General features: G+C 48.1%; 2 protein-coding genes and 2 long non-coding RNA genes across 5 annotated transcripts in view; 3 read left to right on the top strand and 1 right to left on the bottom strand.

Annotated features, from left to right (window-relative positions):
- The first annotated feature begins 748 nt into the window (after window positions 1–748).
- On the top strand, window positions 749–78,986 carry LOC116942285 (calcineurin-binding protein cabin-1-like). 2 transcript variants are annotated; one of them, XM_032953992.2, is made up of 38 exons: window positions 749–878; window positions 1,266–1,355; window positions 15,237–15,350; window positions 15,876–16,016; window positions 16,849–17,029; window positions 18,175–18,304; window positions 19,543–19,695; window positions 21,840–22,710; window positions 23,803–23,998; window positions 26,990–27,158; window positions 27,756–27,889; window positions 30,535–30,752; window positions 36,479–36,569; window positions 43,014–43,180; window positions 44,268–44,465; window positions 45,889–46,146; window positions 51,070–51,300; window positions 52,216–52,390; window positions 53,691–53,845; window positions 54,891–55,058; window positions 56,047–56,256; window positions 56,708–56,853; window positions 59,269–59,524; window positions 61,384–61,560; window positions 62,528–62,617; window positions 62,755–62,918; window positions 63,861–64,114; window positions 65,230–65,603; window positions 66,823–67,152; window positions 67,349–67,462; window positions 68,625–68,788; window positions 69,320–69,419; window positions 71,010–71,128; window positions 71,863–72,007; window positions 73,299–73,376; window positions 73,955–74,132; window positions 74,505–75,301; window positions 77,884–78,986. In XM_032953992.2, exons 1-38 carry the CDS (start codon window positions 876–878, stop codon window positions 78,106–78,108), a joined length of 7,764 nt encoding a protein of 2,587 aa, XP_032809883.2. In that variant the 5' UTR covers window positions 749–875; the 3' UTR covers window positions 78,109–78,986. The 2 variants fall into 2 exon arrangements, with proteins under 2 accessions (XP_032809883.2, XP_075923241.1); XM_076067126.1 differs by having other exon boundaries at window positions 63,861–63,964.
- Window positions 78,987–92,436: 13,450 nt separating this feature from the next.
- The window catches only part of LOC116942283 (integrin alpha-6-like), a 72,072-nt gene continuing 20,329 nt past the window's right edge, over window positions 92,437–144,179 (bottom strand). The window contains exons 2-25 of the mRNA XM_032953989.2: window positions 137,769–137,896; window positions 135,292–135,371; window positions 133,572–133,833; window positions 132,057–132,194; window positions 128,654–128,864; window positions 125,809–126,062; window positions 124,531–124,619; window positions 124,214–124,347; window positions 122,477–122,569; window positions 121,998–122,059; window positions 120,797–120,981; window positions 120,075–120,218; window positions 118,659–118,771; window positions 116,426–116,588; window positions 115,372–115,455; window positions 114,568–114,647; window positions 112,269–112,346; window positions 111,822–111,924; window positions 110,353–110,544; window positions 108,459–108,563; window positions 97,531–97,659; window positions 96,865–96,972; window positions 94,144–94,269; window positions 92,437–93,222 (exon numbers count right to left, since the gene is read on the bottom strand). Coding sequence (XP_032809880.2) covers window positions 93,109–93,222; window positions 94,144–94,269; window positions 96,865–96,972; window positions 97,531–97,659; window positions 108,459–108,563; window positions 110,353–110,544; window positions 111,822–111,924; window positions 112,269–112,346; window positions 114,568–114,647; window positions 115,372–115,455; window positions 116,426–116,588; window positions 118,659–118,771; window positions 120,075–120,218; window positions 120,797–120,981; window positions 121,998–122,059; window positions 122,477–122,569; window positions 124,214–124,347; window positions 124,531–124,619; window positions 125,809–126,062; window positions 128,654–128,864; window positions 132,057–132,194; window positions 133,572–133,833; window positions 135,292–135,371; window positions 137,769–137,896 — 3,175 coding nt within the window. The 3' untranslated portion in view covers window positions 92,437–93,108. The remainder of the gene's footprint in view (window positions 93,223–94,143; window positions 94,270–96,864; window positions 96,973–97,530; window positions 97,660–108,458; window positions 108,564–110,352; window positions 110,545–111,821; window positions 111,925–112,268; window positions 112,347–114,567; window positions 114,648–115,371; window positions 115,456–116,425; window positions 116,589–118,658; window positions 118,772–120,074; window positions 120,219–120,796; window positions 120,982–121,997; window positions 122,060–122,476; window positions 122,570–124,213; window positions 124,348–124,530; window positions 124,620–125,808; window positions 126,063–128,653; window positions 128,865–132,056; window positions 132,195–133,571; window positions 133,834–135,291; window positions 135,372–137,768; window positions 137,897–144,179) is intronic.
- On the top strand, window positions 103,216–115,376 carry LOC142924592 (uncharacterized). The gene is made up of 5 exons (XR_012941707.1): window positions 103,216–103,308; window positions 109,196–109,327; window positions 110,359–110,448; window positions 111,843–111,951; window positions 115,056–115,376. It is a non-coding gene; the product is annotated as an uncharacterized LOC142924592 (long non-coding RNA).
- On the top strand, window positions 122,538–128,217 carry LOC142924593 (uncharacterized). Its single transcript, XR_012941708.1, has 2 exons — window positions 122,538–122,627; window positions 127,687–128,217. It is a non-coding gene; the product is annotated as an uncharacterized LOC142924593 (long non-coding RNA).

Here is a 144,179-nt window from a genome sequence, read left to right on the forward strand (position 1 = left end):
GCATGCAGTGGCATCCCCCGATGCCACTATATCACTCCGCCCCCTCGTAGCACTCAGCCGTCCCGGCTGACCACTCCCCCAGCTGACTCGTAATGGCAATGACAACGTGTGCCTCAACAGCGAACAGGACTATAACAAAACATCCCCAGCAATAAATACCCCAGCCCACCTGTACAAATGAACACTATATACAATTATACATGTCAATAAAATGGGTAGGCGAGCAAAACAAGTGCGCGAAACACACGACCCCGCACACCACCCACCAATGACACCAACCTCGTGTACCATCTCTCGACGACAAAGTAAAGGACAAAAACGGCCTGATGAGGGCTTGAGGCGCGACGGGTGGACGAACCAGCACTGGCGGCCACAGCGAATCGGCGAATAACCGTGGACGCATGAGGGGCCATACGGTATGCTGCCAACACGCCCGGAAGTACCAGGCCAGCTGAGAGTGGCGCCCTCGCGGTGGCGCCCTCGCGGCACCGAAAGACTCCGCTCCGAGTAGTGGAGACTCCGAACGCGGCCTCCTTTCACGCCATTGGAGCGCGCCGAGGTGGAGATTCAGAACGCGGCCCCCGGCCTACCCCGCCCACGCGCCGCCTCGACTCAACCCCACGCTGCGGTCTCACGCAACGGGGGCCTCGGGGGGGACAGCGAGGGGGTCTCGGGGGGGACAGCGAGGGGGTCTCGGGGGGACAGCGAGGGGGTCTCGTGGGGACAGCGAGGGGGTCTCGGGGGGACAGCGAGTGGGTCTCGGGGGGACAGCGAGGGGGTCCCGTTGTGATAGGGGATACCAGGGAGTCTCGGGGTGAGAGGTCGCGGCGAGAAGACGCCGGTGGAAGGATACGCGGGCGAGTTCATCCCTCGACATGGTGAGACACGGGGACACACGGGGATAGTCTGAGACACGGGGGGACAGTGAGAGACACGGGGACAGTGAGAGACAATGGGGAGACACGGGGACAGTGAGAGACAGTGGGGAGACACGGGGACAGTGAGAGACACGGGGACAGTGAGAGACAATGGGGAGACACGGGGACAGTGAGAGACACGGGGACAATGACAGACAATGGGGAGACACGGGGACAGTGAGAGACACGGGGACAGTGAGAGGCAATGAGGAGACACGGGGACAGTGAGAGACACGGGGACAGTGAGAGACACGGGGACAGTGAGAGACAATGGGAAGACACGGGGACAGTGAGAGACACGGGGACAGTGAGAGACAACGGGGAGACCCTCGCCGCCTGTGCCCCCAGATTCGCATCGCAGCGCTGAACGAGGCGGCCGCGCCGAGCGGGGAGCGCGGGGCCTTCGAGGGCGCCAATTCGAGGACCAAGGAGGCGCAGGTGACCCCAGCACACACACACACACCATGTAGCACACACACACACACACACCATGTAGCACACACACACCATGCAGCACACACACACACACACCATGTAGCACACACACACCATGTAGCACACACACACCATGTAGCACACACACACACACCATGCAGCACACACACACACCATGTAGCACACACACACACCATGTAGCACACACACACCATGTAGCACACACACACCATGTAGCACACACACACACCATGTAGCACACACACACACACCATGCAGCACACACACCATGTAGCACACACACACCATGTAGCACACACACCATGTAGCACACACACACCATGTAGCACACACACACACCATGTAGCACTCACACACCATATAGCACACACACACACACCATGTAGCACACACACACACACCATGCAGCACACACACACACACACCATGTAGCACACACACACCATGTAGCACACACACCATGTAGCACACACACACACCATGTAGCACACACACACACACACCATGCAGCACACACACACACACACCATGTAGCACACACACACACCATGTAGCACACACACCATGCAGCACACACACACCATGCAGCACACACACACCATGTAGCACACACACACACACCATGTAGCACACACACACACCATGTAGCACACACACACACACCATGTAGCACACACACACACCATGCAGCACACACACACACCATGCAGCACACACACACACACACCATGCAGCACACACACACACCATGCAGCACACACACACACACCATGCAGCACACACACCATGCAGCACACACACACACACCATGCAGCACACACACACACACACACCATGCAGCACACACACACCATGCAGCACACACACACCATGCAGCACACACACACACACACCATGCAGCACACACACACACCATGCAGCACACACACACACCATGCAGCACACACACACACCATGTAGCACACACACCATGCAGCACACACACACACACCATGCAGCACACACACACACACCATGCAGCACACACACACACACCATGTAGCACACACACACACACCATGTAGCACACACACCATGCAGCAGACACACCATGTAGCACACACACACACACCATGCAGCACACACACACACACCATGCAGCACACACACACACACCATGCAGCACACACACACACCATGCAGCACACACACACCATGTAGCACACACACACCATGTAGCACACACACACACACCATGTAGCACACACACACACCATGTAGCACACACACACACACCATGTAGCACACACACACCATGTAGCACACACACACACCATGTAGCACACACACCATGCAGCACACACACACCATGTAGCACACACACACACCATGTAGCACACACACACACCATGTAGCACACACACACACACCATGCAGCACACACACACACACCATGCAGCACACACACACACCATGCAGCACACACACACACACCATGCAGCACACACACCATGCAGCACACACACACACACCATGCAGCACACACACACCATGCAGCACACACACACACACACCATGCAGCACACACACACACACCATGCAGCACACACACACACCATGCAGCACACACACACCATGCAGCACACACACACACCATGCAGCACACACACACACCATGCAGCACACACACACACACACACCATGTAGCACACACACCATGCAGCACACACACACACACACCATGCAGCACACACACACACACCATGCAGCACACACACCATGTAGCACACACACACACACCATGCAGCACACACACACACACCATGCAGCACACACACACACACCATGCAGCACACACACACCATGCAGCACACACACACCATGTAGCACACACACACCATGTAGCACACACACATACACACGCCATGCAGCACACACAAACACACCATGCAGCACACACACACACCATGTAGCACACACACACCATGCAGCACACACACACACCATGCAGCACACACACACACCATGCAGCACACACACACACCATGTAGCACACACACACCATGTAGCACACACACACACACGCCATGCAGCACACACACACCATGCAGCACACACACACACCATGCAGCACACACACACCATGCAGCACACACACACACACACACCATGCAGCACACACACACACACCATGCAGCACACACACACCATGCAGCACACACACACCATGCAGCACACACACACACACCATGCAGCACACACACACACCATGCAGCACACACACACACCATGCATCACACACACCATGCAGCACACACACACACCATGTAGCACACACACACACACCATGCATCACACACACCATGCAGCACACACACACCATGTAGCACACACACACACCATGTAGCACACACACACACACCATGCAGCACACACACACACACCATGCAGCACACACACACACACCATGCAGCACACACACACCATGCAGCACACACACACACACCATGCAGCACACAACAACAACCGCCATTCGCCACTAAGTGGCGGTGACGTCACCACGACGCTTGTGCCAGGCTATGTGCACCCTGAGGCCACGTGAAGTGTCGAACGCCCGCTGCCAGGAGGTCACGGGGCAGACCCAGGTGCCACGGGTCGACTGACTTGAGATGACTGGCTGATGCACCAACTGTGCCCCCTACTGTGGCAACCTGCTGTGCTTTAGCCACCCGGCGCTGCGCTCGTTGTTGTGAGCGTCGCTCCTCCGCCCTCCGTTGTTGTTGGAGGGCGACTGCCTCCAACTGCCCAGTAGCGTCCTTCACGAGTCTCCTCCACAGAGGTCGATCTTGACACCGCTGGTACCAGTCATCGGCAAGTCCACTCAGCTCCACGTCCTCCTGTACCACGTCACTCCATCTCTTCTCTAGCCCGTGCCGCGCCCACTTAGCCCCCTCAATCCGGCCGAACAAAAGCTGTTTCGGCATGCGGTGGCTGGGCATGCGGGCTACATGACCCAGCCATCGCAGCCTTCCCCGCCGGAGGAGCTCACCGATTGGACCCTGCCCAGATCTTTCAAGGATTTGTGAGCTCCTCACACAATCCAGTCTGGTTAACCCAGGATGGATCGTAGGCAGGCCAGCCTAAATGTTTCTAACCGGCGAAGATGTTCCATTAGGGGGGTATAGCTCAGTGGTAGAGCATTTGACTGCAGCGCACACACACACCATGCAGCACACACACACCATCCAGCACACAAGCACCATGCAGCACACACACACACCATCCAGCACACAAGCACCATGCAGCACACACACACCATGAAGCACACACAGCACAGACACATAGCACACACACAGCATACGAACCATGCAGCACACACACCATGCAGCACACACACCATGCAGCACACACACACCATGCAGCACACACACACACCATGCAGCACACACACACACCATGCAGCACACACACACACACCATGCAGCACACACACACACCATGCAGCACACACACACACCATGCAGCACACACACACACACCATGTAGCACACACACACCATGCAGCACACACACACACACCATGCAGCACACACACACACACCATGCAGCACACACACACCATGTAGCACACACACACACACACCATGTAGCACACACACCATGCAGCACACACACCATGTAGCACACACACACACACCATGCAGCACACACACACACACCATGCAGCACACACACACACACCATGCAGCACACACACACCATGCAGCACACACACACCATGTAGCACACACACACCATGTAGCACACACACATACACACGCCATGCAGCACACACACCATGCAGCACACACACACACCATGTAGCACACACACACCATGCAGCACACACACACACACCATGCAGCACACACACACACCATGCAGCACACACACACACACACACCATGTAGCACACACACACCATGTAGCACACACACACACACGCCATGCAGCACACACACACCATGCAGCACACACACACACCATGCAGCACACACACACCATGCAGCACACACACACACACCATGCAGCACACACACACACACCATGCAGCACACACACACCATGCAGCACACACACACCATGCAGCACACACACACACCATGCATCACACACACCATGCAGCACACACACACACACCATGTAGCACACACACACACACCATGCATCACACACACCATGCAGCACACACACACCATGTAGCACACACACACCATGTAGCACACACACACCATGCAGCACACACACACACACACCATGCAGCACACACACACACCATGCAGCACACACACACCATGCAGCACACACACACACACCGTGCAGCACACAACAACAACCGCCATTTGCCACTAAGTGGCGGTGACGTCACCACGACGCTTGTGCCAGGCTATGTGCACCCTGAGGCCACGTGAAGTGTCGAACGCCCGCTGCCAGGAGGTCACGGGGCAGACCCAGGTGCCACGGGTCGACTGACTTGAGATGACTGGCTGATGCACCAACTGTGCCCCCTACTGTGGCAACCTGCTGTGCTTTAGCCACCCGGCGCTCCGCTCGTTGTTGTGAGTGTCGCTCCTCCGCCCTCCGTTGTTGTTGGAGGGCGACTGCCTCCAACTGCCCAGTAGCGTCCTTAACGAGCCTCCTCCACAGAGGTCGATCTTGACACCGCTGGTACCAGTCATCGGCAAGTCCACTCAGCTCCACGTCCTCCTGTACCACGTCACTCCATCTCTTCTCTAGCCCGTGCCGCGCCCACTTAGCCCCCTCAATCCGGCCGAACAAAAGCTGTTTCGGCATGCGGTGGCTGGGCATGCGGGCTACATGACCCAGCCATCGCAGCCTTCCCCGCCGGAGGAGCTCACCGATTGGACCCTGCCCAGATCTTTCAAGGATTTGTGAGCTCCTCACACAATCCAGTCTGGTTAACCCAGGATGGATCGTAGGCAGGCCAGCCTAAATGTTTCTAACCAGCGAAGATGTTCCATTAGGGGGGTATAGCTCAGTGGTAGAGCATTTGACTGCAGCGCACACACACCATGCAGCACACACACACCATCCAGCACACACACACCATCCAGCACACAAGCACCATGCAGCACACACACACACCATCCAGCACACAAGCACCATGCAGCACACACACACCATGAAGCACACACAGCACAGACACATAGCACACACACAGCATACGAACCATGCAGCACACACACCATGCAGCACACACACCATGCAGCACACACAGCATACAGACCATATAGCGCACACACAGCACACATACACCATGCAGCACACACAGCACACATACACAGCATACAAACCATACAGCACACACAGCATACTAACAATGCAGCACACACAGCATACTAACCATATTGCACTCACCATACAGCACACGCCATACAGCATGCACCACTCTGCACACAAAACAGCATACACACACTACAGCTCACACAGAACACACATGCTACACACACAACATACACACTACACACCCTATACACAGCACTTAGAGCATACACAATACCCGCAGCATATATGCTACAGAGCATACACACAGCATGCATCATACACAGCATGCATCATACACAGCATACACACAGCACATACACTACACACAGCACATATTAGACACAGCATACACCATACACACAACATACACTTAGCGCATATGTAGTGCAGTCCAACCACGCGGAGACGAGGAATTCTATAAGGGCTGGCAACCGTTTATTAAGACATGCTCTCACACTGCATCCTACACTCTCACCAGTGTAGGTGCACTCTATTCTCCGTCCTTCACTTGAACCTGGGATAACTATATACGTCGGGACTACTTCGACTACCCCTAGGCTCCCTCGGGGATACTATATACGTTGGGATCTCTTTGGCTACCCCTAGGCTCTCTCACCCGCCTGCCCGGGGCGGGGGATCAGCCAACACCGCCCCGCGACGAGGAGAGAGACCTCTTCCAGCCGATCCTTACCCTGGCTCCCCACGACGACCACGTGTCCCTCACGTGGTCTCCTTTAAAAGATATTTGTGGCCCCTTTGCGAAACTGGAAACGGCCCCAGGATATCAAATGCCACCAGTTCCTTGACACGTGATACCATGATAGATTGCAGTGGGGGTCGATTGTGCCGGGCCGGCTGCTTACGGCGGGCACAGTCATGACAACCCTTGACGAGAAGTGCCACGTCCTCCTCTATACCCGGCCAGTAATAATTATGTTTAATTGTTAGCAACATCTTTCGAGCTCCCAGGTGTATCACCTTTTCATGAATTTCATGGGCAAGCTTCCCTCGGAGGACCATAGGCACCACCACACAATACCTTAACAATTCAACATCCCATCGCATGAGGAGGCCATCATGAAGAGCTATGGCCGGGGACCTCGCTGGTGTGGCCATGTGATCGATTGGTGTGACGTGGTGTCGCAATCCCAATAACGAGGCATCCTCCATCTGAAACTGGGACCGTAATCCCCAGGTAACAGCCCACTATCAGATGGAGCCGCCGCGGCAGTTGCTAGGCCTCGGGCAAGGTAAGTTAATTTACCCTTTTTACCGGGTAAAAGGGTAAAGGGTAAAGGTGTTGACCATGCCAAGGGGTAAGGCAAAGGCTAGGGTAAAGGTAGCATGGAAGAATTACCCGGTAGGGTAAAGGTAGCGCAAATTATTACCCGGTAAATGCCCTGTTTACTGCTCGCTAAAAGCTCTGTGGCGCAGTCCGTGGCCTCCATTTAAAATTGGAATCATTGATGTCAGACCAGTTGGAGACGGACCACGTTCTTGAGGTAGAGGATAAGGTCAAGGATGCCAGCAACGGCATTTTCGGGGTCGCTGCGAACAGCAATCGAAAGAGGCAGCGGCATGCGTTCCCGTGGGAGCACACGCACGATTGGATGCAGGGTGATCCCCATGTGCAGCAAGGAAAGCGGCAGTGTGTACACTGCCGCAAGTGGTTTTCCTCACATCGGGGTGGAAAGCCCACCTCAAGAAGCACAAAATGCTTACCCCAGGCAGCGAGGTCGGGACGTTGGCGTCGGGGTGGAAACCTTTTTCATGTGTTTTATCCCTGTAATCGGGTAATTTGTATGGGGTAAGGGTAAAAAGTAGGGTAAATGTAGGCTTGTTGCTTTTTAACTTTTACCTTTTACCTGACCTTGCTAAAGGGTAAAAGGTAAGGGTAGAGGGATTGTATTGTGGTAAGGTAAAAGGTAGGGTAAAGGGAGTCTCGTTGTTTTTACCTCACCTTGCCGCGGTCTAACAGTTGCCACCAATTGAGGCGTTCCCACAACCGCAGGCCTACAGCGACTGGCGCCCTCTGTACAGGCACACCTGGTGCCTGGCGGAAGGCACGACAAGGCATTTGCGTTACCATATCGTGCCCCTTTCTTGTAGATGACCTCGTAGGAATACTCCTGCAGTACCTCGAGCCATGGGACAACTTACCGGAAGGCTGGTCAATACACAGGGAGTATTGCAGGGCGGCATGGTCCACGACTACCATAAGCCACAACCTTTTCGGTGCCATGCGACCGTAGTCGTTGCAAGTGCTCCTCGAATGTGCGGCCAACAATGATGTCATCAAGGTATATGAGACACGAATCCCACTGGAGGCCTGCCAAGACCAACTCCATAAGGTGCTGAAAGGTGGCTGGAGCCGAATGGAGACCCATCGGAAGGCAATTAAATTGAAACAAACCGTAGGGTGTGCGGAAAACGGTTTTAGGTTTCTAATCGTCATCTAACGGCAATTGCCAGAACCCGGATAACAAGTCCAGAGTGGAAAAAAAACCCGCACCCGAAAGAGCATCCAGCGAATCGTCCATGTGGGGCAGGGGTTAGGCATCTGCCACGGAGATTTTGTCGAGTTTATGGAAATCGACACAGAATCGGAAACTTCTATCCCGTTTTTTAACCAAGACAATGGGAGCCCATCACGGACTATTGGAATGAGAGATGATGTCCGCCGCAAGCATTCCGTCAACGGCTATGCGGACGTGATCCTTCTCCTTAGGGCTCAACATACGAGAGTTTAGACGAATAGGAGGCGAACTTCCCATATCTTTGTGGTGATGCAGTAGGGAAGTACGGCCTATGTCGAATTTACCACAACTAAAAACATCGGCGAATTGGTTCAAAAGTGCCCAAAGGCGATCCCTTTCATTCGGGGACAAGTCCGGGTTTTCCGTAAATAGCTTCTTGGTCTATCTTTGCTATTGATGCCCCCACGGTCTGGAATGCTATTGCCAATAAACTTCAACTTAAATCACATTCTATGAGATCTTCACTCAAAACTGCTCTAGAGGAGTTGTACACCCCTAGCTGCCACTGCTATTCGGTGGCCTAAAATATGGCTTTAGATCAGGGGTGTCCAAAGTTTTTTTAGTGAGGGCCAAATACAGAAAAATAAACAAAAGGCCGGGCCACACACTAGAGGTGACATTGACACATGAATACTGTGTGTATTTCTAACTCACCTATAATGTGAAGAACATTGCACTCAGTGGGAGCAGTGATGCTGTCCTTTGGATTGAAGGATGGCTGACATGTCAGGAGAAAGTTTGGTGGTTGAGACACGAAGGACTTCACAGAGATGGCTATCAGTCATTCTGGTTCTCAGTCTGCTTTTGTTCTGATTTAAGAGAAAATGTTTGTTCACATATGTATGTTGAGCCGAACAGGCTCATCATTATTTTTGCGTGGCGTCTCATCAGAGGAAACTTGGCATTATCCAAACTCTGATAGAAGTCAGGGAGGGAGAGAAGCTAATGTTGACTCTTCAGAGAATCATCACATTGCATTTCAATCAGTTCTAACTGCAGACTCTCTTCCACTTCTTCTGCATCCACCAGGAAGGGGGTCGAGAACAGCTTATTTGTTTTAAAATGACGGAAAAATCTTGGAAACGCTGGTTGAATTCTGTCACGAGAGATACAATCACAGACATATTTCTCCTTTTTAGCAGAAAGGTCGGCCTTTGGAAAAGCAGACTTGATTTCAGACAGCGCAGGGAAGTGTGCAGCATTAAAGCTTCGTAGTTGTGTCTCAAACAGGCGGAGCTTTACACAGAAGGCTTTCATGTGCGCATACAGGTGTGGCACCAGCTGTTCTTTGCCTTGTAGGTTCTTGTTCAGTGTATTCAGATGAGTAAGATCAACTAAAAATGCCAGGTCTGCCAGCCACAGAGGGTCACTCAGTTCATGAAGAGGTTGGCCCTTCTCTTTCAAAAACTGGTCGATTTCTGATCTCAGCGAATAAAACCGCTGCAGCACAGAGCCACGGCTGAGCCAGCGCACATCAGAGTGGTGGAGTACATACCCGTATTCAGCATCCACATCAGATAGGAAAGCTTGAAATTCTGTGGTACAGTTCTCTAGCTCGAATTATGTTGACAGTTTTTACAAGTGTTCATCACATCGCCCAGCTGGACAGTCTTGGCACAGTGCTTCTTGGTGGATTATACAGTGCATCCTAACAGCCTCACCTCCGCTCTATTTTACCTTGGCGCACACCATCGATGCCATTCCTTTGCGCTCGCCCATCATGGCCGCAGCTCCATCCGTTGTTACTCCACAGAGCTTGTCCCATTTAAGCCCCATCTTTTCAACTGCCTCTGACACAGCTTCAAAAATATCTCTACCCGTCGTTGTGCCTTTTAGGCTCATCATATCAAGCAGTTCCTCCGTACAGCAAAAATTATCATCTACTCCCCGCAAAAAAATTAACAGCTGCGCGGAGTCTGTGGCATCTGTGCTGTCGTCGCATGCTATCGAGTAAAAATCAAAAGCACAAGCTTTGTCTCTCAGCTGAAGTTTCAAGTTAGCTGACAAGTCCTCGATTCTCCGCACCACTGTATTTCTGGATAAGCTCACGCTGTTGAAATCCTGCACTTTTTCCGGGCACATTATTTCTGTGACTTTGATGAGGCACTGCTTTATGAAATAACCGTCTGAGAACGGTTTGCCGTGCTGGGCAATAAGTTTAGTGACTTCATAGCTTGTTGTTGTGGCGTTTTCCTGTATTTTGTTAGCACGAAAAAAATTGTTGTTGAGCTTGCAGGCTAGCCACCATTTGCTTGACTTTGTGTTCATTCGGCACCGGTGTATGATGTGTAGCTCTGATGCTTGGTCTCATAGTGCCGACGGACATTATACTCTTTCATCACAGCAACATCTTCATTGCAAATTCCCACCGTGTTTGAAATCTTCTACACTCACTTGCTATTTTGCGTTTCTTCGGTGCTGCCATTTCTGGTGACTCGCGGTAAAAGTTTTTCTTTGCTTAATTTTGTTTAGTGGAGAAGCACGGTTTTCCGTGGCTGGCTCCATCTAGTGTTGAAACTGAGAAGTGCAACAGAGTTGAGCTCAAGCTTCTTGTGCGGGCCATATTCAATTATATTTTCAGAATTTGCTGCGGGCCAATAAAAAGTGGACCGCGGGCCGCAGTTGGCCCGCGGGCCGTAGTTTGGACACCCCTGCTCTAGATTTTGGTGTTTTAATTTATTTATGTAGTTTATTGTTAAAAATTCGGTCACAGTCCCTATGATCACTGTTACATTGCATTTATGGCTTTTATTTTGGTGATTTCGAAAACGTTTTTTTTGGCCATGTTTTTGTTTATTGTAGTACGGAGTTAGACTGATGGCCTTAATCTTAGTTGTCTTGTGGTTGTTGTTGTTATTTGACTTGCATCCCACTGGGATTTTTGCACACAGCGTTGGTGTACGGTGCTATTTCAGGAATATTTTGATTGTTTTTTTCCTGGATTTTCTGTTTGCACAGTCACATAATCACTTGAAGATGTTTTCTTGTTCATGTTTTTTGTTTGTTGAGGTTGCATCCGATTCAAGAGCCGAATGGCTCACAGGGCTATACCAAATAAATGAACTATGAAACTATGAAACTAACTATAACTATGGTCCATGCTACGTCTGACTCATCACCTTCAACGATGCTACCGACGAGTCCCGTAGCGGTTTCAGTGTTCCCCGCCGAATAAGCAGGGGTCGCATGTGCCAGAACGGTGCCCACGAAAATAACGGCGTGCGCCGAGCCCGCGTTCAGAACCTGCAGGAAGGGTTCCTGGTTCGCCGCCACAAACGTCAGGGCCACCCACCAACGAAGGGCTTCGCGCCAAAGAATTAGAGGGGGTCAAAAGGACTCCCGCCTCAGGGACCGTCAATTTCAGGTGCTTCCGCAATCTCACGGGCACGAGCATTTGGGCGCCTGGCGGAATCCTCACCGAATCTTTAACTAGAGCCTGAATTCTGGCGGCCATCGGAGCCAATCGTATGGGGGAGTTCAAAAAATGTAATCGACGCCCCGACGGCATCTTTATACACCCCTGATCAATCAAGATCTTTATGGGCATCCTACCCAAGAAGTCAGTACCAAAGAGACATGGTACGGCCAACATCTTAGAAACCAAGACCGGACCCACCAATGAAATGTCCCCAATCCTCACAGAGGCACACATCTGTCCTATAATGCCCAGGCTACCGCCATTGGCGGCCACGCAAGCACCATGAACCGGGTCCAATGGACAGGATGGAGTGGGCAAAAGGCCGAAAATGTACTCGGATATTATGGTGGCTGACGCCACCTCAACATCCTGAATATATTCATTCACCACGGACGACCCGGCTGCAGCCGCCACAACGCGGTGTGCGAGTGCGTCCCATTGCCTGACGCCTTTCGGCCATCCGACTGCTGATTGCGCGCGCTGTTCAAGGAACGTGCAACGGGGCGGGGACGACGACTCGATTCGGCGGGCAGTAACCACTAGATGGGTGAGGTACGGGGAGCGACCGAGCGTATGATGCTCCACAACTCGCTTGGGGCCCCACGGAAGAGGAGGACGTGGAGGCAGAAGATTAGTCCCGGCGGAGGCTTCGACGTTGTTTCGACAGCCCCTGGCAATGTGGCCCAGCTGGCCACACCTGAAGCAGGCAGGGGGTGGCGACCGACCCGAAGGGGGGACCTTTGCACGCCATCGCTCCCCCAGCCAACATCCCCTGACACCTCCCCCCCCGCTGGTCACGGTCGAAGGAGGCGCACGCCTGGGCTCCGTCTTGCGGCGTGATGGGGTCTGGCTCCGTCTTCTCCCCCGCGCATGCCGCCACCGCAAGCCACTGGCGCAGGCCGAGATGGGCCTGAATGCCCTGGGCTACTCTCAAAGACGACAGGTCGGCTTCCTCCGCAATGGATAAAATGACGTCCAGCTCCCGCGCCAGTGAAAGGAGCAGATCCAGCGCCAGCGAGTCGAGCGCCGCCATGTCCATATTCGGATACTCTGCTTGCCGGAGCGCCAGCAGCGCGCTGCGGAAGGCAAGAGGCATCTCGGCCTTCCCCCGCCTCCGCAGCAGAAATCTTCGACGCGCATTAGACGGCGGGTCAAAAATGGCAGCCATCTGCGCGCACGCCTGCGGGAGTGTCGCCCGATTCGCGACCGGCCAAGGAGTCATAGTCCAAGGCCGTCGGCAGGGAATGTAGCATCTCGTTGCTCTACCACCTGACCAATACGTACGGCACTTTGAAGTGACGCTGAAAAGCCGTCCAATCACCACCCGACGCAACAAATGGGCGAATTGGAGGCAGGTAGAGATATTAAAAAAAAAATAGCGCTAGAATCCGGTGGTCGGTAGTGGGTGTGCGGCCGGAACAATCTCACCCGATACCTGCGTCACAGGCGAAGACAATAGCGCCCGGTTGCTGCTTCGCAGCGGAAGACAAAATGGCGCCCGATACCTGCGTCGCCGGTGAAGACAAAATGGCGCCAAACTTCTGCGTCACGGCTGAAGAAGAATTGTCAGGAACCGGTAGCTCCAACACCACATCGCTCCCCACGACGGCCACGTGTCCCTCACGTGGTCCCCCTTAAAAACCCTGTGGGTAACTCCTCCCCCTTAGCTCGGCCCCGCCCACTTTCTGGAAAGTGCTTTCCGAACGTCCCCCCACCTGGCCCATGACGTTACGTCATCCTTGGCCTCGCATAGCTCTCCATCCACTCGGCCTTCCTTACGCTCATCCCTCATTGACTGCTCACAGTACTCTACACATTTCATTTCATTTTTCATTTCACACATACACTACACACAGCGCATACATTATACTCTATACAGCCCAAACAGAATATATGTTTAACACGTAGGCTTTCGCGACCAATATCCTCAATAATTGAGGTTTTTTGGGTTAGATCGTGTAAATATATAAATAAGTTGTAGATGTTGTGGCTTGGCTCTCCAACACAACGGTGTGCTGTACAGCGACGAATTGACATGTTCTGTTTACGTGACAACCCTTACTAGTTGGCTGTGTCGGGTAGTGGTGGGTTTTAACGACAAATTTATATTTTTACGTGATATAACCCAAAAAAACCTATATTATGCACAGCATCTGTTTGTATATTGAATTGATTTTGCACCGTATATAGCCACCGTGCTTGGTGGAGGTGCGGGGGAAGGACAAAAACACACTAACGCAGCATATGCACACAGCACATACAACATACAGCACATACACTATACACAGCATACCCACTCCATATACAGACTAAATACAACACACAATGTATACACCACATCCACACAGCCTACACACTGCACACAGCATACATACTACAGGTGTGTGCCTTGACGGATTAAGACGTTGCACTCACAATTGACTTATTCCACCATGAGTGAGTGGCTGAGTATGTGAATGAATGAATGGGGGAGTGAATGAGTGTGTTATTGTGACCTGCAGTGTGATGCTTGAACACAGCATGGATGAGACGGAACAGTGAGTCTGGAATAGACCGAGGTTGTGTGTGTGTGCGCACACGTCACCTGAGTGTTCCTCTTTGCAGGAGGCAGAAGCGTTTGCAGTTTACAACAAAGCTCTGGAACTTCAGAAGCACGACCGAGTCGCGGAAGCCACGGAAGTTTATCACAAGCTCCTCCGTACCCCTCTGCTGAAAGAGGTAACGCGGGGCGGCTGCCGCGCAAGGGGAGTTGAGGTGAGGGTGGAGCGAGTGGCTCGCCATCGTAAAGGTTGCGAGTTTCAACTCCTGGTTGGGGAGGTGTGCCTTGGCCCATCATGCGGACTTTCCACCACTGGCTCAGCAGGTCTGTAAACAGGAGATGGGCACCAATGCCTCAATGCTCACTTGAGCTGGAAAAATCGCTTTGGTGTTTTAAAGTGTCAGAGCACCGGGCCGGCACTGCCGAGAATCCTGGGTATGAATTCTTGGTTTGGACTCGGAGAGTCAAGGTTGGTCCATGGTCCATGGCTTGCCTCTGTAAATGTTGGTCCGAAAGGCGCCATCGGCTGACGGACTAAGAAGCTACGATATTTTATTTTGCCTAACGAGACACTCCCCCCCCATGTCTATTGATGTTCTCATCTACATCCATAGTAGCACACGGTGAGTATTATACAACCTCGGGAGAATGTGGAACGGTGTGCCTGTGGTGAACTGCTCGTTGTTATTCGCTGTTTTGTGCAGGCAGTTCCCAACGACGATGAGCAGCAGGAAGGGGTGCTCAAAGGCACCGGGTTCATGCTCAAGTATTCTGCATACAAGAACCTGGCGAGCCTCTCGGCCCAGTCGGGGAACCTGCAGACCGCTCTGGATTACTACCTGGAGGTGCGACTCCTGCACAACGCACAGTACACGCCCACGAAGACCGTTTGCGATACCTGTGCCCTCGCACACACCAGCGTTGGATACTCTCGCATTATTTTTCGCCGAAGATGGAACTTGATTGCGAAAAGCAAACTTCCAATGTGCGAGGAGGAAAGTGTTGAATCCATGTGTAGTAGCCACGATGGCTCGTAGATCAGAAACATGGACGCTGACAGAGCATGGAACAAAAGCTCAAAAATGTACAAGAAGCACGGACAGATGCATGCAGGGGATTACAATGAGAGACAGAAAGAGGAGTGCGTGGATTAGAGAACACACAGGTTTAATGCATTGTTTTGACTGTTAAGAAGCGTTAGAGGGCTTGGGTAGAACACGTCCCTATAAGGGGCGATGAGCTGTGTGTGTGTGAATAAATGGTTAGTGCGCTGCGTTATTAACGCGGCGACCCATATTAGATTCCTGCTCACGACCAATAGCATTGGCAAATATTTAAATCGGTCCTCAAATGATGACCCGGTGCAGTGCATAAACATCGCCACTTGGGAGACAAAGGCAGCCGAGTATGGTGCTGGCCAGCCACCCCATTGTGTGCTGTGCCGGCTTTAATAGGTGCTCCCTAACAGCACTTGCCCCAATAGTCTGTTAAGGCTATGAGGGGGATTTTTGTTTTTGAATTATTACTGAGTGGCGGTGAGAGGGAAAGCATCCAGGTAAGACATCCACCACACAAATGAAGAAATTTAGTCAGCTGTTGTGCTGAGTTCAGCCTGTGCTGTCGCCGTGTTCAGGCCGCTTTGTTGCTGTGTTCACTCCGTGCTGTCACCTTGTTCAGGCCGTGCTACTAGACGCCTCGGACGTGACGCTGTGGTTCAGGATGGGCAGTGTGGCGGTGCGGCTGCTGCGGATGCCGTTGGCACGGCACGCCTTCGAGGAGGGCCTGCGCTGCAGCCCCATGCACTGGCCCTGCCTCGACCGCCTCATCACCGTGCTGTATGCACTCGGGGACTACGGCTGTGGGTGGCCGCAACGAACAAGCGCGCACCGTACCATCACCACCACTCACTGCACCAGAACGCACACTGCACCAGCACGCGCACCACACCAGTACCCCCACTCACCGCACCAGAACCGCCGCTGACTGCGCTAGCACCGCCACTCACTGTGCCAGAATGTACACTGCACTAGCGCGTGCACCACACCAACACGCGCGTACCAGCACTCATTGCTTCAGAACGCACATTGCACCAGCACATGCACCGCACTCGCACCGCCACTCACTGCGCTAGAATGTAAACTGCACCAGCACTCGTACCGCACCAGCACTCATTGCACCAACATGCACACTGCACCAGAACCCACCGCACCAACTCTCACCGCACCAGCACTCACCACTCCAGTACGCGGACTACACGCAAACCTCACAGCCTCCCGCATATGCGGTGCTGGAAGCGTAATGGCAGATTCCACTCACAGAAACATTCCGTTTCAGTAGCAAATTCTGCTTCGACGTTTCACTCATTACAACCCACGATATTCCTAGACTGCACCGAATACATTTTTCACAATAGTGCCGCATATGCGGTGCTGGAAGCGTAATGGCAGATTCCACTCACAGAAACATTCCGTTTCAGTAGCAAATTCTGCTTCGACGTTTCACTCATTACCACCCACGATATTCCTAGACTGCACCGAATACATTTTTCACAATAGTGCCAATAACGCAGGAGTGATTGGTGTATAAGAGGCTATACTCTGCTGATGAGACCTGATAAGTAGAAACAGCGCCGAGGGTTCGGTTGCTTAAAGAAATCATGCTGCAAAATCATTGGTTCAGAAGGCCTTTGGCTGATGGTCTACAGCAGCGATGGGCAACCTGAGGCCTGCTGGCTGCATGCGTCCCGTGGAGCCCCTCGTGGTGGCCTGGCCTCTGTGTCTGTAGGGTGATGCGTTGGGTCATGGTTAGTGCGAAAGCACGATGTCAAGCTTATGGCCCACCGAGGTGTAGGGGACCGCTCTCGTTGCCCACGGACTTGTCTGGGTTGTCCCTCACCTCCAATTAGCACGGTTGGCAATGTACGATGCGATAGAAGTCCAACGTACATACATCACTAGACTACAGTGTCATATTTGTATTTTTCATTTTGTAACACACATTCAGGTTGCCTCTACTACATCTACCAAGCGCTACAGAAGGATCCCGGCTATGGCAAGGGGCTTGTGCTGATGGCAAAGATCTTCCAAGAGCAGCCAAGCCTCAAATATGACTCCTTCTCTATGTTCTCCAAGTGGTAATGCACCCTGCTGTGTGTGCTCCCACTCACACACCTGCATGTGTGTGTATATACACAGGTGTGTGTATATACATTCACAAGTGTGTGTATGTATATACACCACGGTTTAGCAGTGCCGTAACGAGCGAGTACCAGGATCCAAGTCGTGTGCTGGTGAACCACGCTGTGCGCTCACGGTCGCTCGGTCCCCTCTTCTTCCCCTACCGCTCTATCGCGGCTCTTGGCAGCTGAGGCTCAGTTCCGCCTCTTGAGCCGAGTGTCCGTGCCTCGGACCTCATTTCAAGAGGGGACATTTATCGTCCCTCCTTGTTCCTCGAACTGCACACAGCTGGGCTTCGGAACGCGCTTACGATAATAATTTTAGGACATTTCGTATTTGCGTCATTCTTCTTGTGCGAGGCTATCGCGAAGGAAGGCGCAGCTGGGTTTCACGGAAGCAGTCTGCAGTGGTTTCACAGTAGAGGGTGGTGTTGCTACGTGTAATCCCAATTAACCGGTGGTGACAAGTTGAGTTTCGAATTTATACTTGTGTCACCAGGCGAGAACTCAAGAGGCCAGGCTGCCAGTAGTAGGGCGCTGTGTTTGCTTTCTGTGATCCCAATTGAGTAATTTGCAGTCGATTCGAACTTGGCAAATGTGGACCCTGACGAAACACATTTGCCAACTCTTTTTCCAATGATGTCGCAGGGTCTTTAACGTCCGCCATGAAGCGGACTGCACGTATTTATACAGTTTGTACACCTGCAAAAACCTGGACAGCCCGCTGGATTCGAACCGCAAATCTGAGCAACGAGCAGTGAATGCCCTACCGCCGAGCCGTGTGAACCGCCCCGCGGCGTACAGCGCGACTCGGCTCAACATGCTCATTGCTGGCTCCCACCTCTCTGCTTTGCCACCACTGCCTGCTTTACAACAATGCCTTGCGTGAGGCCTACGAAGTTAGTCCAGGAGAGGTCCGTTTGTTCTTAGAGATCAGGAAACACGGGTCGATGAGACATGGAATTAATCGTAGTCGCTGCTAGACAGCCCGAGTTGGTGTGGTTTGATGTGGGTGGATGTGTGATTATCTGTACCGTATGATAATTATCTGTACCATGTGATTGTTGGCGCTGTCTATGTGCGCCGTGTGATCACGTATTTTTTTTTTTAATCGTGTGAGCTATGTGTGATAATGCCTGTGCTATGTGCTTGTCATTGCGTGCGCTGTGTGATGGTCTGCGTTTGTGCGTGTGTAGTGACCCCCGTATACACTCGGCGCGAGTGAGCGAGGAGGAGGCCAAGGCGTTTGTTGACGAGGCATTGGAACTGAGGGAGAAGCGCCGCACCTTGTGGGAGCCTCAGGAGGCCGAGGAGGAGCCCACCCTGGCGTACCCGCTGCGTGAATTCACGTGCGTCACAAAGATCCCTCGTATAGACTTTAACAGACTTATGGGGCAAGTGCTGTTAGCGGGCACCTATGATGGCCGGAAGGGGACACGAGGTGGTGGGTGGCCAGCACCTCACCCGGCCGCTTTTGTCTCCCTAGTGGCGATGTTTACACACTGCATGAGGTATTCATTTTAGGCTGAGTCGACCTATGGGAGGCTCACGACCAGTTCAGATAATCGTGTTGGCCGTGACTGAAATCGAACTCAGGTCGCTGGTTTGTAGTGCAGCACGCTAATCACTGCTACCGCTCCCCACAACAACAACAACTGTCATTCACCACTAAGTGGCGGTGACGTCACCACGGCGCTTGTGCCAGGCCATGTGCACCTTGAGGCCACGTGAAGTGCGAACGCCCGCCGGCAGGAGGTCACGGGGCAGACCCAGGTGCCACGGGTCGACTGACTGAGATGACCAAGATGGCTGGCTGATGCACCACCTGTGCCCTCTACTGTGCCAACTTGCTGTGCTTTAGCCACCCGGCGCTCCGCTCGTTGTTGTGAGCGTTGCTCCTCCACCCTAAGTTGTTGTTGGAGGGCGACTGCCTCCAACTGCCCAGTGGCGTCCTTCACGAGCCTCCTCCACAGAGGCCGATCTTGACACCGCTGGTACCAGTCATCGGCAAGTCCACTCAGCTCCACGTCCTCCTGTACCACATCACTCCATCTTCTCTAGCCCGTGCCACGCCCGTTTAGCCCCCTCGATCCAGGCCGAACAAAAGCTGTTTAGGCATGCGGTGGCTGGGCATGCGGGCTAAATGACCCAGCCAACGAAGCCTTGCCTGCCAGAGGAGCTGACCGATGGTACTTTGTCCAGATCTTTCAAGGATTTGTGAGCTCCTTACACAATCCAGCCTGGTTAAACCCAGGATGGATCGTAGGCAAGCCAGCCTAAATGTTTCTAACCGGCGAAGATGCTCGATTAGGGGGTCCACGTTTCGCAAATTTGTGAAACCGCTCCCCACACACGTACACACACGTACAAGGACAAAGATCCCCCGTATAGCCTTAACGGGCCAAGTGCTGTTAGCAAGCACCTATAAAGGCCGGCACGGCACACGAGGGGGTGGGTTGCCAACACCATGCCCGGCCGCCTTTGTGTCCCTAGTAGCGATTTTTATGCATAGTACCAGGTACTCATTTGAGGCTGAGTCGACCTAGGGGAGGCCCAGGACCGGTTAAGATCATCGTGTTGGCCGTGAGTGGGAATTGTACTCAGGTCGCCAGGTTCGTAGTGCAGCGTGCTAACCGCTACACTACCACTGCCCACACACGTACACACACACACAACAACGTCGTAAGGCAACGTCGTAACGCATCGCCGCACAGTCTACATTCACTCTCAGAAAGAGAGCGAATGATTCAGAGGCGCAGGCAACTACAGACGAGCGGTAAGGCAAACAAAACCGGCACCCTGCAATGGGATGTTTGGCCCCATGAGTGAGTGTCTATACACGTGGGGGAAAATCGGAGTGCTCAGAGGAAACTCACACATGTAAGGTGGTATACCGATGGAAATAAACCCACTTACAATACTGCCATACCCGGCTATCAGAGACAGGGTCCCCCCACCACTCCACCATGGCTATGGCTGCGACTGGTTGATGTGCCGAGGGGTGTCCTGCCAGTGGTTACTTCTTCAGACGTAAAACATCGTTTCTTCATAACTGCTTTTTGTGTTTAGTTTGTCCTCCCACACCTATTAACATACTATACATACAACTGAGGAGTGGTGTGTGTAATCCCAATTGAGTAAATTGCAGTTGATTCAAAGTTGGTAAATGTGGACCATGACGAAGAAACACAATGGCCTCCTCTTTTTAAATGGTCTTGCGTGGTCTTTACCATCTGCCATGAAGTGGAAAGCACTTATTTGTACGGTTCGTACACTCGCAGTAATAACCAGGGCGGTCTGCAGGATTCGACCCGCAAACCCGTGCAACGAACAGTGAATGTCCTCCAGCCTCAAATTTTAGTGTACAATGTTTTGATGCCCCCTTGAGCGCCTGTCCTGCTGCTCCACGCTTAGTTGAAGAGCGGCGACATTAGTGAGCGGTCTTATCGAGCGGTGCGTAAAGTTGACACGAGTGGCCCCATGTTTCCTGCAGCTGGAAGAGTCTGGGCGTTTGCCTCCTGGAGACGTTCAAGGACTTCACGGTACAGGAGCTGCCGTGTCCCAGCCTGGGCCTCCACGTCGACCTCTCGGCCTATGTCAGCAAGGAGTTGCTCGCGACAGCACCCAAGGGAACATCCTCCTCCATCTCCACTTCCTCTGCCACTACCGCGCCCTCCTCCCCCGCTACCGTTTCTCCCGATGCTCCTCTCGCCGGGGTCGTCCAGGCCACGCCTGCTCCCACATCTCAGGACTCCGGCGCAGCGAGCCAGGCCCAGGGTTCGCACCGGGCCGAGTCCCCGGCGGCGGCGGTTGTGGGGGCAGCAGTCGCGGCATTGGTGGCGCCGCCCCTTGGGCACCCATCTAGCGACTCTGAGCTTGTCCTGGACGCAGTTGTGGCCGAGTGGGGCCTGGCATGGACCACGGGGCCCACGGGAACCACGGAAACAATGGGGGTCACGGGGCCCGCTGGAGCCACGTGGACTGCGGGGCTCACAGAGACCACGGTACCCATGGGGTCCGTGGGGTCTATGGGACCCACGGAGTCCACTGGGCCCACAGGGATCACGGGGCCCGTGGGATCCATGGGAACGACCAGGTCCGCTGAGCTCATGGAGACCGCCGGGCCGACAGGAACCACGGAACCCATGGGGTCCACTGGGGTCACAGGGACTGCGGGGCCCACGGGACCCGCTGGGCTCATAGGGACCATGGGCGCCATGGGACCCACGGGATCCGCAGGGCCTACGGAGCCCACGGGACCCACGGAACGTGTGGTTCCCACGAGATTGAGTTCGGCGGGCGACGACAACGACGTGGGCAGCAGCGACGTATCGTCCACGGAGGCCGTCGCCGCCGCGCCACAGGTAGGAGCCGCGCCGGCCCCGCCGCACAAACTCGGCGCACGCCGCTCTTACGGGCACTCACGGGGGGGTGGGGAGGGGGCGTCTCCGGGAGCGAGGTGCGCACCACCCTCGTCACGTGATCGTGACGGCCACCTCGTACCGCGTCTTGGCCACGCGAGTCCACCTTGTGAGGGATCGTCGAATGTGGGCAGCTGTGGGCTGCGCAGTACGGTGAGTGAGGTGCACAACCGATCCTGTGCGTGTAGACTGTGGTGGACTGACTGTGGGACATGCGTTAATTTGGAGGCATAGCTGTGAGTATCGTAGCATTTGCATGTTGGGATATTTGGCCAATTGGGCAGAAGATAGCTGGCACACTTTGCCCTGTGCTCTATTAAACTATACAACCAAACAATATGTTTTATTTTACCAGGTAAGGCCTACTCAGCTACATAGCTCTTTTTCAGAAGCGACCTGGCCACAAACGATAGCTCAACGAAGTGGCTTATTTGGAAATTTCTATCAGCAAAATACTGTAAACACATGTCGATTCTAAATGTGGAGGGAAAAACCGGAGGACCCGGAGAAAAATCCACGCGACCACGGGGAGAGAGAGATGCACACTCCATGTGATCCTTATGGCGGTACCCCGGGTTACCAAATAATACAAAATGAACGAGGCAATTAAATATTTTATTTCTGGGACACTTTTTTCCAGGGGTGTACCTAACTCCGCGACTGGGGTACTAATGAATCTGAAATCGGTGCTACTCTGCGATGTTGAAACGCAGCGAGGACGATTGCGCCGAAACCCTGAACGCTCGTACGCACCACAGTGGTGCATCGTGAGTACAGCTCGTCGAGATGAGTCGATTGCCGCACCACCAACCATCAACAGACTAAAAATTACTGCATCACGGACACTGCGTGAGCCGGGGTACTATGCTACCCTGGGGTACCGCCTTAAGGTTCATATATACAAGCGTCAGGGTTGGGCTCGAACCCTCAACCTCCTAGTGTACCGAGAAACCGAGATAATGATGGTGGCAGCTGCCTCGGGCGATTCTGACGTGGGAACCGCGGCGACTCCACTCCTGTGCCGTGCGCCCGCAGATTTTCTCTTCGGCCTCCCAGCCGCGCCCCCACCACGGCGCCACGTCACCCAGCCAGGGCATCGCTGCCGTGCCGGCCGGGGGGCACACGTACGCCATCACGGCTCACGCGCGCTCCGCTCACCTCGCCGCCGCTGCCGCTGCCACCGCCGCCGCGCACTCCAGCAGCGGCACCTCAATGCAGCCGTCCTTCAAAGGTGCGCACCGGCAGCGCGTGCGGCACTCCACGGGAACGCCGTTAGCGTGGCTCCACGAGAGCACGTTCACCGTGGTGATGTGTCTATGGAAAGGCAATGACATCCAGACCAGGCAGAAGCAACTTGAAAGTGGTAATTCTCACCTACTTTAGAAGGAACGAGCGTGAAATAATGTAATGTTTGCTCAGAAATTTGTATGGTCGTGTTCAGCGGGCTATGGCTGCATTCTCAATACCCTCATCTCCCTACTGCTGTGTGTATGTTGAACTTCTTTTGCACCATACGTAGCCAACTGCGCTAATCGGAGGTGTGAAAGGGGGTCGGTGTTTCTCTTAGTATTCATCACCGAGCTCGTGTATGGCTGATTTATATCTACCGCTACACAACGTTGTGAGAAAAATCTGAGTGTTGGGGTGGGAGTTGGCCAAGTTCACATGGAATGACCCACCAGCCACGGTGAGGTCAAAAGGCCATGCGCTGCCTCGCCTCCTCTCCCAATGACACATGGGCCACTCACTTCCATCTGGAAACATTATGTATCCATAATTGAGGTTTTTTTGGGTTAGATCGCACAAATATAACTGATTTGGAGCTTTCGTGGCTGCAGGAATTACTCTTTGGTTCTTTCGGTAAAGTAACGTAGAAAGAAAATAATAATTAAATAATACCATACGACGTTTCGATTGCAACACAAGCAATCATCATCAGGTACATATGAAAGAGAAAACAAACCTAGTAAATCATATTCTTAGCTCTTTCGGTAAAGTCACATTGAAGGGAAACAATAAAATAATAAGATACATATAAAACAATAAAAATTCAGGTCTTAATTGATTGTTCACGCTTATGGTGGCTTTCAGACAGCATACATTAATTTTTCGTCTCCCCCCTCCTCTTTTCAGAACATAGATGGACTAGTCCTTCTAAATAAACTGCCAAATCGCTGCGTGTGGCGCTGACTTTTTTAAATAAATAAATACACTGTTTGAAAATAAATAAATTAATGCGAACCGACACTTTCAAATGTTTCTTGCCGTTGCTTTTCACACCTGATGACGACCGTTTGTGTTATGGTCGAAACGTCGTGAGAATTTTTATTGTTTTATATATATTTTATTATTTTATTGTTTCCCTTCAACGTGACTTTACCGAAAGAGCTAAGAATATGAATTACTGCAGTCACGAAAGCTTTAAATCAAAACCTAGTAAACTTAGAAATATAATGCAATACAACACAGAGAGTCGGCTAACATAACAGTCAACACCCTACCTGGTTGATTACGTTCTTCCAAAGATTGCTAAATTTGAGAGAGAGACAAAACACAGACACCGAGACACATAGACAGACACATAAGCAGAGAGAGCTAACACAGAGACACACAGATAGAGACACACACAAAGGCACACAGAGAAACAACGCCTCTGTGTCGAGGCCGTAAATAGAGAGAGAGGGGGGCAGAGAGGGGGGGGTGGGTAGAGAAATTAGCATGTCACGAAGAGATTTGAACTTTCGTGACTGCAGGAAATAATAGAGTAACAACACGAGGTCACAAAGAGAGAGAGAAAACACAGCAGGCGTCGCGGTCGGAATCGAATCCACACATAGCCTGGTTCATTACGTTCTTCCAAAGATTGCTAAATTAGAAGTTAAGTGTGAAATTTGAGAGAGAGACAAGACACAGACACGGAGACACAAGGACCGACACACAAGCAGAGAGAGACAACACAGAGACACACAGAGAGAGAGAAATCAAACTGCAGGAAATATTAGAGAGACAACAAAGTCCCATCGGTGAGCTCCTCCGGCAGGCAAGGCTGCGTTGGCTGGGTCATGTAGTCCGCATGCCAAGCCACCGCATGCCGAAACAGCTTTTGTTCGGCCTGGATCGAGGGGGCTAAACGGGCATGGCATGGGCTAGAAAAGAGATGGAGTAATGTGGTACAGGAGGATGTGGAGCTGAGTGGACTTGCCGATGACTGGTACCAGTGGTGTCAAGATCGGCCTCTGTGGAGGAGGCTCGTGAAGGACGCTACTGGGCAGTTGGAGGCAGTCGCCCTCCAACAACAACGGAGGGCGGCGGAGCGACGCTCAGAACAACGAGCGGAGCGCCGGGTGGCTAAAGCACAGCAAGTTAGCACAGTAGGGGGCACAGGTGGTGCATCAGCCAGTCATCTCAGTCAGTCGACCCGTGGCACCTGGGTCTGCCCCGTGACCTCCTGCCAGCGGGTGTTCGATACTTCACGTGGCCTCAAAGTGCACATGGCCTGGCACAAGTGTCGTGGTGACGTTACCGCCACTTAGTGGCGAATGGCGGTTGTTGTTGTTGTGGGGAGAAGCTGCGATGGGGCTGGTAGTGAGTGGCCCACATGTCTGTGTGTAGGTGCGAGTGAGGAGGAGGTGCAGTGGGGCTGGTAGTGAGTTGCCCACATGTCTGTGTGTAGGTGCGAGTGAGGAGGAGGTGCGATGGGGCTGGTAGTGAGTGGTTTATGTATCTGTGTGTTGGTGCGAGTGAGGAGGAGGTGCGGTGGGGCTGGTCGTGAGTGGTCTATGTATCTGTGTGTAGGTGCGAGTGGGGAGGAGGTGCGGTGGGGCTGGTAGTGAGTGGCCCACGTGTCTGCGTGTAGGTGCGAGTGGGGAGGAGGTGCAGTGGGGCTGGTAGTGAGTGGCCCACGTGTCTGTGTGTAGGTGCGAGTGAGGAGGAGGTGCGGTGGGGCTGGTCGTGAGTGGTCTATGTATCTGTGTGTAGGTGCGAGTGGGGAGGACGTGCGGTGGGGCTGGTAGTGAGTGGCCCACGTGTCTGCGTGTAGGTGCGAGTGGGGAGGAGGTGCAGTGGGGCTGGTCGTGAGTGGTCTATGTATCTGTGTGTAGGTGCGAGTGAGGAGGAGGTGCGGTGGGGCTGGTCGTGAGTGGTCTATGTATCTGTATGTAGGTGCGAGTGGGGAGGAGATGCAGTGGGGCTGGTAGTGAGTGGCCCACGTGTCTGCGTGTAGGTGCGAGTGGGGAGGCGGTACGGCGAGGAAACAAGCGCCGGCGTCTGCCCAATGACGACCTCGGCGGAGAGACGGCCAAGCGGCGCTCAGCGCGTGTTCGGAACACGCGCGGCAAGAAGGAAGAGAAGATCGACTTCCACGAGCTGCTCTCCAAGTTCCTGCCATCCCGGTGCGCATGCACGCACACCTGTCTGTGTGTGCGTCGTGGCGATTACGTGAACTGGTCCTTGGCCTCGCCTGGTGCGGGGTATAAACATGTGCACTGGGGAGACAAAGGCGACTTGACGTGGTGCTGGCCACTGACCCCCCTCGTGTGCCGTGCTGGCCTTAATAGGTGCTTGCTAACAGCATTTGCCCCAATATTCTGTTAAGGCTATACGGGGGATCTTTGTCTTTCTGTGCACATGGTAGTCTATATTTTACAGTAAGTCCTCGCTCAATGCGTGGTGTTCACAAAATGCGTTTCACTATAATGTGGTTCTTTCATTAGAACCGTTATAACACACACCACGCACACCGTTATAACGCGGTTTCTGAGTGGTCGATGACGAACTAATTTCTTGAGCTCTTTCATGAGGGTCCCGCCAAATTTTCGCTTTTGGGGGCGATGTTGCTGCTGTGTCCAATCCCAATTGAGTCATTTGCAGGGAATTTTTTGCATTGGAATGTTTGGCCAATACCCTTTACATTGTGCGTGTGTTTGGTGTTTACGCTACTATGTACCCTTGCGTGCATGTGTGTGTGTGCGTGTGCGTGCTTACACCAGGCTCAAGCAGGGCGAAGAGCCCAGCGATATTCACGGATCATCTCCCTTTCCCCTGGATCCAGCAGCTGAGCCCAAGTCACACTGGGCCGCTCATGAAAATAACAAAGCGGAAGACGTTTCCTTTATAGAGAACGGTACGGTGAAGGCGCATCACTACCGCGGCCAGGCCTGCTTCTGGCTGAAGCAGTGGCCCATGAGAATAGTACCACTGTGCTAGCAGCGCCGAGATCCTGGGTTTAAACCAGTTTCCGCTGCCTGTGGTGAAACTGGATTCTCGGTGTAGCGAGTCGGTGGCCTCATCACCAATCTTGTGGTGTGGATCAGGATAAATATTCGATTTCACACTGACATCCAGTACACGTGATGGTGCATCCCAAGCTGGTCGCTGCTTACATCCAGTCCTGGTGAAGCGAGACCGCATTCGGACATAGTACACAATACGTTTAGAATGAAATTGTAGAACATTTCAAACAGATTGTGTCTTAGCTTGTAACCTAACTCCTATAGCGCAGCTGCAATCGTTTTTGGAGAAACATTTTTTTTTTAAACGGCATTGCTCCTTGCTGTCCGTCTGGAATGCTCTTCGATATCAGGAAGCTACTGGAGCTATGTATTTTAAAATCTAACTTAAAAACTGATTCCTTTAGAACTGATTTTTGTGTTTAGTTTTGTTGTTCTTCCCCCGCACCTCCAATTAGCACAGTTGGCTACGTACGGTGCAAAAGAAGTTCAAAATACATACACACATAGGTGTCAGTGTCATCATCAGCACAAATCCGACCCCAATTCCTTGGATCGTTTCCTGCTGCCTTCCAGTATTTGAGCCGAGCGTGACTCGATACGTGGGTACTGGGTTGGCTGTAGCGACGCCAGCGGTGCACCAGAGGGCACGGCCGCCCCGCGCACGGAGTGCAGTCTGCAGAAGCGTTTGTGCAGCTCGGTGAGAAGGTGTGGAGCTGTGTGGTTTACAAGCGGCCAGGGGCTTTCACGAATAGAGCACTGGCAAGCGGGGTTCAATAGCCCTAATCGTTGAGCTTAATCTCTCATTCTGCGGTATTGTGGAGCACGATGGGTAATGAGATAAATAAATAGACCTCCATCCCTCTCTACGCTTTTTGGATTTCCAGACTAATGTTGTGCAGTAGCATTTGTGAAGGAGCTAACTGGAAGTGGCTACAGGAGGTGTGGTGTCGCGAGTTTACGCTGCAACAAAATGGTCAAGTTAAAAATGCAAAGCGAGACGTGTGCTGTGTTACTGTACAGTGGCCACTGTTACCAGACCTATTCAAGTTTAAAATTTACTTTAACCAGGTGAAAGGTCAAGAGACGAGGATACAGTCTCATTGTGACCTGGGTCGTTAAAATCGCAAAATGAAAACTAACGATAAAGCACGGCAACTCCGCAAACAGAAATGGGAGCAAAAACAACCGCATCTCATGAGAAAAAAAATCGCAAACACGGCAAGAGCACAAATCAGTGCCAAATAATAAACTCCCTGCAGCACACGTCCGTGCTGGTTGCGAGGCGCCGCCGTGGTGAGATGTTTACTACCTCGGCTGATATACAGAAGTTGTGGGTTCGTTTCCGACCCCGACGCCTGCTGTATTTTTGGAGTTTACATGCCTCTCTTCCCGTGGTTAAGTGGATTTATCGCAGGGTGCTCCGATTTTTTTCCTCCAGATTTAGAAACATGCATTTAGAGTATTTGGCTGCTATACATTTCCACGTGATAAGTCACTTCGTTGCGCTATTATTTGTGACTCGGTCGCTTCTGAAAAAGACCTATGTAGCTCAGTGGGGCTTACCTGGTCAAATAAAAATAGTTTTGGTGCATGGAAGGGGAAGCTTACCTGCCAAGAATGAAGCAGAAAGGAGACCGCTTACCACAGGAAGGGTGAAGATGTCGAGGTGCATAGCAAAACTGAGAGGAATATAGCGCAGGAGACATGAAGTCGTCAGTGGGAGGTAGAGGGCGGCGTCGAGGCAAGGATGAGAGGAACCGGACCGAGGAGGTCTTGTCCACGTTGAGAGACGGAGCGACGAGTACGTTGAGAAGACAAGTGTAGACAATTTAAACGCAAACGAGACCCGAGCAGAGATGGTTGACAGCACGTAGGAGAGGGGAGTGAATGCAACAGTTCACGATGGAAAGAGGGGACAAGGCAGAGATCCCAAGCTCCTGGGATGAATGCCAGGGAGACCCCATCAGGTTTCCCCCATATTTCAGTTGTTGCTCAACCAATGCAGGGGTTCTCCAACAGTACTCGGGGTGACAGACAGGGAGCCCATAGATCACAGCTGTAAATGTTGTCTCTCTTTCCATGCGGCGTGGCATCGCTTTCAAGGAGCCATCATAGCTGTTGGTGTTCTCGATGTGCTCTTTGTCGCATTATAACGACTACGCTTGTTGAACCAAGAAATCCTTCACTGAGCCTCAAGACTCTTTCAGGAGGGTCCTGCCAGATGTTGCTGCTGCTCTGTGTCATCCCAGTTGAGTAATTTGCAGGTAATTTTTCAGCATTGGGATGTTTGGCCAGTTCCAGCTACATTAAACATTTTTTTAGCTCAGGGAGGAAACCGGAGAACCAGGAGGAGACCAATCCAGAACAGGGAGAGAGAGCGAGACCATACAAACACCACACAAAAGACGGCTGAGTCAGGAATGAAACCTGGGCGCATCTTTCTGCGAGCCATGAGTGTCACCTCTTCACAATGACCACTCTGAGGCCTTGGTGCCGTTTAAATGTTCAATGTCGGTGATGCCTGTTTTTTTTTCAGAACGAGTTGAAGTCCTGGAATTCCTGCGGAGCAACCAGAAGAACGGGGGCCTCCTGGACCTGATGGTGCGCTACCTGAAGGCCGTGTGCACGCGCGCACTCTGCAAGTGGCCCCTAGGGCTGCCCGAGATCGTGCTGGAGATCTACTACGCATGGCGGCCGCAAGTCTGCGCCCTGCCCAACGTCCTCTTCCGCAACTGCTCTGACGAACACATCAAGGTACGTGCCGCCGCTACAGCGGCCACCAGATTCGGACTCCCGGGCCACGGCTTGCGTCGTTGGCAAGCGATGTTTCTGTCGGTCCTGAGGCGCGTCTCCCCGTCGCCAGTTCAGCGCTCACCGAAATGGCGGCGCCGCCGCCGCGTTCACATTCCCAGCCTTACGTTCGCATCCCGCGATTCCTGCGCACCCCGGGGTGCTAGTGGGAATCTCGAAAACCGTGAGTTCCACATTTAAATATTCTGTTTAGTCAAAAACTACAGTATTCGCTTCTGAGCTGAAGCTGCATGCGTGTGACGCGAGAGCAAACCACGGTTCAAATTGGACTGCATGGTGAGCAGCTAGACTGAGTGGTGACCGGCTAGACTAAGCGGTTACCGGCTCGACTGAGCGGTGACCGGCTAGACTGAGCGCTAGCCCTTTGAAATGACCTACGGCAACTCTTGTTATTTGCTCACCTTGTACGCTAATCACACACCCTGATGGTGATACCCATAAAATCAAACTGGTCTAGGAACCAGTGATGCACTGCTGAGAAATATGTGCCTGTTGTGAAATTATACCTTTGGGCGGAGGAGGGTTCTGCTTAACTCTAAACTCACAATAAAATAACCCAGATTTTATTTCTTTTGATGATTTGTGTGGAGTGGTCTTGACTTAAAGCTTTCTACGTGACTTTACCGAAAGACCCAAGAATATGTGTGGAGAGGGTTTAACAAATACTGATGGAAAACTTTGGTTAAGTAGGCCGATCGGCCGATGTAACCCAATTAAGATTTAATATTTTGGTGATAAAAACCAAGCCCCGTGTTCTGACTCCTCATTACAATCTTACCAGATAGCGCATGATGCTGTTGTCCAGCCTTACGCTACTTGGAGAAGGTGAGTTAACTGGAATATCGAGGTCTACCTTTCCTCGCCGTGACAGAAGTGCAACGCACATCGATGTTTATTTAATTCGTCACGTATTGTCCAACTTTACCGAAGTAGCATGCTTACTATGATGCCGTGCAGCAGTGCACCTCGAACTGCCCGCCCGTACCATGCACAACTCGAAGGGAATGAAGGTAGAGAATAGTAACCGTGTACCCAAAGCGGCACGGCCATGCTGTGCTTTGACGTCCTGCAGCGATTCCAGCTGCGAGCCCTAGCTGCCAGCGCTCGCAGACTGCAGGCTGCCAGCACCAGCACCGCCACCAACATTACCCCCACCACTGCCAACATCACCACCATCACCGCCGCCACCACCACTGTCGCCACCACCATTAGCGCCACCACTACCAATGCTGCCACCACCCCGACAACTGCCACCACCACCGCTAAGACGACTACCACTACTACCACCACCACCACTACCACCACTGTCACAACATATGTGAAAGCCAATCACTCGCCAGGGGATCCTGTTGCACCGCATTGGCCCTCAGCCCAATTAATTCTGCGGTTTTTGTTTCAATTGTTGTGGGATTGCACTCCGAGGCCTTTGGCGGCTGTTGCTCAATTGTGGGTTACAAGCTACTGAGCACATAACTGAGCCCCGCAGGAGACAGCCACCCACCATGTTCAACTGGCTGTGTGTGTCTGATAAGTGGGCATGAGGGTTGCTGGATGTCCAGCGATAACATGTTTCACACAACACAAAATAACGTGCAGCAAGCACTCGGCCTTTGTGCATTATGAAAAGAATATTGGCAGTACCTCAAGAAGAGCATTGTGGCCTATACATTACGCGTGCTACACTCTGCTGTTGGAGCCACGATGGAGAGATGTTAACTACCTTGCCTGGTATACAGGAGGTCTTGGGTTCAATAACGACCCTGACGCCTGTATAATTCGAGTTTCCATGTCCCCCCCGTGGTCGTGTGGATTGTTTGCAGAGTGCTCCAGTTTTTCCCTCCACGTTTAGAAACGTGCGTTTAGAGTATTTGGCTGCTATAAATTTTCACGTGATAAACTACTTCGTCGAGCTATAATTTGTGGCCAGGTCGCTTCTGAAAAAGAGCTACAGTGAGGGAAAAAAGTATTTGACCCCCTGCTGATTTTGTACGTTTGCCCACTGACAAAGAAATGATCAGTTTATAATTTAATGGTAGGTTTATTTGAACAGTGGGAGCCAGAATAACAACAAAAAAATCCAGAAAAACGCATGTCAAAAACGTTATAAATTGATTTGCATTTTAATGAGGGAAATAAGTATTTGACCCCCTCTCAATCGGAAAGATTTCTGGCTCCCAGGTGTCTTTTATACAGGTAACGAGCTGAGATTAGGAGCACACTCTTAAAGGGAGTGCTCCTAATCTCAGCTTGTTACCTGTATAAAAGACACCTGTCCACAGAAGCAATCAATCAATCAGATTCCAAACTCTCCACCATGGCCAAGACCAAAGAGCTCTCCAAGGTAGTCAGGGACAAGATTGTAGACCTACACAAGGCTGGAATGGGCTACAAGACCATTGCCAAGCAGCTTGGTGAGAAGGTGACAACAGTTGGTGCGATTATTCGCAAATGGAAGAAACACAAAAGAACTGTCAATCTCCCTCGGCCTGGGGCTCCATGCAAGATCTCACCTCGTGGAGTTGCAATGATCATGAGAACGGTGAGGAATCAGCCCAGAACTACACGGGAGGATCTTGTCAATGATCTCAAGGCAGCTGGGACCATAGTCACCAAGAAAACAATTGGTAACACACTACGCCGTGAAGAACTGAAATCATGCTGCGCCCGCAAGGTCCCCCTGCTCAAGAAAGCACATATACATGCCCGTCTGAAGTTTGCCAATGAACATCTGAATGATTCAGAGGACAACTGGGTGAAAGTGTTGTGGTCAGATGAGGCCAAAATGGAGCTCTTTGGCATCAACTCAACTCGCCGTGTTTGGAGGAGGAGGAATGGTGCCTATGACCCCAAGAACACCATCCCCACCGTCAAACATGGAGGTGGAAACATTATGCTTTGGGGGTGTTTTTCTGTTAAGGGGACAGGACAACTTCGCCGCATCAATGTGACGATGGACGGGGCCATGTACCGTCAAATCTTTGGGTGGGAACCTCCTTCCCTCAGCCAGGGCATTGAAAATGGGTCGTGGATGGGTATTCCAGCATGACAATGACCCAAAACACATGGCCAAGGCAACAAAGGAGTGGCTCAAGAAGAAGCACATTCATGTCCTGGAGTGGCCTAGCCAGTCTCCAGACCTTAATCCCATAGAAAATCTGTGGAGGGAGCTGAAGGTTCGAGTTGCCAAACGTCAGCCTCGAAACCTTAATGACTTGGAGAAGATCTGCAAAGAGGAGTGGGACAAAATCCCTCCTGAGATGTGTGCAAACCTGGTGGCCAACTACAAGAAACGTCTGACCTCTGTGGTTGCCAACAAGGGTTTTGCCACCAAGTACTAAGTGATGTTTTGCAGAGAGGTCAAATACTTATTTCCCTCATTAAAATGCAAATCAATTTATAACGTTTTTGACATGCGTTTTTCTGGATTTTGTTGTTATTCTGTCTCTCACTGTTCAAATAAACCTACCATTAAAATTATAGACTGATTATTTCTTTGTCAGTGGGCAAACGTACAAAATCAGCAGGGGATCAAATACGTTTTCCCTCACTGTACGTAGCTGAGTAGGCCTTACCTGGTAAAATAAAAAATAGAACATTTACCACATCTTCGTGACAGAGTAAACTAATGTTCCGCATGTACAGTATAAGATGTGACTTTAATGACGCATAATCATTTGGGAGGCAGGTTGGAGGTGCAGTGGTAACACTTGCACCTTGCGGCAAGAAGGGCCTGAGTTCCATATCTGACCGTGTGCAGTTTGAATGTCCTCCTGTTCTGCATTGTTTTCCTCGGGGTTCTCCGGTGTTTTCCAATAGCACAAAAAATCCCCCACAGTGTAACTCATATTGGCCAAACATCCCAATGCTGAACACTTTCCTGCAAATTACTCAATTGGGACTGCACACGGCGGCAACATCTGCCCTGACTGTGAAAAAAACGTAGTGGGAGCCTCCTAAACAAGAGTCTTGAGACTTGGTGAGGCTTTCCTGTGTGTACAAATGTGGTGGTAGTCATAGTCGTAGTAATCACAAGATGAATGCAGTCGGAGGGCCAGCGTGTTTGTCTGCCTGTGTCCACACGTTGCATTAGGTTTTGCACACCCGTGCTCTTCGCTGGCACCACTTGGCTCCGTTTCCCCGCGAGCGAGGGAGTGGCGGTACCGCAGTTTACGCAGCCCCCCGTTCCCCGCCACATTATTTACGCGTCTGGATTTCCAGACGCGGGCGACGGGAGATTGGTAACGACGGCGTATTTTATTTGGCAGGGACACCGCACAGGTTATCTAATCACAGAACGAGACGTTGGGGCGTTGTTGGCCATACTGATGCTCCACCGTTTAGGCTGTGATGAGACTGAGTATTGTGATGGACAGAAGGCTCTACAACTCGGTGCACAATCAACACATATTAACAATAACAGGAGCAAGCTTAAATTGAATTGCTGTGGAGTCTGATAATGTATAAAAATATTAACAAAAAGAAGAGGTGAAGGATGGAATATTGCTTTTATCGGAATAGGTTTTACCCTTTTAACTGGCACAAAAACTGACACCTTTATTCAAGGCATCATGTTTGCAATAACCACAACACAGGCAGTCAAAATGCAAACAAAAAAGTCAACTCTGATAATAATATGCACTGTCCTTGAATTTGATTGGTCCACACCCGAGGCAGCTTTTCTTAGAGCCTAGTCTCCATTGGTGTTGGACCAGAAGACGCCAAAAGGCGTACAACTCAAAAACAGCGCACTATCAGAGTATTGAGGGCTCGGGGTGAGCATTTACATTATGAGACCTCATTTTCCAGTAACAAGATATAGGAATAGGTTTTACCCTTTTAACTGGCACAAAAACTGACACCTTTATTCAAGGCATCATGTTTGCAATAACCACAACACATGATGCCTTGAATAAAGGTGTCTGTTTTTGTGCCAGTTAAAAGGGTGAAACCTATTCCTATATCTTGTTACTGGCAAAGGAGGTCTCATAATTGCTTTTATCGTTTGCAAAAATGCACGTGACATTTTCTGTGAGCTGATGACAGTGTTTGCAACGTGTGCCGACTCTGGCAGGACTGAATATACAACTTTAATGACCATGTAATGGAGACATTTGGGCAGCTGTGCTCAGCACGTGCTGCCCATGTTCAGTTGAATATGAAAAATCCCAAAGGTTTGTGTGAAATTTTGGATGTCCCGAAAAAGTTTTTGCAGTTTTGGGTTGATCGGAGAGAACGACGCTACATGAAAGAGCGTCACTTAGAGAGACGCCACTTCCGAGCTGTTGCTGCCAAAAGTGGCATCGCATGGTATTGGGTGACATGACTTTGGTTAGAACGACGAGATGTTCATTATTAGATAACGTACATGTCGTTGTGGCCCTGCTGATGTGCAGTGAGAGCGATGCTGGGTGTTGTGGTGGTCGTGGCCCTGCTGATGATTTGTCGTGAGAGCGATGCTCAATGTTATGACGGTGGTGGCCCTCATAATGTGTATTGAGAGCAATGCTTAATATGTTGTGGTAGTAGTGGTGGTCCTACCGATGATGTGCTGCAAGAGTGATGCTGGGTGATGTGGTGGTGGCCCCGCTGATGATGTGGAGTGAGATCAATGCTCATTGTAGTGGTGGTAGCCCTGCTCATGATGTGCATGCGACCTGTGCCATCCCCAGGAGGTGATGACATGTTGCCTCGTGTGTCACGAACTGCAGCTGGACCAGTGGCTTGTGACGTGCCAGGCCCAGGCCACAGCTGGCACAGCAGGTGAGCTCATGGCCAGAGGCTGATATCGACACTGATTTTCAAGGTTGGGCCATTCAGAGACTTTAAGCTATTTAACAGGCCCTATATTAATTTAAACACATTTAATGAATATTGTCTGGTAAATACAGCCTGTTCTCTTATAAGGCGGTAGTAGTTGCGTTCCTGATGAACACTGCGTGATGTAAAAATTGCGTTATAATAAATAAAAAAGTTATATATGTTTGCCACAATAGAGGGTTTTTGGGTTAGATCGCATAAATATAAACGTGTCGTTAAAACCGGCACCACCCGACACAGCCAATTATTAAGGTTTGTCATGTAAACAGAGCTTGCCAATCGTTACTAGTACATCACACCGGTGTGTCGGAGAGTAAACCCACAACATTTACAATCAGAGTACGATGTTTTGCCAGTAATTACAACCAGCATCATCAGGCGACAACCAGAATTGTAGAGAAATCCTCCTGTTTCATTCTTAAATAGAGGTATAGATGTGATGACGTCACTTGTGAGCCAATCAGGTGCAAAGGCCGGGGGGTGGGGGGGGGGTTAATGAATGCATATAAATTACAGTGGGTAACGACACATTTATGTTTACGCGATCTAACCCAAAAAGCTCTTACGGATAATATTGTTCGCGAAAGCCGACGTGTTGTATTGTGTTTTTTATTTATTTACAAAACAATTCTGCAAATTGTTTTTGCAACGGACGTGCGTGTGGTGCACCACAGCCCTTCGTGCTTCTGGTGCGGGCAGCAGGGTTGCCACCTCTCTCCCCCTGTTTCACACGGGTTTTCTCAGTGTTCTCTGGTTTTTCTCCCATAGCCAAAAAAAACACACCTTATTTACAGAATGTGTGTATGTATGTTGAACTTCTTTCACACCGTATTTGGATGTGCAGGGGAAGGACAACAAACTATACACAAATGCAGTTCGAAAGAAATTAGTTTTCAATCTCCAATTAGAAGCAGGCGTCATGCACACAATAGGTAAGGGAACGCAGCACAGTCGGCTTGGCGGTGTCACAGACTTGAGAGATATAATTACTCATAATGCAAATCATAATCTAACAACCCCTTGGAGTTCCGTAGATAAAAGAGAAGAATATTAGATCGCCTGACTTGCTTTTAATAGGATGCATGAACGAGAGTAGTGGTTCTTAACCCGGGGTGCACGCGCCCCCTGGGGTGCAAGATGCCCTTTCTTGGAGTGTGAGACATGGCCAAAGATAAATCATTGAAACACACATTAAGCACGGGCACAGAAGTACAACTGCTTTGTTTCATCAAACCTATGTATTTATTAACATAATTGTGTTTATGATTGAGAACCAAAGGGGTGCAAGGCTGCAGTAAAGGTTAAGAACCGATGGGACTGTAGGGCGTGTAACACTGAACGTGCATGTGTGTGTCCTGTGGGGAGTGGTAGTGTAGCGGTTAGCGTGCTGCGCTTCGAACCCAGCAACACGAGTTTGATTCCCACTTCCGGCCAACACCAGTGACGATTATCTGAACTAATCCTGGGCATCCCCTAGGTTGACTCAGCCTCAAATGAGAACCTGGTGCCATGTGTAAATATTACGTCTAGGGAGACAAAGGCGGCTGGGCGTGGTGCTGGCCACCTACCCTCTTGTGTTCTATGCCAGCCTTCATAGATGTTCGCTAACAACTTTCCCCAACAGCCTGTTAAGGCTATATGGGGGATCTTTGTCTATGTTATATAAGACTGATTGTGTGTGTGCGTTTATGAGACTGTTCATGTGTAATTTGTATTGTTGTATCACACTCTGTGTGTACTTATATAACACTGAACATGCGTGTGTAATACATCGGTCTAGGACTGAATGTGTTTGTGTATAAACATGTCTCACACTGTGCAGCCTTTTTTGATTCTTGTAATTTTTCCATTTACCCAGAACGGACTCAGGCGTCTCAATTATATTCTATCAATCAATTCCTTGAATCACATTGAAGCAAGCCATTCCACTGCCATCAAAAATGAAGGCACGAAGCACCCGTGTCTCGAAGCACCTGCGTCTCGAAGCACCCGTGTCTCGAAGCACCCGTGTCTTTAAGCACCCGTGTCTTTAAGCACCCGTGTCTCGAAGGAGCCGTGTCTCGAAGCACCCGTGTCTTTAAGCACCCGTGTCTTTAAGCACCCGTGTCTTTAAGCACCCGTGTCTCGAAGCACCCGTGTCTCGAAGCACCCATGTCTCGAAGCATCCGTGTCTTTTAGCACCCGTGTCTTTAAGCACCCGTGTCTCGAAGGAGCCGTGTCTCGAAGCACCCATGTCTCGAAGGAGCCGTGTCTCGAAGCACCCGTGTCTCGAAGCACCCGTGTCTTGAAGCACCCGTGTCTTTAAGCACCCGTGTCTCGAAGCACCCGTGTCTCGAAGGAGCCGTGTCTCGAAGCACCCGTGTCTTTTAGCACCCGTGTCTCGAAGCACCCGTGTCTCGAAGCACCCGTGTCTCGAAGCACCCGTGTCTTTAAGCACCCGTGGCTCGAAGCACCCATGTCTCGAAGCACCTGTGTACCCATTCCTTCAAAATCAGAATCTTTATTCAGACGGTAGGAGGAATCTGATGAGCTTTGAAGCTCTTTTTTTCACAGATGTCCAGTATGGGCGGGTCAGCGAGTTACAACAGCAAACGATACAAAAAAATACGATAGGAGTGCAAAATAGAGAAAAAGGTAAGCAAGTCACTGAATATAAATAAATGAAAATGATATAAAGTTATATAGTTCCCGATTTATCAAGCTTGGACAAGGTAGCAAAAACGACAACAAAACAGTCCCAGACCACACCAGGATAACACCGCGAAGCAGTTGTTGCTCAATTGAATGGCACATTAACATTCCTTCCGTGAGACCTTCCTCCTCCACTTATCTCTCATGTTGGCCCATGTGGAAACTTGTTTTTGGAGAAGAGATGTGCTCTCCTGCGACATCAAGCTTTCTGGCTGCACCTTTTTCCATGTTTTGGTGGCTTTACAGCTTCTAGTGCCGTTTATTACGTAATATTATACTGAGGATACATCATTATGTAAAGCAATATTGTGGAATTCCTGAAGGGAAAATCGGTATACATTTGCCACAGTAATTTCACAGTTGCGCATGATAGCAATGTGGATCAGGAGCTCGATGCCAATGTTGAGGTCTGCTGCTCGCCACGATGTACATGTGTATGTTGAACTTCTTTCGCACCCTACGTAGCTAACCGTGCTAATTGGAGGTGCGTGGGAGGACAACAAACTAAACACAAAGCGCCCACGATAAGAGGGCTTGAGGAGAGAGAAAGAGTTCGTGTAGTTTTGCTGTTCATTGAAGGAGCTCACACCACAGTGGTTTACTGTACAGTCCATAGTTTGCGTTGCATGGCCACAATCGCACTGCTGTGGTTTGTGTCTTTAACGTGCGCATCGGCTTTGCCTAGCTGATGGTATCAGTTGTTTTTTAAGGTGACGTGAAAAACACATAAAGTGGGGGGGCCCACCGCAAAAAAGTGGTCACCGTCTTCCACCCGTTGTCTTGACTTTACCACTTAGAAATGTCGAGACGGGCAGCCAGCCCGGTGTGCCGGTACACACTTGTGTTCCCCGATAGGCTTGGGCGACATCGTGAGTTCTGCCGTAGGTCTGTGCGGCTGAATCCTCTCTGATAGCGGCGCATACGAAGTTGCCCAAGAAGGATTTGTGTGAACCTGCCTTCCTCTGGGCTAAACCTCCTCGTCTTTATCCCCCTCCCCCACTCATCTCCTTTCATGCACGAGTAGTTTAAGCCTGCCGGGGTTGGCTGTGTATGGATTTACCATAATCGTGAATATTAATGTGTATTTAATTCCAAAGTGGTTTTTTTCTGTCCATATGCCAACATTAAAATCAGGTGACAAGCATTAATTGATTTGTAGGATGTCAGAGTTCTGATAATATGAACAGCAATGGTTTAATTTTCTCATGGATTTAATTATTTATTTCTCTCTTGAGCTAATGAAATACGAGTTGTGTTTATTATGCATGTGGGAGGAAACCGGAGCACCCGGAGACAACCTACGCGCACAAGGGGGCAACACTCTGTCCCCTCGCAGATGAAAACAGATGGACATTACAGTGAGGGAAAAAGTATTTGATCCCCTGCTGATTTTGTACGTTTGCCCACTGACCAAGAAATGATCAGTCTATAATTTTAATGGTAGGTTTATTTGAACAGTGAGAGCCAGAATAACAACAAAAAAATCCAGAAAAACGCATGTCAAAAACGTTATAAATTGATTTGCATTTTAATGAGGGAAATAAGTATTTGACCCCCTCTCAATCAGAACGATGTCTGGCTCCCAAGTGTCTTTTATACAGGTAACGAGCTGAGATTAGGAGCACACTCTTAAAGGGAGTGCTCCTAATCTCAGCTTGTTACCTGTATAAAAGACACCTGTCCACAAAAGCAATCAATCAATCAGATTCCAAACTCTCCACCATGGCCAAGACCAAAGAGCTCTCCAAGGATGTCAGGGACAAGATTGTAGACCTACACAAGGCTGGAATGGACTACAAGACCATTGCCAAGCAGCTTGGTGAGAAGGTGACAACAGTTGGTGCGATTATTCGCAAGTCGAAGAAACACAAAGGATCTTGTCAATGATCTCAAGGCAGCTGAGACCATAGTCACCAAGAAAACAATTGGTAACACACTACACCGAGAAGGACTGCAGTGGCCCACAAGGTCCCCCTGCTCAAGAAAGCACATATACATGCCCGTCTGAAGTTTGCCAATGAACATCTGAATGATTCAGAGGACAACTGGGTGAAAGTGTTGTGGTCAGATGAGACCAAAATGGAGCTCTTTGGCATCAACTCAACTCGCCGTGTTTGGAGGTAGAGGAATGCTGCCTATGACCCCAAGAACACCATACCAACCGTCAAACATGGAGGTGGAAATATTATGCTTTGGGGGTGTTTTTCTGCTAAGGGGACAGGACAACTTCACCACATTAAAGGGACGATGGACGGGGCCATGTACCGTCAAATCTTGGGTGAGAACCTCCTTCCCTCAGCCAGGGCATGGAAAATGGGTCGTGGATGGGTATTCCAGCATGAAAATGACCCAAAACACACGGCCAAGGCAACAAAGGAGTGGCTCAAGAAGAAGCTCATTAATTTCCTGGAGTGGCCTAGCCAGTCCCCAGACCTTAATCCCATAGATAATCTGTGGAGGGAGCTGAAGGTTCGAGTTGCCAAACGTCAGCCTCCAAACCTTAATGACTTGGAGAAGATCTGCAAAGAGGAGTGGGACAAAATCCCTCCTGAGATGTGTGCAAACCTAGTAGCCAACTACAAAGAAAGGTCTGACCTCTGTGATTGCCAACAAGGGTTTTGCCACCAAGTACTAAGTCATGTTTTGCAGAGGGGTCAAATACTTATTTCCCTCATTAAAATGCAAATAAATTTATAACGTTTTTGACATGCGTTTTTCTGGATTTTGTTGTTATTCTGTCTCAGGATCACAGGCGAGCGCCACCACCGCCTTGCCCCGGGTTTGCGCAGGAAGAACTCGTTCACCCGGCCGTGTCTTTTTAACAAGAGTGAACGCCATACCGGCAGCAAAATCAATCCAAGCCTATTTTACGCAAGCTTGTGCTATAAGTTTGGTAGAAGTACGGTGCGTTTAGTTTTAACTGAATCTTAATTTTGAATATGCACTGTTTTGCAATGCATGCAAATGGCATCGTTTGCAAGGAGCATACCCACGGCTCGGTCTGACTACGCACAGGAAACGCTGGTGTGTGTGGACTGCGTATGCACCAGCAAAGACAAAGATTCCCCGGATAGCCATTAACAGACTGTTTACACACTGCACTGGGTCCTCATTTTAGGCCCTGAACCGGTTCAGATAATCGTCACTGGTGTTGGCCGTGAATGGGAATTGAACTCGCGTCACCGGATTCGTAGCGCAGCGCGCTGACCACTACGCCTACCACTTCCCACACAAACACACGTGACACGTCCATTACCTGGGCCTCGTGCGAGCCACGGTTGTTTTCATTCACCGATGATGTCGTATTTCCGGTAAATCATGATTACAATAACCAATGGTCATTTAGGCAAGGATATAACGGCGCTATCTTTCGCGTACCCAGTTTTCAGTCATTTTACACTCGGGGGACGATGTTGCTGCGTGTGTAATCCCAATTGCGTAATATTCAGTGTTATTTTTTAAATTTGGCAAAGATGGACCATGACGCTGGAACACAATGGCCGATTTAAAAAAAAAACACCAGGGCATTTTGATAACAACCGCCTCGAAACAGGCGGTGCGTAGTACTTTACCGTGAACGCACCTGTAGTAATAACCAGGGAAGCCTGCCATATATTCATGCCGCAAACCTCTGAAACTGGGCCGCCGCTGCCGACGCGTTGATTAGTTTGCTGTGTTTTTTTTTTTCCCTCGCAGTGACAGCGCGTAGAGTGCAGCTGGGGCCCGATTTCCCCGGCCGCTTTTACGAACAGGACCTCCTCCACCTCGTTTTGTCGTCATCGCAGCGCGACGTGTTCGGGGCAGACTGGCTGGCGTTCTACTTGCGCGTGAACTGGCTACGCACTCGCTTCTACGTATTGCTGGTAGGAGCCATGTCGCTCTCCGCCTGCCCCGTGTGCCCCCTGCAACCCCGCTCTTCTGGTCGCTCTCCGGTCGCTCGCCGGGAATACGAATCCATTCACCAGGTGTGCCTGGCGCCAGCGGTCAGCACGCCGCGCCTCGAACCCGGCGACGCGAGCTTTATTCCCCGCTCAAGGCCAACGCCAGTGATGTGTATCTAAGCTGGTTCAAGACCTCCCCTAGGTCGACTAGGCCTCAAATGAGTACCAAGTGCAGTGTATAAACACTGGCACTGGTGAGACAAAGGCGGCTGGTTGTGCTTGCCACCCACGCCTTCGTGTGCCAGTGCAGCTTTAATATGTGCTCATTAACAGCAATTACCCCAACAGTCTTTTAAGGCTACACGGGGGATCATTATTTGTCTTTGCTACGTGTGTGTAGAGTTGGTTATTTTACCGTGGTCTTGTTAAGTCCACACTGGCACTGATATAATCAATATTTACAGTATCAGACTAATTTAGACTCACACACATTGGTTTGGATGACGTTCATACCTGTATGTGATGAGTTGAAGCCCTGTTAGCTCAGATTCAAAAAGAAAATCTTCCATCTGAAGAAGGTCGCCGGAAGCACACGTGGTCACGGTTTTTTACCACGCAAAGTTAATGTTTGATTCTTTTTTTGCCATCGGTGGATTGAAGATACCAATGTGAGTGCTTGCGCAAACGTTTGAGGTTAATTTATTTTGGGTGAGGTTATGAACGTTTTACAGTCAATGTTGCCTCAGTTAATTCTTCTGCTTGGCGTACGCATCTAGACACAACACAACACGGTCTCACTTGATCTGTCGAGGAGCACAGCGTTGGACAAACGAGGCTAAAATGTGAAACGATTTCACTCGCGGATGAGTGCCCGCTCACTTGAAGAGAAGCTCGGCAAAGGAACGATCGATCTCCCTTGGAACATCTGAACGTGCGCGCACGGACCCCGCATGCGTTGATGGTCTCTCCCCCTTGGACTTGGCATTGCCGTGCGAACGCCGTGCTGGCGGGGCTGCCGTGTACACTGCGGCTGCTTTGGACGTCAACGGTTCGCTGTTTCCCGTGCCAGGGCGAGGCTGACAAGGCCCTGGACTGCCTCGACCTCTGCTTGGAGGCGCTGAAGGAGCGCGTGGCCGATGGCGACGTCGCCATGGAGACGGAGGGGGGCGCAGCAGAGGCCGGCGAGAGGAGGCCGAGTGGTGCCGTGGCAGCCGTGGTGGTGCACATGCCCAACCTCGCTCTGGACTCTACCGTCTCCCTCGCGCAGGTGTGGATTGCTGCCAGAAGCACCGTTCACATGGGCGCACGGGCGTGAACACACGGGGGGTGAACACAAGGGGGTTAACGAAAGGGCGTGAACGCACGGGGGTGAACGCAAGGGGGTGAACGCAAGCGGGTGAACACAAGGGTGGTTAACGCACCGGTGGTTAACGCATGGGGGGTGAACACACGGGGGGTGAACGCATGGGCGTGAATGCATGGAGGTTAAGGCAAGGGGATGACGGCAAGGGGATGACGGCAAGGGAGTGAACGCACGGGGGGTGAACGCACAGGGGGTGAACGCTAAGGGGGTGAACACTACGGGCGTTACTGGCGACGGTGACGCGGCCCAGTGGCCCCGTGTTTCACCCTTGTTGCAGAGGTTCACGGTTTTTGAAATCCGGCGGGATACACCTCGGTAATACCTTTAACTTCCACTTCACAGTGGAAGTTAAAGGTCTCGTGACGGCATTCGAAAAGAGTAGGCCATTGCGTGCCAATTTGTGTAGTTATCTGTAACTCACCAAATTAGGATCGCACACAGCAGCAGGAGCAACAACATCGCCCACTTACTGCGAGAAACTATGCAGGACCCTTTGAGGCTCGATGATGCATTGCTGGGTAAAAAAAGGGTAATAATAAAAATAACATAACTGCAATATAGTTTACATTATACCTTTTTGACGAAACAGTTTATCACAGTGTTAGAAGAGGTCCGAGGACAATGTGTCATCTATTGTAATTATTTTTTTTACCCCACCAGTCACCTCTGCTTAAATCGCTAACTTATTTAACTTTGGGTGTGATATGTCTTAGATTCCTAGAAGTTGTAGGTCTAGGATATTAAAAAAAGCAAATGAAATGCAAGGTGATAAAACAACACATTATTATGCAATGCACACAGCCCTGTTATTAAGCCACATGGTCCCTTATAATTGACTGTTTCATCTCATCCACACTCTGCCCAACCGTTGTACTGTTGGTCACAATGACTCACCCACCCACTCACTCACCTACTCACTCACACTCTCACCCACTCACACACTCACCCACTCACCTATACAAACACTCAAACACTCACCCACGCACTCACATATTCACCCACCCATTCACACACTCACCCATTCACAAACTCACACACCACACTGCAGGTCAAAAACTTCTCTTTCTGCTTCTTTCCTCACACTGCTCCACTTTGGAATTCCCTCCCATCATCTGTTCCCAATAATAATCACCTCGCTCAATTAAAGAAATACGTTATACCTTTGACAGTGATGTTTGTTGCTGGCCGTTTGAAATGTTGGGAAAAATGGACCCCTGTGCTCAGCAACTGTGTAAAAAAATATACCAAACATACAAACGTGTACAGACGTACACCTGGAGTGCAAGCCCGCGGCGACATGAATACGCGTCGCCACCCCTGCATGCAGGTGGAGCAGAAGATGAAGTCCCTGGAGCGGTGCCAGTCGCTAGAGGAGGTGCAGCGGCTGTTCAAGCGCGGGGAGTACGCCCAGGTGGCACGCCTGCTGCGCCCCACGCTCACGGAGGGCGCTGCGGCTGCGACCACAATGGCCGCCCAGGGGACCGGTGGCGGCACTGCTGCGGCGGCTGTGATGGTGGCACCATGCCAGGAAGGGCAGCGGCGACCCGCCCTGCCCGAGAGGCCCGTTCAGCTGCTGCTGCTGCAGGTGCTGTTAGCGTTGTGCCACTCGCACCGCACTCCGCCCGCCACCAGACGGCCTCCCCTCGTGGTGACGAAGCCACGGCGTTTTGACGATGGCAACGCACGTTTCTGTCCGACGATAGGTCTCTTTCTCGTTTAGTTTACACTGAGCGTTAGAATTTTGTCCATTGTCCTGACGTGTTGGCAAACCTTGTCCACATCGAGCTGTTGAGGCACGACGCGGCAGGAGGCAATGATGGCTGTACTGTATTGATAATGCCTAACAAGGGTGAAACTGGTGTATGGTTGTACGCCAGTTTAGTTGAGTGACGTTATCTTCCAGGATTTGGTGCATGGCTGTCTATGAGAGCCCTGATTAGAATTTGTATATTTTATATTCATTAAAATATTTCACTGGGGTAACATTGCTTGAGATGTAGCGTCTCGTTTGCAAGGGCGTCAAGTCTCTTGGGGTGTTTCTGAGAGCACAACCTGGAAAATGGAGATTGGGAGGAAAGAGCATTTTAAAGATTGCTCTGTGCTTGTTCATGCCTATAGGATTGTGGGAAGAATTTATCACTGTCTCTGTTGACATTGCTGACACAAAGAGCCTCGAGCAACTTCTGCAAACAATACAACTAATATTCTATTTTTATTTTACCAGGTAAGGCCCACTGAGCTATGTAGCTCTTTTTCAAAAATGATAGCGCCACCGAAATAGCTTATCATGCGGACATTATAACAGCCAAATACTCTCAACGCACGTTGATTCTAAATGTGGAGGGATAAATGGAGGACCCCTGAGAAAAAAAACATGCAAACTCCAAATGTGCAGGTGTCAGGGTCAGAATAGAACCCACGCCCTCCTGTATACTGTATACCATTCGAGGTAATTAACCTCATTATTTGGTTATTTCGGTAAAGTCACGTAGATAGAAAAAGAATAATGAAGTTAATTAAAAAAAACACGACTTTTCGATAGCAACACAAGCGGTCGTCATCAGGAAAAGGGGGTTAGCCTCTAAAGGCAAACTGTTTATAGAGGTTTAAAATGGGCGTGGCCCAAGTGTCAGCAGCATGGGTGGGGCAGCTAATGTTAATGTAAGTGAAGGTAGCAGTGGGCAACGACGGCGCTGGTGGTGGGTTTCCACCAATTAAAGGGCCCCCAGGTAATCATTGCACCTCGCTTTACACACTCACACTGTTGATGGTGGAGGTTGCTGCTAGAGGTGAGTGGTGGTAGTCGTGGGTAATGATGGTGGGCTTTCACCAACAAAGGGCTACTGCTAGTGGTGATGGTAGTAGTGAGCAAGGATGGTCCTGGTGGTGGGCTTCTACCAATTAAAAGGCTGCCAGGTCTAAAATGGAAACATAACAGCCAGTTACAGTGAGGGGAAAAAGTATTTGATCCCCTGCTGATTTTGTACATTTGCCCACTGACAAAGAAATGATCAGTCTATAATTTTAATGGTAGGTTTATTTGAACAGTGAGATCCAGAATAACAACAAATAAATCCTGAAAAACGCATGTCAAAAACGTTATAAATTGATTTGCATTTTAATGAGGGAAATAAGTATTTGACCCCTCTGCAAAACATGACTTAGTACTTGGTGGCAAAACCCTTGTTGGCAATCACAGAGGTCAGACGTTTCTTGTAGTTGGCCACCAGGTTTGCACACATCTCAGGAGGGATTTTGTCCCACTCCTCTTTGCAGATCTTCTCCAAGTCATTAAGGTTTGGAGGCTGACGTTTGGCAACTCGAACCTTCAGCTCCCTCCACAGATTATCTATGGGATTAAGGTCTGGAGACTGGCTAGGCCACTCCAGGAAATTAATGAGCTTCTTCTTGAGCCACTCCTTTGTTGCCTTGGCCGTGTGTTTTGGGTCATTGTCATGCTGGAATACCCATCCACGACCCATTTTCAATGCCCTGGCTGAGGGAAGGAGGTTCTCACCCAAGATTTGACGGTACATGGCCCCGTCCATCGTCCCTTTGATGCGGTGAAGTTGTCCTGTCCCCTTAGCAGAAAAACACCCCCAAAGCATAATGTTTCCACCTCCATGTTTGACGGTGGGGATGGTGTTCTTGGGGTCATAGGCAGCATTCCTCCTCCTCCAAACACGGCGAGTTGAGTTGATGCCAAAGAGCTCCATTTTGGTCTCATCTGACCACATCACTTTCACCCAGTTGTCCTCTGAATCATTCAGATGTTCATTGGCAAACTTCAGACGGGCATGTATATGTGCTTTCTTAAGCAGGGGCACCTTGCGGGCACTGCATCATTTCAGTCCTTCACGGCGTAGTGTGTTACCAATTGTTTTCTTGGTGACTATGGTCCCAGCTGCCTTGAGATCATTGACAAGATCCTCCCATGTAGTTCTGGGCTGATTCCTCACCGTTCTCATGATCATTGCAACTCCACGAGGTGAGATCTTGCATGGAGCCCCAGGCCGAGGGAGATTGACAGTTCTTTTGTGTTTCTTCCATTTGCGAATAATCGCACCAACTGTTGTCACCTTCTCACCAAGTTGCTTGGCAATGGTCTTGTAGCCCATTCCAGCCTTGTGTAGGTCTACAATCTTGTCCCTGACTACCTTGGAGACCTCTTTGGTCTTGGCCATGGTGGAGAGTTTGGAATCTGATTGATTGATTGCTTCTGTGGACAGGTGTCTTTTATACAGGTAACAAGCTGAGATTAGGAGCACTCCCTTTAAGAGTGTGCTACTTATCTCAGCTCGTTACCTGTATAAAGACATCTGGGAGCCAGAAATCTTTTTGATTGAGAGGGGGTCAAATACTTATTTCCCTCATTAAAATGCAAATCAATTTATAACATTTAGACATGCGTTTTTCTGGATTTTTTTGTTGTTATTCTGTCTCTCACTGTTCAAATAAACCTACCATTAAAATTATAGACTGATCATTTATTTTTCTTTGGATCTTTCGGTAAAGTCACGTTCTTTCGGTAAATTCACGTACGTGACTTTACCGAAATAACCAAGAAGATGAATCCCTGCAGTCACGAAAGCTTTAAATCGAAATTTGATCATTTCTTTGTCAGTGGGCAAATGTACAAAATTAGCAGGGGATCAAATACTTTTTTTCCCTCACTGTATGACTTGAACTGGTTTGATAATGTCCTTCCAGTGATTGCTGACTTTGTACCCATCTTCTCAGTTGAAATTGTGTCTGTCTGTATGTATGGATGGATTCATGAACAAATCTTTGTTGATAGCCATTGGGTGTGCAAAGTACCTTTGTCTTAGAGAAATCAATTTCGTGTGAGCCAGCCGCATTAAAATAATGATCAGCAACGGCAGAAGTAGTGGTCTTACCATGTTTCAAATCTGCCTTATGTTCACGAACACGGTCCGAGACATGTCTCTTAGTTTTCCCAATGTAACTGCTGCCACAGACACAGCTTAGTTTGTAGACGCCGGCATATTGCATGTCAGGGATCTTGTCCTTCACAGATGGGATCAGTACTGTGTTAAATCAGACCTGGATCTTGTGTTTGTTCATGATTGTGGCAATCTTTTTGGTTACCCCTGCTATGTATGGCAAGGTGATGGTTTTGATTGGATCCTCAAATCAAAACCTATGGTGTAGCGTTTTGATGAGGGAATTCTTCTGTGATGGATGGTGGTGGGAATCAGGTTTTAGGTAGGCATCAGTATGGGTTGCTTTCCTGTAGACAGAATGGCTAATTGAGCCATCTGGTCTCTTTTTGATTAAGACATCCATAAAAGGGTAGCATGCCATCCTTTTTTACCTCCATGGTGAATTTGATGGCTGGGTGTATGGAATTGATGTGATTGAGGAATTGGTTCAGAGCTGGTCGGCCATGTGGCCAGATGACAAACGTGTACCTCTTCCACACGACGGGCGTAGAGTGGATGCCTGGATGGCGTCCGTCTCAAATTTGTCCATGAAAACATTGGCTACAACCGGGAGATAAGGGAGAACCCATTGGCGTGCCTTCAGTTTGTTTGTAGAATGTTCCATTCCAAGTGAAGTATGTATTGGTAAGGCAGTGAATCACCAGGGCCGGTACATCAGCATTCAATCCTTGTTGGACCAAATCTTCAATGATTGGCATCGGGCACAGGAACTTTGGTGAACAAAGAAACTACATCGAAACTAATGAGCAAATCACCTGGGGACAGTGAGATGTCATTAATTGACGATACCAGGTGAGCTGAGTTCAGTACAGAAGAAGTGGTCTTCCCAGTGAATGGCTGTAAGGTCTCAAACAGATATCGGGCCAGTTTGTAGGTGGGTGAGCCAATGGTGGAGACGATGGGACGAAGGGGTGTGCCTTTATGGATTTTTGGTAAGCCATATAATCTGGGTGGTCTAGCAGCAGAAGGTTTTAAGGAAAACCGTTTGTTCTGTTCAATTAACGAAGCTGAATCAGTGATGATACTGTTCGTTTTTGTAACCTCGACTGTGACACTCCAAATGTACCTAGCCTGGCGCAAGCGTCGCGACGTCATCACCACCACTCGACAGTGGGTCAAGTGGCGGTAATGTTACACGCAGTGCTACTTGTACGCGTACACAAATATAGCATACGGCAGATGACAAACACGTCTGACTTCATTAAACAAAATAGGTGATGGAATCAATGGCGTCTATTTAGTTTTATTCCCCCTGAGTTGTTATTTCTTTTTCCCCTGAGCTATTCTATAGTTTGGCCGGACATTTTGTTTGTCACCAAGACGGCAACATTGTGTGTATGGGAAAGTAGAGTCCGATTTACGACGATCCGATTTAAGCGGGCACCGCCTGTGCTACACTTCAGAGTGTAAAGAACCGAACAAAGGAATTCATTATATATTATGGCTGCCCACAATGGGGCAGCCAAAGAGCCACGCACAGCTCTGGAGCCGCAGGTTTTGCCCCTCGTCTAAGGGGAGGAAAACGGCTTGCGCCGTGTGCACAGAACTCGCTGCTCAAGCTGGAGGACTTTGCCCGCTGCCTCGAGTGCTCGGAGCTGGCGCTGCACGAGGCGATGCAGCAGGCGCAGGCGCGGGCGGCCAGCGCGGGCGGCGCCGAGTGGAGTGCTGCGCTCGGCAAGCTACTCGCCGGCATCGACCGCTGCCTCTCGCAGGAGTCCTCGGCGCTGCAGGGTCACGGCACCTGCATGAGCCGGCTGGCGGCCAACCTCATCCAGGTGCGCCTCCCAACGCATGCGCGGCTCGCGCGCCCCGCACAACAGAGCACCCTGTGCGTTGTCAACGCCGGCTTCGTGAACCGCGCTAACGCTGCGGTTGTGGCTGTGCATTCTGCTGTTGCGACTGGTATTGTCTTGCGTGCCACTACCCTATGTTTACTCCTGCATATTTTGTTGTGATTAGTGTTGTCATCCATGTCGCTGCTCTATGTTTACTGTTGCGTATTCCCCTGCGACTGGTGTTGTCGTGCATGCCACTGCTCCTTGTTTCCTGCTGCGTATTCTATTTCTGCTGGTGTTGTTGTGTGTGCCACTGCTCTCTGTTCGCTACTGCTCCACAAGCCACTCGGTGTGCAGCAAGTGGTTGGTAAAGAGTCTCGGTGGATGAGCGTCACCTCTGCACTCCTTCTCCCTCGTGTTACATATCGTGGTCTACGTGGACCGGGTGGCCAGAGGGCGACTTGAACAAGAACCGGCGATGAAGTTGTGCACGCGCGCGGTCACAGCCGTGTGGCACGTGCCGCTCATTTTGTGCTTTGGATGATAGGTTGGCGCATCGTTCGGTTTTCATCGAGTGTGTGACACTCCAGCCTGCAAGCCTATTATATGGTGACCAGGACAGCAAATACAATTCCCACCTGTCTATGATCTTTTTAGTGATATCGCGTGTGTGTGTGTGTGTTTGATTTAAGTTCAACAGTTTCCTTCCGCATGAAAATGCTCCATACAGGATTCTAACATCGTAGTCGCTCTTCGGATGAGAACCCATTGAGACCTGGGTCACATGATGTCGATGGCTATCGTAATGCGACAATGGCTGTTGTTGGTGTCAACGATAGCGGTGATAGCTATGGTGTCCATGACCACGGCTGCGGCGATGACGAAGTGCCTGTGAATTCCCGCGTGCACCCGTAGATGATCGAGCTTTCCACGAGCCTAGAGGACGGCCGGGAGTCTTCGGCTACGCATGCCGCCTCGACGGGGCTGCACCCCGTGCTGCCATGGATCGTGCTTTATCGCATCATCCGCCTCGAGGAGCAGCAGTTCCACGCCCTGTGCCCACGCCGCGCACTCACGCGGCGCGTACGTGGTGCGTGCATGAACAGTGCTTGAACACCTAATGAACCCTGCATGAACACTGCATGAACACTGCATGAACACTGCATTAACACCGCATGAACAGTGCATGAATATTGCATGAACTGCATGAATATTGCATGAATATTGCATGAACATCGCATGAGCACCACGCACACATTAAATTCGTGCCGCTCTCCTGCGCACCCATGGGACACTACAAACACAAAGATCCCCCATATAGCCTTAACAGGCTGTTGGGGCATGTGCTGTTAGCGAGCACCTATGAAGACCGGCACGACACTCTCGGGGGTGGGTGGCCAGCACCATGCCCATTCGCCTTTGTTTCCCCAGTGGCAACGTTTACACACTGCACCAGGTATTCATTTTAGGCTGAGTCGACCTAGGGGAGGCCCAGCACCGGTTCAGCTAATTGTTACTGGTGTTGGCCCTGAGCGGGAATCAAACCCGGGTCGCTGGCTTTGTAGCGCAGCCCGCTTACCGCTACACTTCCGTCCCCCACCACGCCAGGGGCACTGTAAGCCATGCTGTCGCTGCACAGGCTGCACTCACAGGGTGCGGTGCCCGGCTCCTGCAAGGGCGCGTGGCGATACACGGCACGCGCCGGAGTCGCAGGCGAGCCACGGAGTTTTGCAGGGATGACAGTGTCGGGGCCGTGAAGTGGCTGCGGTTACAACGCATGAACCCACACTCGCCCGCGCGGGTCCTGCTGCTGTGGGGGCTCCCGGAATCCTGTAATAGAGATGCATGTTGTGTCCGTAAATAACGAACTATTCAAATGTCACATTATTATAACCGTTTAGTGCCATGTTAACATGCGTTTAAACTGTTAAACATTTCATCAAATTTTCTCTATCGTGACTTTGGTGTTCACTTGGACCATTCCCATTCCAAGATGACTGCAAGTTGCAGGGTGGGGTCCCATTCACCGCTGAATCTCGGAATACGAAAGCAGTTCAGCGTTAATTGTATTTAGAGAGGTGTAGCACCGCTGTTTTTAAAGGCATTGTACTCACCGCAGAGAACTGTACTGACACGACCACACTCTATGATAGCTGGTGCCAAACTGTGCCACATGCCCTCCCGCATGGCCTTGTGGGAGCCTCGGTACCGATAAAGTTATTTTATTTGTTCTTCTGGTTCCGGAAGTGAAAACGGAATATGTACAATTACGTACACCCTCGCGATCCTCCGCGGTGCGTGGTGGCTTGGGGCTGTGGGTCCGCCGAGGCAGCATTGGGCTCCCCCCGCACGTGGCTGCAGCCTATGCCCGTGTGACTGCCGATTGCCAGACGACGAAGACGACGAGGACGATGAGGACGACGAAGACGAAGAGGACATCAGGCAGATGTTGCCCTCGTCGGTGATGCTGCTCAACACGGCGCACGAGATGCTGGGCCGGCGCTCGGCCTGCACCATCGCCGATGGCGCTCTCCTCAAGTTCTACGTGAGCCTCTTCAACAGCACTACCCCTCACCTCACCATGTCTCTCACCAGCACGATCCCTCACCTCACCACGGTTCTTACCAACACAGTCTCTTCACCCTCGCCTAACACCATTCCCCCCGGGTCCACTAACTCCGGCTCAATGCACCCACAAGTCGCTTGTCCATGCCCTGCAGGCTCTCTGCCGACAATGGCACCGCCTCCGCAGGACTCGGCCCAATCCAGTAGCCTGACACCTGTGACAAAATCCCTCTTGCTCGCGTCATCTGTGGCTCCAAGGGTGATGAACACAACATTCCAAAGAAGCCACTTATCGGAGCGATCCTTGTGGAGGTCCATGACTAGGGAAGGGGGCCACCTGTACCACCTGCCCGCTGGCTGAAAATGCACCTGATCTTTATCGCTGTGGGTGCGGCCAGGCTGTAGAAAAATAGCATATTTTGTAATTTCAATTAAATTATGTTTTATTTACTATGTTGGACCTGAAAAATTCGCCATGAAAATTGAGCCACTGTCAATGTTATCAATGCCATTGGCTTTGTCATTCAGCATTAGCGATTTCAATCACTCGCCTCCTGCCACACGTTTACCACTAACGTCGCATCCTTCCATGAGGCTTTAGGCATTGATGCCGTGTGCTTCACACACGTTGCTGTTTTTTCGGGTGATGTTCTGCTCCACAGCGGACGTCAAAGATCCCCCGATGTCATTCGCAACGAGTAGGCCATTGTGTGCCGGCGTCACGGTCCAAAATTACTTGCAAATTACTCAGTTGGGATCCACGCACACATAGCAATCATCACCCCGTTCTGGCAGACCGATGCCCGTGTGCAGGCCCGGCGCCAAGTCGCCTCGTGTCCGCAGGGACGGTGACAGCTGTCCCCGTGTTCAGACAAGACGTGGCGGAGAACGGCCAGGTGTGAAAGGCGCGCAAATAAAAACAAATCGTTCTCATGGTGGCGTCAACAAACACGGGAGAGTAAATTGGATTGTGGGGGGTGGGGGGGTCACCTCCCTGGCGCTCCTCCCGGCTGTGGTGGGCGTAGGTGCGGGTGCTGCAGCGCGAGCTGGCTGAGGCCGAGGGCGAGGCGGAGGACCCCCACCCGTTCCGCGAGGAGCTGGGCACGGCGCTGGAGCAGTGCTTCTACTGCCTGCATGCCTATCCCAGCAAGAAGAGCAAAGCCCGCTACTTGGAGGAGCACACGTCGAACCAGGTAGAATGCACGCGCCGGGCGCTGGCTCACGAGTGTGGCTACCTGTGTCTTTGCGTGTGCGAGAGAGTAAAGCGGTTAGCGTGCTGCGCTACGAACCCGGCGGCCCGAGTTCAATTACCGCTCACGGTCAACACCAGTGACGATAATCTGAACCAGCCAGTGGCCTCCCTGAGGCATATACCAAGCAGTATGTACGTGTGCATGCACCAGTAGCTACCGTATTAAACAACAACCAGTTTACAATTAACCCAGCAAGAATGACAAACAAGAAATGTGTTACTAAACAAAATAACATGCAAGCTATCCTTTTCAGCTTTAATCAACGTAACTTTCAATGGACCAACATCATACACATCTATTAAACAACGTAGTATTTGATCTCAATGTTTCATCATGCATAGCAAACAATCATTTGTTGATTCGCGTATGATAACGTGGATGTGATCATAATAACTGTAATGATTGAGATCATTTTACATTCACGACGGTGTGATACTACAGGGCTATAACAAAGAAAGGCGCTGCTGTGTCTCACTGACAGTCTACGGCGGTGTTGCTGTGTGTAACCCCAATTGAGCAATTTGTGGTGTAATTTTTCAAATTTCGATTACTTTGTTGCTATAAATATCTGCATATTAAGCCACTTTGTTGAGCTTTGGTTATTGGCCAGGTTGCTTCTGAGATATAAGTTAATAGCTTAGTGGACTTTACCCGGTAAGATCAAAATAGTTTAGTTTCATTTGTACTTTTTTAAGTGATTTGTTTATTTTCCCTATACTTAAACACCTGTCGTCTTTTTGTATTGTTGTAACGTTTTGACCCTTTCTGGAAATCTGTGAAAAAGAGCTTCATAGCTCATCGGATTCCTTCAGTATGAATAAATATTTGGATTTTATGGTCAGTACATCCGCAGTATTAACCTACGGGGCCTTGCTGGATTCAAATCGTGTGCCACCAGTCCATGCGTGTGTGGCCCCCTTTGCACCAGGTGGAGCTGAAGTGGGATGACGCCGGCTGTCTGTTCGAGTACTTCAAACCCAAGCAGCTTCCCGAGTTTGACAGCTACAAGACGAGCACCGTGTCGGCCGACCTGGCGAACCTGCTGAAGCGCATCGCAGCCCTGGCGCCGTCTCCACCCACGCCGCACGCACTCAGCGTGGAGGAGGTGCTGGCCTACGTCGATGGCGTCACGCAGCAGGTGCGAGGGAGCGTGCGTGTACGTGCATGTACGTGCGTGTACGTGCGTGTACGTGCATGTACGTGCGTGTACGTGCGTGTACGTGCGTGCATATGCGAGTGTGTGCGCGCATGCCCAACGGTGGAGCGGCGGGTGCAGTGGTTGGCGCACTGCGCTACGAACCTGGCAACCCGAGTTTGATTCCCCGTCATAACCAATATTGGTGATGAATATCTGAACTGCTCCTGGACTTCCACGAAGTAGACTTTACCATTCATGACTACTTCATACTGTGTGTAAACATCAGCATTGGAGAGACAAAGGCAGCCAGACATGGTGGTGGCCTCTCACCTCTTTGTGTGCCTTGCCGGCATTAATAGGTGCTCGCTAACAGCACTTGCCCCAAAAGTCTGTTAAAATCTCTGCGGGGGGCTGTCTGTGTTTTCTCCCATGCTGCCGCTGTTGTCTCCAGCCCCCCACGCTGCCCCTGGATGCCCCCCCAAGCCCCACGGTGGTCCAGCAGGTATTTTACCTGCTCGCAGACTACCACTTCAAGAACAAGGAGCAAGTGAAAGCCATCAAGTTTTACCTCCTGGACATCCGTGTGTGCCCTGACCGGTATGCTGCTTCCTCTCCTGCTCCCAAAATCCATGCCCCCAGTCCGGCACTCATTGTGAAGGTGTCCGCGCAGCCCGTTGTAGGAGATAATAATGATTTAGTACATTTGGTAATGGTCGCTATCTTTTGTACAATGCTCGGCTATCACCAGCAATACGCTGTGTCCACAGACAGTCTCTGATTGTTTCACAGAAGTGTGTTATGTTGCTAAGTGTCATCCAGATTAAGTAACTTTCAGATTGTTTTAAAACATTTGACAGATTTGGACCTTGACGTCGGCACGTAACAACAAACACAATTCTAATGATGTCACGGGATCTTTAACATCCATCGTGAAACAGACAACGCGGAGTGTTTACGGTTCAAACAACCGCGTCACAACCAATGGCGGCCTACCGGAATCGAGCCGTGAATCTCTTCGATAAGCGGGGAACGCACAACCGCTGGGGCTGCTTCACCGCCCAATGAAAGCCCCTCTTCCGGTGGTGGTGTAGTGCTGGTGCTTTGGCGGGTTGTTCTTCACCTGTTTTTCAGTACAGCTTGGCTGCATGTGTGTGCATGCGGGGATCGGTCGTGTGGTTAGCATGCCGCGCAATGAACCCAGTGACCCGAGTTGAACTCCCGCTCACAGCCAACACAGTGATGATTATCTTTACTGGTCCTGGCTTCCCCTAGGTCGACTCAGCCTTGAATGAGCACCTGGTGTGGTGTGTAAACATCACTACTGGGGAGACAAAAGCAGTCAGGCATGTTGGCCACCCACCCCCTCATGTGCCATGCCGGCCTTCATAGGTACTCGGGAACCGCACTTGCCCAAAAGAGTCTGCTCAGGCTATATGGGAGATCTTTGTCTTTTGTGTGTACGCATGTGTGTGTGTGTGCATGGGTTGTGTTTTCTCATCTATGTTAATACGTGTATACGTACATGTGTGTGCGTGTATGCACGCAAGGGTGGGTGCATTGTAAGTGTGAGATCGTGAGTGTACCTGTGTGGATCACGACATGCTCGCATGTTGCAGTCCAACTCAAAAGCCAAATGATTTGCGGCTCAAATTAGCATTGAGGCAGTGCTCATCTCCCGTTTACAGTTCAGAGTCTGGTGGAAAATCTACATTCCTATGGCCGGGGAAAGTTTATCCATAAGACAACCACTTTTAGCTTCCCCACAAAGCGGTGGGATGATGTAGTATGCATGTTGAACTTTTTCTCACCGTACGTAGCTAACCATGCTAATCGGAGGTGCGGGGGAAGGACAACAAATTGAACACAAAAAGGAGTTCAAAAGAAATGAGTTATTCTAGACTAGCGTTTTTCCCGTCATAGGATGGCAGCTGTAATATTTACGATAAAATTGAGCACAGTATAATAGTATATTGTGTAAATGTAATGGCAGTGAATCTTGCACGAAAGAATGTCATCAAACACTCCACTGCATTTCACTGTAGTACTATATTAATGGCAGTGATGCTTGCACAAACTACGTCATAAAACACCTCACTTCATGTCACTGTAGCACTGCATTGAACTCACCTTCAATTAGTTCAAAATCACTGCTCTGATACTTTATTTTGTTCTGCTTTCGCTCGCTGGGGTTGTAATCAATTTTAAATCGATACAATGTTTGGAAAATGACGGAGAAATGTATATATTTTATAATAATTTAGAAGCAATAATTTGACTTACCTTTTGTTTCAAGTGCTGAAGAAATAAATAAAGACACCAAATGCACTGTGTTGCTGCATAAAAAAATAATTTCCGCTGGACCTGTTCGAGTGTAAAAATCCACCTGCTCATGATTATTAATGAGGTGGGGGGGCCTCTTTAGCAGTGACGTCACGTATGGATGTAGCGCTGTGCTGCGTATATTGATTTTTTACTGTCACTTTCTGTATTGAAACGTCTGATTAGAATTAGTTATTTGATTAACTTTCAATAAGGAAACGTCAAATTTCAACCGAATTTGCGTAAAAAAATGTCTTTCCTGCTCGACCTGCGGGAGTGTAAAAATCCACCCACTCATGATTATTAATGAGGGGGGGGGGCTCTTTTGCAGTGACGGCACATACGAATGTAGCACTGTGCTGCTTATATTTTTGGCCGTCACTTTCTGTAAAGAAACGTCATATTTGATGACGGGGGGGGGGGGGGGGGTGCGGCATGTGGAGTGACGTCACGCACGTTACGGACATTTCTGGGCTATTATAGTAGTGCAGCCCACTTGCCTCACCGCTGAGCCACCCGGCCAGATGTGACGTCCTCCGGCCTAAACAGTGGAGGTCCATGCCGCGCACGTGGGATGCGCGTGCGTGCACCACGTCTTGCTGCAACAGAGCGGCGCAACACCTTTGCGCCCGGAGGGCCGTGGCACATGTGCCCACGTGTGACCGCGTGTGCCCACGTGTGCCCGCGTGCCAGGTTCGACTCGTGGGCCGGCATGGCGCTGGCGCGTGCGAGCCGCCTACAGGACAAGCTCAACTCGAACGAGCTGAAGAGCGACGGCCCCGTGTGGAAGCCGGCACTGGCCACCCTCACCTGCTTCCAGCGTGCACTAGAGCTCGACCCTACCAACCTGTCACTGTGGATCGAGTACGGCGCCGCCTGCTACGCTCTGCACTCGTACTCGTCACGGCAGTGCAAGCACGGTGGCCTGCAGGATGACGTGGCGCAGGAGGTGCGCTCGTGCAGACGCGTGGTTCTCATTGCTGGTGCCAGTGGATCCACTCTAGTTCTGGTTCTCATTGCTGGTGCAAGTAGATCCACTCTAGTTCTGGTTCTCATTGCTGGTGCAAGTAGATCCACTCTAGTTCTGGTTCTCATTGCTGGTGCAAGTGGATCCACTCTAGTTCTGGTTCTCATTGCTGGTGCCAATGGATCCACTCTAGTTCTGGTTCTCATTGCTGGTGCAAGTGGATCCACTCTAGTTCTGGTTCTCATTGCTGGTGCCAATCGATCCACTCTAGTTCTGGTTCTCATTGCTGGTGCAAGTAGATCTACTCTAGTTCTGGTTCTCATTGCTGGTGCAAGTGAATCCACTCTAGTTCTGGTTCTCATTGCTGGTGCAAGTGGATCCACTCTAGTTCTGGTTCTCATTGCTGGTGCAAGTGGATCCACTCTAGTTCTGGTACTCATTGCTGGCGCAAGTGGATCCACTCTAGTTCTGGTTCTCATTGCTGGTGCAAGTAGATCCACTCTAGTTCTGGTTCTCATTGCTGGTGCAAGTGGATCCACTCTAGTTCTGGTTCTCATTGCTGGTGCAAGTGGATCCACTCTAGTTCTGGTTCTCATTGCTGGTGCCAATGGATCCACTCTAGTTCTGGTTCTCATTGCTGGTGCAAGTGAATCCACTCTAGTTCTGGTTCTCATTGCTGGTGCAAGTAGATCCACTCTAGTTCTGGTTCTCATTGCTGGTGCAAGTGGATCCACTCTAGTTCTGGTTCTCATTGCTGGTGCCAATGGATCCACTCTAGTTCTGGTTCTCATTGCTGGTGCAAGTGGATCCACTCTAGTTCTGGTTCTCATTGCTGGTGCCAATCGATCCACTCTAGTTCTGGTTCTCATTGCTGGTGCAAGTAGATCTACTCTAGTTCTGGTTCTCATTGCTGGTGCAAGTGAATCCACTCTAGTTCTGGTTCTCATTGCTGGTGCAAGTGGATCCACTCTAGTTCTGGTTCTCATTGCTGGTGCAAGTGGATCCACTCTAGTTCTGGTACTCATTGCTGGTGCAAGTGGATCCACTCTAGTTCTGGTTCTCATTGCTGGTGCAAGTAGATCCACTCTAGTTCTGGTTCTCATTGCTGGTGCAAGTGGATCCACTCTAGTTCTGGTTCTCATTGCTGGTGCAAGTGGATCCACTCTAGTTCTGGTTCTCATTGCTGGTGCCAATGGATCCACTCTAGTTCTGGTTCTCATTGCTGGTGCAAGTGAATCCACTCTAGTTCTGGTTCTCATTGCTGGTGCAAGTGGATCCACTCTAGTTCTGGTTCTCATTGCTGGTGCAAGTAGATCCACTCTAGTTCTGGTTCTCATTGCTGGTGCAAGTGGATCCACTCTAGTTCTGGTTCTCATTGCTGGTGCAAGTGGATCCACTCTAGTTCTGGTTCTCATTGCTGGTGCCAGTGGATCCACTCTAGTTCTGGTTCTCATTGCTGGTGCCAGTGAATCTGCACTGTAATTCCGGGTCTCATCACAGACGTTGGTGCTTGTGTGCGTGTGTGCGCTATGAACCTGGCGACCCATTCTCGATTCCCGCTCACGGCCAACACCGGTGACGATTATCTGAACCGGTCCTGGGCCTCCCGTAGGTCGACTCAGCCTAAAATCAGTACCTGTTGCGGTGTGTAAACATCGCCACTGGGGGAGACAAAGGTGGTCGGGCGTGGTGCTGGCCACCCACCCCCTCGTGTACTGTTCCGGCCTTCATAGGTGCTCGCTAACAGCACTTGCTCCTACAGTCTGTTAAGGCTATACAGGGGATTTTTGTCTTTGTGTGCTGTATGGTGTGTGTATGTGTGTATCTGTGCGTGCGTGCAGATGATGGCGCGGCGTGAGAAGATGCTGGAGCGCGCGCGCGATAGCTTCGTGGCGGCCGGCCGCTGCAAGGCGGCCGGCGACTCGGAGGAGGAGGCGTGGCTCATCCACTACATGCACGGGAAGATCGCAGAGAAGCAGGGAGCGGAACCCAAGACGTACCTGCTTCACTACGCACGGGTGAGTGAGCGAAGCTGTTACAGCATTGCCGTCACGGCAAACGCATGTAAACACATCCACCAGCACACACAGTGTTTTCATACGAGCCTTCTGCTCGAGATTTGAGGAATACCACAAAGTGACATACAGATACGTCAAACTGTTTAACTATTGTTCGTGATGAGAAGATAATTTTCTTTAATCTCTCCAAGTCAGCACTGAGGAAGCAAAATAAATGTGCATATGTTATGAAATTGTAGTGAGTGTGATTGTTACTGTGTGGTGCCAGGCTTACGAATCCACGGCGGATAATGTGTGTAGCCCGCTTCCTGGGCGTAGTATTGGCCCTAGCGGGGCTTGGGTGAGCGCTCGTCAGCGCGGAGGCACCACGTACAGTGTGCGGTGCGGGCTTCCGGTGAGGGAGCGAGAGTTTCAGTCAGCCAGGGTTAGGTTGGGGCATGATACGCTGGTTGACCTGCCGACACGTGACCGGATGACATTGGAGGGGGGCCACCGGTGGACGGGGGCCGCTGGGCGGTCACGTGGTATAACAGAGCTCTCGGGAGCCTTCGGGAAAGAGCTCGAGAGATCTAGAAGGTGGGCGGGGCGAGGGGCGGAGCCAGCCCCAGCCCAGGCTGATATAACAGGGGCCCAGTGAGGGGCTCGGGGTTCTTCGTGTTGCTGGTGAAGAAGATCCACGTCGGGTTGAAGAAGCCTCTAGCCATGCGGTCCGGGACCCAGCTTGTGGTCCGGGCCGGGATAGCGAACCGTGTCTAGTTCTGCCGTAGTGTGGCAAGATGAGCATTCAACACCCAAGTGTAGGTTGTGTTACGTTATGTTGATTTATTGAATAAAGTGTTGCTCCCAAGACAACGTCTGCGACTCAGTTGGATTCACTACAAAACGATATTTCCCGATGATTCGGTCGATGCTTCACGCCACTCGTGTGCATGCCTGCGTGCGTGTACCTGTGTGTGTGCGTCCGCAGGCAGCGCATCACCTGCACGAGGTGGCAGCACGCTACCCGAAGAAGATTCATTACCACAGTCAACCAGACCTGGCGATGGAGGCCTTGGAGGTGCACAACCGGGGGGCCCCTTCAGCAGTCCCCGTGTGCACGTTGAGACACGCACAGCCCTGCGCAGCACACCATTGCTTCCGCTGCGCATCTTTGTAGTCAAGACGTACCCCTGGGTGTCCGCGTGCCGCGTGCAGGTTTATTTCCGTCTGCACGCATCCACCCTGAAACTACTGGAGAAGGGGGCGCCCGGCGGAAAGCCCGACGTGGATTTTGAGGAACTCTACCGGGGCATGTGGGCCATGGCCAATGGGCCGTTTGCTCGTGGAGAGGAGAAAAACGCGTACAAACTGGCGGAGAAGTGAGGACCGGGATCTTCCTACAGCAGGGCTAGGGAGGTTAGGGGTGTCGTGGCGGCAGGATGAATGTTAATGTCCGAGCTGATTGCCCAAAGTCACACTGGTTGTTTACATGTGATGCTGAACCAGCACACGGGCAGTTCTTACGATTAAATGAATGCATAATGTAATTTGGTACTGGTTTTTTAATGATTTCCATCTCAGGTTGAAAGCAATAATCCATTAGCTCTGACCATCTGTCTGTAACAGGTGACATGAGATTACTCTCGTTATGATGATCCATTATAACAGAGACGTTAGTGAAAGGGTCTGTTGCTTTCAGGGAGTTTCCCTGCCAAAACCTGTCGATAAAAACCAGCGCTAAAAGTGTTCACTGCAGGCCAAGGTAATGACGTCATCACATGGGACATGGCGAGATGACAATGACACCTCAAAATGAAAAATATATAACAGGTAATCTGTTCACGGGTAACGACATCATCGGGGGATGGGGAGGGCGCCACACATCTGACCAAGCCAATTCTACACAAGCATTCTTACGATAGTATCCAGAGACCACATCATTCACCGCTTCATCAGAACATCTGCTGGACACCCGGGACAGATGTTCCTGGTGCCTTCATAATGTGAAAGGCAATGTAGCTGTGTTGGCGATGTTCTGGAGCTATGAATGCTGCATTTCCAGGAAAACATAAATTACTGCGACGTTTTCTGCGCTATTGTAAATTGGCAAGCGTCTCTTTCAGTCAGCTATTTGTGCCCAAGTTGCATACATTGAAGGAGATAGATCATGTGTTGGAAGAAAAATTTACTAAACTTTTTTTTTTGGTAGATGACAAAAAAAAGTTTTTTTAGTTAGTTCAGTTTTACTCCGATGCTCTTGATTCACGGTGGTGCACTCCGTCGCTGCGTTTTGCCAGAGATTCACAAGCCCCTCTTTCCAGGGACACTCGCGGTGGTGCCACAGATGACGAAGCTCGCGATCTAAGTGCCGTGCCGAGCGCGAACGCCCCTCCTCATCACGCTCAGCCACCGAATCACAGCTCAGGTGTGCCACACCACGTACCACCACCACCACCACCATCAGCAGCAGCCTCAACTACCGCCACCCCACCTCCCCAGCCGTGCCCTTCCGCCCCGACTGACCACGATTACATCCGGCAAGGCCTACTCACCTCCTACGCCCAGCCTTACCAGGGTACTGGCCACTAAATTTTCAAAAATTAATGCTTCAAAATTCATAACTTTGCTATTTCCCCCTGCTACTGCTACTGCTGCTGCCCCAAATGGCTTGGATTTATGTTACAAAGATTGACCAAAAAATATATCTATATATTTTTAGGCAACGCTGAGCGCTGTGAGGGTGTCCGTGCATGTCTGGTGTGGGCGTCTGTGTATGCGCGTGTGGGTGTGTGTATGCAGGTCAGTGGGTGTGCGTGGGTGTGCATGTCAGTGTGTGTGTGTGTCCGCACGTGTGCGCGTGTGGGTGTGTGTATGCGTGCCAGTGGGTGTGCGTGGGTGTGCATGTCAGCGCGTGTGTCCGCACGTGTGCGCGTGTGGGTGGTGTGTGTATGCGTGTCAGTGGGTGTGTGTGGGTGTGCATGTCAGCGCGTGTGTCCGCACGTGTGCTTGCCGGCCTGATCCCCACACGCTTGCTTTCTCTGCTGCTGCACTGGGTGCTGGTGGGTGAGTTGGTGTGCACTTGTGGAATTTAATTGTTTTGTGCACTGACAGATTAATTACGTGTATATTTTTTTATTTCTCTCCTTTTAACATGATTTATTTTTTTTGGCTTTGTAAACGACTAACACATATATTTAATGTTTGAATATTTTGACTTTTGATTTAAAGCTTTCGTGACTGCAGTAATTCATATTCTTAGTTTTTTCGGTAAAGTCACGTTGAGTTATGGTCGAAACGTCGTGAGAATTTTTTATTGTTTTATATATATTTTGTTATTTTGTTGTTTCTCTTCAACGTGACTTTACCGAAAAAACTAAGAATATTTTGACTTTATTTTGCTTGACACATGATCCTGGTGAAAAATCCTCACCAGGTGATGTCTGTAATCTTGGTGTTCGTGTTATTTTTAAACAATCGTAAATTCTTATTATTTTAATGGCATTCGGCACAGGCTGTTGCTTTACTGGAGCAATTGTGCGGACGTGAATATTCTCAAATTGTGTTTTCTCTCGTCTCTTCCGTGATGTGTATGTGCCCAATCCTGCACACGCATCAACGTGCGTTAACGCACCCACACACACATGTCATATATACACACCCATGCACACACGTACACATGGATGCACACAGAACACAGTCAGGAAAGTCTGATTGTGCTGACCTCCGACTCGAGCTCCGCCAACGACGTGTTTGCTGGAGACTTGCAAACCACTTCTGGCTCGGAGGGGGAGCAGCACGGGGCACCAGCGAAACCGAGGGGAGATGCAAAGAGGTGCAAGACGAAGAGCCAGGGGGACACTGTGGGCGACATGGTGGGCGACGCTACAGGCGACGTTCCGGGTGACACGGTGGGCGACACGGTGGGCGACACGGCTGCGGGCAAGGTGCAGGGTGGAGCCGCCGTGGGCGAGGTTAAGGGCTGCGCTGGAGGCTCGATCTTGATGGTCGAAGGAGAGACCATGCGGAGCGCGGAGAATCCCCTCTCCTTGGGATGTGTTGAAGCGGTGGGTACTGGCTGTCTGCTCGGTGCTCTCACTGGGATGTGTGGAGCGGCTTCGCTGCTGCACCATCATCAAAAGTCACGTTGCCTTTGGTATTGTTAGACACGTTAGAAGTTTCATGTTTGTCATTAGTTGCATCATCACCAGTTCTGTCATCAGACCCATGGTCTTCATTGATCGTAATGTACCGTCATTATAAGTGGCCACATTATTATTAGTGCAAACTTCCATACCCCCAGCAATCACCACTATGCTCATAATAATTAGTCCCGTCATCATCCATAATCAAGGTTTTTGGGTTGGATCGCGTTATTTATAAATGTCGCAACCCTCCACCACCCGACATGGCCAATCAGTAAAAAATGTCTGATAATATATGCATTGTCTTTGAAACTGATTGGTCCACACCAGACAGCTTTCTTTTGAGCCTCGTCTCAAATGGTGTGAGACCAGAGGACGCCAAAAACGTGTGTGCAGGCTTGCGCGTTTTTGCAGTCACGAAAGCTTTAAATCAAAATCTTAACACCTGTTTTGTTGCCAGAAAAAATGGGAAAATCTATTCTCATAGTTAGAGCCTTCGTGATAACGTGTGATGTATGGACGTCCTGGATGATGCAGAGAAGAGGTGCTCACTGCCACCTCTGTGATAGGGAATCGGTGTTCAGTGTTGACTCAGGTTAAGCAGGGCTTCAGGCCGGCTCACTTGAGCCAGAATCAAGCCTGAGCTGAGCTGCCACTAGGACACAGGCCTAAGTTCATTATTCGCTGAATTAATATTTAGGAGTGGAGTAAGGAATACACAACTGCATCTGAAAACATTATTTCGCTCCCTGGTCTTCGACCTCCTGCATTTGTTGTACTGAGTAGAAACAGACGGTGTCGCTGTCTTCACTTGTGTTAGAGGGGTTTCAGATGTGGCTTTAATTTGATAACCAAAACCCTCACAGCAGCAGCTGCTGCTGGCTCATGCACGATTTGCGTCGGTGTATGAGGGCAGTACATCTTTTTTTTTGTCAGACGTAATTATCCGTTGTGAAACTGTGCATTCAGTCTTTGCTCCGGCAGAACGTTTGGTTGTATTGCAGAAGTGGCACTGGCGTTGTTATCCCATTGCTTAGTCGATGTGTATTTTTGGATACGGGCAGCGAATGCCTCCAGGGCTTGGATCTTTCGCGACACGCATTGCGAAAAAAACGCTCTCTGTCCTTCCACTTTTGGGCAGGAATTGAAAGCAAAAGCAGTGGAATCCAAGGGCAATCTGAGAGACCCTTCCTACTCCGCGGCCTCCAGCGCCGCCACCGCGTCCAACGTCAGCGCCGCCTCCTCCACGTCCAACGCCGGTGGCGGAACCGCGCCGCCCCTCGCAGCTTCCCCGTCAGGCGCCGACTCGGTGCCCCCGGCCCCGCCGCTGCCGGCGTGCCGCGCCACGTGCCGCCGCGTCCTGGTGGACATGTGCGTGCGCGCCCTGCGCCTCTGCCTCAACCGCTTCCCCCAGCACTACAAGAGCCTGTACCGCCTGGCGCATCTCTACGCTCACGGGCGTGAGCACAAGGTGAGCGGCACGGCCTTGGCACACCGTCGCCGCTGCCTGTGAAAAGTGGCACCGTCGCGATAGCCTAGCGCCACCACGTCGCCGAGAATACTAAACCAAGTAAATTATTCATTATTTTGATTCTTCTTATTATTAAATTGTTAATATGATGTTACGCGTTTCGCCACCTCGTCTCCCGCACCTCCCCCCCATGCAGAACCTGGCGTGGGCTCGGGATGTGCTGCTGGGAAGCGTGATGGCATGGCATAAGCTTCCTCACATGCCAGCACAGGGCCTCCTCTTTGAGCGCAACAAAACCAACTTCTTCAACGTGAGTCTCGCCCCCAGCGAGAGGGCGCACGTCCCATCGTGTCTTCCCATCGTGACAGTCCCAAGTTCCATGGGACTGTAATGATGGGAGCCAATTTGCTTCCAACTGGCCTCGCAAAATAATTGCCATCAGCGCTGGAAATGCGTCACATCTTACAGACCATTTCCTGTTGTTGAATACAGAAAATGTGAACGCAGTCCGCTGTACAAGCGTCAGATGTTTGGAGTGATGTGTCTCCGCGCAGTGATGTCAGTGTGTAGTTATGTTTCAATGTGCAGTAATGTTTCAATTAGCAGTTATGTGATAATAGGTTTTTTCCCCTTTGTTCTGGCAACAAAACAGGTGTTAAGATGTTAAAACACCAAACTGAAACCTGGCCACACATGATAGCACTTCGAGGTGGCTGATATCATCACATGTGGGAATTTAAAGCGGCAGCCAAATAATCTGAATGCGTGTGTAGTGACGCAGTTCGGAGACAGTAGTCGTGGGAGGCACCTTCTTTATTCTTACCCACAATGGGGACTATATGCACCCGACGTGGGTGTACACTATATATATCACACACGCAACCGTCTATCGTCGACGGCACTATCTAACTAGAACAGTTGGCAGGCTGTCAAGCTAGCGGCGTCCAGCGATGGTGAAGAAGGCGGCGACGATGGTGGCGAGACAACAGCACGGCGGGGAATAGACTTCTAGCAACAGCCCCGAGCTCTCGCTCAGGGCTCCCTCTTATGCTCCCGGCGTGGCCTTGCTCTGCCCTGGACTCCGACCCCCACGACTGCCCAGAATCCCGTTCCTCGCTCCCTTATATCCTCCCAGCATGGCCGTGGCTCCACCCTGGACAGATGGATCCCTTCTCTGACCCTTGGCCTAGATATTCTCCCTTGTGGTCGCTCCCATGTATCTGCCTTTCTTTCTGCCCATACTGTACTCACACCCGCAATTACCACTTCTGGCCGCGAGTCAGCACACTGTCTCTACACATGTGGAGGGAAAAACCAGTGGACCTGGAGAAAAATCCACGCAAGCATCATGGGGAGAGAACACGCAAACTCTAAATATACAGGTGTCGGAGTCAGAATCGAACCCACGCCTTTCTTTATACCTGGCAAGGAAGATAACATCTTGGTGCTGGTGTGCATGCCGTGGATTGCAGGGCGTGTGGCGGATCCCCGTCGATGAGATTGATCGCCCCGGCAGCTTCGGCGCTCACATGAATCGCTCCATCGTACTGCTGCTGGACGTTCTGCAGCGGCTCAAGGACCACGACATGCTGCTGCGAGTGTCGTCCGCTCTCCACCGGACGCCTGACCAGGGGAAGTGAGACACTCACTCCCCACGTCGCTCCCACCACCATTCGCATGGTGCTGACACCACCACTCCACGTGCGCCAAGCACGAGACTCGATCAGCTCCATGTAGATTGTAGAGGCGCTCGCTGATGGGGGATCCTTGGACAAGGCCTATCACGTGGTGAATGGGACCGGAGAGATTATGCATGAACCCCACTCTCTCACCGTTGTGGCGGAGCTGTTAAATCATCTCTGGCCACTGTGAGAGTTACTTTTGGTAGCAGCCCCTCCCCCAACCACGCAGTGACGTCTCTCACAAGACCCCATTCCAGAGCCCACCGGCACGCTGTGTTTGGAGGCAAGTCAAGGGTTAATGTGACCTGCTCAAATGAACACACATTGCATTGCACCACTTGCTGGCTGCGAGTCCTTGTCCGTTAAGGCATTAACAAACGCCCCACACAGTACTCCTTGTGAATGTGTTAGACCCTGTCTGAAGCTTATCACAGTACGTTAACCTGCTGCTGCTACTGTCTGTGCCATGTCCCGCCGTGCCGCAGGAAGTATCTGCGCGATGTGGATCGCCTGCAGTTGGCAAAGCAGGCCTTCTCCTCTGCCGCACAAGTCTTGGATGAAAACTTGCAGAACATTGTTAAAACGGTACTCGCTGTCGATCGTCATTCACACACGAAACTTCCGCCTTTTGTCACACTTGCCCGAGTGATTACGGAGAAGAAGTAGTGTTTCATGTCATCTGTGACATAACATTTGGAATTGTGTTTTTGTTGACTCAGAGTTGCCAGTGAACAACATTAAGCTGTTCTGAACTCGCAGTCGCTGTGTATGTCAGGGCAGTAAATAACTCTGGGTCCAGTGCTGTGTGCCGCGGTGACAAGGCTCAGCAGTAGCGGATTCACCACTTAATGCAAAGGTTGGTGGTTCAATTCTGCAGGCCACCCTGGTTAATACCACAGGTATATTATCCAAACATTTTGTGTAGTATGCTTCGCGGTGGACGTTAATAGATCCCGTGCGCCGGCGTCGTCCATATTTTTGTAAGATGACTCGCATATCAAACGTTGCCCCCTCACCGGAAAACTTGCAGGACCCTCTTGGGGAAAAAATGTTCTTGAGGCTCTACGGGGTAAATAAGCATAGTCGTGGCAATGGTAGCTTACCTATGCCGTTCCACAATTGTGACTGCACAACACCACTACCGTCGGGTGCTGTGTGGCAAGCCTTATCCACTTGCTGACATGCAAGTGGATAAGGAACCCTCCACCACCCGACAAGGCCAACCAGGTTAGATAGCCACGTGGTCACGCGTTTTAATGACGCGCCGATTGTTGTTGTTCAGCTCACTCACCAGTTAGACAACGATCAATCCCTCACATACAAATGTAGCAATTGGATAATGCAGGGTTCCAAATGACACAGATTAGGTCAGATCATTACCCAAAAATAAGTTGTGAATCATAACAACATCGGCTGTGAATGCCCACAGGTTAAACACACCACTTTGTGACTGCTGCATATTTGTTAGTGCCGTAGCCAAATCCTCAAGTATGTGTCACCATATGCCGGTGGCACAAGCGAATTGACATTGGAGAAGAGGACAAAAACATTCAACAATACCAATACAATCGTGCTTGTTATGCGGTTTCCACTCCACGAGATGGCTGGCAGACATCTCGACGTTTAACACCCAATCAAAGTAGATGGCGGTGAGATGTGCACAAGGCCCTCGTGAAGGCTGCATGGCCTTGGCTGTAGCGCTCGTGGCCACCGTGAGGGCAGCGGCGAGCGCCACCCCACGCCATCTCCGCGAATCTGCCGCCTTGCTGAAGGTGGTTTGTGAAAGGCCGCCATGTGTTCGTGGGAAACGACGGTCTCCATGTGGGGTCTTGCTACAGGTCCGGGTGAAACCGTACATGCGTGTGCATGCGTGTGTCTGCGGAGCGGTGGTATAGCAGTTAACGTGCTGCACTACGAACCCGGGTTCAATTCCCGCTCACGGCCAACACCAGTGACGATTATTTAAACCGGTCCTGGGCCTTCCCTAGGTCGACTGAGCCTCAAATGAGTACCTGGTGCAGTGTGTAGTAAACATTGCCACTTGGGGGACAAATGCGGCTGGGTGTGGTGCTGGTCACCCACCCTCTCGTGTGCACGCGAACAACACTTTCCCCAGTAGTCTGATAAGGCTATTCAGGGAATCTTTGTGTATATGTGTGCTCGTGCGGATCCCAGGAGGAGGAAGCGGAGCAGCGTAAAGGCTCCTGCAGCAGGCCTGAGGCTCGACACGCAGGCGTGGGGAGCAGCGTCGAGCAGGGCAGAGCCAAGCCGGCGTTTAACCCCTTCACAGAGAGGTGAGGAACGCCTGCTTGGATAGGGCGCCCTTTACACCGGGGCATCTGAGGGCACTTTACACGTGGTGAGTGACTTACATTAGCCGTCCCTGAGGGCACAAGGGTATTAATCTGCCAGGAGGAGCGGCGATCCTTGCGTATTTGTGTTTGGACCATGAATGGTGTCAGGTGATGTTTAACGGCCACTGTGAAACATAGTGCGTAGTATTTTTTCGGTTAATACACCCACAGTATGAACCAGGGTGGCCGTCGGGTTCAAAATGCAAATGTCTGCAACGCGAGTTGGACAGTTCAGTTCCTAGGCACTGTTGTTGGAACCGGAGATGAGTCTCACCAGGGCATAGGAGATGAGAGGAGTTGGGATGCATGACTGTGGTGTGTGATGCACTTCAGCGGAGGTCTCTGGTGAGAGTGGGAGCTTAGCAGGACAGGCAGAGGAGCCAGGGGAGAGGTGTGGTGAGAGCCGGGGCTCCGCAGGGCTATGGCAACACCAGCACGGTATCCCTGTCTTGCAGAGATATCTGCTGGGTGGAGATAGGGAAAGCCAGGGGAAGCCACGATCAGAGAGAAAAGCAAGGGTCAGCTGATCGCCAACTCAACTAAGGACAGACCCAGCGGAGTGAGCATTGTGCGAGCGAGATGGTGACATTTGGATGTGTTGGAACGTTGTGAAGTTCAGTGATGTATTCGATTGGGTATTGTTACGAGCGCTGTCATTTAACTTTCCTTGGCAGCTCCACAAAGCTTGGGCGCATGGAGCGTGTACGTTCCTTGCTGCTGGAGGCATTCCGTTTGTGGCAGCAGGGTCAGAGGTCACAGGCAGACGACCTGGGCCGCGTGGAGCAGGTCATTGTGCGCGCGTACACGCTCATCAAGCCGGTGAGATTTGTCGCACGGCATGACCGCAGCGCCCTTGTTCTCGATGCGCATCTGCTGTCCATCTGCGTCGCTCTCCTACTGTAGCAGCTCGCCAACAAAAAAACTCCAAAAGCGCTGGCAGTGAAGAGTATGGAGGGAATGATTGGTGTTGGCATTGCCATCCAGCCAACAAGGCACACAGCGAGTCTTGACATTGGTGCTGCTGTGGTGGATTTTTATTTGCAAAATAATGTAAAATGAAACAAAGCTAAGCTAGAACCTTATATTGTCTCAGTTGTTAAAAGGTAAAAATACACCCCTGCATTGGCTTGCTCACACCACTGCTGGCGGAAGGGCCTGCCGGAGACGATATTTGGTCTGCTCTTCCACATCGACCACGCATCTTGGAAGAAGTTGGGAGTGCGTGTCCTTTATCCGGCCGCACGCGACCTGTCGATCGACTCACTGTGGTGGTTGCACCCATTTACACCGCTGGGAGGACACAGGCGAGGGATTTAAGAAACTCGCCCCTTTGTTTTTACTGCCGCGTCGCAAGAGGGAATTGAACCGGTAACTTCTGGATTGCACGTTCAGTGTGCTTACCACTACGCCACTGTGGCAGCGCCCTCATTCACGCATTTATTTTAGGTGCCAGTCCATCAAAAGATAATTTAGTTGCTCGTTCAAATTGAGTTATTGAGCTAAGAACCAGCTGTGGTGTGGTTCTCTTAGTGCTGAGTTTAGTATTATTATGGGTATGGTATAAATTACCTTGTTTATTATAATAATTATTAGAGTGATGTATGTGGTACATGTGTGACTTTGTATTGCAAAGCAATGTATTAATATTGTCCTCCAATATTCCAAGTCAAGTGGTTTTCCATTCAGGTAAGTGTGGGTTGCTGCTCAACTCCTTTTCACAGCTCTGAGCAGTTAGTGTAAATTGCACATTCCTATGGCAGGAGCAAATCAGAGCATAAACAACTGGTCTTGACTTGAGGTTGGACTCATTGTCCCAACGCTGGGGAGATGATGATGATGATGGTGAAAGCTGAGTTGACCCCTAACCGGAACGTTTGAGGGCAACAGCTGTTTTCCAGCACCAAGAGGAGGATGAGTGGCACAGTGCGCAGCAAGCTGGCACCGTGGGGAGCATGGCTGGTGCATCTACCAGTGACCACCTGCCAGTGGTCCTTGGCCAATGCAGAGGACTTGAAAACATTAGCCGTGCGGATGTCAGCACCGCTTAGCGGTGAACGGGTAGCTATTGTCGTTGTTGGTCACGTTTTATTTGTACGTTTCTATTGTACAGCCAGAGGAAGGAGGGGCGTCTTTGGAGCACGCTATTCGATTGTGTCACCAGCAGCTGTCTGCAACGATGCAGAAGCAGGTGAACTTTTGCACTCATTGCACACGCAGAAACGCTTTAAAACTCCAGAGTTCTATCAGTTGGCTTCTCATCATGTACATGTATTGCCAAACTACACATGCTGAGGTTTAATAGGCCAATCAACATCGCTACACAACCTTAGATGTTTGCCATTGGTTATAATGGCGGACATGACCGTCGAGCGTGGCGACGCACAGAGGCTCTCTCGTGAACTATTCGCTCCATCTCCTTGCCATCGACGTCCTCTCGGATGCATTCCGTTCTTTGGTTGCCGCTCCAACATACATACACACTCACACTCCGTCGTTATTCTTGACTACATCGGTCATCGCCCTCTCCAGCCGAGACGTGTCCTGCCCAAGCCCAATTCGTTTTCTTAACAGTTAGATTGATATCATTGAGCTGCGTATAATCCGTGCGTTCCGTGTGTAACAACGTGAAGGAATGAAACATGACTCGCACACGAACGACGCGTGTACCGTGAACATCACCAACCGATTTCAGACTAATAAGCGGGGTTCGTTTATGCACCCAACAGTGTGTGGAAGAATAACACTGTTTTATTTTTCGTGATGCAGATGCCAGCGGAAGGTCCCTTGACACCAAAGTTTACAAAGGACTGCAGGGAAATGTTTGTCCCTGCCCAGCAGCAAAGCCAGCACGTGCACGTGCCCACGGTGCCCAGCCTCGTGCATGCGCCCGCCCGGCAGCCCCAGGGCCCGCGGCCGTGGCTACCGGATCACAACGCCAAGCCCGGTGAGCCCTCACCACCACTGCCGCTCACGCCCTGGGCCCCACGACGCGACTGTCGGGCCGTCTCGTGGTTAAACTTGGCCCTTGAGTACAGCAAGTTGATGGCCGCAGCCCGGTCACCAGCGAGTGTAAAACAACAACCAAACCCAATATATTCAATCGTTTTTGTATTTAACTTAGCTAAACTCCAACTCTGAGACTGCATTGTTTCATAGGCACTTGTTTATATCATTCATGGAAATGTGTGAATAGTACTGTATATTTCCTTATAAAGACCCATTCGATATTTGCATTTAAACACGTTGTGAAGTTCAGCGTCTGCCTCCCAGCATATCTCACTGCCTCTCACTGAGGATTTTCTGTCTCTCCCTGCAGGAGACGGCGTTCGCGCCAGGCCCAGAGGCATCCAGACCTCCATGTCCAGGCTTGTCATACCCCTCAAAAATCCGCCTATCCCTTCATCAATGTCCCACTCGATGACCAAAACCATGGCACAGACGTCGCACTCCGTGCACGCTTCCACGGTGCCGAAGTTTACGTCGGCTCCACTAGCTCACTCGCATTCAGCGGGAACCTCTTCCGCCGCGCTGGCCATGAGGACGCAGGCGCAATCACAGTCAGCACGGTCGTCGTTAGTGATGTCAGCACTACCCCACACATCTTCATCCCTTGCCGCTAAACCGAGGGCTCCGTATCCATTGTCGCGGCCATCCGCGGCAGCGCCCTCCACGTCAAAATTTCCGCTCAAATCGACACAGATATCGTCCATGCCGTCAATCTTGCCATCAGGAGCCTACTACGTGGCATCGAAAATGCCGGCAGTGCCGCCCGCAACATTGCCCAGCGCGCCGATGCCGTCGTCTCATTCGACCTCGGCTTCATTCCGTGCCACGTCCGCGAGGTCTGGGCCAGCCGCCTCGTCATCGGCTTCGGCAGCAGCTCGCGCGGTGGGAACGACGTCCTCGTCATCTCTGCTGGCAAATGTCCCAGCGACAGTGGTGGCCTCGCTCTCCAAAATGTCAGCGCCCTCCATGTCGACCGCCAAACTGGCCCTTTCGTCACGAGCACCGGGGTCTCAGCTGAACGCCTTCGCGGTGCCACCACTTGCCACCGCCGTCACATCACACACGCTCACCGCCGGGGTGACGGAGGAGACGAAACAGCGGTTAAAGGTGAGCCCCACCCCCCCGCCCCGCCGCACGCGTGCACGCAACTCGTGTGGCCCTGCACGTGACCCACTCGCTGACGTACAGATACTTTAAAAACAGTTTTTTAAATGTTTTTATTGCAACAAAACGCCAGCCTGCTACATCACGCTGAAGGATTCCAGTGACGGGGTGCGCACGTACCAATCCTTAAGAGTCAAAGTGATTTCCAGCTCAAATGAATACTGAAACGGTGCCTGTCTCCTGTTTACAGCCCTGAGCCAGTGGTGGAAATTCCATGTTTCTCTGGTGGGTGGGTTTTATCATAGAACGACCCTTCTTGACTTGTCCACAAGTTGGTAGTCGTTTTTTCAACCCCAGAGGGATGATGGGCTGAGTCAACCCCCAACCAGGATGTTAACCTGGTCTACAGGAGATCATTGGTTCCATTCCGACCCTGACGCCTGCTGTATATTTGGAATTTGCGTGTCTCTCTCTCCGGGTCCTCCGGTTTTTCCCTACACATTTAGAATCAATATGCGTTTATAGTATTTGGCCGCTATTAATTTGCACGTCATAAGCCACTTCATTGGGCTATCATTTGTGGCTAGGTCGCTTCTGAAAAAGAGCTACAGTTTTCCCTCGTGATTTACGAACTTTCTTTCCGTAATTTTGGCTATCTGCGAATCGCATCTGGAATGCTACACGACTGCTGCATCGACAGAGAAAGAAAACGAAAGTGATGAGAGATAAAGTGATAGGATAATGTGAGGGGATAAAGTTATGAGGTAAAGTGATAATATGAAGTAATGTGATACTTTTCATGTATTGAATAGCTTATTTACGTATTTAAGGTTATTCAATATCATACGCAAAATGTTCTATTCACGAGCATCTCCGGAACGTATCCCTTGCGAATAACCAGGGAGTACTGTATATAGCTCATGGGGTCTTTTCTGGTAAAATACAAAGTTTAGCTTTATAAACTCGCAAACTTCCGTGTGCAAAGCCGCTCCTTTTGCTCCGGAGCCCCCGTGGGTTGATTCACGACGTGTTTACACTCGGAGCGCAATCACGCAGCGCTGAAAGATACGCCACTGTGTATCTCCACGTGGGCAACAGAGATGCACACAGTGACATGGAGAGACGCTAAAACAGAGATACGCAGCAGTGTAGGTGTCACAGTACACAGTGTAGGTGTCACAGTACACGCTGTAGGTGCTAGTGGCTAGTGACGTGCTTCCCTGTCTTTCCATGTCTCTCTGTCTTTGTCTTTCCCTCAGTCTGTGTGTGTCTGTCTCGAATGCGTGAGCGGTAGTGTGTCTGTTAGCACACTGCACTACAAACCCAGCAACCAGTGTTCGATTCTCGCTCACGGCCAACACCAGTGACGATTATCTGAACCGGTCCTGGGCCTCGCCTAGGTCGACTCAGCCTCAAATAAGTACTTGGTGCGGTGTGTAAACATCGCCACTGGGGAGACAAAGGTGGCCGGGCGTGATGCTGGCCACCCACCCTGTTGTGTGCTTACCGGCCTTCATAGTTGCTACTCGCCCACAGCACTGGCCCCAACAGTCTGTTAAAGCTAGATGGGGGAGCTTGGTCTTTGTTTCTCTATATTTCCTTATTTATGTGTGTGTCTCTGTGAGTGTATTCGGGTCTGTGTTTGTATCAGTGTCTCTCTGTCTCAGTATTTGTCTCTGTCATTGTGAATGTATCCGTGTTTATGTCTCTGTGTCTCTCGGACTGAATATGTCTCTGTCTCTCTGTGACCATATTCGTGTCTCTGCATCCGTGTTGTGTCATGATCACAGCACGTTTTGCCCATGCATTTGCTTTGATCAAGGCCTCTTTATTATAATAAAAGCTGCGGATAACACACGTGGATAAAATTAGTAATTTGCCATTCAACTCTGATCTGCAGAAAACCCGCAAATAATAAGATAATACGGCCACGCATAAGAGGAGTCCTCCTGGAATTCAATACCGATATGTATATATGTGCACTCGCAATACTACAGCTATACACAGTGCTCATCTGTGGTATAGCAGGGCTCACGTATTCTGTACCACACCTGCAGTGCAGGAGAAGAGCTAGTGTCCTTCTTTGAGCACTTGCTCGTTATACCGGTCGTGGTCGGGTGCTTTTGTGCAAGGGTGGCTCACGGTGCCGGTGCCGCTGTGCATGCATGTGTGCGCTTGTGTGCGTGCGCGCGTGTGTGTGCATGCATGTGCGTGTGTGTGTGTGCATGCGTGTGTGGGGAGCGGTAGTGTAGCGGTTAGCGTGCTGCGCTATAAACCCGGCGACCCGGGTTCGATTCCCGCTCATGGCCAACGCCAGTGACGATTATCTAAACCAGTCCCGGGCCTCCACCAGGTTGACTCAGCCTCAAAATGAGTACCTGATGCGGTGTGTAAACATCGCCACTGGGGAGACAAAGGAGGTAGGGTGTGGTGCTGACCACCCATCCCCTCGTGTACCCTTCCGGCCTTCATAGGTGCTTGCTAACAGTACTTGCTCCTACAGTCTGTTAAGGCTATACGGGGGATCTTTGTCTTTATGCGTGCATGCGTGTGTGTGCGCGCGTGTGTGTGCGCTGCGAGCACAGTCCACCATCCTGCAGCACCACTCCTCGGCGGCGGTGGCGGCGGTGGCGGCGGCGCGTGCACAGCAGTGGCCGCCACGCTCCGCCCCGCGGCCCAGCGCCACCGTGGACATCTCCAGCCCGGACTCATCCTCTTCCTCCTCCTCCGTGCAAAGCCTCTCCAGCACCGACAATGATGATGACGACGATGACGACGACGACGATGACGACGTCATTATGATGCAGTGATGGCCGGCGACACCACCACGGGTTGTGAATCGGACCGGCGTGGTGGACTGGAGACTGCGCTGATCGACCCTCATTGCAAATAACTAGCCAATGGAAAATAACCGAATTGCACTCGAGTGCTGCGTGGAGCTGGAACCACAGGATTGGCAGAATTCAACCTAGCACAGGTATCCTAGTAGGAAAGATTTAAACATTTGTAGTTTTGTATCTGTTGACTGATCAGTTTGACTGCCCTATTGGGTGACTTGTTGACGATTTTGGTACTTTTCGTGACCATTGGTTTTAACGAGGCACTTTTTGCACGATTCGTGTGTCGCATGTCGTGTGCAGTGTTGTGACCTGGCACGGCGATCCCACTGCAGTGCTTGTCATTACACCGGGATTGGTGCTTGTAAACAATGTCACCGTGTAAAGTCAACTTGTGAAATTCTTTTTCAAGCAATCTGGCCTTTGCAGATGACACCGGAACTGTAATTAACTGAAGGCTTTGTCAATTGCGTCTTAATTTGAGGTGGTATGATAGGCTTGGCATTGGAATGGGAATCACACTTCGAAATGTTCAGAGGTTTACTCACAGATCAAAAAGGCACCACCCACAGTAGTCTCTTACATTGAGATAAAACCTTGACTGGAAGTGACAATACTCACAATGGTGGTTCTAGTCCATCGGGCCTTGCTTGATGCTCGGCTACTGCATTTTCAGTTACTCGGTTTTGATATTTGCTCGGGTATGATGGCTCCCCACCACATTCCTTTTGTACGTTCCATTCCTGCTGAAGCTTAAGGCGGCTCTGGTTATATGCTGGTCAACGTGTGATAAGTTGTGCAATTAAAGTATTACATGGCGATTTTCATCACTGTGTAAACATTTTCAAATACCTGTTTGCCAGTGTCCAAATACGTTTTGTTTAAATCACGGCAATGTGCCATTTCCATTCAGAGGTCGTCGTGGACATGAGTCATGAAGATGCCACTCATTTTGGTGAAACTTGGTGCAGTTAAAATGTTTCAGATAACCTTTTTTTAAATATATAAATGGGTTTAAAACATTAACCTGGAATACCCATATGCCGATTACGTAATGTGTATAGCGTGCTGAATGAACCTTGGGCAGCGGCTCAGTAACTCCCGAACAAGCGACACTTTGTGTTGTAAACAATGCCGTGTCACGCTACATATTCGATATATAGGGGCCGACGTCTACCCCACCGCCCTCACTGGGCTGGTGGGGCGCAACGTCCGCCCCTTCCGCTCCCTCCACCGCGTCGATCGGCTCCCGCCGGGCCCCCGCCGACTGGGTGATCGCCCCCCCCGCGCTAGCGCCCTCTCTGGGGGACATGGCTAAACCGCTGGCTCACCGCCGCACGGAGTGAACCCACACTCGCCCGTGTACACCACCACTCGCGCCAACACAGCGCACAGCTTCACGACCGCACCCACGCCTGCAGCGATCGCCTCTCAGCACGCGCGCGCACGCTGCAACTCTACGCTCGCTCTCCCGCGCACACCGTCTCCCCACGCAGTTGCACCGCACGCAAGTCGCAGACACCACGCCGATGTTCTCCACTCGCGTTTCATTCTCAGCGCAGATACGCACTTCCTAGGGGAATATTTCGCGAGAAGAGCCAAGTCTAACTCTTGTCTACGTACCCAGTTGCTCACGCATCCTGCCACGTACCTCGAAGCTGCACTCACAGCATCGCACGGATGCTGAGAGAGTCGGAGGGAGAAGGACTGCCTTGTAGCAGCACTCGCTGGCATCACACGGATGCTGCAAGCAGCTCGAGGAGGCAGGACGGCAAGGAGTGGGTCTTGACGGCCCAGAGGTTGAAGATGAGACCCAAAATCGTCCAGGACTACTCTTTTTATTCCATAAACTTCAAAGGCCCAGGGTGGTCGCACCGCGCAGCCAATCGTGCACTTATTCTTGGGTTTCGATCAGTTGCGATCGAAACGTAGTTTTTTTGTTATTTTTTATTTTCTTTGAACCTATCTACGTGACTTTACCAAAAGACCCAAGAATATGAATTCCTGCAGTCACGAAAGCTTGAAGTCAATCGTGTGCTCACCTGCGCCGTCGCTCATTTCAACTCTGTGCCATGGGGGAGTGCTGCTCCGCCCACCCATTGTTCTCCCGTGCTCATTCATTCTGATCCCCTGGTCAGCCCTTGCCTAATATTCCAGCCTCTGCCAATGTCGTGAATGACTCATTGTGGCTGGCCTGGTGAACTTTCGTATGCCCATACAATATTAAGTCAACTCAGGGGCACTGGAATGTGATCTGTCCTGCGAGGGCCGGCCATGCTCCTGGCACCAGGAAACCGTGGGACTTTCCTCCTAGGAGCCCTTCGGATTAAAACCCGATGTGCCAGGCAGTCCCCCACCAGGTGTGTGCGCTGCGTGTGTGTGTGCTCAGTGTAGGCGCTAGGGGGGAGTCGTGGTGCTTGCGGAGTTGGTCCGCGGCCGTGGCACCACAGTTACGTAGCTGGGCCTGGAGGTTTCCACATTTCCACCAACCTCCTGCTCTGGCTTCACTCTCCGGGGCCCCGGCTCTGGCGGGGGAATGGCTTGGAATCACTGCTTCCGCCAGGATGCCCTATGAGGGGGCGTCACACTATCACTGTTGCACAAACTTGTGATGATGAGATCTCTTGGCATGACACCGTCTCTCTCCACAGGCGTGGCCATTCTCAATGACAGCACTCCACTCGACGTAATGTAGTGGCGGTGAGGGCTCAATTAGTGGGCTTTCATGCCCCAAAAGTTTTTGGCTCCAAATTCATGAGCCAAGTCTTTTGTTGGATTTGCTGGGCAGAATTGGTGGAGCTCCCATTCTGCACGAAACCCCACAGCCAATCAGAAGCTGTGGAGGTGAATTGGTTTGTGCATGGAAGAAACCTCAAGACAAAGACCAAAGATCCCCCGTACAGCCTTCGACTGAAGGAGCAAGTGCTGTCAGCGAGCATCTATGAAGGCCGGAACGGCACACAAAGGGGTGGGTAGCCAACACCACACTCTCCCACCTTTTGTCTGCCGAGTAGGGATGTTTACACACTGCACCAGGTACTAATTTGAGGCTGAGTCGACCTAGGGGAGACCCAGGATCGGTTTAAATTGTCACGTGCTAGCCGTGAGCAGGAATTGAACTTGAGTCGCCGGGTTCGTAGCGCAATGCGCTACCGCTCCCCACTACTACAGTCCGATAATGACGTACCCCACCAACAGTGGAGTATTTATTTCTTATTAAACTTTAACATAATTATATGATTGTGATATATTAACCGTTAAACTAAATTATTTGCTAATAATAAATAAAAATACCACTTACCAATGTACTTTGTAAAACTACTATTTCAAAAAGTATTGCATCATAATGAAACTTTATATTTTATGGATGCAAAACTCACAGACTTGAAGTCTAATCAATTGTTTCATACACATATATAGTAATTTCTGTTATTTCTGGTGCACCCTTCATATTAATGGTTGGTACTCCAGAATGTATACAGAGTAGAAATTCACTCGTAAATCTATGCACAATTCTGCTCACATGGTGAACACATTTCGCCGCAGCATCTGCATTCAATGGTTTCAAATGAGATTTCGGCATCTACTTGGGTCTGAGTGTCGGGTAGCCTTGGTTACACATTGAGGCGAGGTCTCCTAAATGCATCTCCTTCCTTAGTTATGATGGATTCATCATTTTCAATTACTATTGGCATGGCGGGAGTGACACGATTCTAGTGCGATTCAGGAAGGGTATGCGTGTTATCGTTGAGAGTTTGCCGAAAGTGAGTCGCACGTGGAATCACTTTGGTTTTTCTATTGCAAGTCACGTCAGTAGCGTAACGAGCGTGGGGGCAGGGGGTACCTGACCACCCCCCCCCCCCCCGGTGGCTAAAGCTACGAGTTGGGGCCTTCTTGACAACCACCATGAGATATACTCTTTGGGTATTTCGGTAAAGTTACGTAGATAGAAAAATAATACAAAAATCACGACGTTTCGATCGCAACACAAGCAATCGTCCCGAGGACGATTGCTTGTGTTGCGATCCAGTTCACCATGGAAACGGAGGTGAATAACACACTCCTAGATATTTTGCTTGGACATGGCGTAAATTGCAAAATAACAGCGCTTATAGAAAGGGAATGCACACCGATGCCTATCTGAATGCATATTCACATCATCACCCAGCTCAGAAATCCTCTCTTATCAAGACGCTCATACATCGGGCTAAAACAGTGTCCGATGGTGAAAGTCTAGGGAGAGATTAAACATGTTAAAGAAGCACTACGACAGAATGGCTATAATAATGCTCAAATTAACAGAGCACTGAATGCCAAATCACGATCGCAAAGCAACACTGCTGCAAGTGATCAGATTATTAAAACAATAAAACAAATCTTCTTGGTTCTTTCGGTAAAGTCATGTACAAGGGAAATTATAAAATAATAAAATAAAAACAATAAAATAAAATTATCACGACGCTTCGGCCACAACACAAGTAGCCTTCCCTAGGTGAAGAAACAGAACTGTCGGAAAGACAGCGCTCCAATGAACACTGTTAAGCTTAGCAGCATATTTAAAGCTGGGTGGGAGGAGCAGAGCGCCTTGACAAAGGAGTTTACATATCAACAGAAGAATTTAGCATTGAAATAGCTGTGTTAATGTGAGAGATTAGCAAGAAGTTAAAGTCAGAAATTAGCATGTAACTGGGAGATTAGCATGTAACTGTTCACGGAAGTAGCTATGTTAAAGTCAAAGTTTACATATTAACAGAGGCATTTAGTATATTGATGCTAAAGAACTGCAACTACACAACTATCATACAATAAACTGATGTGAAATAACTAAATTTAAACTACGTCAATATAATCAATGTACTCAATATATTCTCCAATAAGTTGAGCTATTAACATGAAGTAACTGAGTATACACTACACTATATAATGAATACCATATAGTAAACTGATAAAAAACTAAAATATAAACTACATCAATATTATCAATAAACTCAATATAGTCTCCAATCAGCTGAGCTACTAACAATAAGTCATTATACATTACAATTCTACGTCGAAAAAGTGGCGTTTTCTTCTTTCCTCAACGTTAGCACCACGGAAAGCAGTGAGCGTTGTTCAGACGGACAAGTCCATCTATGCTCGGAACGGAGGAGGGGGGAGAGAGAGAAACAACCACGATGCGCTGCTCTGTCCTGTGTTGCGTTACAACTATGCTATAAACTAGACTACTATACATTACAATATTATACCTTCCAATGTAAACTACATTGTATAATATTCTTGGTTCTTTCGGTAAAGTGACGTTATTATTGAAGGGAAACAATTATTGTTTCCCTTCAACGTGACTTTACCGAAAGAACCAAGAATATGAATCACTGCAATCACGAAAGCTTTAAACTTACGCGCACCGAACTAGATCAGTTAGACAAGACAATCTACAAATCACACTAATCATTGACGGCAACAATGTCCACATCGGATTGGGAACATGTAGACAATATGACTGCCTCTTCAGCTGCCACTATGTCGACCAAATGTAAGGACAACTTGATTTCCAAATTCAACCGCCTCTCCAACAAGAAATCTGACCCACACACCGAAAAGCTAGACGTTGACAAAGTCGTAATTAATCGCAGTAACAGTTCTATTTCTGATGGTCTGAAATCCGTTTTAGCTAAAGGACTAAACTTTGCAGTCACACCTAAACACATACCAGTTAATGATATCATTGCCCATGTCGACGTGACTCTCAAGGGCCTGGGTCACATCGCTGCAGACGTAGTAAGATCTGAAATTGCTGCAATTCTCAAAAACGCTAAGATGCCAGCTAGCAACATCAGCAAAGATGAGCGTTTTGAATTATCTCAATTAAAAAAGAGGGATGACATTGTCATCCTCTCAGCCGACAAGGGCAATGCCACTGTCATCATGGACAAAATAGAATATAACAACAAAATTCAGGAACTACTCAACGATGGCAGCTATACAAAAATAAGAAGAGACCCCACCAACAGCCTCGTCACTAAAAGCAACAAAATCATTTCTGATTCAACCGCATTAATTGATCAAACCAAACAGTTCTCGTTGAAACCTTCTGCGGCCAGACCACCAAGATTATATGGCCTTCCAAAGATACATAAAGATACACCCCTTCGTCCCATTGTCTCTACTATCAACTCCCCCATCTACAAACTGGCTCGTTTTTTGTCTGAAATCCTGCAGCCTTTTATTGGAAAAACCACCTCTGCGGTACTAAATTCTACTCACCTGGTATCGACAATCAAGGGTATTTCCCTGTCCCCAGACGACCTGCTTGTCAGTTTTGATGTGGTTTCCTTATTCACCAAAGTTCCTGTACCTGACACCATCGCAATCATTGAAGACTTGGTTCATCAAGGACTGCATACTGATGTATCCCCCGCCCCCCCCCCCCCCCCCTGGTGAGACACTGCTTAACCAACACATACTTCACCTGGAATGAAACTTTCTACAAACAAACTGAGGGCACCCCAATAGGCTTCCCCCTATCTCTGGTTGTAGCCAACGTTTTCATGGATAAATTTGAGACTGACGCCTTCCAGACTGCCACTCTACACCCGACCTTATGGAAGAGGTACGGTGGATGACACTTTTGTCATCTGGCCACATGGCCGGCCTGCTCTAGACCAATCCCTCGACCACATCAATTCCATACACCCAGCCATCAGATTTACCATGGAAGTCGAAAAGGATGGCAAGCTACCCTTTTTGGATGTCCTAATTAAAAGGAAACCTGATGGTTCAATGAGCCACTCTGTCTACAGGAAAGCTACCCATACAGATGCTTACTTAAAACTTGATTCCCACAACCATCCATCCCAGAAGAATTCCCTCATCAAGACTCTATACCATAGAGTCCAATGCATCTCCGACCAGAAACACATTGTCAGTGAACTCAAGCACGTACACCAAGCTCTCAAGTCTAATGGTTACTCCGACTACACAATCCGCAAAGCCATCATTCCAACCATGAAGAAGGATCCTCTTGAGGAGCCATTCAAAACCATCACCTTACCCTACATTGCGGGGGTCACAAAAAAGATCTCCAAAATCTTGAATAAACACAAGATCCAGGTCCGATTCAGCACAGTACATAAAATCCGTGATCTGGTCCCGTCTGTAAAAAATGTGGTTCCAGACATACAGTACCCGGGCGTCTACAAACTAAGTTGCCTCTGTGGTAGCAGTTACATTGGATAAACCAAACGACATATCTCGGACCGCATCCATGAACATAAAGCAGACTTGAAATACGGTAGGACGAACACCTCAGCCGTGGCAGATCACTGTTATAATTCAGTGGGCTCACATGACATTGACTTCTCCAAGACGGAGGTTCTCTGCAAGCCATCTGGCTACCATGAGAGATTCGTTCATGAGGCCATCCACATATGCAAACACAGAGACAATTTCAACCGAGAAGATGGATTCTGGCTTAGTGATCATTGGAAAGACGTGATAAACCATTTCGGTTCTTGATTGATTGTATTTTACGGTGACTTTCAGACCGCAGTCCATTCACTGGCACTGGCTCTTAGTACCTTTCACACGATGGTCAATGGTATGGTTTATAGCATATTGTATAATAATAAATAGTATAACAGTGTAATGTTTAACATAATTCATAAGGCAATATATAGTATCATAATTGTATAGTGAATATACAGCAGTGTGGTATACAGTAGGGTTGGTAGAATAATACATAGTGTAATATTACAAGTCTAATATTTGTATATTCTAAAGTATAGGGTAGTGTATAGTAACGCATTGTATAATTCAATGGTGGGGTTTGTCTATGGCAGTGTATATTACGTTGTATAGTCGTGTATTGTAGAAAAAAGTTTAGTTGGAGGCATATCAATATAATGCATAATCAGTTTAACACGTAGGCTTTCGCGACGAATATTATTCATAATAACGTTTTTTGGGTTAGATCGCGTTTATTTATAAATGTGTCGTAACCCTCCACCACCCGACACGGCCAATCAGCAAAAAAAGTGTCACGTTGACAAAAGACAAATAATTCACTACTTTAGCCCACCGGTGTGTTGAAGAGTGAATCCACATTTACAGTTTGAGTACGACGTTTCGCTGGTAAATACTTCCAGCATCATCGGGCAATTCGCCAGAATGGTAAAGCCCTCGCTTGCTCCCGGTTTTATATAGAGCAGCAGGGTGACATCATCACTTAACTCATATCAGGTGCAGTGATTAGAGGCGGAGGGGGGGGGGTAATGTAATTATATAATCGATTAGTAATCAGTCATTGGTTATGATTAGTAATGAGTTGTAGATTAGTAATTCTTTAAATCAAAATGTAATGTGTATTATTTAATAATACGCTTCCAGGCCGCACTAAGCCGGTAGCTGTCAGAGCGATTAAAGTTATTCTTGTTCCTCTCAATTTCAATGGATTTTCTAATTAGTCTTTGCCAGTAATAATTAGTTTTACACACCACTGCAACATTGTCAAAATCAATTGAGTGTCCTTGTTGACAAGCATGTTCTGCCACTGCCGACAGTTGTGTTTGAGATAATTTAATATTTCTCTGATGTTCTTTTAGTCTTACACTGACGTTACGTCCCGTCTGCCCAATGTAGCAGCTGCCACATGAACAATTAATCCGATATACACCTTCTGTTGATAGTTTAGGTAATGTGTCTTTAGTGCAAGATACTAGTTTTTGAATTTTGTGTACTGTACCAAATCTTACTGTAATGTTAAACTTACTCCTGATGATATTCTGGTAAGTTTTGATGTGATTTCTCTATTCACTAAGGTTCCAGTGGACGAATCGCTTAAATTACTTGATACACTAGTAAAGAATACTGGTTTACCAAAAGATATTCCGAAACTTGCTGGCCATTGTTTAAATAACACTTACTTCTTATGGAGAGGGGATTTCTTTAAACAAAAGGAAGGAGCAGCAATGGGTTCTCCTTTATCCCAGGCTATAGCAAATTTGTACATGGAAAAATTTGAAATAAGAGCACTTGCCTCGAGCACATTAAAACCATCCTTTTGGTTTAGATATGTGGATGACACTTTGGTTGTCTGGCCACATGGTAAAGATACACTTAATGATTTTCTAAATCATCTCAATGCACAAAACCCGGCCATCCAGTTCACCATGGAAATGGAGGTGAATAACACACTCCCATTCCTAGATATTTTGCTTGGACATGGCCTAAACGGTAAAATAACACACAGCGTTTACAGAAAGCAAACACACACTGATGCCTATCTGAATGCAGAATCACATCATCATCCAGCTCAGAAATCCTCTCTTATCAAGACGCTCATACATCGGGCTAAAACAGTGTCAGATGGTGAGAGTCTAGTGAGAGAGATTAAACACGTTAAAGACGCACTACGACAGAATGGCTACAATAATGCTCAAATTAACAGAGCACTGAATGCCAAATCACGATCGCAAAGCAATACTGCTGAAAGCGACCAGATTGTTAAAACAATAAAAATTCCATATATCTCAGGAGTAACTGACAAATTAGCCCGCGTTTTGCAAAAGCAAAACATTACAGTAAGATTTGGTACAGTACACAAAATTCAAAACTAGTATCTTGCACTAAAGACGCATTACCTAAACTATCAACAGAAGGTGTATATCGGATTAATTGTTCATGTGGCAGCTGCTACATTGGGCAGACGGGACGTAACATCAGTGTAAGACTAAAAGAACATCAGAGAAATATTAAATTATCTCAAACACAACTGTCGGCAGTGGCAGAACATGCTTGTCAACAAGGACACTCAATTGATTTTGACAATGTTGCAGTGGTGTGTAAAACTAATTATTACTGGCAAAGACTAATTAGAGAATCCATTGAAATTGAGAGGAACAAGAATAACTTTAATCGCTCTGACAGCTACCGGCTTAGTGCGGCCTGGAAGCGTATTATTAAATAATACACATTACATTTTGATTTAAAGAATTACTAATCTACAACTCATTACTAATCATAACCAATGACTGATTACTAATCGATTATATAATTACATTACCCCCCCCCCCCCCCCGCCTCTAATCACTGCACCTGATATGAGTTAAGTGATGACGTCACCCTGCTGCTCTATATAAAACCGGGAGCAAGCGAGGGCTTTACCATTCTGGCGAATTGCCCGATGATGCTGGAAGTATTTACCAGCGAAACGTCGTACTCAAACTGTAAATGTGGATTCACTCTTCAACACACCGGTGGGCTAAAGTAGTGAATTATTTGTCTTTTGTCAACGTGACACTTTTTTTGCTGATTGGCCGTGTCGGGTGGTGGAGGGTTACGACACATTTATAAATAAACGCGATCTAACCCAAATACCGTTATTATGAATAATTCATAATGTTAGAGCTTATATTGGGCTGTGTATACGATATTATACAATGTAGTTTAGATTGGAAGGTATATTGTAATGTGTAGTAGTCTAGTTTATAGCATAGTTGTAACACAACACAGGACAGAGCAGCGCATCGTGGCTGTTTCTCTCTCCCCCCTCCTCCGTTCCGAGCATAGATGGACTCGTCCATCTGAACAACGCTCGCTGCTTTCCGTGGTGCTAACGTTGAGGAAAAAAGAAACCGCCACTTTTTTCGACATAGAATTGTAATGTATAATGACTTATTGTTAGTAGCTCAGCTGATTGGAGACTATATTGAGTTTATTGATAATATTGATGTAGTTTATATTTTAGTTTTTTTTTTATCAGTTTACTATATGGTATTCATTATATAGTGTAGTGTATACGAAGTTACTTTATGTTAATAGCTCAGCTTATTGGAGAATATATTGAGTACATTGATTATATTGATGTAGTTTATATTCAGTTCTTTCACATCGGTTTATTGTATGATAGTTGGGTAGTTGCAGTTCTTTAGCGTCAATATACTGAATGCCACTTTAACACGCAGGCTTTCGCGACCAATATTATTCATAATAAAGGTTTTTGGGTTAGATCGCGTTATTTATGAATGTGTCGTAACCCTCCACCACCCGACATGGCCAAACAGTAAAAAAATGTGTCACGTTTACAAAGGACAAATAGTTCACTACTTTAGCCCACCGGTGTGTTGAAGAGTGAATCAACATCATTTAAAATTTGAGTACGACGTTTCGCTGGTAATTACATCCAGCTTCATCGGGCAATTCGCCAGAATGGTAAAGCCCTCTCCACTTGCTCCCGGTCTTAAATAGAGCAGCAGGGTGACGTCATCATTTAACGTATTCAGGCGCAGCGATTTTAGGCGGGGGGGGGGAGTATTTTAATTATATAATCGATTGGTAATCAGTCAATGGTTATGATTAGTAATTAGTTGTAGATTAGTAATCAGTTGTAATGAATACGTTAAATGATGACGTCACCCTGCTGCTCTATTTAAGACCGAGAGCAAGTGAGGGCTTTACCATTCTGGCGAATTTCCTGATGAAGCTGGATGTAATTACCAGCGAAACGTCGTACTCAAATTTTAAATGATGTTGATTCACTCTTCAACACACCGGTGGGCTAAAGTAGTGAACTATTTGTCCTTTGTAAACGTGATACATTTTTTACTGTTTGGCCGTGTCGGGTGGTGGAGGGTTACGACACATTTATAAATAATGCGATCTAACCCAAAAACCTATATTATGAATACTGAATGCCTCTGTTGATATGTAAACTCTGACTTTAACATAGCTACTTCCGTGACCAATTACATGCTAATTCCTCACACTAACATCATGCTAATCTCCCAGTTACATGCTAATTTCTGACTTTAACATCCTGCTAATCTCTCACATTAACACAGCTACTTCAATGCTAAATTCCTGTTGATATGTAAACGCCTTTGTCAAGGCGCTCTGCTCCTCCCACCCAGCTTAAAATACGCTGCCAAGCTTAACAGTGTTCATTGGAGCGCCGTCTTTCTGACAGTTCTGTTTCTTCACCTAAGGAAGGCTACTTGTGTTGTGGCCGAAACGTCGTGATGATTTTATTTTATGTTTTATTTTTATTATTATTTTTTATTATTATTTCCCTTCTACGTGACTTTACCGAAAGAACCAAGAAGATGAATCCCTGCAGTCACGAAAGCTTTACATCGAAATAAAAAAAATACCATATATCTCAGGAGTAACTTACAAATTAGCCCGTATTTTGCAAAAGAAAAACATTAAAGTAAGATTTGGTACAATACACAAAATTCTAAAACTAGTATCTTGTACTAAAGACGAATTACCTAAATTATCAACAGAAGGTGTACATCGGATGAATTGCTTATATGGCAGATGCCATATTGGTCAGACGGGACGTAACATCAGCATAAGACTAAAAGAAGACCAAATAAATGTTTAATTATCTCAAATACAACTGTCGACAGTGGCAGAACATGCTTGCCAACAAGGCGTACTCAATTGATTTTGATGAAGTTGAAGTGTTGTGTAAAGCTAATTATGACTGGCCAAGACCATTTATGACTGGCCAAGACTAATCCATTGAAATTGAGAGAAATACAAATAACTTTAATCGCTCTTACAGCTACAGGCTTAGTGCAGCCTGGAAGCGTATTATTAAATAATACATATTACAATTCATTATAGGGTAAACACATACTAATTAACTGATTACTAACTTAGTATATAATTACAATAACCCCCCCGCCCTCCGCCACCTCTGATTTCTGCACATGATTGGGTATAGTGATTGGGTTCAGTTATTAAATAATACACATTACAACTAATTACTAATCTACAACTGATTACTAATCATAACAATAAACTGATTACTGTCTATACATATAAAAGGCAAATTTGTGATTATGTGTCTGTTCAGAATGTTTAGCGTACTTCCCAACATGCAACAAACTTGAAATTTGCCATGTGGGTACTTTCCAGACTGTATACCGTGCAAAAATAATAAAAATAGACTTTTGTATATATTTTTTTTGGGGGGGCTCAATAATGAATTTAATTTTTGCACGGCAGTCAGCTGTGACGTCACATCTGTCATGTGACCCGTATGTGGAAGCGTAACGCAGTGTGCCTGCTCATGTCACCCCCCAACCCTCCGCGGCGTGGGTACAGTGCCAAACAAATGTGTTGCAGATCTAAGGCGTTCTTTGCGCAGCATTGGTTTATTATTTCAGTCATTTACTGCCATACGCACCCTGAAAGTTGTGTGTCTGCAGCAAGCGCGTGTATGTGTACCTATGGACGCGTGCGCGTTTGTGTGTAGGGGGAGCGGTAGTGTAGTGGTTAGCGCGCTGTGCTACGAACACGGCGACCCGAGTTTGATTCCCGCTCACGGCCAACACCAGTTACGATTATTTGAACCGGTCCTGGGCCTTCCCTAGGTCGACTCAGCCTCAAACGAGTAACTGATGTGGTGTGTGAACATCGCCACTGGGAGACAAAGGCGGCCGGGCGTGGTCAATCCAAGTCCCGGGCGAAGCCGGGTATTAAAGCTCGTCTATTATATAATTACAATACCCCCCCCCCTCTCTGCCTCCGATCTCTGCATCTGATTGGGTTGAATAATGACGTCACCCTGCTGCTCTATTTAAGACCGGGAGCAGGTGCAGGACTTCACTATTCTGACAAATTGCCCGATGATGTTGGATGTAATTACCAGCGAAACGTATTCAAAAATTGTAAATGTTGTAGAGTCACTCTTCAACACACCGGTGGGCTAAAGTAGTGATCTATTTGTCTTTTGTCAACGTGACACATTTTTTTACTGACTGGCCGTGTCGGGTGGTGGAGGATTGCGACACATTTATAAATAATGCGATCTAACCCAAAAACCTTTATTATGACCATGAGATATGTTCAGTATTCGAGACCGTGAGTGTAATGGTGTGATTAGAAATCAAATATTGGGGCTTCAGCTGACCGATTGTCGCACCCCCTGAGCTATAATGTAGTCACTACGCCACTGTGCGTGGTGCAAATGGCGAGACCAGGGATTGGGTTTGGGCACTCACGGCCGCGTTAGGCTACACCCAAGTGACGATGTTAACGGAGCAGGAGGCCGACTCTGAGGTGTTAAGTGACCAGGCAACATGGGATTGAGCCGTACACGGAAGTCATGACGTGGGGGAGACGAGCGTTGCTCATCATCGTGATTGCAGTGACCGCTGCCGTGGAGGACACAAGCTTGCCTGTTCGAGGGCATTTTGGAATAATGTTCTGCAGTCAGATAAATCACCCGTGCCTCCCTTGATGCGACGGGACCATTCACAGGAGACAAGAATGACTAGAGCGCAACCCGGAGACTTCATCTTAACGGTCCGAGTGTTTATTTTCAGTCGGCCTATACTCTCTCATTACAGTCACGGTTGAAGAAGAAACAGGGTCAGGCTGATTACACTATGTCAGTTGAATGGATTTTCCAGGCGAAGTTCTTAATGTAAAATATATTATTAATCACTCGTGACATGGTACAGATGTTGCAATGGAGCCCCAGCAGTGTCACTTGTCCATTCTATAGATTGGAGAAAGCCTTTACACTCATATTATTGGGTCTTTCGGTAAAGTCACGTAATAACAGTAGTTTTTTGAACCTATCTATGTGACTTTACCAAAAGACCCAAGAATTCCTGCAGTCACGAAAGCTTTAAGTCAAGCCTTCACACTCGTTTCTCTGTCCATTGGAGGTATGCAGGAGAGATGAAGCTGATAAGCCTCTGCCTCGTGATAGGACCCGAATGCTGATATATTAATTATTTTCAGGCTTAGAATTCCCCAATTAGAAAGGCACCATGTCACATGTGTGGCCATTGTACATGGGAGCACGCTGAAGATAAATACAACTCTGACATCACCTGCTGCCAAGTGGAGGAATCTCCGTGATCCGCAAACTCTTATATGTAATATCACCAACCCCACATTTGCAAGTAAAGGACTACTGCATATAATAAAACACCCCCCCCCTTCCTCTAAAAAGAGTCACTTGGACTCCAGGCCTAGCCTTTGCCTCTCTGATGGTTGTAAGTGGAGGTGTGCTCGGTGATAAACGGTCTCGTACTGCATATTTTCGGTCGTGCGTTTGAAGAAGCCACACTGCAGAGAGAGACGGCGCAGGAGGGAGGGAGGGACAGAGACACAGACCCAGGACCATAGTCAGTAAAGTAACTGCCGTGTCGTGGTGGTTTAAAGTCATGCAAAGTGTGAAGATTTCATAATCAGAATCGGAATATCTATTTATACTGGTGGAACCTGATGAGCTATAAAGCTCTTTTTTTACAGATGTCCAGTAGGGGTGGGTAAGAACGTTACAAAAAAACATAATAGTAGTGCAAAGTACAGCAAAGGTAAACAAATCACACAAACACAAATAAAACTAAACCATCCCCATCCTATCAGACAAAGCCCACTTTACCTCACTGCTCACGAATCCGCTTCACACAGTTACCTTCGGTGGTCTCACATCTCCTGCACCCATACCCCCCAACCCGCTCTGTCCGTAGGCGAAGAGGGTGTGCGCTGCTGCACGAGTACGGTAAGTACTCACTTAAGGCGTGGTGTTCACTACAACATGTTTATTCCATAAGGGAACATTTTTCGCACAAAGCGGAACGCGCACCGTTAGAACGCGGTTTCTGAGCGGTCAATGATGAACTACTTTCTTGAGCTGCGTGGGATGATGAACTACTTTCTTGAGCTGAGTGGCTTGGCGGTGTGGGAATTTGGGGAATACGAACGATACAGGACGTGGCAGCGCACCCTCATCTCACGCGTATGTCAACGGAATGGGAAATGGTTAATTCTGCACTGTAAATCCTTTCGAGCCGACCTCAGGGCAGCCCACGGTAGACGTGGCCCGGGTGAGGCTGCTGCTGACACCACTAGCTCGGACCGTGCTCCGCGTGGTGATGAACTCAGGAGAGGGTTGCCTGGCGGCGTCTCGTGGGGAACCGCTACCCTCCGGGTCGTAACGTAATCCATAATGTAATCCATTTAAAGGGAAAAAGGGATGTTCACCTTCCACAGCAGAAGGATGAGCAGGGCGAGAAGCAGGAGTCCGGCCAGCACGGTGAGCAGAATGATCCACCAGGGCAGGGTGACCAGGGCAGGGCCCGGTGTCTCCGTGAGCACGGTGACGCGCACCTAGACGCACCGCATGCAACACATGCATCGCACATACCGCACGCACCACTCTCCGCACGCACCGCACGCACCACACGCCGCACGCACCACACGCGCCGCATACACCACACAGCACGTACCGCACACACCATGCACACCACAGGCACGGACCGTACAGACCACACCGCACCGCATGCCACGCCGAGCTGAGGAGAAGTTCACAGAGCCCCGTTGTGGTTGCAGGCCACGGTGGTCCTGCTCGGATGCCACATTCTCTGTCGGCTAGGGAAATATAGTAGGGAATGTCAACAAGATCTACACCTCTGCATTACTGACCTCGTTATCGAGGCTGCTGTTATCATCACTAAGACAAGGTTTTGCTATGTGTGTCGTGCTATTGAGCTACATGATTATATGCTCATGACCATTAATGACCTTCATGATGTAGGCAGACCCAAGTAAAGCTGCTAGACTTCCCTGTCACTACGACACAGCCCTCCAGTCCTCTACTATATAGCTTAACGAGTTGAATTTCCATCACGGTGGAGATAAAATGAGAGGACTGATCGATGCCCAGATGCAGTTCATGTGTGGCTCTCTACTGGTTGACCATATTGAGTATGCTGATGATCTGGTAATTGATGCTCACTCTGAGGAGTGGGAAGCTCTGCTGCTGAAGCTGGAACTTTCAGTGAAAAAGGTGGTGCCTTACCATCAGCCTCACCAAAGCAACCCACCTGCCTGGGTATATTGTGTTCTGGAATATTCCACTCCCTCAGCTCTCCATGAACCATGGGGTTGTTGTGGAGATGGTGGAGGTGTTATCATGTCTGGACAGTGTGCCCATGGATAGCTCCAATTTAGCACTGGGGATCTCACTCTAAATCAGTTGAACGCCTAAAACTCAGCAAGTTGACACGATGGGGGAATGCAGGCTGTGTGCATCTACTGGTCGTCTTAAGTCGGTTAACTCGTAATAACCTGGGCCTATCGCATGATAGGCCCAGGTTATTGGCACTAAATCTGTCATAACATCACGTCCAGCAGTTTTTGTTGTTCATAATAAAGGTTTTGGGTTAGATCGCGCTATTTTTAAATGTGTCGCAACCCTCCACCACCCGACACAGCCAATCAATAAAAAATATGTCACGTTGAGAATAGGCAAACAGTTCACTACTTTAGCCCACCGGTGTGTTGAAGAGTGAATCCACAACATTTACAATTTGAGTATGCCGTTTTTCTGGAAATTACATCGAGCATCTTCGGGCGATTTGCCAGAATAGTGAAGCCATCCACCTGCTTCTGGTCTTAAATATTGCAGGATGACGTCATCATTGTTGAACCCGATCAGGTTTCGAGATCAGAGGTAGAGGTGGGGGTGAATGCAATTATGTAATAGATCAGTAATCAGCCACTTAGCATGTGACTCATCTGCAAGGAATTTGCAATGTGTTGTGTATTAATTAACAATACGCTTCCAGGCTGCGCTGAGTCTGTAGCTATCACAGCGGTTGAAATTATTTGAATTCTTCTCAATTTAGATTGATTCTCTAACTAGTCTTGGCAAGTCATAATTAGTTCTGCATAACACTTCAACGTTAGCAAAATCAATTGAATGTCCTTGTTGGCAAGCATACTCTGCCACTGCTGACAGCTGTGTTTGGGATAATTTAATGTTCCTTTGGTGTTCTTTTAGTCTTATGCTTCCCGTCTGTCCAATATAACACTTACCGCATAAGCAATTGATCCGATATACACCTTCTGTTGATAACTTCGGTATTTCATCTTTAGTACAAGACAGTAGTTTTTGAATTGTGTGTACTGTACCAAATCTCACTTTAATGATTGCTTTTGCAAAACACGGGCTAATTTGTCAGTAACTCCTGAGATATACGGTATATGGTATTTTAATTGTTTTGATAATCTGATCACTTTGAGCAGAATTGTTGTTTGGTCTTGGTTTGGCATTTAATGCTGTTAATTTGAGCATTATTGTAGCCATTCAGTCTGAGTGCTTATTTAACACGTTGAATCTTTCACCATCTGACACTGTCTTTGCCTGATGTATGAGCATCTTGATGAGAGATGATTTCTGTGCTGGGTGATCATACGAATCTGTATTCAGATAGGCATCAGTGTGCATTCTCTTTCGGTAAACGCTGTTTGTTATTTTACCATTTTGACCACATCCAAGCAAAATATCCAGGAAGGGGAGTGCATTGTTCACCTCCATTTCTATGGTGAACTGAATAGCTGGGTTTTGTGCATTGAGATGATTTAAAAATGCATTAAGTGCATATTTGCCATGTGGCCAGACAACCAAAGTGTTATCGACATATCGAAACCAAAAATATGGTTTTAATGTACTTGAGGCAAGTGCTCTTGTTTCAAAATTTTCCATGGACAGATTTACTATACATAGCGCGATCTAACCCAAAAACCTTTATTATGAATATTGGTCTCGAAAGCCTACGTGTTAAACTGAGCTTTTGTTGTGTCCAGCTGGACACTGTGATTCTCTGGGGGTGAGCGAGCCAGACTTATTGCTAGTGTGTCGGTGATATTCCTGTACAATGGGAGGCAGTGCGAGGATGATGGTGCATGCCGTGCGTGTACCGGTTGTCCTTCGGGCTTAGCACCCTTGATGACGAGGTTTGTCAAAGGTTTTGTAAACCCCACGTGCACCCGGGCTACCACATCCACCTGGTGGGCCCTTGGGTATTCCTGGTGGGTTGTTACACATAAAAACAAGAACACTTAAGTGTCAGCATCATCATCACGATCTACGGGCAGATAGCCCGTAGGTGTCCATCGCACAACTTCGTCATTTATTTCCACTTTCCTCTTTGTCTTGTGCCAATATTCTCAAGTAGTGCCACATATTTTTGGCACAAATCTCTTATGTCGTTAAGCGATTCTCTGTTAAGTCTTCTTCACTTACACGTAAGTGTACACATTAGCATACATCACATACTAATATATACGGGAAAGCTTGCAAAATGTATTTGTAAAGGTTTTTCTTTAACTTATATTATGTAGATGGTGATCATTCTGCCACAACGTGGTACTCATTTTATCAACCCGGGAGGGCTGACAGGCTGGGTCGACCCCCTCGCTGCACGCTCCCGCAACCGTTCAGTTGCGAGCGGAGCACTCTAACCACGGCGCATCCTCTCATGGGCACTATTCACGCATTACACAACACGCACTAGCGCGTATTGCCTTGTTTTTCGGTGTCCTATGGGGTGCATCCGGATAAATGGAAGGGGAAAGTAAAATCACCTCCAAAAAGGTGCTGTTCCAAAGGCGAGCACGCAGCCTGACCTGCGCCAATGTCTGTTTACCCGGCGGCGTCAGCTCCGCCAAGGGACAACGGTACCGCCAGCACCGCGCCGTACCCTCCCCGCAGTCCTGCCAGCAAACACGCGCGTTCGGAACGGTACATTTGAACCAAAACAACGTCTCTCAATTTACACTTCAGCTCGACAACCAAAGGTGTCAAAGCGCCGCATCAATTGTCAAGACTGACACCGCAAATTGCACGAAAATAAGTCGCCTCCACGGGTCATTACCAGTTTGACGATTCGCCAATGCAAATGAAATAGGCACCAAACAATTACAGTGAGGCAAAATAGTATTTGATCCCATGCTGATTTTCTACGTTTGCCCACTGACAAAGAAATGATCAGTCTATAATTTAATGGTAGGTTTATTTTAACAGTGAGAGACAGAATAACAACAAAAAAATCCAGAAAAACGTATGTCAAAAATGTTATAAATTGATTTGCATTTTAATGAGGGAAATGAGTATTTGGCCCCTCTGCAAAACATGACTTAGTACTTGGTGGCAAAACCCTTGTTGGCAATCAGAGGTCAGACGTTTCTTGTAGTTGGCCACCAGGTTTGCACACATCTCAGGAGGGATTTTGTCCCACTCCTCTTTGCAGATCTTCTCCAAGTCATTAAGGTTTTGAGGCTGACGTTTGGCAACTCGAACCTTCAGCTCCCTCCACAGATTGTCTATGGGATTAAGGTCTGGAGACTGGCTAGGCTACTCCAGGACCTTAATGTGCTTCTTCTTGAGCCACTCCTTTATTGCCTTGGCCGTGTGTTTTGGGTCATTGTCATGCTGGAATACCCATCCACGACCCATTTTCAATGCCCTGGCTGAGGGAAGGAGGTTCTCACCCAAGAATTGACGGTGCATGGCCCCGTCCATCGTCCCTTTGATGCGGTGAAGTTGTCCTGTCCCCTCAGCAGAAAAACACCCCCAAAGCATAATTTTTCCACCTCCATGTTTGACAGTGGGGATGGTGTTCTTGGGGTCATAGGCAGCATTCCTCCTCCAAACACTGCGAGTTGAGTTGATGCCAAAGAGCTCCATTTTGGTCTCATCGGACCACAACGCTTTCACCCAGTTGTCCTCTGAATCATTCAGATGTTCATTGGCAAACTTCAGACAGGCATGTATATGTGCTTTCTTGAATAGGGGGACCTTGCGGGCGCTGCAGGATTTCAGTCCTTCACGGCGTAGTGTGTTACCAATTGTTTTCTTGGTGAATATGGTCCCAGCTGCCTTGAGATCATTGACAAGATCCTCCCGTGTAGTTCTGGGCCGATTCCTTGCCATTCTCATGATCATTGCAACTCCACGAGGTGAGATCTTGCATGGAGCCCCAGGCCGAGGGAGATTGACAGTTCTTTTGTGTTTCTTCCATTTGCAAATAATCGCACCAACTGTTGTCACCTTCTCACCAAGCTGCTTGGCAATGGTCTTGTAGCCCATTCCAGCCTTGTGTAGGTCTACAATCTTGTCCCTGACATCCTTGGAGAGCTCTTTGGTCTTGGCCATGGTGGAGAGTTTGGAATCTGATTGATTGCTTCTGTGGACAGGTGTCTTTTATACAGGTGTAGCGGTTGATTTCACTCGGACAACTTTTGTCTTTCTTCCAACACCACTTTATTTACAGTTCTCCACATGTCCTCAATGCTCCACAGTTCCCTTGTTGCCACAGCTCGCTCGCCGTGCTTCACTCGACTCGCTCGCCGCCTTTGTCTCTCCAATCTCCACCTCTCCGTCAGCTCCGATGTCTCTGTGCTTCCCCCACTGCTGGCTGCTTCGTCACTGCTCCCCGCTCTCCGCTATCACCATGCTCTCTCTACTGCTGGCTGCTACGCCTCTACTCTTCGCTCTCCGCTATCACTGTGCTCTCTCCACTGCTAACTGCTTCGTCTCTGTCTTCCGCTCTTCGCTATTACTATGCTCTCCACTGCTAACTGCTTCGTCTCTCCAGCTACTCCATGTCTTGCCTCGTACAGCCCCCGACTCCAACTCCCCGTTTCTCCTCACGTCCCCCAATTTATCCCCGCTATCATTACACCCCAATTAATTAACCCGCGTCCCAACGACGCTCCGCGTGCCCGTGCATCTGTTACCTCGCCAGACATCAAGACGCCACCTCAGCACTGATAACAACACCAGCCAATCACAGCCGTCCTTGGCTCCCCCAGCTTAATTAGCCCAATCGTTACCTCATCGTGCCAATATGACCCCCTACTGTCCTGCTCCCGCGCAAACTCACCAATTACCCCCATGCGCCGATTTATTCCACTACATAGGTAACAAGCTAAGATTAGGAGCACTCCCTTTAAGAGTGTGCTCCTAATCTCAGCTCGTTACCTGTATAAAGACACCTGGGAGCCAGAAATCTTTGTGATTGAGAGGGGATCAAATAATTATTTCCCTAATTAAAATGCAAATCAATTTATACCATTTTTGACATGCATTTTTCTGGATTTTGATGTTATTCTGTCTCTCACTGTTAAAATAAACCTACCATTAAAATTATAGACTGATCATTTCTTTGTCAATGGGCAAACGTACAAAATCAGCAGGGGATCAAATACTTTTTCTCTCACTGTACCCACCAAAGACCTTGTAAATGACTGAATGATATAATTTTAAGTGATAGCGCAACAATGTGGCTCATCACATTGAAAGTTAGTGCAGCCAAATACTCGAGACGCATTTTTCTGAATGTGGAGGGGAAACCCGGAGGGCCCGAAGAACAATCCAAAACATTTTTTCACGAGTAAGAGAGGGTTTGTAGAGTTCACTCGCCAACACATTTCCTTCCCTCTAATTCCTTTTTTATTCCGAACATTATTGGTGTTTACAAGTGTGCCGTTTACAGGGTGAGCTAATGATGATGGGAACAGTGGTAAAGTGGGTTCCTGGGAGATTGATGCAAAACCATTTCTGATTCCAGCTACGAAAAGGGGGTGAGGGCAGGGTTGGTTGGCCAATCAGCACGCAGGGGGTTTGACAACCAGCCAATCAGAATAAAGTACTTAATAGCATCTGTTTTGAGTCTATTTAGCCTTATATTAGTTTGCTAATACCATAGCTGTCAACCCATAGGGTTTACCCGTATTCTTGTACAGGGATATTGAGTTTACAGGTCCATGAAAAAAAAATAAACATGAGTGTGTGCATCCACATATCAAGCAAGCAGCAACTTCAGCATGCAAGATCACAGACAGAGGCATAAGTAGCATAATTGACACCAATTATTAAAAAAAAATTAATACGTAAAACTGTTTCTGTTTAGTAATCTCTCGCCCACTTCCGCAGTTTTATTGCTGTCGTTGTCTCACCTGATGAAGATTGCTTGTGTTGCGATCGAAACGCCGTGATTTGTTTTATTTTATTTTATGTCTACCTACGTGACTTTACTGAAAGAACCAAGGAGTATGTAACATCATTTCTGTCTATGTATTAGTGTTTCTCCCTTGTGATGGGACGTTGAGATTGATAAGCGCACGGGGTGACCAATAAGGTCGAATTGGTCTGTAATAAGGTAGGCACTGATAAGTGGTTGACAGGAATGTAAGATCTCAGAATACGCCGACCCGCTCATACGTGACCGACCCTGATTCACGCTCACACTTCGTGACTCGGTACTTTGGCTACACGCACGGGGCGGGAAGCGAGGAGTCAAATCAGCCCCCCCCGAGCTGTCAGGCGCACGTGGATTTGACGGCATGTAACTGTACAGCCCGCACAAGAAACGAGTCCACAAAAATAGCGTGTTCTAATATAGTGTTAATATATTGTTAATAACAATAACGTTAATAATACTCTTTTGTTCTTTCGGTGAAGTTACGTAGAAAGAAAATAAATTAAATAATAGAATACGACGCCTTGATTGCAACACAAGCAATCGTCATCAGGTAGAAAACAAACCTAGTAAACTTAGAAATATAATGCAACACAACACAGAGAGTCGGCTAACAGAACAGTCAACACCCTACCTGGTTGATTACGTTCTTCCAAAGATTGCTAAATTTGAGAGAGAGACAAAACACAGACACGGAGACACACAGACAGACACACAAGCAGAGAGAGACAACACAGAGACACACAGAGAGAGACACACACATAGACACACAGAGACACAACGCCTCTGTGTCAAGGCCTTAAATAAAGAGAGGGGGGGGGCAGAGAGAGAGGTGGGGGTGCTGGAGCAGAGAAATTAGCATGTCATTGAGAGAGCTGTGTGGAAATCCACCCGCGGCAGCCGGGGGAGAGAGAGACCCAGCAAGCCTGGTACATTTTAGAGAGTTGTGTGGAAATCCACCCCGCAGCGGCCGGGGGTGGGGGGGGTGGGGAGAAAGAGCAAATGGACCTACAGTATGCAAGCCTGGTAGATTTTAGAGAGAGAAATAGGAAGTTTGAGAAAACGAACTTAGCAATTTTTTTGGAAATGTAATGCAATGCAACACAGGGAGTCGGTTAACACACAGTTTACATCGCCTGGTTGATTACGTTCTTCCAAAGATTGCTAAATTAGAAGTTAAGTGTGAAATTTGACAAACAGAGACAAAGAGAGGGAGAAAATTGACATGCTAATTTCTCTGCTCCAGCACCCCGACCTCTCTCTCTGCCCCACCCCCCCTCTCTATTTAAGGCCTTGACACAGAGGCGTTGTGTCTCTCTCTCTCTCTGTGTCTGTGTTGTCTCTTTCTGCTTGTGTGTCCGTCTGTGTCTCCATGTCTGTGTTTTGTCTCTCTCTCAAATTTAACAATCTTTGGAAGAACGTCATCAACCAGGTAGGGTGTTGACTGTTGTGTTAGCCGACTCTCTGTGTTATATTTCATTGTATTTATAAGTTTACTAGGTTTGTTTCAACCTGATGACGATTGCTTGTGTTGCAATCGAAACGTCGTATTCTATTATTCTACGTGACTTTACCGAAATAACCAAAGAGTAATTCCTGTAGTCACGAAAGCTTCAAATCAGTGTTAATAATAGTGTTAATAATCTAATAGTGTTTATAATAATATAGTGTTCTATCTGACATGGATGCTACTGATGATTAGTGAATCATTTACTGTAGAGTACTGTACTTCATAAAAAAATTATGTACATTTATAAACATTTTATAATGACTCCTAAATTGTATATATTACACTCGTATAGGCGAACCCCAACTTATGCGAATTCGCGCTTATGCGGGATACACGGAAACGGACCCCCACCGCGTGCTCTGAGACCTTACTGGAAGTATTATACGACTTAATCGGCAAAAACAAATGTCAGCGAACTATAAACCATCGTGTTGTAATACTATTAAAAGTGAAGACGGTACAGGATTAGATACGCGACTCATGGAAGCCGCTCAACAAGGCAATGGATGAAACTGAGCTTTCTGTCCAGTGATAAAAACAAATCCAAAATTTAAATAAACTACATTTCTGTCTGTGTTGTCGTTAAACCCAAACGCAAAACCAGTTCGCTGGACGTCCATATGTGGCACATTAGGAATGGACTACTCTTTTGTTTCCTCGTGCAGCAAGGGAGTAAAGCGTGGTTTTGTGAAAGTCATGTGCTGTGCAGTACATCGATGCATGTGTGTACACCAGCATGTGATGACTGAGTTGGGCCTGTAGGGGGCTGGCAGGGTTATTGATTAACCGCACTTGTACACCAGTCACGTGGTTAATGGCGACTCGGTTGAAGATTGCTGTGTGAAACACACGTGCTGTTGCATTCTACAGGTAAAGGACCCAAAAGGTTGTTTTTGATCGTTATAGAAATGTTCTAGACTTGTTCTAGACTTCAAGCTTGGCTTTGAATTGTTAGTTTGTGATATATCCATTATGAGGAGTTTTAGCACTGTAAAGGATGACGTCCTGTAATTACGTACTGTAATTCTCTAACCCTAATACTGTTTAGTCTATAACCATGCCCATGCACCCAGAGTATGACTACTTGCAATGCTATTGAGAATAGAACACATGTACAGTCGTAAGTGGTACAATGGTGACAAGTACAGTACGTATATTGTACACATACAGTACAGGTAATGGGTGTAAGATACCGATATAAGTGGATGGTATAGATAGACATACAACTTAGGATTCAAGTAATATGCGAATAGTGAAGTGCAAAGGTTACTGTCAAAGACGAAGGGATATTTTTTTATAAAAAACAATTTTTTAAATAAATTTCTGCTGAAACACTGCACAAAAATTGTATAGACAGTCATATTGGTGTCAAGCCCCTCTGGTTTCACCCGGTGTAGCCCGCACCCCCCGCACCCCCTTGTACGCCACTGGTACTGGACATTTGTGAAAAAAGAGCTTTATAGCCCATCGGATTCCTCCAGTATATTATGATTCTGATAGTCCAATGGGGTTGAGAAATTGTCTACGTGAGGTTGGACTTTGTCAACGTGCACAGCGCGCTTTGATACGTGTTGCACACTCGAAATGAAGGACGTGGGCAGGTGCTCCAAATCGAGGGCAAACACATTGTGGTTAATCTGTAAAATGCAACAGCACGTGTGTCACACACAGCAATCTTTAAGCAAGTCGCCATTAACCATGTGACTGGTGTACAAGTGCGGTTAATCAATCAGTTTATCTTAAGCCCATTTCTACTACTGATAAACCATCTTCCCTGTAGTTAGTTATAACAACAAAAAACATTTTTAAATTTTGATTTAAAGCTTTCGTGACTGCAGTAATTCATATTCTTAGTTTTTTCGGTAAAGTCACGTTGAAGAGAAACAACAAAATAACAAAACATATATAAAACAATAAAAAATTCTCACGACGTTTCGACCATAACTCAAACGGTCATCATCAGGTGTGTCGGTTTGCATAAATTTATTTTTAAAACGGCACATTTATTTATTTATATATAAAAAACGTTGGCGTCACGCGCAGCGATTGGCAGTTTGCCCAGGACTAGTCCATCTATTTTTTTGAAAAGAGGAGGGGGGAGACGAAATTTTTTATAATGTATGCTGTCTGAAAGCCACTGTAAGCGTGAACAATCAATCAAGAACTGAAATGATTTATCAAATCTTTCCAATGATTGCTAAGATAGAATCCATCTTCTCGGTTGAAATTGTCTCTGTGCTTGTATATGTGGATAGCCTCATGAACGAATCTCTCATGGAAGCCAGATGGCTTACAAAGAACCTCCGTCTTGGAAAAGTCAATGGCATGTGAGCCTACTGAATTAGAACAATGATCTGCTACGGCCGAGGTGTTGGTCCTACCGTGTTTAAGGTCTGCTTTATGTTCACGAATGCGGTCCGAGACATGGCGTTTGGTTTCTCCAATGTAACTACTACCACAGAGGCAACTTAGTTTGTAGACACCAGGGTATTGTATGTCCGGAATCACATCTTTTACAGACGGAACCAGATCACGGATTTTATGTAATGTGTTGAAACGGACCTGGATCTTGTGTTTATTCAAGATTTTGGAGATCTTTTTTGTGATCCCAGCAATGTAGGGTAAAGTGATGGTTTTGAAAGGCTCCTCAAGAGGGTTCTTCTTCATGGTTTGAGTGATAGCTTTGCGGATTGTATAGTCGGAGTAACCATTAGCCCTTAGAGCTTTGTGTACGTGCTTGAGTTCACTGCTTATGTGTTCCTGGTCGGATATGCATTGGGCTCTATGATACAGAGTCTTGATGAGAGAATTCTTCTGTGATGGATGGTGGTGGGAATCCGGTTTCAGATAAGCATCCGTATGGATGCGTACGGATGCTTATCTGAAACCGGATTCCCACCACCATCCATCACAGAAGAATTCTCTCATCAAGACTCTGTATCATAGAGCCCAATGCATATCCGACCAGGAACACATAAGCAGTGAACTCAAGCACGTACACCAAGCTCTTAGGGCTAATGGTTACTCCGACTATACAATCCGCAAAGCTATCACTCAAACCATGAAGAAGAACCCTCTTGAGGAGCCTTTCAAAACCATCACTTTACCCTACATTGCTGGGATCACAAAAAAGATCTCCAAAATCTTGAATAAACACAAGATCCAGGTCAGTTTCAACACATTACATAAAATCCGTGATCTGGTTCCATCTGTAAAAGATGTGATTCCGGACATACAATACCCTGGTGTCTACAAACTAAGTTGCCTCTGTGGTAGTAGTTACATTGGAGAAACCAAACGCCATGTCTCGGACCGCATTCGTGAACATAAAGCAGACCTTAAACACGGTAGGACCAACACCTCGGCCGTAGCAGATCATTGTTCTAATTCAGTAGGCTCACATGCCATTGACTTTTCCAAGACGGAGGTTCTTTGTAAGCCATCTGGCTTCCATGAGAGATTCGTTCATGAGGCTATCCACATATACAAGCACAGAGACAATTTCAACCGAGAAGATGGATTCTATCTTAGCAATCATTGGAAAGATTTGATAAATCATTTCAGTTCTTGATTGATTGTTCACGCTTACAGTGGCTTTCAGACAGCATACATTATAAAAAATTTCGTCTCCCCCCTCCTCTTTTCAAAAAAATAGATGGACTAGTCCTGGGCAAACTGCCAATCGCTGCGCGTGACGCCAACGTTTTTTTTATATAAATAAATAAATGTGCCGTTTTAAAAATAAATTTATGCAAACCGACACACCTGATGATGACCGTTTGAGTTATGGTCGAAACGTCGTGAGAATTTTTTATTGTTTTATATATGTTTTGTTATTTTGTTGTTTCTCTTCAACGTGACTTTACCGAAAAAACTAAGAATAACAAAAAACATGTTTACATGTACTGTATGAATATACCTACAAGGCTAAAACTCAATGCTAATTAACTTTTTAACCTTCTAATGCGCCCCGGTCAGCAGTCATTGTTGCCCAATTACAGTGACGCTTCAATATCACGTGGTTTCGTCTGCACGCGCTACAAGCACGCGCTGCTGTTTTCGTTGCTGCTCGTGTTTTTATAGCCGCTGATTTTGTTAAATTTTCTGGTGTTTTAGCTACAATATTGTGGTAATTAGTATTTGTGAACCTATATCAATGACTTTCTTGAGAATGAAGTAGCAATTAAAGGAAAAGGGAGAAAAATCTAATTAGGCTTCGGCTCCGTTACTAACAATGTTGTAACTAATAATGTAATTCAATGTAAAAAGATTTTACAAAAAATGTTGTTAGTATTCATATAACCTAATAAATATTACATTTAAGCAATTTACAACTATTTCACATATTATTCTATTATTAAAATTGATAATGAACTTACATGTAGAACAAGTATTGATTATGTAGCGACATCATGGATGTCACTGGGTAATGCCGGCTCTAGCGAGGCACGGCGTGCGATGTATTGCCATCGCGGACACCCCGTACATGTGGGTGTAGTACCAGCCCGAGTGGGGCTCGGTGAGCGGTGATAGAGGGCGCTGAGTCGCACCACGCTCGGCGTGCAGTGTTGTCCCCTATAGGAGGGGGGTGTGAGGGTGCCGGCAATGAATGGGGTTAATGTAGGCCATGGCACTCTGGTTGACCCTGGAAGGCACGTGACGAGTAAGATCTACACAGGGGCCCCAAGTGGGGGGCTAGGTGTGGTCACGTGTCGGGAGAGATCCTGCGAGAGGATTCGAGAAGGTGGTCGTGGCCAAGGGCGGGGCCACCCACGACCAGTGAGGCTTATATAAACAGGGTCCCCAGAGGGAACGGGCTTCAGCGTTGCTGTTGTCATCCTGAAGCTCTACATTCTACGTCCGAGAAGAGTCACCAACACGTGGACCTGGATCCATGCCGGGGTCCTGTCCGTTGTAGCGACTCCCAGTGTAATTAGTGTAGTGAGCCTGGTGGTTACGTAGCTAGTTACGGTGTAATTAGTGTAGTGAGCCTGGTGGTCCACCACCATAGGTTGTTATCTGGTAAAGGGGCAGTTACCCCTTTGTGTTGGTATCCATAAATGTGTTGCCTCCAAAGAGTATGTCTGCGACTCAGTTGAATCTACTGCAATTATATAACTCTTTGATAACTAAATAGAGAAATTGACAATTTAAAACGTAAAGTGGGGAGAAATGCTATCTTTCTTGATACATGTTTAGAAATATAACTTAAATCTTAAATTATTTTTTTTATTTTAGTCTTTTTGTTCTTTAAAAACATCACTGCCTTGCAAATATATATCTGATTTTAATGTAGTTCTTAAAGGTTTATACGTTTTTTACTTCGAATTCTATTGTTTTCTTACAGAATTTTCACTTTAACCACCTGAAACTATGTAAAAATAAATACATTTAGGCTGTACGTATGATATTGTAATTTAAAGGTGTAATTTAAATTTTGCTAGTTTATGTCACTACTATTGCCATCACATTCAGTGATATACGGGAATTACGATTTACGAGTAACAGTACAAAAACATGACTAAGGATTCTGTATGGTCTGATATGGGAAGAGGTACATGGGGATGACACCATGAGTTACCGCACTGGGTGACACCAACCCGAGTGACGCCACTGTCCAGTACCAGTACCTGGACATGTGAACCAGAATGTACCTGCAATTCTATGCCATGTCTAATTCCCAGTCCCACTGGACTCACCAGAATGCACCTGCAATTCTATGCCATGTCTAATTCCCAGCCCCACTGGACTTAGCAGAATGTACCTGAAATTCTATATCAAGTCTAATTCCCAGCCCCACTGGACTAACCAGAATGTACCTGCAATTCTATGCCATGTCTAATTCCCAGCCCCACTGGACTTACCAGAATGTACCTGCAATTCTATGCCATGTCTAATTCTCAGCCCCACTGGACTTAATAGAATGTACCTGCAATTATATGCCAATTGAATGTGTATGTTTTTATTTTAAGTTCAATGTCTTTCATTGCATAACAACACTGCTAAGCACAAGGCCTGACCAGTTTGGTGTAGCCCTTCTCGTTGAGGGGAGGCGGATGCCAAAACTTCTCAATAGTTTTTTTCTGTGACGCTCCCCGAGTCGACACAGTCCGCCCCGCAACGCTCTGTGGGAGACACAAACATGAACAATGATACCTGGTTTGCGTTTGTCTACCCTAATTCCTTTTGTCATTTCCTGCCAAATTTTATCCCTACTGTCCCATTGGCATCATCTCACGCGGTGAAGTGTCCTTTTCGAATCCATCGCAGTGCTTCTGAGATTCCCTTAAGCAGGCCCGGCTCCAACTTCACGCGGATGGAGGGTCCTATGGAACTGTTACTTGGGCCCCTAGAGCAGTGATTCTCCACCAAGGAGGAGAGTTAACTTTGGTGGGAGGGCCACGGGAACATTTGGTCCACACACAGTAGCGGGCAACACTTGCCACCCGCTCTGCCATATGAGAGTGAGATTCGTCTTGCGACCGCAAAACCGATATTTATATTTTCAGAGTTGGAATTTGGCCACATTACGTACACTAGAAGACCTGGTTAATCGCGGGCAGCAGCCTGGATTCGTACCCAGGACCTCAGCAGTACCATTGGCCTATCCTTCTGAATGTGTCAGATGCATGTGTGGACTATGACAACTGCCTCGCATTTTGTCTACCCTAATAAAAATTTCACATGTTGCATTATTCGGGCCACCCCTCCCCCAACACGGTGACTGACTGCATTGTTAACGAATTTTTAATTATAGGCTATCTCCTTGCGGCGTGGGAGTCTTTGGCCGGGGGCCACGCTGAAGGTCGGTAAACCTTGGCCATGCTGGGGCGTTGCAGGGCGACGCTGTGCGGCGGTGTGCACCCCGACATTGAGGCCGCGTGAGGAGGTACTGGGCCATGGTGTGGTGGGACGGTTCCGGGTGCGCGCTGCTGGGTGATGTGTTTTGGCTGAGCCAGTGGACTGCGCTGACTTCTCCACCAGTTTTGTGAATTGGAATTTGTTGGTTCTGGCCTCCAGTGGCAGCCAGGAAGGGTAAAGCTTTTTTTATCTTGTCAAAAGGGTCCAATAGATATAAATGCTTAACCCGAGCTATTAGTGCATTTGCATCACCCTTGTGCTATTTGCCTTTTGGGGACCGTTTGTCTCGAGCACCGGTAAGACAAAGCCATGAAGGAGGCTAGCCCCAGTGTAGGCGAATCAGTGTCAAGGGCAATGCATACATTATCAAAGCATATATGTGTACATGTTTTACCACAGCCATGTGTGGTTGATGCGGGCTTGATGCCTTGTAATAGGTGTGTGTCTATTTGGTATTTTAACATCTTAATGCCATGGTGGCGAGAGGGTGCCACAGTGTCGAGATGTTAACTACCTCGCCTGGTATACAGGAAGTAGTGGGTTTTGATCCCGACTGTGATGCCTGTTGCATATTTGTAGTTTGTGTATTATTTCTCCCCATGGTCGTGCGGGTTCTCCGATTTTTCCCTCCACATTTAAAAATGTGCATTTACAGTATATGTCTGCAATACATTTCTACGCGATAATCCACTTCAATTAAGCTATTATTTGTGGCCAGGTCACTTCTGAAAAAAGCTGTATAGCTCAGTGGGCCTTACCTTGTAAAAAAACATAAAATGTCATGAAGGGTAAAGCCTGTCTTTAAATCTTAACACTGGGAAAAGGGTCCCAAAAATAAAAACTCGAGTGTTTGCTGCGCTTAATGTTGGTGCACGCGAGCGAGTGGATGTTAAGACGGATCAACGCCGCCCCCCACCAACCGTGAAACTACTGCAGACCACGCCTGTGAAACACGGTGCCTTCGGGATAGCCTTTCCTAATAAGAATGGCCTGAATGTGAAATGTATTGAACTATTATTCTAAATCTGTAATCTTGTCCCAATGCCTCCTCACCTTGAGCACGAGCTCATCGACCTGCGGCCCTTGGCATGTGGGGGGCACTTCCCCGGTGGCAGCGGCCTCGGCACCACTCAGCTCCAACGCGACGAGGTACAGCAGCCACTTGCCATTGGACATTTCCACTGGGAAGTGGATGTCTACGTACGCGCCACCAAGGCCCTCTAGCGAGTGGCCCAAGTTGAGCACCTGCACAGAACCAACACGTCTGATGCCGGTCCTACATTTGCAATGTGGATTGTGGGGAATAAACTATTAGCAGGGTCTGTTTCACCACCAAAGCATGAATTAAAACGATACATAGGTCCATCAGTCAATAGTCACTGAAGTTAGTCTACTGCCTGCTGATGAGACTCAGGGTCGAAGCTAATCCAAGGTGGCCTGGCTTAAACGGGTGCTATGAAGAACGTTAGTGCGTACGGCCTAAAGATGCTGGACCTGGATGTTATTTTTCTTTGTTTTTGTACAATGGACCCTTGTCTGTGTATGTATTTTGAACCTAGGGGAGCGGTATTGTCGCGGTTAGTGCACTTCGCTACGAACCCTGCTCATGGCCAATACCAGTGATGATTATCTGAACCCTAGGTCGACTCAGCCTCAAAGAAATACCTGATGCGGTGTGTAAACATTGCAGCTAGGGAGATAAAGGTGGCGGGCATGGTACTGGTCACCCACCCCCTCGTGTGCCGTGTCGGCATTCATAGGTGCTCGCCAACAGCACTTGCCCCAGCAGTCTGTTAAGGCTATGAAGGGGGATCTTAGTTTTTTTGGATTTTGAACGTCTTTCGTGTAATACATAGAGATAGCCATGACGGAGTGAGTGACTGAAGTATATTCACATTATTTTCTGGATGGGCTATGAAGGTGAAATTTCAGACCCTATGTTTCTAACTCGAAAAATCTGATGTTTGAATCTAACCCCTTACAGTTTGTATCTGCAGCATTTAAATGTCACAATGCAAATGACGGAAGAATAAATAAGACAAAATGTCCAAATTTGGTCCCTCAAAAGTTAAAACTCTTGCAAAATGTACAACCCAAATGACAAAAAGGTTAAGTACTACTTCATTCTGTACAAATCTACACTTGTAACTAGAATGATCCTAACACACGAATTCTAAAAATGACATGTTTACAATTTCCAGGTACTTTTTGAAGAGTGTGACACTAACGCTGATCGAAAGCAGGCAGAGGCAGGTAGCAGTTACTAAAGGGAAACCCTACGTCCGTGCAGCACTTGCGTCACCTCATCGGGATCACTCTCACGATGTTCCATGGAGTCATCTCGTCTGCTTTGCTTGAAAGTTTTAAACAGCGTAAGCATGACGGCGTTGAGTACTGTACTCATAATAAACAGGGGGTTATTACTGCTACAACAAGAAAAATAAACTCCCAATACTTTAAGCCATCCGTTTTATTCGGGAATGTCGGTTCACTTGGTTGAGCAGTACACTGTGTGGCGGTACCGTGATGTTGAACTCCACCAGGCTCCCAGCCGCCCCCTCCCACCAGATCACCGACTCTCCACGGATTTCCCCTCCAAAGTACGCCTGGGAGGGCCTCACAGTGCTACGCAAGGGGCAGGAGCAGTGGCAGGTCAGTGATGATACGTCTTCCAAACAAAATGCATGTGGTACTGCATTTACACCAAGACAAGGCAGACTTCGACTAGACACTATGACAAGGCAGACTGCGAAAGGCATCCCACTCTGGATATTTATATGGTCTTCCAAGCGTTGACAAACCGAGGCCTAAATAAAAAATAATTACAAAATATTTTTTACTACATAGAAGTTGCACGAAGAATACATCAATACATGTTGCAATTAAAGATTCTGCTGAATTATCATCCATATCTCATAATTGAGTAAAGCTGTAAATATATGACGATTGTATTGCATGGTCTTCCTCACCTTATGATGACAATGTCCATCTCTAGCAGCACTTTGACCTTGGCTATGACCGGCTCCAGGCCCTCTTGCTCACTTGTGCTGCACAGGCCGATGCCAAACACACAATGTATCCATACACAATCCTCAGAGTGCAACAGAATATATCCATTGCTTTGTATTTGTATAACAGACCCTCGTCTGAGATGGCCGTGAGGGAGTGAGTGACTAAGGTATATTCTAATGATTTTCTAAGGTATATTCTAATGATTTTCTAGGGGGCTATAAGGGTCCATTGTGGTAAAAAATCCAGTCAAAGAGCCCCCAATTCCTGTAGAATTTAGTTTTACCGGTAGGAACGAAGTTGTAAACTGAGTGTACCAGCCTGCAATAGATTAATGTGTCCGTCCGTCCGTCCCCTTTCAATACTTTAACGAAGTGAAATCTCGTGCTGTTGGGTGTAAAATCAGCAATAGACAGCGCAGAGACTTGTCCTACCAGCCCACCCTGCAGGGACCTGTTTTTACACTTTTACGGAATTCCATGCACACGATGATAAAATTAATTTATTGTCCAGGATGCTCCACTACAGCACTGAGTTTATTGTTTATGATAGCCTAGGGTAGAGAAAGGGCATTTACCAACAACATCTGGTAATAAGCAGCAGCAGTGGTATGTGCTTAACTAGCCTGATATAAATTTTGATTTAAAGCTTTCGTGACTGCAGTAATTCATATTCTTAGTTTTTTCGGTAAAGTCACGTTGAAGAGAAACAACAAAATAACAAAATATATATAAAACAATAAAAAATTCTCACGACGTTTCGACCATAACTCAAACGGTCATCATCAGGTGTGTCGGTTTGCATAAATTTATTTTGAAAACGGCATATTTATTTATATATATAAAAATAACGTTTGCGTCACGCGCAACGATGGCAGTTTGCCAGGACTAGTCCATCTATTTTTTTTTTCTGGCTTCCATGAGAGATTCGTTCATGAGGCTATCCACATATACAAACACAGAGACAATTTCAACCGAGAAGATGGATTCTATCTTAGCAATCATTGGAAAGATTTGATAAATCATTTCAGTTCTTGATTGATTGTTCACGCTTACAGTGCCTTTCAGACAGCATACATAAAAACAAATTTCGTCTCCCCCCTCCTCTTTTCAAAAAATAGATGGACTAGTCCTGGCAAACTGCCATCGTTGCGCGTGACGCAAACGTTATTTTTATATATATAAATAAATATGCCGTTTTCAAAATAAATTTATGCAAACCGACACACCTGATGATGACCGTTTGAGTTATGGTCGAAACGTCGTGAGAATTTTTTTTTTATTGTTTTATATATATTTTGTTATTTTGTTGTTTCTCTTCAACGTGACTTTACCGAAAAAACTAAGAATAGCCTGATATAATTAGCTTGATGGGAAAAAGCAATCCAGAGTTTGCCTGTTTAGGCAAATGCTACTGGTTAACATACGTATACAAAGCAAAAATGTTGAGAGAATCTAAGGTAATTTATTTAATGACATACAATGGTTTGGCTAGCACAAAAACCAGCACGGACTGCATTATGGAGACTACGGAAGCATTGGTTTGAATTTAAAAGTGCAGTGAAGCAGGTCAGAAGAGTATAAGTGAGCAGAGTTTGATGGCATTGGAAAGTTCTACAAATGAGAACTATTTTTTCCTGGTCATATAAGAGGGTGAAATCTTTTCAGATGAAAAAAAAGGATTTTCTCCAAATTGCAATGGCCATGATCATGACGTCGGATTGGCGAAACGCAACTCGCAGCGCAGCAGCTTTCACCGGAAGACGACTTCACAAAACTACTTCTGAAGTTGTTTAGACGAGGCCTCTGTATCCACACGAGGGACACTGCGGAAATAAGCTTTCAATAACCTTGCTATTGTCAGCTTGGCACGTGTGCAGAGATGGTCCTACGCTTCTCTTGTTTATATTTTGAGTAGCCGAGTGGTGCAGTGGTAACAGACGTGCGTCACAGCAAGCAGGGTCTGGGTTAAATTCCCGCCTCGGGCACCTCTATGTGTGGAGTGTGTATGTTCTGCCCCTGTCCTGAATGGGGTTCCTCTGGATTCTCTGGTACCTCCTATAACTATATACAATGTAACTGGCATTGATTGGGCCACACATCCCAATGCTGAAAATGATCACAAAATTACTTATTTGGAATTACACATGGCAGCAATTTCACACCCCCCAACTACAAAAACCTGGCAGGATCCTCCTGAAAACAAGCCATGTATATTTAGTTTTGCGATGGGAGGCAGCACGTGGCTCAGATCACACACGTTGTGAGCTGCAGAGTAGAGCTCAGCTCCAGCATGTCTTTTGTGACTCCTTCCGTGCTCAGGATGAGATACAGCAACACCTGAAATGACCACATGACAGCACCGGCTTAACGAGCAGCGTGTGATGTACGCACACAGGACCACACACGAGATACATCCGTCTGTAACACAAGCAGTCGCGTGTTATTCGCAATCGCAACATCAGGATAAGCTTATACTGTAGAGTTAATAAAAAAATGTTATTATGATTCTATAGTGAATAAAAAGGCTATTTGAGGCTGACGTTTTACTGTAGGGGTTCTAGCGCTGGATGCTAAGCATCTCGAAAAGAGGTGGCTGGCATATGAGCACGGGTGTCTGAGAGGGATGCTCGGAATTTAGTGGAAAGCCAGGAGAAGCCATGCGGAAGTCTGGAAGAGACCACGGGGCATGAGAGTGTCGTAGACAGTATTCTGTAAAAACGGTTGCGCTGGGTGGGACGTGTGCAGGATGGGAGAGGAGGGCCGATTGCCGAGACAGGCATTGCATCGGTCTCTGCGAGTCCAGCGACCAAGGGGAAGAGAAGACCTAAGAGCGGATGGTGGGAGACTGTGAGGGCAGATCTTGGAGGTCACTGCATGTCTGCTGTGCAGCTCCTGAGGGATCTATCGGAGGTAGACAGTGTTGGTGAGGTACGGTGGCATCAACGGCTTTGGCCACAATGAAGTCTTGATCTTGACAGAAATTAAATGGAACGTCGCTCCTAGCGCTAGGAGGTTTGGTTGAAGCCTGTCCTGAAGGGATGGCAGTTCTCTGCTTTGTTACCTGGTGGCCACGTCTGAGTGGATTCCCAAGCTCACAGTCCACCACAGATGCGTTGCTGCTCAGCAGGCAGAGGGGCTGTACATCCTTCAGAGAGACGCCAACATCATCACTGTCATCTTATCTTCAAGGAATTATAAATGCAGTCATCATTCATAGAGTTACCAAATCATGTCCAAACTTGCTAAATATTTTAAACTCTGCTGGCCATATTGAACCATTACTGAACATATTTTTTACCAGGTAAGACCCACTGAGCTGTGTAGCTCTTTTTCAGAAACGACCTGGCCACAAATGATAGCCCAATGAAGTGAATTATCACGTGGACATTTATAGCAGCCAAGTACTCTGAACGTGCGTTTATAAATTTGGAGGGAAAAACCGAATGAACCGGAGAAAAATCCACGCGACCACCGTGAGAGCGTGCAAACTCCAAATATACTGGCGTCAGGGTCCAGATTGAATCCACGACCCCCTGTATACCAGGCAAGGTAGTTTACATCTCACGACCGAGGTGCCCTGGTATTGGTCACATTGTGCTTGAGCTTGCTGTAATCAAACAGTAATATTACACAAAATTTGCGTGTAATATTACTGGAATTGTTCTGTAAGTTGTTCAGGCCAGAAAAGTTTGTGTGTATAGTAATACTCCACACAAAATGTGATTTATAGACAGCAAAATAATGATCACTGGCTCCGCAGCCCAACATACCTTGCATGTCACTTGACATCACCATACAGCGTGTATAATGTACAGAGCCTTGCTTTAGACCACCAGGAGTCCGAAATAATTGTGGCCATACGATTGTTGGGATGAAACCAATTTCCCATCGTCTCCTTGTCCTTCCACCCAAACAGCCATCATGCAAGCAGAGCACACAGTTTTCAGGTTTGCACCATGACCGCCACTCATGGCGCGACTTCGCGCTGAGCTATACGGCTCTTTTTCAGAAGCGACCTGGCTATCACAAATGATAGTTCAACGAAGGCGGCTGATCGTCACGTGGACGTTTATAGCAGAGAAATACATACTCTAAAGCGCGTGGCGTTGGCTGACCTGGGAAGAGCCCCAGATCTGGCGGTATCCCCGATAGCTGAGTCCGGAGGGCAGTGCGAGCAGCAAGTGAGTCTCGTGGGCATCGTCGCCCATGTTGCGCAAGCTTACGTTCAGGGCCAGTCCCTTGTGCTTCCCGACGAGGAACAGTGGCCTGCCGCCCTCGCTGGCGCACAAAGACAAAGATTCCACACTTGATTTGAAGCTTTCGTGACTGCAGGAATTACTCTTTGGTTTTTTCGGTAAAGTCACGTATAAATAAGAATTGATAAAATAACAATAGCGTACGACGTTTCGGTTGCAACACAAGCAGCCATCATCAAGTACAGAAGAGCTAAATTTACGAGAGAGGGGAAACATAACCTCAGATGTATATACAGACACCCAAGTAGGGTGTCTGTGTTAGTTCCCCCTACTTGGGTGTCTGTATATACATCTGAGGTTATGTGTTTCCCCTCGTAAATTTAGCTCTTCTGTACCTGATGATGGCTGCTTGTGTTGCAACCGAAACGTCGTACGCTATTATGTTATTTTATTATTTCTTATTTATACGTGACTTTACCGAAAAAAACAAAGAACAAAGATTCCACCCCCACCCCGCGTAGCCTCGACAATAGGTATCAAAATAAATATTCTCGCACGTGATTAGATTCACGTTTTTTTTAACTTCAGGAATTGATATTCATCGACGAATAGATTTGATTTTTGTTGCAAATCTTCCGCCCTTAATTGCTACACCTGTCAATTGAGTTTACGGCATTATTACGGTATTGCACAGATATGTATGTGATGGAGGTCAGCTGGCTGACTGTTTAGTGGTATACATGTTTCAAATCAAGATAGTATACATGCTGTGTTTAACCACCACACTATAGATCAAAACAACATAAAGACCAAGATCCCCCATATAGCCTTAACATACTTTTGGGGCAAGTACTGTTAGCGAGCACCTATGAAGGCCGGCACGGTACATGAGGGGGTGGGTGGCTAGCCTCACGCCCGGTCGCCTTTGTTTCCCGAGTGGCGATGTTTATGCATAGCACCAGGTACTTATTTGAGGCTGAGTTGACCTAGGAGAGGCCCAGGACCAGTTCAGATCATCTTCACCGGTGATCGCCGTGAGCAGGAATCGAACTCGTGTTGCCGGGTTCACAGCGCCTTGTGCTAACCACTGCACTACCGCTTTCCACGTGCGCGCCCAGACGCAGAAAACATAGATCCACTACGAGGGACCATGCTGACATTGATAGCGTTAGCAATAACAATTGGAAAGTTTACTACATAATTATTATCATACTATTACAAATCTATCCCTCGAGTTTCCTGGCTGGCTACTGACTGGGCTCCTCTCCACCCCAACAATAACTGTTGTGAGTGGCTTTGGGCTATTGCCACCGAACATAGCTGGATAACTGGCTGCACGGGATTTTCCACGAAAAACACCTTGAATTGAAATGGTGGAAGACGTTCGAAAGATATTGAATAACATATAGAGACTAATGCTGATAATTTAAAAGTGATCTAACTTGTCAACTTGTGCATCTATTAATGTGATCCTCTAACGATAATATTATTTAAATCCTAGAGAATATAAAAAATCTATAAATATTATCTTGGCATTTTATTATGCAAATTAGTAGATTAATATCATTGCTCCAATTAACGATTATGAGAAGAGTATGAACATTACAGCTGTCTCTTATTTTATGTTGCAGAGCAATGGCTTCTCTACTCGTCAGAGTAATAATAACAACCTATTCATTTACATGCCATTGCTTAGATGTCTCAGTGTCTAAAAGAGCCGTACATCCTTTCCCATATCAACCATTCAAAGGACACCCCCATTGGCAGCTGTCACTGCACAGCACAGGGCGACTCAGCAACTGCCTCCCAAGCTGGCAGGCAAGGCAGCATGCCAGGTTCGAACCAAAGCGGGCAGTGAATGCACTACTGCCGAGCCATGTCACAGAATGGCTGCTTACCCAGTCACAGTTTCTGTGCACATTGAGTACTGGGCGTTATCGTTAATCGAAGGTTCAAAGAGGGCGGTCGGGCAACATGTAGTTTATGACAATTATTGTTTTGCGTTTGTAGATCCGTACCGGATTAAAATCAATTGTGCAAAACTCAACGTAATAGCCAGGGCCTAAAAGGCGTGAGACCACGTCACCCGCGAGGATCAAGAGCGCCTGTGTCCGCCGTGTGATCTGTCTCCTTGAGGCCTGACGAGGCTCACCTGTGCAGCTGCGTGAAGTTTTCTGACTTGACGTGCGAGCAGAAGGAGAAGTTGAAACTGAGCTCGCTCTGACAAACTTTGTCCTCTCCGCAACCCTCCTTCACGAAGTTCACCTGAGGGGAACGGCGAAGAGGCGCTAATGTCGTGATACTCGCATGCAGCTCACCACACAGTGCCGTGATTACAATCCATCATCCATCATAGAGGGTTCTTTTGGGTTAGATCGCATAAATATGAATGTAAAAAAAGTCGCCGCCACCCAAAAAAGCCAATTAGTGAGGTTTGTCACGTAAATTAAACATGCCAATTAGTTACTAGTTCAGCACACCGGTGTGTGGGAGAGTAAACCCACTACAACATTTCCAATTAGAGTACCGTGACGTTTTGCCAGGAATTATAACAACCAGCATCATCAGGCGACAGCCATAACTGTGGAGAAATCCTCTATTATGGATATTTGTTACGAAAGGCGACATGTGAAACAATCCATCACATTCCACTCGTTGATTCCTCCACTTGGGCTCAACTACCACTCCGCAGGTCGCAACACTTCTCTTGCTGCGCCTTCCTTCACACTGCTACGCTTTGGACTTCCCTCTCATCATCTATTTTTCCAAGTACTTTGCTGTCAACTCAAGAAATGCATTCAATTTCATTTCATATATTACACATTCAAACTGACAGGAACCCACTTACAGCCGGGTGCCAGTGTATTCACTCGACAACTCTTGGCAATACAAATGTGGGATTAATTTTGCACGTCGCAATTGGATTGTAGAGTATGCCTGGTTTTGCTCTGAATGGAATAGGTACTTCTGAACAACGTAGCTGTGGAAATGCACAAATAATGGAGACTGTTAAGGACAACATTTGAAATCGTTATTTTTTAAAGTTATGCTTGCCAAGGGTTTGATGTCCACCTGGGTCAGGACGTGGCCTTAGAGACGATTTAAAGCACTGTACCTGCTAACTCACTATGACGACACCCAAGGCCTGGTACATTTGTAGTTGCTGGAGTAACCCATCAATTTAAACATGTTAAGGTATGACTTTTCTCTGGATATAAATGGCCTTGTGATAGAAGAATGATGGGAATACCACATGCACGAAACTATTATTATAATCGTGCACGCACCGCCATATGGCAATTACACCGCCAAGTTACATGAACCTAGATATCATTCTGATGTCAACCATTAACTAATCATGCAGGAAATATCTGTACATTGCGTGTACCGGCATTTAATGGGTGAACTTAGAATATGTGGCGGGGACTGTGGACGCTGTAGATTCAAATGTTCCGCTATGAGAACACAATGAGTTTCTTTTAAAAGTGGTCTGCTGCGATCGTGTTATTGTTGACTCAAGACGCCCGGGATGGGTGAAGGGGCCGCGCGCAGACGCCCACGGGAGCACCTCTGTGCGCAAGGGGTTGGCCACGCTGGCGTTGAGCGTGGGAAGCAGTTCCCCCATGGCGGCCTCTGATTTTTCCCACCGAGCCTCCTGCACCTCGTAGTGCAGGTGCAGCGGGATGGGCCGCAGCTTGTCCTTCACGTGGTCCTGCGGAAACAACGAGCTCTTTCACAGCCGAGTGGGTGTACGCGCTGCGATGCGCAGAGAGAGGGAGGGAGGTGCACGGTGCAGAGGACACGGAGAGCGCGCACCAGCTTCTTCGTAATTACAGCCAAAATCAACACAGGATGTGCTCGCTCGTGTCAGATTTCAGAAGCTAAGTGGGGATCAGCCTGCACGGTGCTTGGATGGGCGACCACCAGCCAGGTTGTCGCAGGCAACTGGAGGCCATGCTGCGTGGAGGCACGCATGGCGTAGCACAGCAAATTCCATTCATGCGGTGTACTTCTATGCTCCTACATCTCTAAACATAATGACTAAATTAACAGAAGAGGCACACCTGAGCCAAAGGGACTATTTTTCAGGAGGGACCTGGATTGGGATGCCTGGCCAACACCGATGACATCGTGTGTCGTTATCGGTGCTCCCCACCTCACTATTGCGCACCGACCAGCGTGGGGAAGAGTGCCGCATGCACACAAGTGGATGTGAGGCGAAAGAGCTTGCACAGTGGCCGTGCACTAGCGTGCTCGCGAAGGCACGCCCGCACATGAAGACACACGTACGTGCACACGCAGCGTGGTGTTGAAGCAGCGCGTGTCGCCCTGGCCGCCCAGTGAGACGTTTCCCGAGAGGACGTGCACCCCAAGGAGGGTACCGGCCTCGGTGCCGGCGATGGCGGTGAGGTGAACGCGCGAGCTGAGGCCTTGCTGTCGCCGGTCCTCCTCAGCATTCAGTGAATAGTGCAACGCTGTGGGGGGTGGGTGGAGGGGGGGCACAGGAGGCAATGACCCACGAGGACACTGCTCTCGGGCTGCAGGCCATTTACTATGAGTGCAGCGTGCAGCAGAGGCCCCTGTGTATATGTTGCAGAGACCCGAGAAAAGGGAGTCGCAGTAATATAATCTCGATTTTAAAATAATTTTGACTTGCAACGCACCGCACAGTATTCACTCGCTCTCGAACAGAGAATGCCCCAGAAGCACGAGAAACCGTGGACAAGCAAGAAGGCAGCCACGTGGTGAATCGGCACCAACAATTACCCAATCTCTGCGGTCCTCTCAATAATAAGATGTTTTCAGCGAATTCATCAGCGTCTATACATGTGTAGTGTCAGTTATTCAGAGACGAGGTTTGTAGGAGGCACCTTTAATTAGAACATTCACAGTCTCGTCTGCACTCTCTACAGTCACTTAACCTAGCCTATACACAACACGAGCTGTCTAACACTGATGGCGCTGACTGAGACAGCCAACTATCTGGCAGTGCAATATCGAGCGAAGACGACGAGACGACAGCAATGACGGGACGAATCCAATCCCAGAACCGGCCACCTCGAGCTTCCGCTCTCGGCTGTCTCCACCCCGGCAGTGCCTCCCTTCTCGAACCCACTAGCAGGTTCCAGGGGCTTCCAGACGGGGTCCTCCGTGACCCTTGCCCCAGTTCCTCCACCCTGCCAACACACCCGTGCACATGCTCACCGGCGTGTGCACTGTCCACCATAGCTGCCACTGCTGGCCACTAGCCGGCGCTATTACACTACACATGTACTGGGTACTGAGAATGAGATGGGTAAAGAATGGTCTTAATTGGGGCATCCTATTAAGAAGTCGTTGGTAAGAGACCACGGTCAGGTGGTGAATACGATGCGCAAAGCTACATTTTATTGTGAAAAATTACACCAAAGCGTTTTTTTGTAAACAAAAATCAAACAATGTTGTGAAGATGGCAGTGGCAGGAGGCATGGTTCCACAACCGCACACGTACTGATTGCAGGGCTGTAGGTAGGTGGTCGCGCCCAGTATGAGAAACATGCCAGCACCCTCACGCTGAAAGAAAACAACAAATCATAAGCAGACCTTGTAATGATAAAACTAATATTTCAGCTCCAACCTCTCACGACCCACATGTCCAGTCTTGGGAGACAGGAATAGCAGTTTTGCACGGACTGGTGAAAGCGGTGCATTGTGCAGCAAAGTGTGATATTGTTTAAATTCATGGTCTCTTGAAATTATAATGTGTACAGTATCATTGTATCCAAAGTGCTCAAATAAGTATCAAGGCGGTGCTCATCTCCTGTCTACAGCCCTTAGCTTGCAGTGGAAATTCCACATCCCTACAACGGGGCAAGGCTATCAATAGGACATTCCCATGCAGAGGTACTTATTTTGTCGACCCCAGAGGGATAATGGCGAGGCCTTCATCCAGCAGTAGCTTGATCATGGCTGATGATGATGGTTCCTTACCAAGTGCTTTGCCTGTTTTCACAGTTCTTCACGCTCATATCAATGTCTCCGTCAGTCAGGAGGTGGACATCTGCAGTGATCACAGTCCTGGATCTGTGCGATGAACACAGCACACACGGCAGACAAGACAGAGAGGAGGATATCGTTAAACGTACGTACAGCACATGAACGCTTATCGAATCTTCCTGAGCTTGTAAATTTTGCAGAGGCGATCGGATTGGCACATCTCCTCTAACACCCACTCAGTCTTATTACACAGAATTACATACAAACACTTCTCACTCGCTGTGTAATACTATTGTTCAGTGTAACTTGCGATTCTTCCTGGTTATGGCACCTGTGAGTGCTGTATTGGTGGACTGGCATGCGTATGATGGGTTCTGCGATGGTGGAATAACAACTTCTGAACAACACAGCTGTGGAAATGCACAAATAATTGAGACTGTTAAGGACAGCATTTTAAATCGTGAATTTTTTAAGCAATGCTTGCCAAGGGTTTCATATCCACCTGAGTCAGGACATGGCCTTAGAGACGAGTTAAAGCACTGTACCTGATAACTCACTATGATGACACCCAAGGCCTGGTACATTTGTAGTTGCTGGAGTAACCGATCAATTTAAACAAATGTCAAGGTATGACTTTTCTCTGGATATAATTGAGTTCTATTTTTTATAATTTAGGCAGAACCTATTTCCACCATCGAGAGAATAGGTTTCCACAGGGTGAAAACACAATTAGTGGATACTTGCAGAAAGGTGTAAAGGGGAATATAATTTAGTTTGGATATCAACCCAATATTTACATTTAGAAGTGTAACCCAGAAGCGGTGATGCTAAATAGGGAACGTGGATCCATTTTGTCGATGTTAACCAGGCTTTTCACAGCATGCACGTAGAACCTTGGGAGAAGATCAGGCGGGCTCGCATAACAGAGTCAATATTAAAATTACTTAATTGGGATTACACATTGCAGCAATCGTCCCTTACTGGCAGACTGATGCCCGCTTGCAGATCAAGTGCTTAGTTACATAGGGTGCAGAGGGGTAGCTGCCTCTGGGGGTGCCCTTTCACACTTCTGACATTAGCGGTGATATAAGTTGCCAATTGTGTGTAAAGTGCTATGAGAGGCCCTGGTGTAAAGCGCGCTCTATCAAAAACGAATAATTATTATCACAAATACCATAACAGGCATTGATTAAGGAGTCAGTATGCTGTGTGGCAAAATAAACTTGAGACGGCAAAGGGTGTGATGATTGTGTCAGACTGGACCTCTGTCCCTTCACACTTTTATTTTTCTGCTGGTGGTGGACTGGGCCAATTCTAACTCTATGGATACAACCGAAAACAATAGCATTAGATGGCCGGAGGGAACATTGTTTTAACCATGACTATGAGGGATCATTATGGTCAGTTGTTATTTATACCGCACCTGCCATGTAGTTAATAGAGGAGTGCTCAGTACAGGCTGAGCTCTAGCTCCTCTCGGATTGGGGGGGGTGGGAATCGAATTGGTGTGTGGGGGGCTACTGTACCAGTGATTCACCACTAAGCAGGAGAGTGAACATGGTTAGGCCATAGGGACATTTAGTAGTGCGGGGCCCACGCCAGTGCCCCCCCCTGGCGCCGGTCCTGATTCAGCATCTGCTGTTTGATTCGAAGACATATTTACGCGATCTAATAAAAAAAAACTGTACTATGGATGATATTGGTCACGAAAACCTACGTGTTAAACCAAACCTGAAGAGGACGACTTGATCAGAGAGCGACCCCACGAGCAAGTCAGGGTAGAGGTTTCCATCCACATCCAGGCCGCCACTTAGGGAGTATCCAAACCCCTTTAGGCCAACGTCTAAGTTCTCTCCATCGAGGACCTGCGGCGGCAGGGGAGGCCCAGGTGTCCACACTCAAGTCATGGGACACGCTCACCATCACATGTTCAGGCCACTGGACGCCCTCACCGTCACGTGCTTAGGCCACTGGACACCCTCACCATCATACGCTCAGGCCACGGACACTCAAGCCGCAGAAGTACGTGGTTGACTGGCATGCCATACCTGTGCTGGCTTGGTGATGACGCCACTTGGACCTCCGCTGTAGATATACACTCGTCCAGATTCCTCAAATGGTGCACCGACTGCAACATCTGTTTAATGACAGACATCACAATGCAAGGTCACTTTGCAAATAGCAAAAGTGCCCGCATCAGAAATTTAGACATGCAGTAATTACAATTCCACTACACAACAACGTATGTTAACGATTTAGCTTCACTTACAATCCCAGCTACTGCAAAAACACAAACTGTAATCAATCATGCTTCGTATTGATTCTATCAAAAACAGTGAAGTACAAAACACTCGAGGATTTACGGAATGCAACACAGGTTAATGCAGCATCAGTAAATGTGTACTTCGGTAATGCTCCATATGTGACAACTATGAACAGTGTGACAGGATCGATGCATTTCTTCAGAAACTGCTGATGGTTTTTGCATAATGCACAAAGTGTGACGGTTTTTTATACTCGTTTTTGTGAATTGTTTGAAAATCACGTTTTTCTGGCCTGTACTGTTTTTTTCTCAAATCTGGCATAATACAGATTTTAGTACCGGATTAGGAATGCAATAATGTTGCCACTACATGAGCTACAATCTTATGAAACTAATTCCAATGACATTGAGATTGAAATATTTATCCGGGCTTTCATTGAGGAAATGTGTTGAGGATCATTGGAGGAAAGCAAAGCAAGGGTTGGAAGGAGGTAAGAAGGAAGAACAAGTTGTAGCAGGGGCACTCTTTGGGACCCTTGTTGATTTGTACCTAGATCTGCTGGGACTGTATTGAACATTATTGCAGTTTAGTGCACAGTTCTGATGGACCTAGACTGGTTGAGACAAGGGCCAGGGATTTGGCCTGTAGAAATGGAGACAACCATCTGTGAGTTGCATAATAAGTCCGTGTTTTCATTGGGTGGCACGGTGGCGAGATGTTACCTACCTAGCCTGGTATATAGTAGGCCGTGGGTTCAATCCCAACCCTGACGCCTGCTGTATATTTGGAGTTTGCATGTTCTTCCTATGGTTGCGTGGATTTTTCTTCGGGTCCTGCACATTTAGAATCAACATTCGTTTAGAGTATTTGGCTGCTATAAATTTCCATGTGATGATAAGCCACTTCGTTGAGCGATCATTTGTGGCCAGGTCATTTCTGAAACATAAGAGCTGTACTGTATAGCTCAGTAGGCCTTACTCAGTAAAATAAAAATATATAGTTCTTAGTTTTGAGTGTTGGCCACATCGATGTTAATACTACGCAGCACGACCTCACACGTACCTTGAAAACCGTCAAGGTCCACGTCACCAATGGCAGCTATCGTCAGCCCAAAGCCAGATCCTGCGGTGCCCTCCAGCCTCACACGCTTCTTCCTCTCGCCACCGCCGTGCTCATTGCCACCCCAGCTGCTGTCAGCGTGGCCGTGGCCAGGGTGGTACCGACCGTTATCGTTCAGGTACACGTACACGGCTCCACCCACACTCTTCTTACTCTGGTCAAAGAAATATGGAGCTCCAACTAAGAGATCCATCCACCTGTTGTAGTTGGAAGGCGTTGTGTGTAGGCAGGGAGTTGTGTGACGTTGTGATGAGAGGGAGGGAGAGGAGGAGCAGCATATGGAACGAAAACAGAACAAAAATGATTACATTATTATTAGAATCATCATCAGCAGCAGCTGCTGGACAAAGGTCTCTCAAAGCTTTTGCCATCCCTCATTACTCTGCAGTACCTAGCACAGTAATGGATAGTGCATTGAAATTAGGGGGAAAGGTAAAAAAAACTGAGAAATATCTGAAACCACGAAAGACAAGTTGAAGAAGGGGAGATTTATGGACAGAGATGAAAATGCTAAACAAAGTCAGAATACAGAGATAATTCTGTAAAAGATTTGGATAATAATGAGAAATCGGAGAATAACACAAATAAGCGATGTCGTAGCAAGCCATGAAAGCAGCAACGGGATGATTATGATCTTCATCACATTTAGAGGCCAAACAACCTCGTGAGCATCACGATTATGTAGGTACAGAAATAAACTTGGTGATGATACAGTACTGTATGCCTAAGTTCTAACCACTTTAACACGTAGGCTTTCGTGACCAATATCCATAATAGAGGTTGTTTTGGGTTAGGTCGAGTAAATATATAAATGTGTCGCTAAAACCCGCCTCCGCCTGACACAGCCAACTAGTAAGGGTTGTCACGTAAACAGAACATGCCAATTCGTCACTAATACAGCACACCGGTGTATTGGACAGCCAAGCCTCAACATTCACAAACTGAGTACGACGTTTCGCCAGTAATTACAACTAGCTTGATCAGGTAACAGCCAGATATGTGGAGAAGTCCACCTGTTTCGTTCCTTATATAGATGCCTGGATGTGGTGACCACACTTCTGCACTCTTGTGCAAAGTGGGGCGGGGGGGGGGATTAATGAGTCAACGTACATTATGCATGCACATTATGCGAGCCCATTGGTCTTGTCCTTCCTGTCCATTGTGTGTATTAAAATAGCCGTACCAACGGTAATCCCTATTGAAGTATGGTGCCCTGTATAGGCATGCATTTAAACTATGTATTATTTGATGATTTGCTTCCACGCAGCACTAAGTCGGTAGCTATCCAAACGGTTACAATTATTTTTATTTCTTTCAATTTCGATAGATTCTCTAATTAGTCTTGGCTAGTAATAGCTAGTTTTGCACAGAACTTCAACATCAAAATCAATTGAGTGTCCTTGTTGGCACGCGTGTTCTGCTACTGCTGACAGTTGTATTTGGAGTATTTAATATTTCTCTGTTCTTTTAGTCTCGTGCTGATAATTCATCCTGTTTGCCCAACATAACATTTGCCACAAGTGAGTTAATTTTGTACACACCTTCCGTTGATCCCTTCAGTAATACATCTTTTGTACCATATATTAATTTCTGCATTTTATGTACCATGCAAAATCTGACTCAGATGTGTTGTTTTTCCAAACATCTGGCTAGTTTATCAGTTACCCCCGCAATATACGGTATTTTGATCATTTTAATTACTTGGGCAGTTTCAATGCTCGTGTTATTTTGTATGATTTTGGCATTCAATGCCCTGTTGATTTTTGCATCATTGTAACCGTTCATTTGCAGCTCTTCTTTATGTTGAATTTCACTTCTCAGACTGTTGCAAAACCCATCCATCCAGTTCACCATGGAAGTGGAAGCTGACAAAACTCTCCCATTTCTGGATATTCTGCTCGGACGGGGTCGAAATGGTAAAATAACACACAGCGTTTACCGAAAGAAAATGCATACTGACACCTATTTGAATGCAGAGTCACACCATCACCCCGCACAGAAATCTGCTCTTATCAAGACGCTCATTCATCGAGTGAGATGGTGACAGTTGACTCTCTGTATAGATGAAGGCAGTCACCCTGAAGTGTGGACATGGAAACATGTGACAATTGGTGTGTCCACTTAGCCCAGTGTTGTACAAGATTACCTAGGAATGGAGTCTACACTGTCATGGATCTTTAATGATTTGAAAACCTGCTACTGTCACCCAAGAGGTCAGCAATGGCTCGTTGGTACAATTGTCATCACTATTGATCCGTTTTTTTTTAAGAGGTGCTGAGACAATGCAGGTACTGCATTTATGTTACTTGTGTTATAAATGGCAAACTTCAATAAAAATGTACTTGTAACGTGCACAGTTTTGAATCGTCCTCAGAGAGACGAAGAATGATTTAGAGGCAAAGAAAACCACAGCCAAGCTGGAAGAGAGGCAGAACCAGTGCCAACAATTGCCCAAGCTCTGTGGTCCTATATTGGGATGTGTGGTCACTGTGTCCAGCACAGTGACCACACATCCCTACTCCCTTGCCTCCTAAGTCCCCCTGCTCAAGTGCTTAGGGCAGTGTTCTTCATTGCAAGGCCCGTAGGCCCTGACGTGGGGCTCCCGACGATGCACATGTGAAAACACCCCCCGTCATGCGTCCAAAGCCAAAAATGGTTTCTATTGTGTGGCAGACCTCACACTGATGATGTCTTATTGGCGAAAGTGTCCCCCCCACCACCCCCTCTGAAAATGAGTGAAAGGACACCGGCTAAGGGTGTTATCAGAAGACTGATCAACCATACTAACCCGTCGCCATTGAGGTCAGCGAGGCAGACGGCGTATCCGTAGGCGGAGGCGAGGCCCTCCCCGCGCAGCATGACCTCGGGCACGAGGCTGTTGTGCGAGTAGTTGACGGCGAGGAGCAGCACGGCTCCCATGTGGGCGGCTCGCGGCGCGCCCGCCACCACACTCGGCTCACCACGCCGCGCCACGTTGTTTGCCACGTCCACGGAGAAGCCTGGGCAAAGGGCGACGGGGCGCGACGGGCGCACCCCGTCGGCTCGCTTCAGAACACGCGGGGCACTCCTCGCTTTGCGTCTCTCAACTTGAACAATTTTTTTTTATGATTAATCATAAAAAAATTAACAGGTAAGGCCCACTTGAGCTGTGTACCTCTTTTTCAGAAGCGAGCTGGTCAAAAATGATCGTTCAACAAAGAAGTGGCTTATCATCACGTGGAAATGTATCGCAGCCAAATACTCGAAACGCGTGATGTTGATTCTAAATGTGGAGGGAAAAAACGGGAGGACCCGGAGAAAAATCCACACGACCACGGGGAGAGCGACACCGCAAACTCCAAATGAACCTTATGGCGGTACCCGGGGTACTACGGTACCCCGGCTCTCGCATAATGTCCGTGATGCAGTCATTTTTAGTCTGTTGATGGTCGGTGATGCGGCAATCGACTCATCTCGACGAGCTGTACTCACGATGCACCACTACGGTGCGTACGAGCGTTCAGGGTTTCAGCGCAATCGTCCTCACTGCGTTTCGACATCGTGGAGTAGCACTGATTTCGGATTGATTGGTACCCCAGTTGTGGAGTGAAGTACACCCCTGGAAAAAATAGTGTCCCAGAAATAAAACATTTAATTGCCTTGGTCATTTTGTATTATTTGGTACCCCGGGGTATTGCCATTCAGATCAAATATACAGCAAACATCAGGATCAGTATCGAACCCACGATCCTCGGTATACCAGCCAAGGGATTTAACATCTCGTCACAGTGGTGCCCGATAATGTAACGGCTAACGTTGAAGCTAATAACATTTTTGTATTTTAAATAAAAATTTAAGCAAGTGCATTGTGTTTTATCTGCGTTAACTGTACGTAGTTTTTAAACAATCAATTTCTTCCACTAAATTGGACTCTGATGACAAATGAAACTAACGGTAGTTACACCTTAAGGAAATGGCCCGTAACGAGAGTCTAGAGGCCTGGACGACAAAAAATACGTGTTTTGTCGTGAGCAGAAGTCCTATTTACATGGGGCCTGCTCAAATCAGGTTTGTGTATGAATTGAAACGTATGCAAACATCTGGCCCTAATGTACGGTATACTCACTGATCTACACATACAGGAAAAACATGCAAATGTTAACCTCGTAAAATGTTGAATGTTAACACAAGGTGTGGAGGATGATAAAAAGGATACTGTATACAGCAGGGTTTTCATTGATGGTAAAAAAATGCATGGATACATGATTCATGATATAATATTGCCATAATTATCTGGCTTTATTTGTGTCGTTAAGACTCCACCACAACCAATCACAGCCAAAGAAATATAATTTCCATGTGTATAATGGTTTAAGTCGCCAATTATTTGTTAAGCTCGTCAGGTAAGGAGAATTCTCTTTACCAAATTTAGCCATTATCTTACAGTGAGGGAAAAAAGTATTTGATCCCCTGCTGATTTTGTACGTTTACCCACTGACATAAAAATGATCAGTCTATAATTTTAATGGTAGGTTTATTTGAACAGTGAGTGACCGAATAACAAAAAAATCCGGAAAAACGCATGTCAAAAATGTTATAAATTGATTTGCATTTTAATGAGAGAAATAAGTATTTGACCCCTCTGCAAAACATGACTTAGCACTTGGTGGCAAAACCCTTGTTGGCAATCACAGAGGTTAGACGTTTCTTGTAGTTGGCCACCAGGTTTGCACACATCTCAGGAGGGATTTTGTCCCACTCTTTGCAGATCTTCTCCAAGTCATTAAGGTTTCGAGGCTGACGTTTGGAAACTCGAACCTTCAGCTTCCTCCACAGATTTTCTATGGGATTAAGGTCTGGAGACTGGCTAGGCCACTCCAGGACCTTAATGTGCTTCTTCTTGAGCCACTCTTTTTTTGTTGCCTTGGCCGTGTGTTTTGGGTCATTGTCATGCTGGAATACCCATCCACGACCCATTTTCAATGTCCTGGCTGAGGGAAGGAGGTTCTCACCCAAGATTTGACGGTACAGGGCCCCAGCCATCGTCCCTTTGATGTGGTGAAGTTGTGCTGTCCCCTTAGCAGAAAAAACACCCCCAAAGCATAATGTTTCCACCTCCATGTTTAACGGTGGGGATGGTGTTCTTGGGGTCATAGGCAGCATTCCTCCAAACACGGCGAGTTGAGTTGATGCCAAAGAGCTCCATTTGGGTCTCATCTGACCACAACACTTTCACCCAGTTGTCCTCTGAATCATTCAGATGTTCATTGGCAAACTTCAGACGGGCATGTATATGTGCTTTCTTGAGCAGGGGGACCTTGCGGGCGCTGCAGGATTTCAGTCCTTCACGGCGTAGTGTGTTACCAATTGTTTTCTTGGCGACTATGGTCCCAGCTGCCTTGAGATCATTGACAAGATCCTCCCGTGTTGTTCTGGGCTGATTCCTCACCGTTCTCATGATCATTGCAACTCCACGGGATGAGATCTTGCATGGAGCCCAAGGCGGAGGGAGATTGACAGTTATTTTGTGTTTCTTCCATTTTTGAATAATCGCACCAACTGTTGTCACCTCACCAAGCTGCTTGGCAATGGTCTTGTAGCCCATTCCAGCCTTGTGTAGGTATACAATCTTGTCTCTGACATCCTTGGAGAGCTCTTTGGTCTTGGCCATGGTGGAGAGTTTGGAATCTGATTGCTTCTGTGGACAGGTGTCTTTTATACAGGCAACAAGCTGAAATTAGGAGCACTCCCTTTAAGAGGGTGCTCCTAATCTCAGCTTGTTACCTGTATAAAAGACACCTGGGAGCCAGAAATATTTCTGACTGAGAGGGGGTCAAATACTTATTTCCCTCATTAAAATGCAAATCAATTTATAACATTTTTGACATGTGTTTTTCTGGATTTTGTTGTTATTCTATCTCTCACTGCTCAAATAAACCTACCATTAAAATTATAGACTGATCATTTATTTGTCAGTGGGCAAACGTGCAAAATCAGCAGGGGATCAAATACTTTTTTCCCTCACTGTGTGTTAATAATTTTTACCGTGTCAAGTTAAGATTAGATACATGTCGGGCATTGAGCACAGGTGGGAATGGCAGAAGAAAAGAATGATGAAAGAGGGGCTTCAGATGTACGTACGCATGACATTGTAACACGGCGTATGCAGTAGCAGGGTGTGTGAACCGGTGCGTGTTTTGCCGTGCACACACCCATGTAGCTGTTTAAAGGGACTTTAATATGCTCAGGATCCTTTTCAGACTTAGTGGTGTAAACCGTTTCATAGGGTCCATCGTCAAAAATTCCATTCTCGTAGAGCGATGAGTTTTTGTGTGACATGGACACGAGACCTGTGTTGGGGATGAGAAACAGAAGATCCTTTGAGGTGGAGTCAGCAAGGTCACGACAGACAGCACTCACAACGCGCTCATGGGCGTACAGTAGTGTCTTCCGCAGTGAATTTCAAACATGGAAAGTTGATTTTTTTTTACCAGAATGTGTTTCCCAGAAAGTTAATTTCCTCAACTTTACGGTAAACCGTACCTTATAGTTTTCAGTGGGAAATGGCCACTGGAAAGCCATACATATAAAGTCAACATTTAACCCCCCACTTTATGCTTACTTAAGGTCGTCCATCACATCCGATGATGATTTCCATTACTTCTTGTGGGTTCTCAATGGAACTCATAAAGTGCAGTAACGGATACCTGCGCGCTGAAATTATTTAGAGTGACGTGGGGGACGCGCTTGTCTCCACATCACTTCTTCGCTGTGGGGAATGGGGAAATGGACTCCAGTGGCAAGGATAAATTCCAAGACAACCAGCACCTCCCCACAGCTGCAGAAGGCTGCCGGTGCTCCAGCCTATTGGAGGACCGTCTGTCGCGGGCCGCCAGCACGTTGCTTTTCTCTCGGGGTGAGCTCCCCGAGTATGTTTGTCTTCCCAGACTAACCCACAAGGCAGCAGGGGCAGTGGTTGGCCGGTTCCAGGGCGTGTCCATGTAACGTGGGCCTGCACACCGCACCTCTGGGGACCACTGCAGCTCCCTTTTGCAGTACAATTGACCAACACATTGCATTCCGTAGGTGCATTACCATCTCGATTGTCGATCCAAATCCTGACATACCATTCAAATGCGCATTTGGATTCACCTCATTCCCAAGGCACAACCAAATCTACACCGCGTATGTCCTCAACAACACAAAACCATATTCTTAGTTTTTTCGGTAAAGTCACGTTGAAGGGAAACAACAAAAAATATATAAAACAATAAAAAATTCTCACGACGTTTCGACCATAACTCAAACGGTCATCTTCAGGTGTCTTGGTTTGCATAAAAAAAAAATTTAAACGGCACATTTATTTATTTATAAAAAACGTTAGCGCCACGCGCAACGATTTGGCAGTTTTTTATAAATAAATAAATGCGCCGTTTAAAAATACATTTATGCAAACCAACACACCTGAAGACGACCGTTTGAGTTATGGTCGAAACGTCGTGAGAATTTTTTATTGTGTTTTATATATTTTATTATTTTGTTGTTTCCCTTCAACGTGACTTTACCGAAAAAACTAAGAATATGAATTACTGCAGTCATGAAAGCTTTAAATCAAAACACAAAACCAGTTTCACCGCACACGGCCACGGAAAGGTGCGTTCCTGCACGGACACGCTGCGCACAGTCCCGTAGCAGCCGCACGTTCATGACGACGGTGCCGTCGTCACCTCTCCAGTAGTGCGCGCCCGGTGACCCGAAGTAGAGGTAGTGGTAGTCACGGGTGAAGCCCGCTGCAGTGCCTTGCTGGCAAAAGCCGTACAGCGCGTACGACTCGCCGCGGTCCGAGCAGGCGTGCCAGCCGCCCCCCTCGGAATGGTCGTCCTGGTCGAGGCCCAGGGCCTGGCCCAGCACATAGCAACGGCCCACGGGACTGCGGATCTCCTCGGAGTTGCCCACGAATTTGCGCCGCTCGTAGCGGTGGGCGCACGCCTGCGCGGGACACAGGTTCGCACCCAGGGCCAGGCGCGGTGTCAGCCTCGCAGCGCGACACATGCCCCCCCCCTCCACCACCGTTCGGCGGCACGCGCTCCCGGACATATTCCGCTCCGAAGGAAAGTTGGTTGGATCGTTATAGTCTGTTATGGAATTTTTTGTGTGTGGGATTCACAGCCAAATCAGTGGGTACCACACATGTTCACAGTGCTTTCCATCCTGTTCCGGTTGGAATGGTGTGGCTAAGTGCTTTCGTTGCGAATGTCATTAAACGAATGTAAAACGTACAAACCAACTTTCCTTCGGTCCGTATTGCACCTAATTTTCATTCTCTTGCAGGTAAGCCTCCTTGGAATGAGCTCGTGGGGCAAGAGCTCAGAACCGTCAGATTAATCCCGCACACATGCTGCTCCCTGGTGAGTGCGTGCGGAGGCATAAGAATGGTTACAATTAATATATAAATTTTTTAAAGCATGTCAAATTTGTAATATCTAACTCTTTGCTGCCACTATGATGGCCAAGTCTCCCTGGAAAAAGAGCTGCATATAGCTCAAAGGGCTTTACTCGGTAAATAAAGTTGTGAACTTCTGTCAGAACGTTGCTGGTTATCTTGAGTGGCCACATTTGCTAGACACCGGAATGTGTCCATCACCCTTTTCTTCCTCCACACATTTTCTCTTCACCCATTGCCCCCCCTGCCCCATCCCAAGCCACACACTCCGCCCCTTCCCACCTTCTCGTCTCCTCCCTACCAACCCCTGCCCTCTGTGGCCAATCAAGGAGTTTGATTTTCATTGGAGTATTTATGTTTAATATTTATGATATGCAGATGCTTGTGTGCACATCTGCGTGGATTTTCGTGGGTTTTCTGCCGTGCTCTCAGAAGTGTTTCTGGGTTGCATTGTTCAGAGTGAACCGGCACGTGCAGCAAAACGCTGGACATCGTGCCGAGCAGGTGCTGTAACCCGGAAACATCAGAGGCCTACATAATTGCACGGGTTTTTTTGTTACGTTTCTTTCCGTAATGTTATCTATATAAAACACCATTCAAGCACATTTGCATCTCAAATTGCTGTAGAATTTTAATCGCGCGCAGTTTTACTAATGGCGGCGCAAGGGGAAATCACAGACAAGCAGGAAGGCAGCCAGAACCGACATCGATCATTTCCCAGGCTCTGTCGACCTATATTCGGATATTTGGAATGCATATATAGTGTTACAACTCCAAACAACTCGAGTACGTACCGTAATTGTAATGCATGCCGTGTGATAACGCGAGAACGAGAGGACACAATCAGGTGCGAGAGCGCGAGAGGCGTGATTTCACGTTTTGGAGCCAACAGCGCACGTCTCGTGCAAGCTACAGCACCATAGTTTGCAGTAAGCATTCCTTCTGTTTTCATTTCACAACGAGTAGAACGTGTGAGTTGGATGAGTTAGTTATCTGCTACTTACAAGGACCTTGCCACCTGGACCCTGACTTCGAACCGTCACTCCCATCCATTGATTCTCTTTGCTCTCTTCCTTTGGGTCAACTGTCAAAGCACATAGAAACACACCCACATAGCCCATTCCAATCGATATTCAACCATCATGCTTTTTAAGAGTGTTTGGAAGGCAGTATGTGAATTAAAAGAGATAAACACAGTACCATTGAGTTTTTGGCCTTGCGCCCGTACGGAGTGAAGATTACGTTTATTACGAATTGAATGCAGCCCATATCATAAGGAAATGAGGATCCTTTAAAATCAGATTCATTACAAATGCCTCACATTTGTTAAAGGACATTGGTAAAACACATTAAAATACAACATGAGCATTGGTCTATTGAGCTTAGAATGCTAAATAAAACATCAAAGTATAGGGTCCTCATTGGTGGTAGAAGTGCCAGTTTATGTGTATATTTGACAGGTAAACAACTTGCGCATGTAGTTATGTGGCTTTGGCATCACGTCATTCTGGCACTCCCCAAGCCATTCCCCTAAATGGTGATTGATGCGATTGCACGTCATGGCTCAAAGTTTGTTTATTTGCTATCGTTGCCACTACCCCAACCAATACCAACTTTGGGCCATTTCTACAGTCGTGGGTAATGGTGAAATGGGTGCGTTTTTATGCAGAAGCAGTTGCACAAATTCAGGAACTTTCATGAATTAAAAAAATGGCTGTCATCCCACAAATAATGGCTGCCAAAATAGCTTCATGACCTGGGCCTACGGAATCTGGTTATAGGCAACCGCAACTCTAGGGATATTCCAGGAGTATTTTTACAAAACTAAATTCTTTGGGTATGCTGTACTTGAGTCCAAAAAGTTGAACAGTCCAGTATTTATACACCCACACCCAGACAATAGTTTAGCCCGTCTGGTCACTGTTACTCCAGATAATTTCACAATTTTCCATTGAATCTATCAACATTAATGTGAGCCCAGCTGTGGTCAATATAGAAACTGCTGCTAAATGTTTAATTCCACATAACTGCTACATTATGTATGTGTAGTGAGTCCAACTGAGTCGCAGTCGTCTTAGGGAGCAATACGTTTTATTAAACTATTAGCACAACATACTCCAGGCTATTAACAACATACTCTCGGGTGGTGACCACCCAACTAACCACGCTACGGCAGAACTAGACACGGTTCCACTATCCTGGGCCGGACCACAAGCTGGGTCCCGGACCGCGTGTCTGGAGGCTTCTTCAAGCTTGACGTGGATCTCCTGCCTCTCCAACACTAAGAACCCCGAGCCCCTCTCAGGGCCCCCCTTATATCGGGCCGGGCTGGGGCTGGCTCCGCCTCACGCCCCACCCACCTTCTCGATCTCTCTCGCCCTTGCCCGAAGGCTCTCGAGAGTTCTTCTTGGACCATGTGACCACCCATTGGCCCCCTCCACCGGTGACCCCCCTCCAGTATCATCCAGTCAGCCAGAGTATCATGCCCCTAACGTAACCCTAGCTGGCTGACACTCTCTCGCTCTCTCAACGGGAGCCCGCACCGCACGCTGTGCGTGGTGCCAACGCACTTGACCAACACTCACCCAAGCCCCCACTAGGGCTGGTACTACACACAACAGTATACATCCCGCCGGGGCCTCGCAGGCCCGGCACCACACGGTGACATTCCCAGTCACTACATATGTGTAGTGTCAACGATTCAGAGAGTTTCTAGGAGGCACTTTATTAACAACTTTCACGGTCTCGTCCGCACACTCAACAATAGCTCAGCCTAGCCTGTACATAACACTAGCCGTCTAACACTGACCGCGCTAACTGAGATAGCCAACTACTCTCCTTCAGCGCAATATCTAGCGGAGACGTTTAGCGATGACGGCGACGAGACGACAGCAACAACGAGACGAGTCCATTCCCAGAACCGGCAGCCCCGAGCCCCCGCTCTCGGCTCCTTTAATGCTACCAGCGCGGCCTGGCTCCGCCCTGACCGCGCCTCCCTTCTCGAACCCGCTAGCAGGTTCCAGGGGCCTCCAGATGGGGTCTTCCGTGACCCTTACCCTAGTTCCTCCGCTCTGCTAATACACCCGTGCTCAAGCTCACTGATGTGTGCACTGTATGTCCACCACAGTTGCCGCTACTGTCCACCAGTCAGCGCTATTATGCGACAGATGTGTGTTTTCTTGTATTCTCACGTTTCAATATGTAATTTAAAATATTGTATTGGTTTGGTACATTTTAGATTTTCGTGACTGCAGGGATCCATACTCTTTGGTTCTTTCTGTAAAGTCACGTAGGTATAAAATAAAATAAAATTGGTACATGATACAGCCTAAATCAGTTACATATCCGAACAAATAATATTACTATTGAGATTTGACCATACGCTACGGTAGTTCACTTACTTTTCAGGACCAGCTGTACCGATAATTAGTATTATTTCTTATTTATTACACGTGCAATTCTGGGTGAACAGAATACTCACCATGGTCGTCAAATGTTAACCTTGAGCAGTCTCCGGGCTGCTGGGTGATGGGACAGGCGTAGATACCACCTGATCTTCGTGCAGCTTGTCGAGGAAGACCTTCCGCCTGAGGGGCCCCCACCAGCAATCTGCAGAACGACGGCCAAGCATTACGATTGGCCACCACCACGGGACATCCTCGAAAAAAGCTGTTCACCACTGTAAGGTGATCAATCTGCCTGCACCGTTAAACATTGTGCGCAGTGTTTGTCAGTTTATGTAGTGCCAATCCCAGGGGAACTCATTGAGCAGATCGATTTGAAGAGCAGTCGGTTAAAGCAGTCATGGCGGTGGCGTGTGTAGCGGCGTGTGTAGCAGCATGTGTGAGTTCTGCGTGAGTGTAAACTGTGCGTGAGAATGTGTGAGAATGTGAGTGAGAATGAGCTGTGTGAACTGCGTGTGAGTGTGTGTGAGTGAGCCGTGTGTGCGAGGGTGAACCGTGTGTGAGGGTGAACCGTGTGTGAGGGTGAGCCGTGTGAGAGTGAGACGTGTAAGCCATGAGAGAGAGACGTGATTATAATACTTGTGTGTTGTAAGGGCCATTGTTAGTGGGTGGTATTTTTGTGGTTGCGGCAAATTTATTATCCAGTAGTGATTTGCTACTGTCTTGTAACGGTGTCGCTTATTTTGTGTTTTGGTGGTTAGTGAGCATTTTCCCAGCGGGCGTAACTAGGTAAGGCCGTAGGCTTTCAGTTACCGTAATGGCTTGTGCTTTACCGGGTAAGGTGAGCTTTCCCTGATGGGAAAAACTAGATAAGACCATAGGCTTCCAGTTACTGTAGCGGCCTAGTGCGTGCTCCGTCCACTGCTGCCCTGAGGGAGAGCCGTGCTCCGTCCACTGCTGCCTTGAGGGAGAGACGCGCTCTATCCACTGCTGCCCTGAGGCAAAACCGTGCTCTGTCCACTGCTGCCCTGAGGCAAAGTCGTGCTCTCTCCGCTGCTGCCCTGAGGGAGAGACGCGCTCTATCCACTGCTGCCCTGAGGCAAAGCCGTGCTCTGTCCACTGCTGCCCTGAGGCAAAGTCGTGTTCTCTCCGCTGCTGCCCTGAGGGAGAGCCGTGCTCCGTCCACTGCTGCCTTGAGGGAGAGACGCGCTCTCTCCGCTGCTGCCCTGAGGGAGAGCCGTGCTCTTTCCACTGCTGCCCTGAGGCATGGCCGTGCGCCGTCCACTGCTGCCCAGAGGAAGCCCCGTGCTCTCCACTACTGGCTTGAGGGAGAGCCGCGCTATCTCCACCGCTGCTGTGAGGGAGCCAGACTCTCTCCACTGCTGCCCTGAGGCAAAGTTGTGCTCCGTCCACTGCTGCCCTGAGGGAGAGCCGTGCTCCATCCACTGCTGCCCTGAGAGAGAGTCGAGCTCTCTCCACTGCTGCTGCCCCGAGATGTCGCGGGCGCTGCCCCAGAGCAAGGAGGCACTGCTGCAGTCGTTTAACAAGCAGCTCAAAGGACGACGTGCGCTCCATCCTGGAAAACTTCACGAAGATCGTCAAGACGGCCAAGGGTCGTGAATGAAGAGTCCCCTGTGTGGGCTTCAGTGGGGCCGTCTGGTCGGGAAGCAGAGACACGAGAGGCCAAGAAACGACATTCCAGTCGTGGGCTTAGCTCAAGGAGGGCTAGCTCGAGCACCATCCTGCGGCGGGGAAAGGAGGCGGTGCAAGCGGTTCAGCCGAGCCCACAACAGCCAAGAATCTGCTGTCCCTGTCTGGGGGGGGGGGCTGTTCAACCCTAGCACATGGGCGAGAAGCCGTGCATGTGTGACGAGTGCGGCAAGACGTTTTTCTCGCGCTCGGCCTACAAGTATATATTTTTTTCTATTCCGCTTGTGTGTTAATCTGTGTATACCCTGGATATTTTAAAGATGGCAATTCTCCTGCTGTGTATCATACTGCTGTCCCTCCCGGCCATATCTAGTGCCACACTCAACTCTACAAACGGCTACCCTCGTTACTTTGTGTCCATACTTGTTGCTCGATTTACCACTACACCTGCAAATGAAGCAGCTCATAGACACTTCTACACTCCATCATTGTATCCTTTTAAACCCTATCTTTATCCCATTACTTCACCAGCACTCCTTCCAAATTTCATTCTACTCTTAAAAATAACACCATCTGCGAGCTGCTGCTATTCGTCCAAGGTTCATCGCTCTTCATCCTTTCACAGAAAATACTTGTGCAAACTATGAATTCTACTTTTATTATTTCTGGGTGGTATTGAGCTTCATCCTGGCCCAAATGTAAAGAACTCGTATAATGCTGTAGATTTTTCTGGCAGAAAAGGTGTTGGTGTTCTACATCAGAGGGCTTGTGATTAAATTAAGTCAACTAAAACTAGAAGTGGCAAATCTTGACCCCGACATTTTTTGCCTAACAGAAACATTTCTCACTCCTGCCGTCAATGACTTGCAGATTACGATTGACAACTACAACCTTTTTCGGCTTGACCGATGATCTAAAGGAGGTGGAATTGCCATCTATGTTCGTAATACTATTGCATGTTCACCAGCTCACTCCTTGTTTAAAAAATGTTGCTTAGAAGGTTTGGCTCTCAGAATAACTCTCCCAAATAATCAATAGATATTGGTAGTGTGCTACTATAGACCACCTAGTGGGAAGGATGTTGAAGCTGCATCTGCACTGAGAGAGCTTTTTGGGGACCTCCATAAAGGTGAAATAGTTTTAGTGGGTGATCTAAATTGGAATTGGCTAAACCCGCCGGCCATGGCCACAAATTTTACAGATGAATTTAACCTGTTTCAATTAATAAATGCCCCCACAAGACCCAACCTAAAAAATCCGGGACAGTCAACTCTGCTTGACGTCCTATTGACAAATGTCCCTCACAATTTCGCACTGACTGGTGTTCTGGGAAATAACCTTAGTGATCACTCCTTCATTTTTGGGGTGAGATCATCAGCCAGACCCAAAGCCCCCCCTAAAATTGTAGAGAAGCACTCTTTGAGGCACTTCAGCACTCAGGCATTTACTAATGATGTGCTTCACTCGGATATTGACAAGGTCTGTGATATCCCCAACCTGAATATGGCTTGGGAGACTTTCAGGTACACGTTTCTCCAAATTCTTAACAAACATGCTCTGTTGGTTAGATTTAAAACTAAAGGCAACCGCCCACCATGGTATGATCCTTTGATTACAAAGCTCATGAAAACTAGGGACAAGGCTTGGGCATGTGCTCAGAAAAGTAATTTGGTAAATGACTGGCTAGAATACAGGATTTTAAGGAATAGATGCGTCAAAAAAATACGGCATGCAAAAAATGCCTACTTTTCCTCCACTCTCCTGGAATCACATGGAAATGCCAGGATTTTTTGGAAAACAATCAAATGTATCGAAAAGGCATCCAAAACAGGCAATCTGCCCGTTGAGCTTAACCGAAATGGGGAATATTTTTCAGATCCCCAAAAAATAGTTGACAATTTTAACCTAAATTTTTCTGAAGCTGGTAATCTTTTTGATAATGTATTGGGAGTCACCCCTGCTCATGCAAATTCCTACACCCCTGTCCAAACATTAAACGAATTTAGTTTCCAGCCAATCCACGAAAGTAATGTTCTGAAACAACTGTCCTACCTCAAAGAGTCCTCCTCTACCGGAGCAGATAGTTTTCCTGTCTTTGCTCTACTAACTGTTGGTCACCTAATATACAAACCTATAGCCCATATTTTCAACCTTTCCATCAAAGAAGCATCAGTTCCTCTCGAATGGAAACATTCCTATGACCGTCCACTTCACAAAGGGGGCCCTAAAGATGATCCCAATAACTACCGACCTATCTCAATGTTGTCCCCATTGCTGAAAATTTTTGAAAAACTATTGAACTACCAAATTAGCAGTTTCCTGTCCACCAACAATCTACTACATCTAAAACAATCTGGGTTCCAAAAAAAATACAGCACCACATCTGCTGCATTAGACTCTCTGAATCAAATTTACAGTATCCTTGATAATAAGCAGTACTGTGCCTATCTTTTTCTTAACCTGTCCAAAGCTATTGATACAGTAGACCACAACACCCTGCTTAGTAAACTAAGTTGCCTCGGTTTTTCCGAAAACACAGTAAAATGGTTAAAAAATTACCTCTTTTCTTGCACCCAAACTGTATTCACAGATGGTTGGAGGTCAAACAGTGGTAAGATAACAAAGGGGTTCCACAGGGTTCCATCCTCGGCCCCCTCTTGTTCTCTCTTTATGTCAATGACTCGGGCACTGACCTGGATCATTCCAGGGTAAATCTTTTTGCAGATGACACGATACTGATTACTGCTGGCCGCTCTCCAGATGACGTGATTGCTAAGCTCCAGGGTGATTTCAACAAACTACAACATCAGCTAGTTGATCTTAAACTAGTCCTGAATACCTCCAAAACCAAGGTGCTATGCTTCTCACCGGGACTAAAGCAAGAAATTATTTTTCCCCAATTACATTCCTTAAATAATTATCAAATAGAGCAAGTCAAGATCTATAAGTATCTTGGGGTCATCCTGGATCCAAAACTGAATTTTGAAGATCACATTGATTATATTGGTAAAAAGACAAAAATAAAAATTGGTTTTCTGTATCGACACAAGCACTGCTTCCCCCCTATGTTCCGTTTGGAATTGATAAAAGCTACCATACTGCCTCTACTTGATTACTGTGATATCGTGTATAAATCAGCCCCAAGCACTGCACTGAAGAAGCTTGATTCCATCTATCACTCGGCCTTAAGATTTGCATTGAACTGCCCATATAGGACTCACCACTGTGATCTCTACATTGGGTCAAACTTAACATCTCTTAATGTTCGACGGCTTGTGCACCAGATCTTATTTATTCACGATTACCTGCTGGATCTCCTCTCTGTTTCAAAGAACAAATTTGACCTCTGGTCTTCGCTCATTTACCAGCTTCACATTCCCTATTGCCGTACAAAAACCGGAGGAAGGGCCTTTGCTATTGATGCCCCCAGGGTCTGGAATGCTATTGCCAATAAACTGCAACTTAAATCACTACCTATGAGATCTTCACTCAAAACTGCTCTAGAGGAGTTGTACACCCCTAGCTGCCTCTGCTATTCAGTGGCCTAAAATAAAATGTTTCGCTCCGGATGAACCGCTGCAAAGTATTATCTGTATTTTGATTTAGTGTGCTGATTTTAAATGTGATACTCCGACTGATGCTCCTGTTGTTGTGGAGTGACTGATGTAGCCAGCTATGGCTTTAGGGTTTGGTGTTACATGTTATTTATGTAGTGTATTGTTAAAAATTCGGTCACAGTCCCTATGATCACTGTTACATTGCATTTATGGTTTTATTTTGGTGATTTCGAAAAGTTTTTTGGTTTTGCCATGTTTTTGTTTATTGTAGTACGGAGTTAGACTGATGGCCTTAATCTTAGTTGTCTTGTGGTTGTTGTTGTTTGACTTGCATCCCACTGGGATTTTTGCACACAGCATTGGTGTACGGTGCTATTTCAGGAATATGTTGATGTTTTTTTCTGGATTTTCTGTTTGCACAGTCACATAGTCACTTTAAGATGTTTTCTTGTTCATGTTTTTGTTTTTTGTTTGTTGCGGTTGCACCCGATTCAAGAGCCGAATGGCTCACAGGGCTATACCAAATAAATGGAACTATGGAAGTGCAGATATCTCTGGACCTTGATTTGGTCCAACTCCCTACACGTCCGTACATCTAAATAAAGAGCTCTGAAGATGCTTACCTTGTCTCGATGTGATGGAACTTTTCCACACTTTCATTTCGCCGATGCTGTTAAAGTAAATCTCGGTGCGGATAATGTTTTTAGCAGGCCAGATTGGGACACTGATCGTCACCAGCATTGTGCATGGACAGTAATTGAACCCAGGTCAATGTGCTATAACCATTGAGTCACTGTTTGCCACTAGCACAAGTGAGTTTTACAAATATGTGCCAACACATTGAAAGCATTTGGCTTTGCAGACCAACCATGTATGCAAGATGTGAACTCAATATATGATTCCTTACATTCATGTGCTCCAGATTACAGTAGATGTGTCTTTATATTATCTCACACACAACACTGTGTAAAGTCTAGCAATAATGTAATTGGCTGCATTTGCCAAATTAAAAAAAAATGACCTCAATTATGATCTCAGACAGCAATCATCGCCCCCGACTGTGAAACCATCGCAGATTATGTGCAACATGGCACCTTCGTGGTAGTATCTTGCTATAACAATGGCGTGCATACCAAATGTCCTGAATAAGTATGATTCATGTACAGGTTGTTAAACTGAATGGGTCATAATAGGAATTAACACGTAGGCTTTCGCAACCAATATTATTCATAATAAAGGTTTTTGAGTTAGATCGCGTTATTTATAAATGTGTCGTAACCC

Source organism: Petromyzon marinus, chromosome 14, assembly GCF_048934315.1.
Source record: "Petromyzon marinus isolate PM22_M1 ecotype Great Lakes invasive population chromosome 14, UKy_Petmar_22M1.pri1.0, whole genome shotgun sequence".
Taxonomy (NCBI): Eukaryota; Metazoa; Chordata; class Hyperoartia; order Petromyzontiformes; family Petromyzontidae; genus Petromyzon; species Petromyzon marinus.

Bases quoted from the DNA above. Each gene is read 5' to 3' on its own strand.
- LOC116942285 (XM_032953992.2), top strand. The intron at 67,153-67,348 runs GTGAGCGGCACG...CCCCCCATGCAG, and splicing joins CTCACGGGCGTGAGCACAAG to AACCTGGCGTGGGCTCGGGA. The intron at 71,129-71,862 runs GTGAGGAACGCC...TTTCCTTGGCAG, and splicing joins TTTAACCCCTTCACAGAGAG to CTCCACAAAGCTTGGGCGCA.